The sequence below is a fragment of the Rattus rattus genome, chromosome 5 (assembly GCF_011064425.1).
Source record: "Rattus rattus isolate New Zealand chromosome 5, Rrattus_CSIRO_v1, whole genome shotgun sequence".
NCBI classification, from domain to species: domain Eukaryota; kingdom Metazoa; phylum Chordata; class Mammalia; order Rodentia; family Muridae; genus Rattus; species Rattus rattus.
This window is the reverse complement of record NC_046158.1, coordinates 128,346,415-128,490,593: the sequence shown is the minus strand read 5'-3', so window position 1 is coordinate 128,490,593 and position 144,179 is coordinate 128,346,415. Positions and strand designations below refer to the sequence as shown.

The window sequence follows — 144,179 nt, the reverse complement described above, 5'->3', positions numbered from 1 at the left end:
ATGATAGAGCTGGGGATGAATATACATGAACTTGTGTGTTAGAGTAAGGGTATGTGCACAAATCGTAAACTTGAATTTTGAAGTGTTTGCCATTGAACTCTTCATACTGAGCAGAAAACCTTCTGTAAGTTTGTGTTCCTCTCTGGACTAGAGGACCCTTTTCAAGGACACTACCTTTGGAGTGATAATTAACCTGAGCTTCAGCAGCTTTCCATGTGGCCATGAAAGATAAGAGCCCCAAACAGGACAAAGGTATCCAGTGCTGCCCCTTAAATTTTTCCATATCTATAGAGTTGTTTCTGGCAACACTATAACTCACAGATATAATCCTTTCCTTCCTAATTCCACTAAATGGATTTTATTCTTCTCTTTTGCCTATTTCCTTCTTCTTTAACAGCACAAGACAACTCATAAAAGATGCTCATAAATCAAACAACCAGTAGGGTGGGCATCAATTTCTATAAAGATGAGTTTTATTGTTGTGTGAGGAATAATACATGCAGCTAAAGAATACCGAAATAAATGATAAAAAATTAATTTTTCAATTACAGAGAGCTACTACAAAGAGAAACTTACCAATGAGAAGTGATACAATTAATCCTGTTCCTTTTCTAAAGCGGATTTCTAAAGTAACAATGTACTATATATGGTTGCCTGGAAGAGTCAGATGCAGGAAGTTCCGATCTAATCTGGGCAAATGTCCCTTCCAAGAACAAACAGAAGAACTGAAGGTATGAACACTAAGTGTTCTTTCTTGTTGAAAGAACCCTGTGAAAATTAGGACTGATGTATAATATCTGAGAAGGGTTTTTGTGCTAGTGTTTTATGCTTGTGGCAAGGTAATATAAACGAAGTGCACAGGAAAAGATCATGTGCAAATATTTATAGAGAAAAAGTGGAGATTATCATTAAATAAAATAGATACACTTGTTGAGTGCATCAATTCCTCAAAAGTAACACTGTGCACAGATGAGGAGGAAAAGTCCATAACAATTATTATTCTCCATTTGCTGGGAAATTTACTACCAAGGGTATGATTGAATTTTTGCTCATTGACAGAATAAAGTGTTGTGGAGATGGTTGATTGTCAGAGATGAGTATCTTACTCCCAACCTCACCCTCATTTGCAGGGTGCACTTGTAAAGGTCCCACACAGTCATTCAGGTACTGAGGTATAGTGGTTATAAGCAGACCAAAGGTTCATGACCTCTGGCCTTTAACTATCTCTTACAGTTCTGGTTCCAGAAGCTAATGGTTTCTGACTTTTGATTCCTGCTGTTAGGAGAGTATTGGGAAAAGAAATTTAGTTACTTGGGTGCTTTTAATTGGGGATCTCTTGATAGACAGTTAAGAGCCTAGGAATTCATTAAACTTTTGTGAGCCATAGAAAATGAAAAAGGGTAAAAATAAAGTCATGCATACACAAACACACAAACACACACACACACACACACACACACACACACGAATTTGGCTGATGCCAACCATACAATTCAAAAGTGCACATAGACATACATGTTAATAATAGAAATTATTAAGGATACATATGTATGTACATACATACACACAGACAGATGTACATATATTCTACATAAAAATATAAACATTTTGTGAATAGAAAAGATCCCACTACAACTACATGCTACATTTTATTTTTCTCTCAGCGTTTTTATAGCTTTGTAGACAAAAGGTGTTTAAGAATTTACCTCACAGATTAAATTCCAAAAAAAAAGGAGTTACAGAAGTTGTAGATAGTCAGTTCAAAGTAGTGTTTCACCCTATAAACTCATTATGAGTTTAAAACAACAGTTTCACATGTCCTTGTTAAATTACTGTACACATTGGTAGCATCATCACTGGATATTACCTAGAATTAAAGTCTTTCATTGATCTAAAGTATGTCCCAAATTTCTTTCTCTTCTTACTTCAATTTTTAAAGTTCATTTCATTCATTACAATTTACTCATTATTCTATAAGGAGGTGCATGCTCTATTCTTGATTTTAACTTTATTACATCTTTCTGGGAAAACAACTAAAACCATCTCCTTAAATTTCTTTCTAAAATTATTGAATCAAATCAAGAATTCTATAGTCATTAATTCATCTACACAACACTATTATATAAAAGTATGTCTTCATATTGATTTGAAGAATCTGTGTTCAATATTGTGAGATGATGTCCAGAAATTATTAAGCAGTAATAGTGGCAGGAAAGCAATATCAGAAGTGAGAAGCTATTCTGGAATTGTTCCATGCCTTTCAGAGCACAGCAATCATAGCTACGCAAAATGGTGGGCCATCTCCAGAAAACCTACTTGCTTGCCATCACCTTTCCTACATGGTTGGTCCCGTGCACCTAAAAGATCTGCCATATGTTCATGACTTTCATCCCTCTTGTTGAAATCCTGCTTCTACTGCCAGATGCTGTCTTACACATTGGGTTCCTGTGATAATACATACTGGGGGTGGCAGTGCTTATCTTCTCAAATAGTTGTATCACCTCTTATTTTCACATCAATATTCCCTTCTTTGATTTTTCCATGTGCCATGCTTAATGACTTGTCAATGTCTAGAACTAGATGGGCCCTGATCCTGGGGACTCCTGTGTTGTGTACCAGGATTCAGGATCTCATAAGTTCTGGATTGTGCACATAAAATCTTGTGGACTATAGACAATTGTGGCAATGACCATAGTCTACTGAAGAGTTATGCTGAATATCCAGGGAACTAAGGAACTGGAATGACCAGTGCGTCACTTACATAGTTGCCATTTCCACTTCTCAGGATGATTATATTCCCTTTCATTTTAATACCCATAATGATCTATATTTCTTTCCATTTTTAGAGAGAAATATGTTACTTTCAACTGTATCCTCATTATTATAAGCAAAATGTAAATGCTGTAAGATTCTATTGTTATGCTGAATGAGACTCTGAGCCTGTCTGGGCTGTTACCCACCACTTGCAGACGTTGATTCTACTTCTTAAACTCTAATATGGAATCACCCTTCAGTATGGATGCCAGGAGTCGAAGAGATATGCAGTCCAGTTATGTACACCTGAACAATTGTCTTCCTTTTACTTTTCACACACTTCTTTTAAATGAACCATTGTAAGCCTGCCATGACAAACCTATGCTTTGCTCAATAAAAGTACTGCTAATCCTCTTGAGTTTTTGTCTGAGAACAACTGAAATGTGGGTAGATGGAATCAAATGCAAAGAACCCTCAGGCCCTTATCAACAAGTCTGTGTCAAATATGCTGTGTTCTCTGTGATGATATCCAAGTTTCATAGGCACTTGCAGTTCCTTCTGTATAAATTAAGATTCTGACTTTCTACATAAGAAGATCGAAATATAGTAGGTAATCTTCTATCTCAAGGAAGACATGCACTGTAGTTATAACAGCAAAGTTACAGTTGCATCTAACTGACTCGTGTGGATGATTAACAATCACAATATCACAGCCAGCCCTTTGTTACTATCCTTCTATCTATAGCTCAAGGAATCACAGTGAATCCCTCACAGGGTTGACTTTGTATCAGATCATTTGTTTTAAACCTTTAAAGATAAAAAAATCACCTCTCCTCTGGATAGGAGAATATAAAACTAATGTTCTCTGAAAGAAAATCTCAACAGGTGTATGCACAGAACTAATGTGCTAGATAGTACATAGTACATCCAATACAGTACATATCACACACGTGTTATATATAAATATGCATGCTGATTCTATTTTTTAATTTTAAGAATTATACATTATCTGAGGATACTGAAGTTAAAACTTATATTCTGTGCCCCTATGGATGTCTAAAATAAAATCATATAATTCAATGTGTTTGAACTATATAAACATTTGTGTATAACTCCGTCTGCACCCAGAGATGAGGCTGTCCACAGTCTTTGGATCCAAAACCTGCTGGAAGAGAGCTGGTCTGCCAGAAGGGCTATTCCACCTAAACCTACAGGTAGGACCCCACTTTCTCACCACTGACTATCCAAAGAGAGAGCTGCCTAGAGCACATGGTGGGCAAGAGCCGCAGGTCTGCCTAAGACTGTACACCCCTGTCTCCATCAGTTTCCAGAAGTATGCAGGATACTGGACCCACAGGGCAGAGTGTTACAAGACACTTGCCGTCTCCATCTGAGCCCAGAGATAAGGCTGTCTGACAGACCATAAGACCCAAAACCTGCCCACAGAGAGCAGGTCTCCCAGGAGTTTTCAAACTCCTTGGATCACAAGCTAATAGGCTTACAGGCCCACATAAAGGACAAGATCCAGTCAGAGACAGCAAGACCAACAAACATCAGATATTACAAGATGGTGAGAGGCAAGCACAAGAACCTAAGCAACAGAGACCTAGACTACTTGGCATCATCAGAATCCAGTTCTCCTACCACAGCAACTACTGGATATTCCCACACACTGGAAAGCAAGATTTGGATTTAAAATCACATCTCATGATGTTGAGAGATGTCTTTAAGAAGGACATAAATAACTCCCTTAAAGAATTATAGGAGAAACTTCTTTATATCATTAATAACCTGAGAATAGGAGATTATTTTGACTACTTCAGCAAAGAAGAGGGTCAAAAGACATACTCACTATGGACAGCAACAATCCCTTGCTTGGGTCTTGGAGAGTAAAAAAGAAGAAAGTAAGTTGAGCACTTATTATTACTTCGTGTTTTATGACTGTGAATGTAATTGGATCATCTGCCTTGACATCCTTCTGTTATTTTTTTTCTGGGATCTGTGCACTTGGACTGAGAGGCAAAATAATCCATTTCTCTCTAAAAAGAAAGGAAAAGAAAAAGTAAAAAAAGAAAGACAGGAGAACACAGGTAAACAAGTAGAAGCCCTTAAAGAAGAAACACAAAAATACCATAAAGACAGGAAAACACAACCATTGAACTTAACAAGAAAACTCCAATAAAGGACTTAGAGGAAATACTGAAGGAGATGAGGGTGTTTGTAACCCCATAGAAAGAACAAAATATCAACCAACCAGATGACACCGGAGCTCCCAGGGACTAAAGCACCACCAAATGAGTACATATAGAGGGACCCATGGCTCCAGCCAAATATGTTGCAGCAGATGGCATTGTCCATAATCAATAGGAGGAAAAGCCCTTGGTCTTCTGAAGGGTCACTTCCCCAATGTAGGGTAAAGTCAGCATTCTGAAGTGGGAGTAGGTGGGTAAGAGTGGGAGCATCCTTGTAGAAGCAGGGAGAGGAAGAGGGGATATGGAATAGAAGGAAAGGAGGATAACATTTATAAAACCATTATGTAATTGCATGAAATATCCAAGGAAAATAAAATTAAAAACATTTGCATATATAATTAGGTACTAATATGAATGCCTCATGTGTCTTTCTTAATTGTATTCACTGTAATATATGAGCCAGTCTCTTTTTTAACACACAGCTCATATCTTATTGAGTCAAGATAGTCAATGATGTTCCAGAATCCCCTGGGGTCTACTAGGGTTGCAGATAGTATGCTACACTTGTGTTTACATGGATGCTGGGGATCTTAAATAAGGCCCTGATTCTTGTATTGCAGTCACTTAACCATTGAAAGATTTCATCAAGCCTAACATCACGTTTGATGCAGTTGTGTGGAGAATTCTCTCCACTAGGGAACAGTTTGTCATTTACTGGAAAACACTTGTGAAAATTAATAATTGGAAGACACTTGAAGTTGAAGTATATGTCTCAGTTTTATTATTAAAAGATAAGAATGAACCTGACCCCATGAGCTTATTTTTGTTTTCTCAAAGTGTTTCAATGTGGTATGAGTATCCATTTTATAATATTAGAACTTCAAAACTGAAGATGATGTATGCAAACTTACCATCTACCATTCTGAATTGTTGTTAAGTCCTTTCTGGAAATCAAATCATCCATGCTCATGCTTGTGCATTTTCATGTTCCTGATTGCTTTGAGTGTTTAGGGCAACATTAACTATCCCTTCTATTATTACCAATTGAATATCTAATAGATCCACTAGTGATACATAAAAGTAGTTACAGATTCATGGGTAGGAAAATGTTGTTGCTTCCTTCTTCCACTCTACTAATTACTTGATCAGTACCTTTAATCAATTCTGATGATATTATCAGAATGATATTACCTTCAAGAATGTACTCAGATAAAAAAATAAAAGGTTTTCCATGGCACTGAAGCAATTCTCAGTCATATATCATGCTCTAATAGTCCTTCCAGTTCTCGTTCATTTTATACCACTTCAACATTGATGATCTCCTCTGAGTCTTTTATCTGTCCTAGGTATCCACATGAGATATTGATAACTTTCTAAATTCCTCTCATATACATAAATTTCATGTATTTTAATGACACTCAGATGATGCTACATGGCTTCTGAAGTACTGGATCCTTATTCCTGTATGATTTGTTATTGGATATATAAATAGGTATAGGCATGATATGGGAAAAGTCAAGGAAAACGAGATAGGAAAAGAAGCCAAATATCCTGAAACTTACTTTGCCTAATAGCCGGATATATTGAGAGAAGTGTTGATAGCCTGCAAAAGCTAAGAAACCAGGAGGTGACTCACTGTGATTCCTTTTGTTATGGGTTCTTTAAAGATGGTATACTCAACATCAAGAATACAAATAGAACCATCTCCTACTAATGAGAATATGAATAATGCTTGTAGTAAATTTACCGAGAATTCCTTGTAATGCCTGTTAATAATTACTTGAGGTTTTTGACCTTCTTTAACTTTTCTGTATGGTTTTATTTTTTTAATGTATGAAATGTTCTTTATAAAGAATTTTGTATTCTTATTTCAAATATATATGTATATGTTTATATATATATATGTTTTTGTATATATATGTTTGTGTATTTATATGTTTGTAAATATATATATTAAGAGAGGGAGAAATATTTTACATAAATTTTTTTGGTTCTTTTTTTCGGAGCTGGGGACCGAACCCAGGGCCTTGTGCTTCCTAGGCAAGCGCTCTACCACTGAGCTAAATCCCCAACCCCGTTACATAAATTTTTAAAGTTCATGGAGACTTTATTAGAATTTTAAAAATTATGAATATATGAACGTAAGAAGCTTCTGAGGCTAGTACCTCATTGCAAAGAAGGCAATTTAGAGAGTCTATGAGGGAACCCAAAAATGTTAGGGAAATATGAGGAGTACAGGGATCATATGAAGAATCAAGAAAAGTTGTGCTTTTGAAAATAATTCCATTAAGCATTCAAGGTTATAAGCCACATGGCTGAATCCAGGTCAGCTATTGTCTTGCTTAATATTTTGAGCTCAGATATGCATTACATGATGAAAATACTGTGACCTTATAAGAATCAAATCACTTTTTCACTGATACACAGAAGCACATTGCTCTGATCAATCAAACTATAGATTTGCATCTTTATTGTTGATAGATTCCAGCTCCTTTTTATAATAAATTGTTCTGATATTCTTTATTATGATGAATGTAAGAAGTCTTGTATACCCAGTTCTTTCCTTTCCTTATGGAAATGACTATTTGTGTGAGTTATTGAGACAGATAAAGAAAGATAATGAGATGAATAGAGATAAATATTCTGTAAGGGTTCATTCAGTTTAATCTCAACTGCACCAGGATCACTCCATCTTCTGATAACTTACAGTGAAATAAGAGTTTTTAAAGAAGTGCCTAAATAGGTAACTCAAGCAGGCTGGCTCCTGTGGAGTTCTGTTCTTCCGTTTGCCATGGCAACATACATACATACATACATACATACATACATACATACATACATACATATATGTGTGTATATAGACTCCTCAATAAAGGTATATTGATGAAAAAGAAAGACATTAACCTATCTGACTTATTACCAGGGACCATTAGTGAAAATTCAGACTACAACCCTGACTTCCATGAAAACAAGTCTCTAGTAGGAGGATATGATAATAATCCAATGGTTATCTGACTGATCACTGTCTTGAGAATAAATATTGGGTGTATCTTCTCTCTACTACATGTACAGTAAAGTTCATGGGAGTGATTTCTCAATTTTCACACTTTTACTATGTTTGATTTTGACCAATAGGTCATTTTTCAGTGATAATAACTAACATGAAATAGTGATGTGGTAAGAACCTGTAAATAAAAAAATTTATGGCAGAAAATCTTGCACACACTGATAACTTACACAAAGTAAATTTATTATGAAGCACAGCAATAGATAAGTACATGATAATGAGAGAAAGAGAGAGAGAGACAGAGACAGAGACAGAGAGACAGAGAGAGACAGAGAGATTGGTAGCTTGTTAGTTTGATTCATTTAGAGGTAAATGAAAATAAATAAATAGGGAAGAGAGCAGACCACCCAGGAGTGCAGACATCCTTAGTCCAGAGGAAAGACTACCACCTCTGCACACCTCGGCCCACATCTCTAGTCCAAGGGGAAACTGCACACTGCCTCTGGACACAGGGATATAGGAACAGACAGCGCCCAGTACCCGAGGTTCTGGTCTGCACCCAGAAACAAACAGAACTAACCAAACAGCTCCTTGCATCCAAATCCCATGGGAGAGAGAGCTAGAACCACAGAAGTGTGGATACTCCTGAGAATTCAGAGGAGAATACCCTCTGCTCAAAGCCCACAGCTAAGAGAGAATTGCATAGTGCCAACTGTGCCCAAGGGTGCAAGGACCTACTCTAGCAACCAGGGGCAGGACCTTTTGATTCCTGCCCATGGCTGGAGCTGAAAGACAGTCTCCAGAAGTACTGCCACAGCTGAGAGCAGAGGTAAGACCCACTTTTCTGCCACCTGCCTGGTGGATTCAGAAACACAGAGACAGAAGTCCTCTGGGTAGGGCAATACCATTTCTGGCTCTGCCAGGAAGTGAGCTGATACCATCCCACACTTCCCTGCACCCAAATCCCTAGGGAAGTGAGTGAACCACCAAGCAGTCCAGACATCCTGAGGCCACAGGACAGACTGTCAACTCTGCACACCTCGGCCCACATCCCTCGTCCAAGGGGAAACTGCACAGTGCCTCTGGACACAGGGATATAGGAACAGACAACCATGGCTACGCACAGCTCTGGTCTATGCCTAGGACCAAACAGAACTGGCCAAACAGCTCGCTGCACAAATCCCGTGGTGGAGAGAGCAGGACCATCAGAAGTGTGGACACTCCTGAGAAGTCAGAGGAGACTACCCTCTGCCCACAGTCCAGACCCAAGAGGGAATTGCATAGTGCTACTGTGCCCACTGGGAGCAAGGACCTAAGAGTAATGAGAGACAGGACCCTTTGATTCCTGCCCATATTTAGAGCTGAAAGATAGTATCAAGGAGGGCTGACACACCTGAAATCAGAGCACTTGTTCTCAGGGAAGGCTGAAAGAAAATAAGGAAACAGTTCTACAGGAGTGCTGACACAGAGGCGTACAGCAGGTCAAGACACTCTCAGAAACAGCAAGCAGGCAAACACCAGAGACAACTCAATGGCTAGAGGCAAGCCCAGGAACCTAAAGAAACAGAATCCAAGACTACTTTCCATCAACAGAACCTAGTTCTTCCACCAAAGAAAATACCAAAAATATCAAAGCACACCAGAAAAGCAAGATTTAGATTTAAAAATCACATTTTTTGATAATAATGAAGACCTTTAAGAAAGACATAAAGAACTTCCCTAGAAAAATGCAGGAAAACACAAGTAAACAAGTAGAAGCCCTTGGAGAGGAAACACAAAAATGAAGGAAATAATTATAGGAAAACAAAATCAAACAGGTGAAGGAATTGAAAATGGAAACAGAAAGAATAAAGAAAGCACAAAGGGAGACAAGCCTGGATATAGAAAACCTAAGGAAAAGACAAGGAGCCATAGATACAAGCATAACCAACAGAACACAAGAGATAGAAGAGAGAATCTCAGGAGCAGAAGATACCATAGAAAACATTGACACAACTGTCAAAGATAAAATAAAACACAAAGTGATCCTAGCCCAAAACATACAGGAATTGCAGGACAAAATGAGAAGATCAAACCTAAAGATATTAGGTATAGAAGACAGTGAAGACTCCCAATTTAAAGGGCCACTAAATATATTCAAGAAAATTACAGAAGAAAACTCCTCTAACATAAAGAGAGAGATGCTCATAAACATACAAGAAGCCTACAGAACTTCAAATAGATTGGACCAGAAGAGAAATTCCTGCGGTTACATAATAGTTAAAACATCAAATGCACAAAACAAAGAAAGAACACTAAAAGCAGTAAGGGAAAAGGGTCAAGTAACATATAAAGGCATACCTATCAGAATTACACCAGACTTCTCAACAGAGACTATGAAAGTCAGAAGATCTTGGACAGATGTCATACAGACCCTAAGAAAACACAAATGCCAGCCCAAGTTACTGTATACAGCAAAATTTTCATTTAGCATAGATGGAGAAACCAAGATATTCTATTACAAAACCAAATTTACACAATATCTTTCTACAATCCAGCCCTACAAAGGATAATAGATGGAAAACTCTAACACAAGGAGCAAACCTACACCATACAGAAAGCAAGAATATAATTTACTTCCAAGGAAATCAAAATAGAGACAAACAAACATAATTCTACCTCTAACAATGAAAATAACAGAAAGCGACAATCCCTATTCCTTAATATCTCTCAATATCAATGGTCTCAAATCCCCAATAAAAAGACATAGATTAACAGGCTGGATATGTAAAAAAGGAGCCAGCATTTTGCAGCATGCAGGAAACACACCTCAAAGACAAAGACAGTCATTACCCCAGAGTTAATGGCTGGAAAACAAATTTCCAAGCAAATGGCCCAAATAAAGAAGCTGGAGTTGCCATTCTAATATCAAATAAAATTGACTTTCACCCAAAAGTTTTTAAAAATATAAGGAAGGATATTTCATATTCATCAAAGGAAAAACCAACCAAGATGAACTACCAATTGTAAATATCTATGCTCCAAATGCAAGGGCACCAACATTCATAAAACAAACCTTACTAAAGCTCAAAGCACACATTGCACATCACATGATAATAGTAGGAGATTTCAACACCCCACTCTCATCACTGGACAGATCATGGGAACAGAAATTAAACAGAGACGTAGAGAAACTAACAAAAGTTATAAACTAAATGGATTTAACAGATATTTATAGAACACTCTGTCCTAAAACAAAAGGATGTACCTTCTGCTCAGCACTTCATGGAACCTTCTCTAAACTTGACCATATATTCGGTCATAAAACAGGCCTCAGCAAATACAGGAATATAGAAATAATCCTATCAGATCACCACACTCTAAGATTGGTCTTCAATAACAACAATAATTAGAGAAACCCCACAGATACATGGAATTTGAACAATGCTCTACTCAGTGACAACTTGGTCAGCGAAGAAATAAAGAAAGAAATTAAAGACTTCTTAGAATTTAATGAAAATGAAGGTACAACATTCCCAAACTTATGTGACACAAGGAAAGCGGTGCTAAGAGGAAAACTCATAGCTCTGAGTGCCTGCAAAAAGAAACAGGAGAGAGCATATGTCAGGAGCTTGACAGCACACCTAAAAGCTCTAGAACAAAAAGAAATAAATAAACCCAAGAGGAGTAGAAGGCAGGAAATAATCAAACTCAGAGCTGAAATCAACCAAGGAGAAATGAAAAGGACTATAAAAAGAATCAACAAAGCCAAGAGCAGATTCTTTGAGAAAATTAACATGATAGATAAACCCTTAGCCAGATTAAACAGAGGTCACAAAGAATGCATCCAAATTAACAAAATCAGAAATGAAAGGGAGACATACAGAATCTGAAGAAATTCAAAAAAGCATCAGATCCCACTACAAAAGCCTATATTCAACAAAATTGGAAAATCTGGAGGAAATGGACAATTTTCTAGACAGATACTAGATAACAAAGTTACCATCAAAACAATCCCATAATTCCTAAAGAAATAGAAGCAGTTATTAAAGTCTCCCAAAAAAATATGACCTCAGGTCCAGATGGATTCAGTGCAGTATACTATCAGACCTTCATAGAACTCATACCAACACTGACCAAACTATTCCACAAAATAGAAACAGATGGAGCACTAAGAAATTCCTTCTATGAAGCAACAATTACTCTTTTACCGAAACCATATATACACCCAACAAAGAAATAGAATTTCAGGCCAATTTCCCTTATGAATGTTGAAACAAAAATACTCAATAAAATTCTTACAAACCAAATCCAAGAAGACATCAAATCAATCATCCCTCATGACCAAGTAGGCTTCATCCCAGGGATGCAGGGATGGTTTAATAAACAAAATCCATCAATGTAATCAACTATATAAACAAACTCAAAAATAAGAGCCTGCCCCACATGTGGCCCATGCATATACAGCCATCCAATTAGACAAGATGGATGAAGCAAAGAAGTGCAGGCCGACAGGAGCCGGATGTACATCTCTCCCGAGAGACACAGCCAGAATACAGCAAACACAGAGGCGAATGCCAGCAGCAAACCAGTGAATTGAGAATAGGACCCCCGTTGAAGGAATCAGAGAAAGAACTGAAAGAGCTTGAAGGGGCTCTAGACCCCATATGTACAATAATGTCAAGCAACCAGAGCTTCCAGGGACTAAGCCACTACCTAAAGACTATACATGGACTGACCCTGGACTCTGACGTCATAGGTAGCAATGAATATCCTAGTAAGAGCACCAGAGGAAGGCAAGCTCTGGGTCCTGCTAAGACTGAACCCCCAGTGAACTAGATTGTTGGGGGGGGGCGGCAAGGGGAGGATGGGGAGGGAACACCCATAAAAAAAGGGGAGGAGGGAGGGGATGTTTGCCCAGAAACAGGAAAGGAATAGCACTGAAATGTATATAAGAAATACTCAAGTTAATAAAAAAAAAATAAGAACCACATGGTCATTTCAATAGATGCTGAGAAAGCATTTGACAAAATTCAACACCCCTTCATGAAAAAAGTCCTGGAAAGATCAGAAATCCAAGGCCCAGATCAAAACTTAGTAAAAGCAATATACAGCAAACCAGTAGCTAACAACAAATTTAATGGAGAGAAACTTGAAGCAATTCCACTAAAATCAGGGACTAGACAAGGCTGTTCACTCTCTCCCTACTTATTCATTATAGTACTTGAAGTCCTAGCCAGAGCAATCAAACACTGAAAGGAGGTCAAAGGGATACAAATTGGAAGGGAAGATAACAAAATCACCCATTGCAGATGATTTGATAGTGTACTTAAGTGACCCCAAATGTTCCACCAGAGAAATAGTTAGCCTGATAAACAACTTCAGAAAAGTGTTGGGCACAAAATTAATTCAAACAAATCAGTAGCCTTCCTCTACTCAAAGGATAAACAGGCTGAGAAAGAAATTATAACACCCTTCACAATAGTCCCAAATAATATAAAATATCTTGCTGTGACATTAACCAAGCGAGTGAACGATCTGTGTGACAAGAACTACAAGTCTTTGGAGAAAGAAACTAGAGAAGATCTCAGAAGACGGAAAGATCTTCCATGCTCATGGGTTGGCAGGAATAATATAGTAAAGATGAACATTTTGCCAAAAGAAATCTACAGATTCAGTGCAAACCCCATCAAAGTCCTACTCAATTCTCTATAGAGATAGAAAATGCAATTTGCAAATTCATCTAGAATTAAAAAAAAACACAGGATAGCGAAAACTAACCTCAATAATAAAAGAACTTCTGGGGGAAGTTAAGCAATATTACAGAGCATTAGTCATAAACACTGTATGGTATTGGTACAAAGACAGGCAGATAGAAAAGTGGAACAGAATTGAGGACCCAGAAATGAACCCACACACCTCTGGTCACTTGATCTATGACAAAGAATCTAAAACCATCCAATGGAAGAAAGATAGCATTTTCAACAAATGGTGCTGGTTCAACTGGAGGTCAGCATGTAGAAGAATGCAAAACGATCCATGCTTATCACCCTGTACAAAGCTTAAGTCCAAGGGGATCAAGGACCTCCACATCAAACCTGATATTCTCAAACTAATAGAAGAAAAAATGGGAAGAGTCTCAAATACATGGGCACTGGGGAAATTTTCGGGAAGAAAACACCAATGGCTCACACTCTAAGATCAAGAATCGACAAATGGGATGTCACAAAACTGCAAAGCTTTTGTAAAGCAAAAGACACTGTCATTAGGACAAAACAGCAACCGACAGATTGGGAAAAGATCTTCAATAATCATACACCTGATAGAGGTCAATTATCCAAAAAAAAAAAAACAAAGAACTCAAGAAATTAGACTCCAGAGAGCCAAATAATACTATTAAAAATGGGGTACACAGCTAAACAAAACATTCTCAGCTGAGGATTATCAAATATCCAGAAAGCACCTAAAGAAATGTTCAACATCCTTATTCATCAGGGAAATGCAAATCAAAACAACCCTGAGATTCCACCTCACACCAGCCAGAATGGCTAAGATCAAAAACTCAGGTGACAGCAGATGCTGGCAAGGATGTGGAAAAGGAGGAACTCTCCTCCATTGTTGGTGGGATTGCAGACTGGTACAACCATTCTGGAAATCAGTCTGGAGGTTCCTCAGAAAATTGGACATTGAACTACCTGAGGACCCAGCTATACCTCTCTTGGGAATATACCCAAATGATTCTCCAACATATAACAAAGACACCTGCTCCACTATGTTCATAGCAGCCTTATTTATAATAGCTAGAAGCTGGAAAGAACCCAGATGCCCTTCAAAAGGGGAATAGATACAGAAAATGTGGTACATCTACACAATGGAATACTACTCAGCTTTCAAAAACAATGACTTTATGAAATTCATAGGCAAATGGATGGAACTGGAAATTATCATCCTGAGTGGGGTAACCCAATCACAGAAAAACACGCATGGTATGCACTCATTGGTAAGTGAATATTAGCCCAAATTCTCAAATTACCCAAGATGCACAGAACACATGAAACTCAAGAAGGATGACCAAGGGTTGGGGATTTAGCTCAGTGGTAGAGCGCTTGCCTAGCAAGCGCAAGGCCCTGGGTTCGGTCCCCAGCTCCGAAAAAGAGAAAAGAAAAAAAAATATTAAAAAAAAAATTAAAAAAAAAAGAAGGATGACCAAAATGTGGATACTTAACTCCTTCTTTAAAAGGGGAACAAGAATACCCTTAGGAGGGGATAGGGAGGCAAAGTTTAGAACTGAGACTGAAGGAACGCCCATTCAGTGCCTGCCCCACATGTGGCCCATACATATTCAGCCACCAAACCAGATAAGATGGATGAAGCAAAGAGCTGCAGGCTGACAGGAACTGGATGTAGATCTCTCCTGAGATACACAGCCAGAATACAGCAAACACATAGTCGAATGCCAGCAACAAACCACTGAACTGAGAATGGGACCCCTGTTGAAGGAATCAGAGAAAGGACTGAAAGAGCTGAAGGGGCTTGAGACCCCATATGAACAACAATGCCAACCAACCATAGCTTCCAGGGACTAAGTCGCTACCCAAAGACTATACATGGACTGACCCTGGGCTCCAAATTCATAGGTAGCAATGAAGAGCTTAGTAGGGGCACCAGTGCAAGGAGAATCCCTTGGCCCTGCCAAGGCTAGAATCCCAATGAATGGGATTGTTGAGGGAAGAGTGGTAATGGAGGGTTGGATGGGGAGGGGAAAACCTATCTAGAGGGGGAGGAAGAGAGGTTAGTGAGATGTTAGCCTGGAAACCAGGAAAGGGAATAACATTTAAAGTGTAAATAAGAAATATCCAATTTAATAAAGATGAGGAATAAAAGAGAATGAACTAGACTACATATTAACTGGATTCATTTTACAGGAATTAGTACAATGTCTTAACAGTACATTTTTATGTTCTGTTTTAACTGCTTAAATGTAATTCTTAGACATTTATATAATATATATTTTCTGAAACTAAGTAAATTTTATTTTCTGGGCTTTTTTAATCAACAACTGTTTATATAGGGAATTTAAGCATAACATTTCTGATAACTCCTATGTACATTAAAATTTTTCACTTCCTAGATCCAAGCCTAACATGAAATGTTCATCACATATGTTTACCGATGTTAAAATTTTACATAGATCCATCCAAATTTAAATACACTACCCTAGAAAAAAAGTTAAAATTTCTCTTTTATATTTGTTTTGAATGTCCATAAAATTGTAGATATGTTTATGTCCCCATCTTCCTAGCTGATCTCTCTAACTCACAATTGGAATTTTTTTAAGTTTGAACAAAATCTAAATTATTATTTGGCTTTTTTGTACATAGCATCAAATCTCATGGCTACCCCTTTGGAAAGTGAAGAATAGCTTTTAAGGACTGTAAAATAAATTGAACATTTTTCTGGTATATATTTGACAGTATAAACAGTCTATGGGAAACTAATAATGGAGGACACTCAAAATTGAAGTATATGTCTCAGTTTTATTTTAAAACACAAGAATGAAGGTTACACCATGAACTTATTTTTTGTTTTCTCAAAGTCTTTCAATGTGGTATGAGAATCCATTTTATAATATTAGAACTTCAAAACTGAAGATGATGTATGCAAATTTACCGTCTACCATTCTGAATTGTTTTTGAGTCCTCCAATCAAATCCTTCAAGCTCATGCTTGTGCATCTTTATGATCCAAATTTCTTTGACTGTTTAAAGCAACATTAACTATCCCTTCTGTTATTACCAATTGAATATCTAATACAGCCACTAGTGACACATAAAAGTAGATACAGATTTACAAAGGGGGAAGTGTTCCTGTTACTTCATTCTTCCACTCTACTGATTTCTTGAACAGTACCTTTAATCAATGCTGATAATATTATCAGAATGATAGTACCTTCAAGAAAGTACTCAAACAAAAAATTAAGGTTTCCCATGGCACTGAAGCAATTCTCAGTCACATATTATGCTCTAATGGTAATTCCAGATCCCTTTCATTTTACAGCACTTTAATATTGATGTCCTCCTCTGAGTCTTGCACCTCTCCTAGGCATCCATCTGACAAATTGATAACTTTCTATAAATTCCTCTCAGATATATCATTTTCATGTATTTTCATAACACTTGGATGATTCTACATGGCTTCTAAAATACTGGATTCTCATCCCTGTCTGGTTGTATATGTTATTGTATGTATAAATAGCAAAGGGCATGATATGGGAAAAGTCAAACATGAAATAGGACAAGAAGCCACACTCCTCTGAATTTCATTTAGTCCTACTTTGACGAAGAGCCCAATATATTGAGAGACCTGGAGATGGTTAAGAAACCAAAATGTAGCTCATTGTGATTCCTTTTGTTATGGGTCTGTAAATATGGTAGAGTCAACGCCAAAAATACAATTAGAAACATCTCTCACTAACAAAAATATGAACCATGCTTATAGTAAATTTATCCAAAATTCCTTGCTATCTATGCCTATTAAAAATTACCTGAGTTTTTTTACCTTTATTAACTTTTCTGTATGACTTTATTTTTTAAAAATATATGAAATGTTCCTCATGGAGAATGTTGTACTCTTATTTGAAAGGATAGATAGACAGGCAGACAGGCAGACAGGCAGACAGGCAGACAGGCAGACAGGCAGACAGGCAGACAGGCAGACAGACAGACAGGCAGACAGGCAGACAGGCAGACAGACAGACAGACAGAGGGGGAATTTTAAATAATTTTTAAAGTTCATGGAGACTTTATTAGAATTTTTAAAAACTCAGCACAGGCAAGATATGAATATAAGAAGCTATCTAGGCTAGCACCTCATTACAAAGAAGGGTATTTAGAGAGCCTATGAGGAAGCTTGAAAATGTTAGGTAAATATTAGGAATCCAGGGATCATATGAAGAATCAGAAACAGAAACAGTAAGAAACATAGAAACAGAAAGTAAACAGAGAGACAGTGAAACTAACAGAAGGTATGAAACAAATAGATTTAATAGATTTTTATAGAACATTTCACTCTAAAACAAAAGAATATACCTTCTACTCAGCACCTCATGGTACCTATTCCAACACTGACCATATAATCAGTCACAAAGCAGGCCTCAACAGATACAAGAATAGTGAAATAATCCCATGCATCCTATCAGATCACCACAGACTAAGGCTGGTCTTCATTAACAACAAAAATAACACAAAGCCCACATACACAGGGAAGCTGAACAACACTTTACTCAATTATAACTTGGTCAGGGAAGAAAGGAAGAAATTAAAGACTTTTTGGATTTCAATGAAAATAAAGGCACAACATACCCAAGTTTATGAGACATGGTGCTAAGAAGAAAACTCATAACTCTAAGTGCCTCCAAAAACAAACTGGAGAGAGAATATCCTAGCAGCTTGACAGCACACCTAAAAGCTCGAGAACAAAAAGAAGCAAATACACCCAAGAGGAGTAGAAGGTAGGAAATAGTCAGAATTAGAACTGAAATCAACCAAGTAGAAACAAAAGAACTATACAAAGAATAAACAAAACCAGGAACTGGTACTTTGAGGAAATCAATAAGACATATAAACTTTTAGCCACACTAACCAGAGGGCACAGAGACAGTATCGAAACTAACAAAATCAGAAATGAAAAGGCAAACATAACAATGGAAACTGCACACATAGATACAACCATCACCAAATTAATCAACAAATTACATGTGTATATTTATTTATATAATTATTCAAATGCAACAATAATAATGATTGAAGAATAAAAGGCCATGAATTTAGAAGAGAGTGCATATGGAAATGCTTAAGGAAGGAGAAAAAGATATAGATAAGATAGATAGATGATAGATAGATAGATAGATAGATAGATAGATAGACAGATTAATAGATATACATATACATATGGATGTGGGTGTTAAGACAGGGTCTCTCTGTGTAGTCTTGATTGTCTGGAATTCACATAGATCTGCCCACCACTTCCTCTTGAGCACTGTAATTAAAGGCAAGCTCTAATACATCCAACTGATGTTACATTTTAAATAAATTTTTTTAATTGCTAAAAAAAATAAAATAAAATAAAATAAACAATGGAAACTGCTACAAAACCTATACTAAGCAAAACTGAGAAATCTGGATGAAATGGACAATTTTCTCGAAAGATACCAGGTTCCAAAGTTAACTCAGAATCAGATAAACCATCTAAACAGTCCCATAACCTCTAAAGAACCAGAAGCAGTCATTAAAAGCCTCCCAACCAATAAATAAATAAATAAATAAATAAATAAATAAATAAATAAATAAATAAAAACAGGACCAGGTGGGTTTAGTGCAGAATTCTATCAGACCTTCAAAGAATACCTAATACCAATACTCAAACTATTCATCAAAATAGAAACAAAACTGTACCCAATTTGCTCTATGAAGCCACAATTATGCTTTACCTAAACCACAGAAAAACCCAACAAAGAAAGAGAACTTCAGACCAATTTCCCTTATGAATATCAATGCAAAAATACTCAAAGAAAATACTCACAAACCGAATCCAAGAACACATAAAAATGAGCATCCCTTGTGATCAAGTAGGCTTCACCCCTGGGATGCAGGAATGGTTCAATATATCAAATCCATCAATGTAATCACTATATAAACAAACTCAAAGAAAAAAAAACAAATGATCATCTCATTAAAAGCTGAGAAATTCAACACCCATTCACAGTAAAAGTCTTGGAACAATCAGGAATTCTGGGTCCATACCTAAACATAGTAAAAGCAATATACGGCAAACCAGTAGCCAATATCAAACTAAACGGAAACTTGAAGCAACCCCACTAAAATCAGGCAGTAAATAAGGCTGCCCATTCTCTACCTACCTATTCAACATAGTACTCTAAGTCCTACCAGAGCAATTAGACAACAAAAGAGATACAAATTGGAAAGGAAGAAGTCAAAATATCACTAGTTGCAGATGATATGATAGTATATTTAAGTGATCCCAAAAATTCCACCAGAAAATTACTAAGCCTGATCAACAACATCAGCAAAGTGGCTGGGTACAAAATTAACTCAAACTAATCAGTAGCCTTCCTCTACTCAAAGGATAAACAGGCTAAGATTTTAAGATTTTAAGAAATTAAGTAAACAACACCCTTCACAATAGTCACAAATAATGTAAGATACATAAGTGTGATTTTAACCAAAGAAGTGAAAATCTATATGACAAGGATTCAAGTCTCTGAAGAAAGAAATTAAAAATCCCAGAAGATGGGAAGATCAACCATGCTCCTGGACTGGCAGGATTAATATAGTAAAAATGGCTACATTGCCAAAAGCGAACTACAGATTCGATGCAATCCCTATCAAAATTCCAACACAATTCTTCATAGAGTTAGAAAGAGCAATTTGCAAATTTATTTGAAATAACAAAAAAAAATCCAGGATAGTGAAAACTATCCTCAACAATAGAAGAACTTCTTGGAGAATCACCATCCCTGACCTCAAGCTGTATTACAGAGTAATCATAATAAAAACTGTATGGTATTGGTATAGAGATAAGCAAGTAAATCAATGGAATAGAATGAAAGACTCAGAAATGAACCCTCATACCTTTGGTCACTTGATCTTTAACAAAGGAGCAAAAACTATCAGTGGAAAAAAGACAGTATTTGTAATAAATGGTGCTGGTTCAAGTGGAGGTCAACATGTGGAAGAATGCAAAAATACTCAAAAAAACTCTCACCTCCTTGATCCATTCTTGCCTCCTTGTACAAGGGTCAAGTCCAAGTGGATCAAGGACTTCCACATAAAACCAGAGCCTTGAACACAAAGGCACAGAGTAAAATTTCCTGAACAGAACACCAATGGCTTATGCTCTATGATCAATAATAGACAAATGGGAACTCATAAAATTGAAAAGTTCTAAAAGGCAAAAGGTACTTCTAATAAGACAAAATGGCAACCAACAGATTGGGAGAAAGTTCTTTACCAATTCTATATTGAACAGAGGGCTAATATTCAATATGTACAAAAAAACTCAAGAAGTTAGACTCCAGGGAATCAAATAACCATATTAAAAAATGGGTACAAAGCCAAACAAAGAATTTTCAACTGAGGAATACAGAATGTCAGAGAAGCAACTACAGAAATGTTCAATATCCTTAGTCATCAGGGAAAAGCAAATCAAAACAACCCTGAGATACCACCTCACAACAGTCAGAATGGCGAAGATCAAAACTCAGGTAACAACAAATGCTGGTGAAGATGTGAAGAAAGAGGAACACTCCTCCATTGTTGTTGAGGTTCCAAGCTGGTACAACCACTCTGGAAATCAGTCTGGCCGTTCCTCAGAAAATTGGACATAGTACTACCTGAGGACCTAGCTATACCACTCCTGGGCATAAACTCAAAGATGCTCCAACATATAACAATATACATGCTCCACTATGTTCATAGCAGGCTTATTTATAATAGCCAGAAGCTGGAAAGAACCCAAATGCCCTTCAACAGAGGAATGGATACAGAAAATGTGGTACATTTACACAATGGAGTACTACTCAGCTATTAAAAACAATGACTTCATGAAATTCATAGGCAAATGAATGGAACTACAAAATATCATCTTGAGTGAGGTAACCCAATCACAAAAGAACACACATGGTATAAACTCACTGATAAGAGAATATTAGCCCAAAAGCTCAGAATATATAAGAAAAATTCACAGATAATATGAAGCTCAAGAAGAAGGAAGACCAAAATGTGAATGCTTCAGTCCTTCTTAGAAGGGAGAATAAAATACTTACAGGAGGAAATACAGAGACAAAGAGTGGATCAGGGACTGAAGAAAAGGTCATCCAGATACTGCATCACCTGGGGATCGACCCCATTTGCAGCTACCAAACCCAGTCACTATTGTTGATGCCAAGAAGGGCTTGCTGGCAGCAGCCAGATGTGCCTGTCTCCTGAGAGGCTATACCAGAGCCTTAATGATACAGATGAGGATGCTTGCAGCTAACCATCGGACTGAGCATGGGGACCCCAATGGAGGAGTTAGATTGGACTGAAAGAGCTGAAGGGATTTGCAACCCCATAAGAAGAACAACAATATCAACCAAGCAGATCCCAATAGAGCTCCTAGGAACTAAACCACCAACCAATGAGTACACCTGGAGGGACCCATAATTCCAGCTCTTTATGTAGCATCAAAAGGAGGAAAAGCCCTGGGTCCTTGAAGGCTCTTTTCCTCAATGTAGGAGAATGCTAGGGTGTAGATGTGGGAGTGGGTGGTTGGGAATGGGAGTATCCTCATAGAATCAGGGGGAGGGGCAGAGGGAAGTGTTATAGGCAAAAAGGGGATATAGGGGGAAAGGGGATAACATTTGAAATGTAAATACATAAAATATCCAAGAAAAATAAAATGTAAAAAAAAAAGTAGTTCTCACTTTCTAGATATAGTGTGTCCGGTTTTATGCCTTTGATCCATTGGACTTGAGTCTTATGCAGCATAATAGACATAGAATTCTTTGCATTCTTCTACAAGTAGACATCCAGTTAGACCAGTGTTATTTGTTGAAGATGCTTTCTTTTTTTCCATTGTATGGGTTTGCCTTCTTTGTCGAAAATCAAGTGTCTGTAAGTGTGAGGGGTTATTTCTGGGTCTTTGATGTGATTCCATTTATCAACCTGTCCGTTTCTACACTAATGCCATGCATTTTTTATTACTACAGAGCTGTAGTTCAGATTGAAATCAGAGATGGTGATACCTTCAGGGATTCTTTTAGTGTACAGGATTTTTTGGCTACCCAGGATTTTTGTATTTCCATATGACATTGAGAATTGCTCTCTCATGTTCTGTGAAGCATTGTATTGGAATTTTGATGGGAACTTTATTGAGTCAGTAGATTGCTTTTGGTAAAGTAGTCATTTTTGTGTTAGCCCTGATGATCCATGAATATGGGATATCTTTCCATATTCTGATATCTTCCTCAATTTCTTTCTTCAGAGGCTTGAAGTTCCTGCAATACAGGTCTTTTACTTGCTTTGTTAGAGTCATGAGAAGATACTTTTATCTTGATTGTGGTTATTATGAAGGGTGTTGTTTCCCTAATTTCCTTCTCAGCCTGTTTACCACTCATATAAAAGATATCTAATGATTTGCTTGAGTTAATTTTTTTTATCTAGCCACTTTGCTAAAAGTGTTTATCAGCTGTAGCTGTTCTCCAGTAGAATTTTTGGAGTCATTTCTATATACCCTCTTATCATCTGCTAATAGTGATGCTATCAATGACTTCTTTCCAATTTGTATCTCTTTGCTCTCCTTTAATTTTTTATTACTCTACCTAGAATTTCAAGTACTATATTGAATAGATATGGTGAGAGTGTCCAGCTTTGTTTTGTCTCTGATTTTAGTAAAGATGCTTTAAGTTTTTCTCCATTTAATTTGATGTTGGCTATTGACTTGGTATATATTGCCTTTATTATGCTTAGGTATGTGCTTTTTATCCCTGAACTCTCTAAAACTTTTAACATGAAAATCTTATGGATTTTGTCAAAGTCTTTTTCAGCATCTAATGAAATGATCATGTAGAGGATTTATTGTTTTTGTTGTTTCCGTGTGTTTATAGATGGATGGATGGATGGATGGATGGATGGATGGATGGATGGATATTCGTATTTTCCCTGCATTTCATAGGTGATCATGGTGGATGATGTTTTTGATGTATTTGTGGATTTGGTTTGCAAGTACTTTTTGAGTATTTTTGCTTTAGAATTTGTAATGGAAATTGATCTGAAATTGTTTTTATTTGTTGAATCTTTGTGTGGATTCGGTATCAGAATGAATGTGGCCTCATAGAATGAGTTTGGCAATGTTTCTTCTCTTTGTATTTTGCAGAACCATTTGAGAAGTATTGGCATCAGCTCTTCTGAAATTCAGTGCTGAAATCATCTGTCCTAGTTCTTTCATTGGAAGATTTTTAATGATTACTTCTATTTCCTTCATGGTTATGGGACTATTTAAATGCTGTACCTGATCTTGATTTAACTTTGATAATCTGTAACTATCTAGAAAATCATTGGTTTCATTTAGATTTTCCAATTCTGTGGAGTACAGGCTTTTGTCAAAAGACCAGTGATTTTCTGAATTTCCTAGTGTCTGTTATGTTTCCATACTCGTTTCTGATTTTGTTGACTTGGATACTGTCTCCCTGTATCCTCTTAGTTTGTCTAAGGAGTTTTCTATCTGGTGATTATCTCAAATGACCAGCTCTTAGTTTAGTTGACTCTTTGTATTGTTCTCTTGGTGTCTAATTTATTGAATTCAGCCAAGAGTTTGATTATTTCCATGCAATTTACTCCTCTTGAGTGTGTTTGTTTCTTTTTGTTGTACACCTTTCAGGGGTGCTGTTAAGTTGCTAGTTTGAGACCTCCTCGATTTATTTAGGAAGGTGGTTGATGCTAACAATGTTCCTCTTAGCACTGCTTTCATTATGTTCCATAAATGTGAGTATGTTTTTCCTTCATTTTCACAGAATTCTACCAAAAAAACACAAAACTGTTTTGTAGACCTTAAAAGAGCAATTCTCAACTTCACATGAAAAAATAATGAACCTAGGATAGCCAAACAATCCTGAACAATAAAAGAACTTCAGGAAGAATCACCATTCCTGTCCTCAAGCTGTACTACAGAGCAATAGTGATAAAATGCATGGCATTGGTACAGACACAGACACATTGATCAATGGAATCAAATCAAAGACTCAGAAATAAACCCACACACCTATGGACATTTGATTTTTGATAAAGAAGCCAAAATGATACAATTGAAAAAAGAAAACATCTTCAATAAATGGTGCCAGTCTAACAGGATATCTGCATGTACAAGAATGAAAATAGATCTAAACCTTAGCCACTTAAAATGACAGTTTTACCAAATTTTATTAGAAGCATCATAGCCTCCTGGGGGCTGTCATGAGATAATACTTGATAAGGTTAACGTGGAAACAATTCAACCACTTTGGGAAAGCCCACTCACAGGGGCATCTTCATCATGTAAGTACATATTCTCTTAGATGTGGATTGAGCATCCATCATCTTTCAGAGTCTGTGTTAGAAATAGACTCTTTATAGAGAATGAGAAAAGCACATCGTGGTCTTCATGGGGCTTAGAGCCAAATAATATTCTACAGAGAAAGAACTATCAGGAAACATAGTTTGTAGCTATGACATTTGGTCTAAATGTGAAAGAAGAGAAAGAACTAGCTGTGAAAACCCAAGAGGAGAAGTGGATTTGGGGAAAGAACCACATATGCAGAGCCTTAAGGGGAGAGTTTAAGTACTGAGGCCACATCCTGCACCTGATGATAATGACCACAAGAGGGCAGGCTTGGACCGCTGGTGATTTTTCTGCTCCTGGAGTTTCCAGTCAGGTTCTCACAATGCTCTCTACAGGTGGTTTCTGGGGTGGACTCTGTCGTCAGTGAGAGACAGACACCACCAATGAGTGCTATCCTGAGCTTTGGAGAACGCCACATTACACACTGTCCTGGCTGTTATTGACTACCTAGTAAGACTGGGCACTGAACAGAGGTGACAGCAGATGGCAGCAGCTTCCTTTTCTACAGATCCAGCCTCTTCCCAGTGTTAGCTGAAAGCCTTAGAAATACTCAAGTTTAAAAAAAAAAAAAAAAAAAAAAACAACTATATTGCCCAGAATGCTGTAAAATGGGCCTCAGTGAGAAGAACTTCTCACAACAGGTGGTGTGTGATATGAGAAACCCGAAGCTTAAATGATTTCTGACCTCTTCCCCTCTCTCGGTCTTTATCTCACATCTCTGCTTTCCCAAGTCCGTATTTCTTCTTAGGACCATTGGCATGAGTGTCAGGGGATATAAGTTTTCTTCATTCCAGTATACAATCAATCTGGGGTGGATTAAAGTCAAAGTTAGGATCAAAACTAAGGTTCTTTATGCACACATATTCATTCAGCTCAGGTTCGTGTTCTGTTTTTTGTTTGTTTACTGGACTGGGGTCCTTGTCTCCTTAAATTCTGCCTGTTCATGATGTTTTTGTATGCAAACACCCTGTCCACAATTCCTTTTCCCTTGGCCCATGAAGCCAGAGGAAAACTTGCTTTTTCTCAAGGTGCTAGAGCACTTACGCTGACTTCTAGCATTCACTGATCCCCACTTTGGAACTTCCTTATTCTTGGGCTGCATGTGACTCACTTCACAAAGTTCATCAAAATAACAGTAAACAAAACCTACCTATCAGGGATGATAATGTTAACACTGACTTTAACACTCAAGAACTGATTTATCATGATGCCGGAGGATGCATCAATCACAGGGAGCCTTATATGCAAATTAAAACTTGTTTCTGTTCCAGTCACTGCAGCCCCTCTATTAGACCACCATGGAAAGTGTTCCCCCTCTGGTGTAGGCAAGAAGAGCTGTGGTGTCCCCCAGTGTTCACTAGTTTATGACAGTAAAACTTCTGGTACGAAACTGTTTCAGACACTCTGACTGAGGCTGCACCCTTCAGCGTTCAAAGTAATCAGCTGTGATGGCTGTCAGTGAAGCTTCAATGTATTCAAAGTGGTCTGCAGGCATCAGGCAGACATCCGCTCTTAAATCAATAGTGCTTTCAATCAAGGATCATGGCAGTAAGAAGCCAATAACTGTCTTTACCTATGTACAAAAGAAAAGTCCTGCTAACAAGAACTTGACAAACTTAGGGCTTAAAACAATTTGTATAGTACTAGCAGAATGAGAAACACTTACCCAGTACCCCTGAGAAAAATGGATGCCCCCTTATCTACCTGAATACTACCAAAGTAATTCACATATTCAATGGAATCCTTATATATAATGACACTCTAGAAAGCAATTCCTAAACTTTCCATGAAGGCACAAAAGACTGAACAGTCAAACCTTCCTCACACCAAAAGAACAACCATACCTGTTCTCTGTTGGGTCCAAAGTGGGTCTCCAGAGAAAAAAAAAATAGAGCATCCACCAGCCCTTTGTGATTGGTCCTGAGACACACATGGGCAAGGGAACTTAATGCACACAATTTACTCATGGAAAAATAACTCATGTTTCTTCCAGCCTCTCACCCACTATCCTTGGTACAAGTAGCCACCAGCACATCCATATCCTTGTGCCTGTACAGGGCAATGGCTATTCTAACTGTGTGCACCAGTTACCTGTGGTTACTAACTCCTGTTCCATTCCAAGCTCCATGAGCAAATCCTAAGACAGGCAGCCACTACCCTTCATCTGGGAGGAACCATAAACACATGAACCAAACTCAGTAGAACAGGTGTCAGTCTACCTGCTGACCAAGTATAGGAATGAAAAGAACAGCTTCTTCCCAGCTGCTGAGATGTTGAAGTCATGTGGTGAACCAATACATTTTAGTCTATTTGCCACATTGTATCTTCTCCAGTTTTTTTCCAAAAGGGTATTTGCTGGTCCCCTTAACAACCTTCAGCATGTATATGAGGTTCAAGAAGCCAGAGCTGTAGTTTTCTTTTAGGTAAATTCGAATTGGCATTTACCTTTAACACAAGAGTCTCTGCTGATGCTATAGCTGGCAGAAGAATAATATGCGAAAAGGCAAAGAAAAAATTCAGTTCAACATGAACAATGCCAACCAACAAGAGCTCCCAGGGATTAAACCACTATCCAAAGACTATACATGGCTCCAACTGTATATGTAGCAGAGGATGGCCTTGTTGGGCACCAATGGAAGGAGAAGCCCTTGGTCCTGCCAAGGTTGGAACCCCAGTGTAGAGAAATGTCAGGGAGGGGGCAGGAAGTGGGTGTAGATGGGGAGGGGAATACCCTTGTAGAAGAAGGGAAGAGGGATGGGATAGGGGGCTTATGTCCGGGAAACCGGGAAAGGGAATAACATTTGAAATGTAAATAAAAAGATATCTAATAAAAGAGAAAAAACCATGATTGGTTCAAACTTCCTAAAGTCTTATCAGGAACAGTTAATATTTTACATATTTAAATCTAGTACAATTTTGGGGAAAAGTTTCCTCATGACAATTATAATTACAAAGTTTAAAGCATGATTACCTCAAAAATCCTTTGCACAGTACATGGTTTGATTTTTGTGTTTTGGATTTTTTTTCCTTTTCTTTTTTTTTGGGGGGGAGGTTATTTTGTTTTGGTTTGGTTTTGGGGGTTTTGTTTATTTGTTTGTTTGTTTGATTTGTTTTGGGATTTTTTTTTGCAAAGTACCTGTGACCTCTTCCATAAAAATGACCTTTTTTCTCAATAATTCATTTTTTTATTCACTTTACATCTTAATCACAGCTTCCCCTTCCTCCTCTTCTCCTCCCCCCACAGTCCCATTCCCTTTTCCTCAGAAGAAGCCCTCCTTAATAATGTTTATTGACTGAGAAACAATGCTCAGAATAAGGGTCTAGGGAGAAATGGTTTGCAATATGTATAACACTAAACTCTTTTATAAAGTACATGGAACACATTTTATAAGAATAGGTTCTATTGACTGAGACGCAATGCTTAGGAATCTGGAGGATTTGGGTTAAGCCTGACTTTAGAGAATAGCAAAGATCACCAGACTATTAACAACATTCACTCGCAGCCTTCTGGGTGGGAAAGAGGTATAAATCCTTTCATTTAAAGAGAAAATCGTGCATGTCTAACATTCCTGTTTTCTCTGGTGAACAAGACCTCATGCCCTTCTACAATGTAAGAGTTCCCAGGTATGTGTAACCAATCTTTGTGACCTTGTAAATCACAGCCTGTCTGTCCTCTTCGAACATCACAGCCTCACACAGTAAGCACATCAGTAAGGTCAAAAAAGAAAATCCCAGCTCTCACTCCCCAATGATATCCCATATATGAAACACACATATCCTAAAAAGGGAGGGAGGGGTGCATATTGGATAAGAGTTGTTCTTTAAAGCTCACATAATAGAAGTTTGTTCCCTAGTGTGGCAATGTTAACATGGCATAGATCTTATAAAGGTAAGGCCTGCAGGGTGATCGTCAGACACTGGATGGGATTAATGTTGGTCTCTCAGAGTGAAAAAGTCTTGTAGGAATGTATGAATTTCCACCAAAGCCTGAGTAGAGCATTCCATTGTCTGTGTGCTTCCAGATGTGTTGTAGCATAGACAAGGAGAGTCTACATGAGGATGTTTTTATTGCTGTTAATTCTTCTTAGTCTAAGAATCAAGAGCCAAATAATCCTCTCTTATGTATGCACTCAGGATAGAACCCAGGGCTCTGTACATGCTTAGAAACTCCTGAGCTAGAGCTCCAATCCTAAGCAACCACACCCACACACCCCTTGAATGGCTCAGCATTCTGTATTGTGTTATACCACCTTTGGACCTTTTTGGGGAGACATGAACAAATGTCTATTTATCCCAGAAAAAGCAGTGACAGCAAATCAAAGAAACCATTCCACACATGTCTTAGAGAACCAGGAAGTGCGTTGAGGCTACTTATAGTAGCATGGTAAAGGTTGACTTTCAGAAGTGTGAATGACTTAAAGGCATCAAAAGACTCACTCCAGGGGTTGGGGATTTAGCTCAGTGGTAGAGAGCTTGCCTAGGAAGCGCAAGGCCCTGGGTTCGGTCCCCAGCTCCGGAAAAAAAAAAAAAAAAGACTCACCCCAGCACTAGTGACAACTCCCAGTAGCTGTATCCAGAGTATCCTGTGCAACTTACAGTTAGTTTCACTGAAGAATCTGCTCAGTCTACCAATTCTTTTGTGGGCCCAGTCCCTGTGAATATTGTAACTTTCTAAAAAGATGAGGTCTTATGAGTTTCCTGAGGCTTGTAACTTTCCTTATCCTAATGAGTCTTGTGGGCTTCCTTCCTCCCTCCGGAAAGAGTGTGTCAATTCAGAGAAAATAGCTGCAGAACACAGCAACACAAACTAGTTTAAAACCCAATATAAAGGCCACTAAATGACTCTTCCTGTAAGTAAAATAATAATAGTATAGTAACAACAACAACAACAATACAGAACAATCATACAAAGCAGATATGGGTTTCAGTTCTTACAACCTTAGGCCTAAGAAAAGCACTTGCTACATTTCTAGTTGACTATCTTCCTAGTTGTTTTGGAATTTTTCAGCATAGTGAGAAGTGGTTTGGCCTTAATGAATATGGAGAGACAAGTTGATCCCCAGCTCCCTTGAATAAGCACTGCAGTTTCTTTTTTCCTCCTTAGCACTGTTATAGAGGACACCAGTCTCCTCTGACCACATGTTTGGGCATAACCTGTTGTCTTCCCAGAAAGCTGTGAGTGAAAGGAGTGAATAGTCTGGTGACCCATGCACTCAATGTGACTCAGACAACACCTCTTCGTCCCCAGACCCTTATCATAAGATTATTTTCCTTCAGTCAATCTATAGACCCTATCTTTAGAGAAAGTGTCACATGGGTTTTAATATAGACATACCTGATCTTTAGTTTACTTTGTTCCTCAAAGAGATTTTTGTATGCTTTACTGTGTACAAGACATTCAGTTAATCATAACCAGGAAAGTTTTCACCAAATTATACTGTGCTGAAATGTGCATAAAATAAACTACTCAGGGTCAGACTCCTGAAATTGGACCAACATCAGCTACTTAGTCATGCTGAACCAAACTACCTTCTTAGCTCCTGCAAATCACTAATTTGCTGACCATGGTGGTCGTAGAGACACACCCCAAGTCATAAGTTGGCTTATGACAACTCACGAGTCAGGTGAGACTTTCAGAGGGACCAATTACTTGAAAGAGGGACATTCCAGGACAAAGGCTACAAGGTCAAGTATGTGGTTTTTCCAGGAACACAGAAGACATGTCTAGACACAGTCAGAAAATGACAACCAGACTTTGGTTTAGGCCCTCCCATCTACTTTCAACTACTCCTGGAAATTCAAAAGTTCTTAAAGTTTCTAAGAAGAGTGAAGGCCCAGGTCTGGCATTATAAACCTACAGTCTGTGGATGGAAGAAATTCTAATTCTGGGTCTTTCTGCTGGAAGTCCTCAGAACATTTCATAAGTATCAGTTATCTACTGCTGCATATGAAACCACTCCAAAATTAGTGGTTTAAAGTAACAGGATTTGTTGTTTTACAGCTTCTCACAGTTCCTGAGCCCATCTCTTCTGAGCTTGACTGGCAACATTCTGTGCTATTGTATTTCCCCAATTCTTCACCAGTATCTTCCCTAGGGCCTTCACCTTGAATTTAGAGATATACAACCTGTGGAACAATACTTAGTTCCCCATACAGGAATGGGTTTTGAATCACTTATTTCCATGGGGAGGTGTTCTAATCCATTGTTTTTCTTCACAAGCATAACTATCCTTATCAGGAGACTTAGTGGACTTCACCCAAGCTCATAAGCTCACAATCACACATTGACAATGATTTCCCTAATTGTCCACTGCTGTTATATATTGCTAGTCTTATTCTTCTTATCCTCGCCTTGGAGGACCTGTGTTTCGGAGAATGGAATAAAATTGGAAAACAAGTGAATTCAGAGAAATGGAAAAAGAAAGGGGGTACTGTTGCCACTTTTGGAGTTTACAGAAGAGAGGCTGAGAAGCATTCAAAGTTCCATTTCAGTCACACAGTTTGCAAGTCACAAACATAAAGTAAAAATAAAACTGTAAACAAGGAACTCTCTCTCACCTAGCTGCACCCACACTTCTTACTAAGTTCCTAATTTCTGTCATTTATACTCTAATAATGACATAAAGATGTTGGGTACATAACTATATAGAACACCCAGAGTCTCACAGTTCTAATCGCTGCAAAAGTCCATTTGATTGTAACCTTCTCCTCCCTTGCCTTGTAGTACTGTGATCCTAACTCCCCCAAGTCTGCCCTGCACTGGGATTCAATTAAAAAGCATGAGAGTACATGATGCCCCTACCCATCTAGTTTCCAACAAATATAGATCTCAAATCTTCACTCAGATAAAGCAAATTTGTGTTGGGGTTTTTGCAGCTATGTGAAGATAATGACACAATCAACCTAGCTTTCCATATTTCCATGTGGGTTCCGGTGTGAAGACAGATTCCGAGGAACTGAGGTAGACAGGACATATAGAAAAGACCATAAAATGGCATACCTCCCTAGTAGAAGCCCAGGCTAGCAGAATTTTGTAAGGACATGTCAGTATATGTGTACAAACTCTATGTGGCTTTTTCTCTTTGCCAAGCTAACATTTTTTTTAAAGTATTAACTAAACCAGGGTTTTTGGAGATTTAAATTTATGTCATTTTGTGGCATTAAAGGTGTTGACTTTTCTATTTTCATATGAGTAACTTCCTCAAGAAAGTTTCATTATCACTCAAGTTCCAATCGAAGGAACTTCCAACCATGTTCACCATACAGATATTTGGCCAAAGGTTGTTTGTTCCACTGATGCAACCCGAGTTTTGACATAAGTAGCTAGAAAGAGACTATACAGAATGAGTGTCCACATGACATAGCTTTTTTTTATTTATACTGCCCCAATCCCCAGTCATTCCTGAGGCACCTATTTGAAAAGGTCAGTGCCTGATTACAGAGAACTTCTCAGTGAACCAATTTAACACCAGTGTGTCAGGTACTGCCTACAAATAAAATCCTGATGGATGATCAAGATGCCTGAGACCTACCTGGAAGGGTTCTCTTCCATTCAGGAGAAAAAGAACACTGTAGCTGGTAGAAGAGATGAGCTCTGGTTCACTCATTGCTACTGTCTAGACTTAGTGTGTCCCATCTCTATCGGATACAATAACCTATGGTAAATTAGTCTTCCTTGTGAATATATTTATTAGACTGTGGAGCATTCTAGTGAGTTCCTAGTGAATCAAACCATTCACTAGGTGTCACACAGCAAATGGGAGAGCTCCCTTCAGCTGATTATTTGTGGTGGCTGTATGATAGTTTACTGAAAATTACCAAAAATCCCAGAAGCTTCTGAGTCAGTGAGGAAAGTGAAAAAGGTGGCCAGGATTCACTACAGTGAAATTTTCTTTTTTTTTTTTTATTGGAATTTTTTAATCTATATTTCAAATGTTGACCCCTTTCCCGATTTCTCTTTCAGAAGCTCCCTATCCCATCCCTCATCCCCCTTCTACTATGAGGGTATTCCCCCACCCATCTACCCACCCATTCCCACCAACAATGTAGTAGTGTTCCTATTTCTCCACATCCTCACAAGCCTCTTTTATCACCTGAGTATTTGATCTTAGGCATTCTGACTAGTGTGAGGTAGAATCTCAGCATTATTTGATTTGCATTTCCCTGATGACTAAGGATATTGAACATTTCTTTAGGTGCTTCTCAGTCATTCAATATTCCTCAATTGTGAATTCTTTGTTTAGCGTCATACCACTTTTTTTATTTTTAATTAGATATATTTCTTTACTTACATTTCAAATGTTATTCACCTTCAGATTTCCTGTCCATAAGCCCCCATTCCCTCCCCTTCCCCTCCCCATGCAGGTATTCCCCCTATACATCCCTCTTTTTTTTTTTTTTTTTTTTTTTTTTATTAACTTGAGTATTTCTTATATACATTTCAAGTGTTATTCCTTTCGGTTTCGGCAAACATCCCCTCCCCCTCCCTTCCTTATGGGTGTTCCCCTCCCAACCCCCTCACCCCTCCCTTCCTTATGGGTGTTCCCCTCCCAACCCTCCCCATTACCGCCCTCCCCCCAACAGTCTAGTTCACTGGGGATTCAGTCTTAGCAGGACCCAGGGCTTCCCCTTCCACTGGTGCTCTTACTAGGATATTCATTGCTACCTATGAGGTCAGAGTCCAGGGGCAGTCCATGTATAGTCTTTAGGTAGTGGCTTAGTCCCTGGAAGCTCTGGTTGCTTGGCATTGTTGTACATATGGGGTCTCGAGCCCCTTCAAGCTCTTCCAGTTCTTTCTCTGATTCCTTCAACGGGGTCCCTATTCTCAGTTCATTGGTTTGCTGCTGGCATACGCCTCTGTATTTGCTGTATTCTGGCTGTGTCTCTCAGGAGCGATCTACATCCGGCTCCTGTCGGACTGCACTTCTTTGCTTCATCCATCTTGTCTAATTGGGTGGCTGTATATGTATGGGCCACATGTGGGGCAGGCTCTGAATGGGTGTTCCTTCAGTCTCTGTTTTAATCTTTGCCTCTCTCTTCCCTGCCAAGGGTATTCTTGTTCCCCTTTTAAAGAAGGAGTGAAGCATTCACATTTTGATCATCCGTCTTGAGTTTCATTTGTTCTAGGCATCTAGGGTAATTCAAGCATTTGGGCTAATAGCCACTTATCAATGAGTGCATACCATGTATGTCTTTCTGTGATTGGGTTAGCTCACTCAGGATGATATTTTCCAGTTCCAACCATTTGCCTACGATATTCATAAACTTCGTTGTTTTTTGATAGCTGAGTAATATTCCATTGTGTAGATGTACCATTTTTCTGTATCCATTCCTCTGTTGAAGGGCATCTGGGTTCTTTCCAGCTTCTGGCTATTATAAATAAGGCTACGATAAACATAGTGGAGCACGTGTCTTTTTTATATGTTGGGACATCTTTTGGGTATATGCCCAAGAGAGGTATAGCTGGATCCTCAGGCAGTTCAATGTCCAATTTTCTGAGGAACCTCCAGACTGATTTCCAGAATGGTTGTACTAGTCTGCAATCCCACCAACAATGGAGGAGTGTTCCTCTTTCTCCACATCCTCGCCAGCATTTGCTGTCACCTGAGTTTTTGATCTTAGCCATTCTCACTGGTGTGAGGTGAAATCTCAGGGTTGTCTTGATTTGCATTTCCCTTATGACTAAAGATGTTGAACATTTCTTTAGGTGTTTCTCAGCCATTCGGCATTCCTCAGCTGTGAATTCTTTGTTTAGCTCTGAACCCCATTTTTTAATAGGGTTATTTGTTTCCCTCTTGTCTAACTTCTTGAGTTCTTTGTATATTTTGGATATAAGGCCTCTATCTGTTGTAGGATTGGTAAAGATCTTTTTCCCAATCTGTTGGTTGCCGTTTTGTCCAACCACAGTGTCCTTTGCCTTACAGAAGCTTTGCAGTTTTATGAGATCCCATTTGTCCATTCTTGATCTTAGAGCATAAGCCATTGGTGTTTTGTTCAGGAAATTTTTTCCAGTGCCCATGTGTTCCAGATGATTCCTAGTTTTTCTTCTATTAGTTTGAGTGTGTCTGGTTTGATGTGGAGGTCCTTGATCCACTTGGACTTAAGCTTTGTACAGGGTGATAAGCATGGATCGATCTGCATTCTTCTACATGTTGACCTCCAGTTGAACCAGCACCATTTGCTGAAAATGCTATCTTTTTTTTCCATTGGATGGTTTTGGCTCCTTTGTCAAAAATCAAGTGCCCATAGGTGTGTGGGTTCATTTCTGGGTCTTCAATTCTATTCCATTGGTCTATCTGTCTGTCTCTGTACCAATACCATGCAGTTTTTATCACTATTGCTCTGTAATACTGCTTGAGTTCAGGGATAGTGATTCCCCCTGAAGTACTTTTATTGTTGAGGATAGCTTTAGCTATCCTGGGTTTTTTGTTATTCCAGATGAATTTGTAAATTGTTCTGTCTAACTCTTTGAAGAATTGGATTGGTATTTTGATGGGGATTGCATTGAATCTGTAGATCGCTTTTGGTAAAATGGCCATTTTTACTATATTAATCCTGCCAATCCATGAGCATGGGAGATCTTTCCATCTTCTGAGGTCTTCTTCAATTTCTTTCTTCAGTGTCTTGAAGTTCTTATTGTACAGATCTTTTACTTGCTTGGTTAAAGTCACACTGAGGTACTTTACATTATTTGGGTATATTATGAAGGGTGTCGTTTCCCTAATTTCTTTCTCGGCTTGTTTCTCTTTTGTATAGAGGAAGGCAACTGATTTATTTGAGTTAATTTTATACCCAGCCACTTTGCTGAAGGTGTTTATCAGCTTTAGTAGTTCTCTGGTGGAACTTTTGGGATCACTTAAATATACTATCATATCATCTGCAAATAGTGATATTTTGACTTCTTCTTTTAAAATCTGTACCGCCTTGATCTCCTTCTGTTGTATGATTGCTCTGGCTAGAACTTCAAGAACTATATTGAATAAGTAGGGAGAGAGTGGGCAGCCTTGTCTAGTCCCTGATTTTAGTGGGATTGCTTCAAGTTTCTCTCCATTTAGTTTAATGTTAGCCACTGGTTTTACTGTATATGGCTTTTTACTATGTTTAGGTATGGGCCTTGAATTCCTATTCTTTCCAGGACTTTTATCATGAAGGGGTGTTGAATTTTGTCAAATGCTTTCTCAGCATCTAATGAAATGATCATGTGGTTTTGTTCTTTCAGTTTGTTTATATAATGGATCACGTTGATGGTTTTCCAGTATATTAAACCATCCCTGCATGCCTGGGATGAACCCTACTTGATCATGGTGGATGATTGTTTTGATGTGCTCTTGGATTAGGTTTGCCAGAATTTTGTTGAATATTTTTGCGTTGATGTTCATAAGGGAAATTGGTCTGAAGTTCTCTTTCTTTGTTGGGTTTTTGTGTGGTTTAGGTATAAGAGTAATTGTGGCTTCATAGAAGGAGTTCGGTAGTGCTCCATCTGTTTCAATTTTGTGGAATAGTTTGGATAATATTGGTATGAGGTCTTCTATGAAGTTCTGATAGAATTCTGCACTAAACCCGTCTGGACCTGGGCTCTTTTTGGTTGGGAGACCTTTAATGACTGCTTCTATTTCCTTAGGAGTTATGGGGTTGTTTAACTGGTTTATCTGTTCCTGATTTAACTTCGGTACCTGGTATCTGTCTAGGAAATTGTCCATTTCCTGAAGATTTTCAAGTTTTGTTGAATACAGGTTTTTATAGTAAGATGTGATGATTTTTGAATTTCCTCTGAATCTGTAGTTATGTCTCCCTTTTCATTTCTGATTTTGTTAATTTGGACACACTCTCTGTGTCCTCTCGTTAGTCTGGCTAAGGGTTTATCTATCTTGTTGATTTTCTCAAAGAACCAACTTTTGGTTCTGTTGATTCTTTCTATGGTCCTTTTTGTTTCTACTTGGTTGATTTCAGCTCTGAGTTTGATTATTTCCTGCCTTCTACTCCTCCTGGGTGTATTTGCTTCTTTTTGTTCTAGAGCTTTTAGGTGTGCTGTCAAGCTGCTGACATATGCTCTTTCCTGTTTCTTTCTGCAGGCACTCAGCGCTATGAGTTTTCCTCTTAGCACAGCTTTCAATGTGTCCCATAAGTTTGGGTATGTTGTACCTTCATTTCCATTAAATTCTAAAAAGTTTTTAATTTCTCTCTTTATTTCTTCCTTGACCAGGTTATCATTGAGTAGAGCATTGTTCAATTTCCAAGTATATGTGGGCATTCTTCCTTTATTGTTATTGAAGACCAGTTTTAGGCCGTGGTGGTCCGATAGCATGCATGGGATTATTTCTATCTTTCTGTACCTGTTGAGGCCCGTTTTTTGACCAATTATATGGTCAATTTTGGAGAAAGTACCATGAGGAGCTGAGAAGAAGGTATATCCTTTTGCTTTAGGATAGAATGTTCTATAAATATCCGTTAAGTCCATTTGGCTCATGACTTCTCTTAGTCTGTCTACATCTCTGTTTATTTTCTGTTTCCATGATCTGTCCATTGATGAGAGTGGGGTGTTGAAATCTCCCACTATTATTGTGTGAGGTGCAATGTGTGTTTTGAGCTTTAGTAAGGTTTCTTTTACGTATGTAGGTGCCCTTGTATTTGGGGCATAGATATTTAGGATTGAGAGTTCTTCTTGGTGGATTTTTCCTTTGATGAATATGAAGTGTCCTTCCTTATCTTTTTTGATGACTTTTAGTTGAAAATTGATTTTTTCTGATATTAGAATGGCTACTCCAGCTTGCTTCTTCTGACCATTTGCTTGGAAAGTGGTTTTCCAGCCTTTCACTCTGAGGTAGTGTCTGTCTTTGTCTCTGAGGTGTGTTTCCTGTAGGCAGCAGAATGCAGGGTCCTCGTTGCGTATCCAGTTTGTTAATCTATGTCTTTTTATTGGGGAGTTATACATCCCTCTTATTCCCCTCCATATTCTCCTGGACTGGGGATCCAACCTTGGCAGGACCAAGCCCTTCCCCTACCGCTGGTGTCCCAACAAGGTTATTCTCTGCTACATATGCAGTTGGAGCCCTGGGTCAGTCCATATATAGTCTTTCTGTAGTCGTTTAGTCCCTGGAAGCTCTGGTTGGTTGGGGGTTGCAAGCTCCTTCACCTCTTTCAATATTTCCTCTAAATCCCTCTCAAGGGGGTCCTATTATCAGTTCAGTGTTTTGCTGCTAGCATTGACCTCTATATTGGACATGCTCTGGATGTGTGTCTCAGGAGAAATCCATAATATATATATATATATATATATATATATATATATATATATATATATATATATATATATATATATATATATATATATATATATGCCTCATGTGGTCAGGCTCTGAATGGTCATTCCTTGTTCTTGTAAAACTATAAAAAATAAAAAAGTAGGGTTGTCTTTTATCCTGCTAGTTCGGCACTGCAGTGCCCCAAGATATCTGCTAGATATCTTGGCGGAAACACATCCCAACTCTGTGGCGGTCCAGTGTCTCCTGCTGCTGCACACTTTCCTACACTCAAACCATCACATAAAAGAACACACAACACAATAATTTTTTACCCAATTGGTTAGATATAATTGCCCACCTAAACATACAAAGCCTAGTACCATTCATCCCTTAAGAACATTAATAACAACCTGTAAATACACAAAGAGGAATCTTAACATCACCTGCCATGGCTTCACTCCCTCTACCTCCTCTCCTCTTCTCCATTCTACTCTCCTCCCTTCAAAGAAGAACTAAAGCATCTGCACTTTGATCATCCTTCTTGAGCTTCATGTGGTCTATGGATTGTATCTTGGGTAATCCAAGCTTTTGGGATAATATCCACTTAGCAGTGAATACATACTATTCAGGTTTTTGTGATTGGATTACCTCACTTAGGATGATATTTTCTAGTTCCATCCATTTGCCTATGAATTTAATGAAGTCATTGTTTTTAATAACTGAGTAGTACTCCATCTGAGTTGTTTCCAGCTTCTGGTTATCACAAATAAGGCTGCTATGAACATAGTGGAACATGTGTCTTTCTTGTATGTTGGAACATTTTTGGGCATATTCCCAAGGGTGGTATTTCTGGGTTTTTAGGTAGACCTAGTCCCAATTTTCTGAGGAATCTCCAAATGATTTCCAGAGTTGTTGTATCAGTTTGCAATCCCACCTGCAATAGAGGAGTGTTCCTCTTTCTCCGAAACATTGACAACATGTGTTGTCACCTGAGTTTTTAATTTTAGCCATTCTGATTGGTGTAAGGTAGAATCTCAGGATTGTTTTGATGTGCATTTCCCTGATCACTAAGGACTTTGAACATTTCTTTAGGTGTGTCTCAGCCATTCTGTATTCCTCTATTGAGAATTCATTATTTAGCTCTGTGTACCCCATTTTTGATAGGGTTATTTGATTCTCTGGAGTCTAGCCTCTTAGTCAATGGAATAGAACTGAACACCCAGAAATAAACCACATACCTAAAACACACTTGATCTTTGACAAAGAAGCCAAAAATATACAAAGGAAAAAAGAAAACATTTTCAATAAATGGTGCCAGTCTCTGTATGTAGAAAAATGAAAATAGACCCATATTTGTCACCATGCACAAAGCTCAAGTCCAAGTGGCTCAATGACCTCAACATAAAACCAGATACACTAAGTCTAATAGAAGACAAAGTTGGAAAGAGTATTGAACTCATTGGCACAGGCAGAAATTTCCTAAACAGAATTCCAATGGCTCACACTCTAAGATCAAGAATCGATAAATAGGACTTCATGAAACTGGAAAGCTTCTGTAAGGCAAAGGACATAATCAATAAGACAAATTGGCATCCTACAGATTGGGAAAAATTCTTCACTAACCCCACATCTGATAGAGGGCTAATATCCAAAATATATTAAGAACTCAAGAAGCTCACCACCAAAACAACTAAACAACCCAATCAAAAAATGCTGTATACAAAGACTGTACGTGGACTGACCCTGAGCTCCAACTACATATGTAGCAGTGAATAGCCTTGTTGGGGCACTAATGGAAGGGGAAGCCCTTGGTCCTGCCAAGGTTGCACCCCCAGAGTAGGGGATTGTTGGGGGGTGCAGTAGTGGGTGGTGAATGCGGAGGGGAACACCCATATAGAAGGGGAGGAGGAGGGGTTATGGGGCTGATGGACAGGAAACCAGGAAAGAGAATAACATTTGAAATGTAAATAAGAAATCCCCAATTTAATAAAAAGGGGGGAAAATGGGGTATAGAACTAAACCAAGAATTCACAATAGAGGAATACAGAATGGCTGAGAAGCACCTAAAGAAATGTTCAAAGTCCTTAGTGATCAGAGAAATGCAAATCAAAACAACCCTGAGATTCCACCTTACACCAATCAGAATGGCTAAGATCAAAAACTCAGGTGACAACACATGTGGTCGAGGTTGAGGAGAAAGAGGAACACTCCTCCATTGCTGGTGGGATTGCAAACTGGTACAACAACTCTTGAAATCAATTTGGAGGTTCCTCAGAAAATTGGAACTAGACCTACCTAAAGACCCAGAAATACCACTCTTGGGAATATGCCCCAAAGATGCCCCACCATTCCACAAGGGCACATGTTCCACTATGTTCATAGCAGCCTTATTTGTGATAGCCAGAAGCTGGAAACAACCCAGATGTCCCAGGACAGAAAAATGGATATAGAAAATGTGGTTCATTTACATGTGGAATACTACTCAGCTATTAAGAACAAGGACATCCTGAGTCTTGCAGGCAAATGGATGGAACTAGAAAATGTCATCCTGAATGAGGTAACTCAGACCCGAAAGGACATGCATGGTATGTTCTCAATAATAAGTGGATATTAGTCAAAAAAAAGTACAGAATGCCCAAGATACAGTCCCACAGAACTCAAAAAAGATGTAGAGAATTATACAAAGCAATGTGCTTGTCCACAGGGAACTAAAACCTGGTTGATTTACAAGAAAATGGATTCTAGTGAACTGCAATGAGAAACCCCAGAGGAAGCCTGTACAGCGTGGTTTGGGAAAGGAGTACAAGACAAGGATCAGGCAGCCAGAGATGGCCAATTTTAGTACTTGCACGATGACTTGTTGGCATAATGTAGCTCTGCCAGTTCTGTAGAGTGGAGCACAGATGGCCACCATAGTGCGGATAGGAAACAAGCCTGCTAAAAACATGAACATGGTGTCCCTCTGTGGTTTGAACTATCCCCATCTCTTTGTTTTATACGTCTAGACATCAGATCCAAAATCAGGACCTCTGACTGACAGAATGATGAGTCAAACCTTGAGGGAAGCAGTTAGAGAAGGTGTCTGGTGTTCTCAGCGTCTGCAGAGGAGAATGATTTCTTTCAGGGCACGCAAAGAGTAGGAGCTTGGAGTGTAGTTCAGTGGTAGAGAACAAGGCTATCATGCTCAAGGCAGAATTCTATTCCTAGTATCACTAAAAATCAAAGACAAAAAGCAGAAAGATATCTCAAAGAGGAAGACAGTATGGACAAAGACAAAGAGCTCTCTAAAAGTAACCATCAAAACTATAGATACTCAAATTTAGTTTAGAGATTAAACTAAACCATTAGACTTTGTTAAGGATCTATGTGACTGAGATTGCTTTACTGGAATGTTAGTAAAACATTTACAGGGCTATTCTGAACTGTTTTCCCATGGTACTGTTCAGATACCAGGATTGCTGCATTGCAAATGACTGCAATCTTCAGAATTGACAATACATTGCTTTTGTGTTATCTTATGATATGTAGGGATGCTCTGTGTACAGTAGTGGAGTTAATCAGATTCCAGGAATGCTTGTTAAGGGTACCAGCTACAACCAAGGAACTGCATGTTTGGTCCACAGGACTCAATCCCACCAAAGGTTCTCACTAACCTTTAATAAAAACAAAACAACAACAAAAAAGTTAGAAAACAAAGAAACCAGTAATCCTCAACGGGAAGTCTGCCAAACCTCTCAGGCAGGGATATAGTGCTTGCTGCTTTTGCCAGCACTTGCTGCCATAATTGTGGCACAGGGCAGTTCAGCAGCCAGCCGTATCAGAATCAGTATCAAGGGGAGCATCAAAAACTCAGATGCTTGGGTCTATATCAAAAACACCTCAAAACTTAACTGTGACAACTCCTCAGTTCAGATGATGTTGTTTCTAGACTTGCATCTGGCTCTAGGTAAAGATGAGAATAGAGAACAGCAAAGGCTGAGAATTGTCAGCAAGGAGGGGTAAAGTGGGTTACACAGTGGATGCAAATACAGTTGGATACCAAGAATAGAGTCTGATGTTCTACAGCATAATAGGGTGATTGCATTTAAACATATATCTCTATATATGTGGATGGATAGATATAAGTAGACAGAGAGATGAATAGATAGATAGCAAGGTGATAGATGCCTGTCTCACTATATATATATATATATATATAGTATATATAGTATATCTATATGGTTGATATATATCATATTTTAAAAGATAAAGAAAAGTTTTAAGCTTCCAAGCATGTCACACTTAACACAATAACTAAAGAGATAGAAAAGCTAAACTAAAGAGATGATCTGATCACCATATATTACATACATGTATAAAATTATCATACTATACACAGTTGATATGTTACATTGTGTCTTCTGGAAAAGCACTGGGTGAGGGACTAGTACAGCCTCAGTTGAGTCCTGTGTGGCCAGAACCAAAAAAACTGAAGAGAGTGCTAAGCTTCTGCCAATAGGGTGGAGAGGGAAGTTTGGCCCTTTTTCTCATTCTAGGGGAAGAAGGGAATGACATTGGATAGAAACTGTGAAAAATTAACAGAAAAAGGGCATCAGTGTGGGAATTCTCCCTCCTCTGTCCATGTTGACTAGAGAGGATGTACAGAGAGGATGACTAGAGAGGATATGAGAAGCTTACTTCAACTAGTGTGGGATTAGAAGCAAAAGACAAACAAAACCTGTGTCCTGTGCCACTGTAAGAAAGCTGGACATGCAGCCAGTTCCTGGTGGATTTTTGGACCAGTTCACAGTTCAGCTTCTGCAGCCCTGGGAAGGCCATTTTTTACAATTACAGATGTGGCTGCTTCTATGTTTAGCCAAGAAGCAAAGCCAATTAGTCTGAGATTGCTGCCCCTGCCTCTTAAGTACAAGAGAGCTGGCTGACAGTGATGTCCTTTATTCTACCCTCTCTCTTTCCTGAGAGGAAAAATTAAGATTCATGAAAGGACAAAGCTTTCATTCATCCTGGCCAGTTAATTAGGACTCAGTCTGACCAACTGTTAAGAATTCAGAATGCTTAAGCAGCTTGCCCAGTCTCCAGAGTCGTCTCCAGAGCCAGGGAATGTTTTCAGACATGTCTTGATTGTTTTGTTTTAATAAACTCTGTCAGATAAAATCTCCATTCCCACTATACATCATCTTGTCAAATATGCTTCTTGTTTCTTATTCTTGGGAGTGAAATTAATAACAGAAAGCAGAAAAATATTTTTTTAAATTTGGATATAGTGGGAGAGGGACAAATAGATCCATTGACCACCATTCTCTATTCCCAGCCCTGCACACTCACACACACACACACACACACACACACACACACACACACACACACACACACTCCCATCTTCAAAGTCAGATCAAAATCTTCAAGTGAGATTAAAATTTAAATAGAGGGCCAAAAATATGTAAATCTAAACAGTCCTAATCAAGGTATGGTCTGCCCACCATTGACCCATCCCAGTCTGGTCCTCAGTCTCATCCTGGAGGGTGGTCTGTCAAGATGTTAGAACTATGTTAAATCTCTTTCCTAATGACAAGTTTATCGTCTATCTGGGCTGTTCCCTTCTCCCAGCATGAGATTCCTGGGAGAAATTTCCATTTCTTTGGGGTCCATTGTTTCAATTATCTGATAGTCTCTTCAAAATGTCTTCATTTCTGCCTAGCCAGTTACAGGTACACCAAACTTGATCTTGTCATGTTTCATTATTTTCCTCCCTAGCTATTTGAGCTTAGAGTCGCTTAACACCCAGAGAAACACATTTCAGTCCAAGATCTCACAGACACTTTTTGAGAATTTTTGGCTGTAACAGGAATCAGCTAGGAGGTTTCCCTGGCACTTATCTGCTCCTGATTGACAGAGCAAACATTAGGCCCTGCCTCACTCACTGAGTCATATGCCTAAGGGTCTTGGTCTCACAATGGTCCCTTACTTGCTGGGTTCCCTGCCTAGGCCCTTGATGCTCCATTGTGTCTGGTCCTGCCCCACTTCTCATTTCCACAAAAAAGGAAATGAGTCCATTTGCTTCCCTTTTCTGTCAGAACTGTCCAGGAAGGGGCTCTTTGCTTCCATAACTATGTCACCCCAACCCTCTACCTTGGGACTGTTTAAGGACAAAAGAGGAAGCATAACAGGACCTGGACCACAACCTGAGAAATAGTAGTCTCTACCAAATGTGTTGATTCCCCTGCCTCACCTTCTGCCCACCTCCTACCTCTTTCCTTTTCTTGTCATACTTCTCTACATTGAATCATTTCCTCATTGTTTCTCAGAGCCACAGGATAAAAGAGAATTAGATTTCTTCAGCACCTGGCTTCTGGTCTTGGAAAGATCTTGATTCATGTGGGATAACCCTTCTTGCCAAAGATTTTTAGCTGCACACCCCTATAGACTTTTGAAGTTCATTCAGCCCAGAGAACATGAATCAGATCAATCAGGGAATGAGTATTAAGACTTCTGCCCTGAAGTCATAGGCCAGGTTCACTGCATGACCAGTTTTGCAATGGAAAGAAGCAATAAAATAATGATGAATCATTATTGGGATACCACTGTAGTCAGCAGGTCCATGCATTCCTCATGCAAATGAAAATGTAGTCAGAAGTAGCAAATGTACATGGAGAATATTTTAGGGTAATTTTTCAGTTCTTGAAACTTGGAAGAAATTCTACTGTATTGGATTTGGAAAGTTCAATGTGACATTTAGGTTTAAAGGAAGAGGTGGGGTTTCACATTTACTCAGTTGAATTTACTAGAATGACTCAACCACCTAGGTCTTAGTAGTTAACTCAGCAGGACCTTTGCTGGATCTCAGACAGAACCTTGAAGTCCAGCAAGTCAGGGAATCAAAAGAAATAAGCCCCAGAATTCCCAAACCTTGACAACTAAAAGCTTGGTTTGAAGTTCAGACAGTGGGTCAGCCTGCTGACTCATAGCTGTGACTTCTAACCAGTGGCCCCATCTGTCACCACTTGCTCCAGAAGTCACCTGGCTGAGTGCATACTGGAGTCCCACCACCACTGAGGAATTAACCAAAAGTCCAGTATCTAGCCTGACCACACGTTCAGTTTGCTCTTGACAGGTAAGAACTACTTGCAGGTGGCTTGTGAGACACACTTTAGAGAATACTCAGCCTTAAGTGGGCTTGATGTCACCCCACCACTGTCCTGTCTCCAAAAAGAAGTACAAGATGGCCCTGGCCCCACAGTGGTGCTAGGTTTACTGTTTGTGGCCTTAGTTTATGGTGTACATATCACAGAAAGCCAAGACCGAGGGGATCTGGAGGGAGAGAGGAAGAAGGTACACATTACAGTCCATGGTAAGTTCAGGCTCAGAGAGTGACAAAAGAGCAGGCTGGATTAGCCCTCACATTGGGTGGTTTGTGGATGTCTTGAGCTGTCTTATGGAATGAGCCACCTGACCCTTTCATGCCAAAACCAATTAGAACTCTTCCTGATTCCTCTTCAGGTGCAGAGCTGTGCTGGCATAAGCCAGTAAATGTCCCTGTTACATGCACAGTTTTCAATCAATACACTGGAATGTATTTGGGCTTCTAAATTTAAACTATTATTTTTGCTTACCCTCCAGCCACCAGTGGACATACTTCAAGCCTATAGACATTATTATTAAAACTGAAAGTTAGCATTTGCTGCAAGAATTCTAGGTCTTTAATAGGTAAAACCCAAAGGAAAGTGAGGGTACCAGACTTTGGTGCTTTGGACCAGCTACCACCTCCCTTGAAGTCTAGTAGTCTGTGTGAAGTCTGACACACTGCTCCCAGCAGAATTCTGTGTGAAGACTGCATGAAAGCCTGGGAGGTGAACCATATGATGACAAGTTCAGAGCAGAAGCTTTTAAGTTTCCAAAGCACCTAAGGAAGGTGGCTGGACTGTGCATTTACTTACGAGGTCTCTGGTTTGTGTGGCCATAACCAGGACCTCAGGCAGGTACTTCATAGAAAGTCTTATTTACCTGACAATTTGGGATACCAAAAGTCTAAAATTGAGTATTTTTTTCTGGTTGAGGCCTTCTGCTATGCCATAGCACAGTGGATGGCGTCATGATTGGAGTGTATGCTAAATGTGAAGATCAAGATCACATGATGAGTCAAGAAGCCTGGTGCTGGGGAGGAGCCAAGTTCACTCTTTCAGAACAATCTACACTTGTGGAGTGATTCATTCCAGGAGATCAAGCCCTTCTAAGAGTGGCCTTGCTTCCCACCACACCCTGCCTCTTAAACATTTCGCCACTCTCCAGTATCATCCCACTAGATCCAACCTTCTACCACATGAAGCTTTGGTCTATACACTCAGACAGTATCCAAAGCACAGTACAAACTGTTGATCCATAGATTACTTGGTGATGGCAAAATGAAAAAAAAAACATCTAGATTATCTGGAAGATACCACCATAAGCAAAAATTCAATATTACAATCAAAAGTAAAGACAAATTTACATCCTGGTGCCCTGACATAGCGCACTAAGCAAGAATTACCATCTATAAGACAACTATGCCACACCCATGTGAACATAGTCATCAAGAACCATCAGGTCATGGTTAAAACATGAGTAATGTTTCCCAGAGATTCATGTGCTAAAAGGTTGGTCCTCAAGTAGTACTATTGCTAAGTAGTGTGGACCTTTAGGATGGTGGGTCTAATTGGATGTCCTTAGGTCATGAGGACATGCCAGAGAGAATGGCTGGGGGACTCTGCAGTTCTCTCTTTCTCTCTCTCTCTCTCTCTCTCTCTCTCTCTCTCTCTCTCTCTCTCCTCCTCTCCCTCCCTCCCTCTCTCTCTCTCTCTCTCTCCCTCCCTCCCTCCCTCCCTCCCTCCCTCCCTCCCTCCCTCTCTCTCAATCTTTCTCTCTCCTCCACCCTCCCTCCATCCCTCCCTCTATCTCTCTTTCCTACTATGATGTGTGAGCATCCTCTCTTGTGCTCAATCTCAGATTAGGTCTCCAAACTTCATTAAACCATTAACCAAAATATGCCTTCATAGGCAGCCTGTGTTGGGCATTTTCCTGTAGCAACACGAAGCTAACAAATACACTTTAGAAATCTAAAAAGTAATATATAAATTATCATGAAAATGACTTTATAACACTTAAAAGTATAAGTGTCATGACAGAAAAGAGTAAAGCAGATGTTTCTGGTTCAAGGAAATGATAAAATAACAGAACAAAAGGCACAGTGAGATTCTGGACTAGATCCTGGGACAGATGGGGATAATGTTGTGAAGGGCATTCTGAGAATAAGGGGACTTTTTAAAAGAACTATGAGACAATCATTGTTTCTCAATAGTGAATCTCTGGACATTAATAATTAGGTTTCTTAAAAAGCTTTCTCCAGTTGAAGTGCTTAGAGGAATATTTACAACCTGACAAGATTTTGCAAAGCATTATAATGTGTAAATGTGTGTTTATATGATGTATGTGTGCACTACATGTAAGCCTGTATATAGAAGAGGGATAAGTAATAATAACAGTTGGTAGATATGGGTTTACCTCTCAATTCAACCAGATAACCAGCACTGACAATAGGTTCTCATGAAGAGCCTATGGCAGGCATTGGCATGTGGAGCAAAGGTTGACCAGGCCCAAAGGCAGGCCTTGGCAACTTGGAACTATGGACATAAGGTACAGCTGCTGTCCCCATTCACATCCTACAGAAAATGCCAATGAAATTATTTTGACATTTCTCTATCAGTTAGAAAGTTTTCAAAATAAAACAACTCCAGGCACTCTGCTACCACATTCTTTTCTCACTGAGACTGTGAAAGGCAGTAAGCAAAAGGGTCTGGGGCCAATGAGATGGCTAAGCAGACAAAAGCACCTGCTGCTGATGTTCTGAGTTCATTTCCTGGGATCCACTGAATGGGAGGAGAAGCCCAACTCGTTCTTTTTTAATTTACATCCCAAATTCTGCCCCATCCCGAGCCCCACCTCAAAGAGATCCTCCTCCCACGCTCCCTCCTAATCTCCTCTGAGAGGGTGCCCACAATATACCCCCACCCTAGCACATCAAGCCTCTACCATATTAGAGGCATCCTCTCCCACTGAGGCCAAAGTTGTCCTTTTGGGAAACAAATACCAAAGTTAGGCTACAGATTTAGGGACAGTCTCTGCTCCAGTTCTTGGGAGAGTCACATGGAAACTGAGTTGAACTCTGCCTGAGTCCACTACACGTACACTCTTTGGTTGGTGGCTGTCTCTGAGAGCTTCCAGGAGTCCAGGTTAATTAACTGTTTTGGTCTTCCTGTGGAGTTCTTATCCCTTCAGGGCCTTCAATCCTTCTGCCAACTCTTTCATGAGAGTCCTTAACCTCCAACCAATGTTTGGCTATGGGTATCTGAGTTTGTTTCAGTCAGCTGCTGGATGGAGACGCTCAGAGGACAGTCATGCTAAGCTCCTGTCTACAAGTATTAACAAAATCATTAATAATGTCAGGGACTAGTGCTTGCCAGGGGATAGGTTTCAAGTTAGGGCAATAAATGGTTGGCCATTCCTTCAGTTTCTGCCCCTTCTTTGTCCCTGCCTTTCTTTTAGATAGGACAAATTTGGGTTGAAAGATTAATGGGTGGGTTGATGTCCTTATCCCTTCACTGAGGGCCCTACAGGAGGTGGCCTCTTCAGGTTCCATGTTCTCACTGTTAGGCATCTTGGCTAAGGTCACCCACATTGACTCCTAGGAGCCTCCCTAATCTCAAGTCTCTGGGACTTCCTAAAGATTACCTCCACCACATCCCCAACCCCACCTCAGGTAGATGCAGACTTCCATTCATTCTCCTAGCCCTCTGGGACTCTCTCCTGTCTCTCCACACACCTGAACCTGCACCTCTCATTCCCTATCCTCTCCCCTTCCCTGCTACCATCTGCCTTTTATGACTATTTTGTTCTCCCTTATGAGTGCTTGAAATGATTCAAGCATCCTTTCTTGGCCCTTCTTGTTTAACTTCTTTGGGTCTCTGAGGTATAAATTCTGTGCTTTATGTCTAATATCTATTTATAAATGAGTACATACCATGCATGTCCTTTTGGGTCTGAGATAGCTCACTCAGAATGATGTTTTCTAGTTCCATCCATTTGCCTGCAAAATTCATGATATCCTTGTTTTTATTAGTTGAATAGTGTTCCATAGTGTAAATGAACCACATTTTCTGTATTCATTCTTTAGTTGAGGGACACCTGTGTATTTTCCAGTTTCTAGCTATTGTGAATAAAGCTTCCATGAACATAGTGGAGCACATGTCCTTGTTATATGGTGGAGCATACCAGGAACAGTATACCTGGGTCTTTGGGTAGAAGACTTTCCAGTTTTCCAAGAAACCACTATATTGATTTCCAGAGTGGTTTTACCAGTTTGCAATACCATAAGCAATAGAGGAGTGCTCCCCTTTCTCCACATCCTTGCCAGCACGTGCTGTCACCTGAGTTTTTATCTTAGCCATTCTGATTGGTGTAAGGTGAAATCTCGGAGTCATTTTAATTTATATTTCCCTGTTGACTAAGGATGTTTTAAGCATTTCCTTTAAGTGCTCCTCAGCCATTCGAGTGAGAATTCTGTTTAGCTCTGTGCCCCATTTTTTAATTGGGTTTTTATTTGGTTTGAGTCTAACTTCTTGTGTTCTTTATATATTTTAGATATTAGCTCTCTATCAAATATAGGGTTAGTGAAGATCTTTTCCCAATCTGTGGGTGGCCATTTTGTCTTATTGACAATGTCATTTACCTTACAGAAGACTTTTCAGTTTCATAAGGTCCCATATATCAGTTATTGATCTTATAGCCTGAAGCATTCATGCTCTGTACAGGAAACTGTCTCTTGTACCAATGTATTTAAGGCTATTTCCCACATTTTCGTCTGTGAGATTAACTGTATTCATATTTATATTGAGGTCTTTGATCCACTTGAGTTTTGTGCAAGCTGATAAATACAGATTTATTAGCATTCTCCTACATGCAGACATCCAGTTGTGCCAGCATCATTTGTTAAAGATGCTTTCTTTTTTCTACTGTATGCTTTTGACTTCTTCGTCAAAAATCAAGTGTCCATGGTTATGTGGGTTTATTTCTGAGTGTTCAATTCTATTACATTGATTGACCTGTCTCTCTCTTTACCAATACCATGTAGTTTTTATCACTATTGCTCTGTAGTACAGATGAAAGTCAGGGATGGTGATTTCCCCCAGAAATTCTTTTATTGTTGAGAATTGTTTTCGCTATCCTGGATATTTTGTTATTCCATGTGAAGTTGAGAATTACTCTTTCTACCTCTTTGAAGAATTGTGTTGGAATTTTGATGGGAATTGAATCGAATCTGTAGGTTTTTGGTAAGATGGCCATTTTTATTGTGTTAATTCTTCCCATCCATGAGTGTGGAAGATCTTTCCATCTTATAAGGTCTTCTTTAATTTCTTTCTTCAGTAATGTAAAGTTTTATCACACAAATCTTTTACTTGCTTGGTTAGAGTCATCCCAATATATTTTATATTATTTGTGACTATTGTGAAGGGTGGTATTTCCCAATTTTCTTTCTCAGTCCATTTATCCTTTTTGTAGAGGCAGGCTACTGATTTGTTTGAGTTAATTTTTTATCCAGCCACTTTGCTGAAATTGTTTGTCAGCTGTAGGAATTCTCTGGTAGAATTTTGGGGGTTTCTTATGTATATTATCATATCCTCCATGAATAGTGATACCTTGACTTCCTCCTTTCCAATTTGTATACCCTTGATCTCATCTGGTTGATCTAGCTAGAACTTTAAGTAATATATTGAATAGCTAGGGAGGGCGGGCAGCCTTGTCTTGTCCCTGATTTTAGTATCATTGGTTCATGTTTCTCTCCACTTAATTTGATGTTGTCTATTGTCTTACTCTATATTGCTTTTATTATGTTTAGGTACATGCCTTGAATCTCTGTTATCTCCAAGATTTTTAGCATGAGGAGTGTTAGATTTTGTTCAAGGCTTTTTCAGCATCTAAAGAGATTATCAGAGTGATTTTTTTTCTTTCAGTTTATCTATATAGTGAATTACATTGATGAATTTTCATATATTGAATCATCCTTGCATCACTGAGATAAAACTACCTGAGTGTGGCTTTTTGTTTTATTTGTTTGTTTGTTTCACTTGTTGTAGTGTTCTTGGATTTGGTTTGTGAGAATTTTATTGAGGAATTTTGCATTGATGTTCATAAGCTAAGTTGGTCTGAAGTTCTCTTCCTTCATTGAGTCTTTGTGTGGTTTAGGTGTCAGGGTAATTGTGGTTTTATCGAAGGAATTCGGTAGTGTTCCATCTGGTTCTACTTTGTGGAATAGTTTGAGGAGTGTTGGTATTAGCTCCTCTTTGAAAATCTGACAGAGATATTCAATCCTTAGAAGTTGTAGTCCGTTGAGCACCAATGGGAGGAGAAGCCCTTAGTCCTGCCAAGGCTCAGACCCCACTCCTTCATCCGCTGAGTAAGGGAATGTCAGGGTGAGGAGGCGGAAAGGGATGGATGGATGGATTGTGGAACACCCTCATAGAAGAAGGGGGATGAGGGATAGGATTTTCTGGACAGGAAACCGGGAAAGGGGATAACATTTGAAATGTAAATTTAAAATATCCAATAAATTTTTTTTAAAAAAAGAAGCTGTAGTCTGACCTTAAACACATACAGTGACACGTGTATGACCACATGGTGCAATGCTATGCAAAGTAGGAAGCTGGAAATACATTATCCCCTATAAGGGCCATACCTAATTTTCTTGACCACCCCCAGTTTCCATGCCTCAGTCACAGGACACACTGTTTCTCAAACACTAGCAAATAAACAAGGGAGCCACAAAGCTATATCCACATTAAAAAAAAAAGCAAGAGAACATGGGAACAAAAAACTGAAGTAAGATATTAATCTTTTTTATTTTGCTTTTAGTTTCCTCAAGCTAACTAGAAGCACCATGTAAGTATGATATATTCTTATATCCCAAATAAAAGCACTCAGTGTTTTAATTTCATATCTTTCTTTGACCCAGCACCTAGTCTGCACAAATAATTTTTTCACTGTATCTGTCCTTCACCCTAAAAAACACATTGTGTTTTATACTCTAGCAGGTAGACACACTGGCTGTTGTGAGTATCCAGGTGTTGTGCTCCTATGCCAAAGGTCACTTAGTTTTACTTGTCACCCCACCCTGAACAAAGTAGATTCTGTCTGGAAAAGGATCAGTGTAACACCCATTCTTCTTTGCAAAAACCCTTTCTTTTGGGGATAAATTAGATACCTATCAATAGTCACTCCCCCACAACTGTAAATGACTGGTACTTCCTCTGGGACTACATTGTCCTATTCTTGTCCATCTCTTTCCTTACTGCCTAGGGCCTTCTAACCTTTGCAGTTTACCCTGTACAAGACTAAGCTCATGGTGAACCAGCTTTGTTTTGGTGAAATCCTTGAAGAGAGAATGCTCGTGGGAGAGGACAAGAAGTAAAGAAGAATGGGAGTTCATCTCTTAATTGCTGGCGCCTTAATTATCAGCTATTTCCAAATTGTGTACACAGAAGTGGACTCACCTGGGAAACTAGTCTAACTCCTTTTCCCTTTTTCATTCTAGTGATGAAATTGAATCATGGCTTTGTGCGTGCTTAGCAATTACTGCTGGAGTCTATCCCCAGTCTGTGGATTTTGAGACAGGATCTTGCTATGTAGTCCAGGCTAGCTTCAAATTCTTTGTTCTCTTGTCTTCCTGTTTAGAGCTCTTGGATTATGAGCATTTGGCCCCATGCCAGGCTCTTTAGTTTCATTAATATAAATTTACTCTCTTTAGTTTTCTTGGTCTGTTTTGATATCACTATTGGTTATTTGGGGGAGCATATTTTAGTTTGGGTTGTTTAGTTTTTTCATGGAGTTGATTTGGGGTGTGTGTGTGTGTGTGTGTGTGTGTGTGTGTGTGTGTGTGTGTGACACCACCACTACCACCCACACACACACACACACACACTGGTTTTCTGCCTTAATTTTGGTGACATTAAAAACAAGTGCACATAGCCAAGCATTGTGTTGCATACCTTTAATCCTAGCAGCCAGGAGGCAGAACACAGAAGCAGGTGGAATCCTTTTTCCAAATTTCAGGCCCGCCTGATCTCTATAATGAGTTCAAGGCCATCCCACCCTACATAGGGTAATTTTTACCTCAAGAATAAATAAACACACAAACAAACAAACAATAACTATCATTTGGGAGGCTGTAAGTAGAAGAAAGAGTTCAAGGTTACCTGGGCAAGCATTCTCTCAGAAACAGAAACAACAAACTGAAATATACTAGTTTGTGGACATAAAACAGTTACACCTCAAAGAACATTATTTCTGGAGTCAAATATGAATGACCATGTTCTGGGAACCCAGATTGAGCTTTCCTCAAATATGATGTTTTGAACTTGTGACCCTTATGGAACAAAAGACATCAAATACACTGGTGGGAACATTGGGTGAAGTTGTCTCTCTTACAGTTTCAGCTGCTGTCTAATTCCATTCTTAGCTTCTTGAACAGAAAAAACTAACAGTCTGTTAATACATCCCAAAATGTCTCGCATGCTAGTCTCAAGATGTTCAATCAGACACAAAGGTGGACATGAATGGTTTTAACAGAGTTAAAGATACCGTACTGGCTGGTTTTGTGTATCAACTTGACACAAGCTGGAGTTACCACAGAGAAAGGAGCCTCCCTTGAGAAAATGCTTCCACGAGATCAAGCTGTAAAACATTTTCTCAATTAGAGATCAAGGGTAAGAGGGTCCATTGTAGTTGGTGCCATCCCTATTGTGAGTGTTCGCTGATGAGTCATGGGTAAGGGAAAATCATTTTTTGTTGGGAGTGACCACTGGTAGACTGCTCATGGCAAAGCAGTCTTTGTGCTTTGTGCCCATGTGCACATGGGCAGCACTAAGTGAACTCAGTGGGCTATATTGTTTAAAAGAAAAAGAATATGAAGTTGAAAGGGAGATATATCAGAGAATGGGAAAAGTAGAAAGAGAGTCAGGATGGATATGGTTAAGATAAATTACATATATGTATGAAGTTTTCAAAGCGTAATTTTTAAAAATAAAATTTTTAAATTAATGTCATGGCATGATTCCTTACAGATTCTCAAACTAAAAACAATCTAAAAGCCTAACACTGCAGAAGACTACATAGTGTGAAGAACCCCACGAAAAGAATAAAACAGACCATTTGACATTAAAAAAAAGTTCAGGACATAGTGAAAAATAAGCCATATCAAATTATAGCCAACGGGTAAGTCATCCTCCTGACAGCTGAAATGCCCCACTACCTAGACTAGGTTTCCAAAGACACATTTGACAACAGTCCCCCCACCATCACCTCCTAACCCTCAACCTGGCCTCTGTGCCTGATTCTGACATGCTCCTGCTGTTCAGGTACAGGCATATCAGTCAGAAGAACAGAGACCCCCTGCTTCACAAAAAGGCCAACCTAGTCAACAGAAGTCCAATCCCCAACCTGATCAGAGACTCTTTACTGGATCACAGGCCAAGCCAGCTGCCAAATATTCAGGCCACAAAGACAAGAGAAGATTGAAGAGGAATCAGAAATCAAGGAACACAGATCCAAAACCGGAACAGGAACTACTAGTGAAAGTATCACTAACAGAATACAAGAGGTAGAAAAGGGAACCACAGAAGTTGAAGATCATGATAGAGGAACTCAGAAATCAGCATCCAAATCTATAATTATCCCAAACCCAGATGTGTAAATTCCAGGGTAAGAACACGACAGTCAAGTGAATATAGCAGCACTAGACCTAAGCTATCCTAAGACAGCAGGACTGGAATATTTCAGTGAAGCTAAAGCACAAGAATTCAACCTTAAAAATCACTTAACAAAGATAAAAAAAAGAAGTCCTTAAAGAAGAAATGAAAAAGTCCTTTTAAAGATTAAGGAAAAGACAAACAAAAAAAGTGGAGGAAATCAATAAATCCTTTTACGAAAATCAAGAAAAAAATATACAGGTAAAGGAAACTGTTCAAGACTTGAAAATGGAAATAAACATAATAAAGGAAACCCAAAACTGAGGGAACTGTACAAATAGAAAATCCAGATAAAGTGAAAAGGAACTGTATATGAAAACATTACCAACAGAATATGAGAGATGGAAGAATCTTAGGAGTTGAAGACACAATAGAAGAAATAGATTCATGCATCAATGAAAATGTTAACACTAAACTTTTCCTTTTTTATTTTGATTTTGGCATTACTTGTCTTTATTTTTGCATTTTATTGGATATTTATATATTTACATTTCAAATATTATCCCCTTTCACAGTTTTCCCCTTTCCCATGCCCCCTTCCCCTGCTTCTATGAGGATGCTCTCCCTTCTACCCACCCATTCCCACCTCACCACCCTAGCATTCAACATATACTGGGGAAACAAGCCTTCACAGGAACAAGGGCTTCTCCTCCTATTGATGTCAGACAATGCCACCCTCTGCTACAAATGCAGCTGGAGACATGGGTCCCTCCATGTGTACTCATTGGTTGGAGGTTTAGTCCCTGGGAACTCTGGTGGGGTCTGCTTGGTTGATATTGTTATTCTTCCTATGAGGTTGCAAACCCCTTCAGCTCCTTCAGTCCTTTCTCGAACTCCTCCATTGGGGTCCCTGTGCTCAGTCTGATGATTAGCTGCAAACATCCTCCTCTGTATCAGTTAGGCTCTGGTAGAACTTCTCAGGAGACATCAGTATCAGGCTCCTGTCAACAAGCACTTCTTGGCATCAACAATAATGTCTGGGTTTGATGGCTGCTTATGGGATGGATCCCTAGGTGGGGCAGTCTCTGGATGGCCTTTCCTTCAGTCTCTGTTCTACTCTTTGTCCCTGTATTTACTTCTAAGTAGGACTTAAACATCCACATTTTGGTCTTCCTTCTTCTTGAGCTTCATATGGTCTGTGAATTGTATCTTGAGTATTCTGAACTTTAAGTTCAGTGGCTAATAGCCACTTAACAGTGGGTGCATACCATGTGACTGGGTTACCTCACTTAGAATGATATTTTCTAGTTCCATCCATCTGCCTAAGAATTTCATGTGGTCATTGTTTTTAATAGCTGAGTACTACTCCATTGGGTAAATGTACTACATTTTCTGTATCCATTTCTCTGTTGAAGGACATCTGGGTTTTGCCAGCTTCTGGACATTATAAATAAGGCTGCTATGAATATAGTAGAGCATGTGTCTTTGTTATATTTTGGAACATCTTTTGGGTATATGACCAGGAGTGATATAGCTGGGTCCTCAGGTAGTACTATGTCCAATTTTCTAAGAAACCTCCAGACTGATTTCCAGAGTGGTTGTACCAGCTTGCAATCCCACCAAAAATGGAGGCATGTTCCTCTTTTTCCACATTTTCCCCAGTATCTGCTGTCACCTGAATTTTTTAACTGAGCCATTCTGACTGGTGTGAGGTAGAAACTCAGAGTTGTTTTGATTTGCATTTCCCTGATGACTAAGGATGTTGAACATTTCTTTAGGCGCTTCATAGCCATTTGATATTCCTCAATTGAGAATTCTTTGTTTAGCTCTATACCCCATTTTTAATAGAATTATTTGGTTCTCTGGAGTCTAACTTCTTGAGTTCTTTGTATATATTAGATATTATCCCTCTATCAGATGTAGTATTAGTAAACATCTTTTCTCAATCTGTTGTTTGCCATTTTGTCCTATTGACAGTGTCCTTTGCCTTACAGAAGCTTTTCAATTTTATGAGGTCACATTTGTTGATTCTTGATCTTAGAGCATAAACCATTGATGTTCTGTTCAGGAAATTTCCCCCTGTGCCTATGTGTTTGAGTCTCTTCCCCCCTTTCTCTTCTATTAGTTTCCATGTATTTCTAAAAAATTTCTAACACAAAACATCCAGAAAGTCTCAGATACCATAAACAGACCAAACCTACGAATAACAGAACAGAAGGAAAAGATTCCACACTCAAAAACTGAAAAAAATATATTTAACAAAATCATAGAAGAAAAATTTCCTAATGTAAAGAAGGATATCCCTTTTTTAAAAAAAAAAGGGGGGGTACAAGAAACTTACGGAATACCAAATAGACTGGATCAGGAAAAAAAAAAAAGAAAGGTCCCTTTGCCACATAATAACCTAAACACTAAGCATACATAACAAAGAGAGACTATTAAAAGCTGTAAGGGAAAAAGGCCAAGTAACATATAAAGGCAGACCTACTAGAATTAGAAATTTCAAGTGAACCAGAAGGACCTGAAAGATATGTTACAGACTCTAAGAGACCACAGATGCCACCCCAGATTTCTACACTGAACAAAATTTACTATTACCATAGATGAAGAAAACAAGATATTTCAGGACAGTCAAATAGACAAACCACATGAAGTTCAACAATGAAAGAGAACTACATACCATTTTCCCTCATGAACAGTGATGTTAAAATACAAACCAAATCCAAGAACACATAAAGGTCATCAACATGATCAAGTAGGCTTCTTTTCAGAAATGCATGGATAACATCTGAAATCTGTCAGTCTAATCATCATATAAAGAAGCTGAAATAAAAAGTACACTGTCATCTCATTAGATGATGAAAAAGCTTTTGATAAATTCCAACACCCCTTCATGATAAAAGTCTTGGAAAAAATCATGAATACAAGGGATGTACTTAGACATATATAAAAGCAACATGCAACAGGCCAATAGCCAGCGTCAAATGACATGGAGAGAATTTCAAAGCAATTCTTATGAAGTCAGGAGGAAGACAATGCTGTTCACTCTCTCCATATCTCTTCTGTAGAGTACTTGAAGTTTTTGCTAGAACAATAAGACAGCAAAAGGAGATCAAGGAGATACAAATTGGAAGAAGGAGTCAAAGTATCTCTATTTTCAGATGATATGTTATATTATATATAAGTGACCCCCAAAAGCTCTACTAGGGAACTCCTACAGCTGATAAACTACTTCAGTGAAGTGGCTGAATACAAGATTCACTCAAAAAAAAAAAATCAGCGGCACTCCTACATACAAATGTCAAATGGCTTGATAGTAAACATGAATAATATAAAATATCTTGGGGTAACTCTAACCGAGCAATCGAAAGACCTGTGCGATAAAAACATCAAGTCTTTGAAAAAAGAAATTAAAGAAGATATCAGAAGAAGGAAAGATCTGCCATATTAATCAGCAGGATTAACATAGTAAAAATGGCCATCCTACCAGATTCAATGCAAACACCTTCAAAATACCAACACAAGTCTTTAAAAGATCCTAAAAGAACAATACTCAACGTAATTCAAGGCAAAAAAAAAATCTATCTAAAGCAACCCTATACATTAAAAGAACTTCATGAGGTATCACCATCCCTGATTTCAAGGTGTACTACCGAACTGAGGTAGCAAAAACCACCACATGACATTGGCATAAAAGTAGACATGTTGATCAGTGGAATCGAAGACCTTGACATAAATTCACACACATGGATAGATGAGCTTTTTTTTTTTTTTTTTTTTGCGAAGGGGGGTGGGGTTCTTTTTTAATAAAGAAACCAGAAATATATAATGGGGAAAAAAGTATCTTCAACAAATGGTGCTGGTCTTCAAGATAGAAAATTCACTTCAGAGACAAAGATTCAAAAAATAAAAGCTTTATTTTATACATGCCAGGAGGCAGCCAGTTCAAGATCTGAACCACATCCTCAAAGGGAGATCATTCAACAGCTTTATGGGATAGGAACACAAAGCAAGGGGGAGGGGAGTAGGCTGTTACAATAGTCAATCACGTTTTGACACAAGGGGTTACTAGGCCTTATCCAGGTCACCTGGTTTCGGGGTCCTTGGTTTAGCTTTTCCTGGACTCTGGTCTAGAATTTTGAATGATAAGGGTTAAAGGGTTATTGCAAGCAAGCTGCATGCAATAAATTAAGTTACCACATGCAATATATTTATGACTTCTGTACCTTAGTTCAGTCAATGAGATAACAGCAACTTTCCTCTTTACATCCCTTACTGCTTAACAAACAAACATGAAACACCAGAAGAAGCAGGATAGAAGTTGATTCCAACACCTGGGAACATGAACTCGGGTTTTACCCTGTCAGCAAGCTTGAGGTTTTCTTGTGATGAATGGACTCAGGCAACTGTCTCCTGACAATATGTCAGTATGTAAAATACAAACACACACCTATCAACCTGCCACAAAACTCAAGTCCAAGTGGACCAAAGACTTCAACATAAAACCATATACACTGAACCTGATAAAGAGAAAGTTGGGAAGATCCTTGAATACATTGCACAGGAAAGAACACCAAGAGCTCAGGCTCTAAGATCAACAATTAATAAGTGGAATCTCATGGAACTAAAACTTTTCTGTAAAGCAAAGGACACCATCAATAGAACAAAATGGTGAAGCAAAGAAATGGGAAAAGATCGTCACCAGTCCCACATCCGACAGAGGATAGATATATATCCAAAATATATAATGAGCTCCAGAAACTAGATATCAACAAACCAAATAATCCAATTAAAAAAAAATGAGTACAGACCTAAACAGGAAATTCAGGAGAGAGAGAGAGATCTCAAATAGCCAAGAAACAAAGAAAAATTCAATATCTTTAGTCATCAGGGAAAATGCAAATCAAAACTACTTTGAGATTTCGCCTTCCACCTGTCTGAATGGCTAAAATCAAAAAGGACAAGAAACAGACAGCTCATGCTGGTGGGGATGTAAAACAAAGAAAACACCCCTCCGCTGCTGGTGGGAGTGCAAGCTGCATGTGGCACTTTGCAAGTCAATATGGCCATTTCTCAGAAAAGTAAAAATGAATCTACCTCAAGACCCAGCTAGTCCACTCCTGGGCATGCACAAAAAGGATACTAGATCCTATCACAAGGACACTTGCTAAGCTATGTTCACAGTAGCTTCATTTATGATGTCCAGAAACTGAAAACAACCTAGATGTCCCTCAACTAAAGAACAGCTAAAGAAAATGTGGTACATTTACACCATGGAGTATTACTCAGATGTTAAAAACAATGACATTATGAAATGTGCAGCCAAATGAATAGAACTAGAAAAAACGTCATCCTGAGTGAGTTAACCTAAGCCCAGAAAGACATAGTATGTATTCATTCATAAGTGGATATTAGCTGCATAGCAAAAGACTATCGTGCTACAATCCACAAACCCAGAGAGGCTAGGCTTAAGGGAGCAATCAAGAATCTCCCCAGGAAGGCGAAATAGAATATATTTCTCAGGTGGACAGGAGAAGTTCGAGATTGGGGATAGTAAGCATCTGGTGAAAGGAAGGGATGGAGAAACCTAGTGCAATAGAAACTCCATGGAATCTAGGAGAGTAACCCTAGCAAAGACTCCTGGGAATGGGGGACATGGGGCCTGAATTAGCCATTGACAAGGCCTTGAGTAGAGGGAGTGGGGCACCAAACCAACCACAAAACTTTCTACCTACAGTTTGTCCTGACTACAGAGTGTGCTGGGATGGGAGCCTAGCAGAATCATCATTGAAGAGACCAGAGAGACTTCATCCAGAACCTAATGAGAGCAGATTCAGAGTTCCATAGTTAAACATTAGGAGAAGCTTGAGTAGTCCTGTTGAGGAAGGGGAGGTAGTGTTACAGAAACCCAAGAGATCAGGGACACACCAGGAGAACAAGGTCTACAGAATCACCTGACTAATCGGAACTTGCATGATCAGGGAATATGAAGGGGTCTAACCTAAACCTTCTACATATATGTTATAGCTTAGTAGTTTTGTGTTCTTATGGAAATGCTAGCAGTAGGAACAAGGACCGCCCTTGACTCTCTTGACTACTTGTGGATCCCTCTTCCTCCTATTGGGTTGCCTGATCTATCTTGATGTGATGGTGTGTGCTTGTCCTTATTGTAACTTGCTCTGCTGTTTATTTGATGTCCCTGGGAGGCCTGCTCTTTTCTAAAGGGGGGGGGTGTGGATAGAGGATATCTGGAGGAGAGGACTGTAGGGGGAGTGAGCAGAGCAAGGGGATACCATGATTAGGATGTAATATGTGACAAAAGAATAAAATAAATGAAATATAACCACCACATGATCTCAATGTGGTTAAAACACAGACAAATGTGTGAGCATGAAGGCACATGAGTACACATACCCACATAAAAATATCACACGCATGTTTGTAACTTACTTCCTATATGCTTTTGTTTTTATTTGTTTTTATAATGAAGATACTTTAAATTTTTTAAAATGTATTTTTATTTTCAAATGTGGGGGAGGAGTGGGGAAAAGACTGTTCAGTATCGCATAAAATTAAGTTTTGCTCCGGTTTTAGTGTTTCTAGATTTAATTTGTATCACGATAAAAAAAAAAGGCAGAAGATGAGAGAAAGTTATTCCAAGTGAAATAGAAACAAGAAGAAGAGGTAGAGGAGAAAACAGAAGAGCTAAGAGATATCCTCAACTATGCCCATACTTTCTAGGAACCCAAGGCCAGAGCACCCCAAGAGTCTTGGGAAAGGAAGCTCATGATGAATCAAAGATACAGGCATATGTAACTCATCAATACTGGCACTTCTAAAAAACATCACACTGAAGTGAAAAGGGCCAGACATACATGCCAACCTACTATACAATTCCAGTTACGAAAACATGAGGCAAAATCAACTATAATGGAAATGGAATCAGTTGTTGGAATGGCAGGTGAAGATCCAAACTGGCTGGAGAGGTGGGAAAGGGCCTTCCTGCATCCCGTGGGAGTCGGCTGGCACCAAGGTACAGTACACATCTGCAAAATTCAGTGCAAGTGCATTTAAAATCTGAATATTTTGAGGCAGGTTTACAACAAATGAAAACACTGTAAATAAATACCCTGCTGTAGTTAGGGACTTGTGGACTCAAGGGTTTGTGAGTAGGATATACTGGGGTCTGCAGCTGCAAAGTGTATCTGGTAAAAAATACATTTCAGAATAGAAAGAGAAGGATAGTTGACAGACAAGCTGAAAAGTAAATTCAATCTAATATGAATGAATGAATGAATGAATGAATGAATGGATGGATTGATGAATGAATGATGAATGAATGATGAATATAGATGTTTATATTTCTTACAATCTTGTTGTAATTTTGAACTATTTCATAATAAAATGAAGGAAAACTGCCTGCCCCCAGATACTGCCTCCCACAATAGCCTGCCCCTCTCTCCTCCTTATCTGCCTTCTGCCTTCCCCTATTCTCCAAGTGGGAATAGTATTTCAACCATGGGCTCCACAAGACTAGAGTTGGCAGAGGAAGTAGTTTTAGTTAAACTTCAGAAGGACTTGATTCCTGGCTGTAACACAGGATCCAGCCATCTAGTTAACTTAAGAAAGGAGGCAAGGCATTGAGGAGAGGACAGTGCTGCCCTGGGATCTGAGAGTGATCTCAGAACTCTAGCTCCAACATTCAGGAACTCACTGAGCAGGTCTGAGGTAGGGTAGAAGCTATTTTCTCTGACACCCTGTAAAAGGAGCTAGAGTTCAGTTGCACAACACTGAGAGGCAGACCACCAGTCTGTCCTATGGGTTAGACAGAACTTCTGACCACCTGGGAATCAATCCTGAAAGGGGATTACTCAACCCAAGCCAGCCAGCCTGTTTTCCTTGTGGTGGGAGCCTGTAAGCCCAGGAAGATGGGTGGAGCAGCTCCAGCCAGCTGCCTCTGTCCTCAGAAGTCCTTTTCCTGTGCCTCTCCACTAGACTGTAGCACACCCATCACTGCCTCTACTCTTGTAAACAGTCTGAGAATAAGAAGCAGCCTGAATTCAAGACTAGCAGGGTACGAAGTATCTACATCTACCTTCCTGTGAGTTGTAAAACAGATGAAAGCACTAGGCACTGCTCACCCACATCTCTCTACACGGAATGCATCATCGCAGTTTCCAGTGATGAGGTATCAACCCCCCACCAAGTCCTAACATTGCACTGAAGCGAGCACACTGCCTGGCAGCACCCATCTCACCATTAGCTGGTGACAGGAAGAGGAGAAAAGGGAGAGAATACAAAAGTCTGTGCACAGGGGATTTTAGAGCTCAACCTCAAAGAACACCAGGTACCCATGAGGGAAGCTTCCTAGGAGGGAGACCAGCAAACCCATGACTTGATCATTCTAAGCACCAACCATAGATGCTGTACTCCTAAAGGTTCAAGCCTTGAATATTCAGGATCTCAACTCACAACCTATTTGATCTTGTCTCTTGCAACACTAGGTTGTGTTTTATCTGTCTAGACACTGATCTGAAAATAGCATTATTTCAATCCACTATTTATTTGTTTGTTTATGTGTGACACTTGGGATTAAACCTAGGGCCTCACACGTGGTAAGTAAGCCCTCTACCACTGAGCTACATCTCCAGCCCTCTTTTTACTTTATATTTTGAGATAGGTTCTCGCTATGTAGCTCCTGCTTCAGCCTCCTCAGTAGCTGGAATTATAAGCCTGCCCCACCAGATCCAGGGATTATGATTAGAGAGACTTCCTATCACCCCTTCGTCTTCTCTCTAATTCAGATCAAGAAATCAGTAGCCACACAAGCAGCATCTCCTCTCTCAGAGGGAGTCATGTTTCTCTCCTGGATAGGTGGACTCCTTTATATTGCATGCAGACCTGTGGGTCAGCTCTTGGCTTCCTGTTTTTCTCAGGATGTCTGTAGCTTATCTTGAAGCTACAGGCCCCGGGACACAAACTTCACTTTCCTGCTGAGCTGTGACAACTGAAGCTTGTCACCTCTCCTTCACTTAGAACCCTGCCTCCAGATGAGTTAGACAAAGAATAAGCAGACTTTTTGCCCAAGAGTTGTCTCACCTTCCACCTTCCTCTTACTTCACCTGGCTGGAAGCAGTCCTTACAGTTCCTGAAAGTACACTGTAGTAGTGTCTGACCCTTGGGTGTCAGAGGTGCCACTCACAGATCACCTACTCTCCCAAATGAATCTGAACCAACTTATAATAGAGATATAACAGGCAGTGTGGTCACAGATGTCAACATGCATATGACTCTCCAACATGCTCCCTTCCACAGTAGTCTACTGTGGACCTTTTTTCTAGTGAGAAATAACGGGATAAGGAGGGTTCCCCCTGTTTTAACTCACTATAGGTAAAACAGTGTTCCTGAGAGTGGAGACCCAGAAAAATCCAATGTCTGCCCAGTATTCTGCTCAGAGAGACCTGGCCAGATGAAGCCTTCTTTCCTGGCTAACTATCTGGTTGTCTCCCCTTTCCTATTTACCTAGGAAACATATAAGTGCTTGACAATTTCTGCTTTACAAATGACACTTGCTATTCTTACCACAGGTGTTTTACCTAATAGGGTGACATGAACCCTATTACTCTGGTACTCATAGTGGGGTTAGGTTGTAGCTATGCCTCAGGGTCCCCTATTCTAACCCTGAAAAAATAAACATTCATTAGTAATATTGCTAGTACCTGTTAGTTTCCTGCTGATAGGGTCCAATCCAGAGTCCAGACCCAAAGTCAGATCAGGGATGACACTAAATTACCAGTACCTGCCACCCCCAACATAATCCTTCTTGGTATTCTCTGAGGGTCCAGGGCCTTCCAGTGTTCCTCTCAAACCCAGGTACCTTCACTACCAGCTCATTGGTCACAGGGTCGTTACTTAGTATAGTGAGTTAGAGAGTGAAGTTGAAAGAAGAAATAATGTCAGCTATCTGACTAGAACTTAACTCTACCCTATCCACTCCTGTGCTCCATAGGGAGTATGGGCTGGCTTGATCCTGAGCTGGAGGATGTGTCAGCCTACACAGTATCCACTTGAACATACATTTTGCCTGAAGAGAAAGAGAACTAAGAATCTGGTTAAGGAACCAGAGCAAAGGAACCTCATGGTGCTACTGTCCCAAAGGGCCAGACATGGTCCACACTGCATGTTTACAGGAAACCCAAGAATAGACAGGAGAATGAGTCTCCAGGGACAGATGGGCTGGCAAGGGTCCAGTCAACACCAACAGGGACCACAGAGGCACCAGGGAACTTTCTGAGGCCAGACTCATGTCCTAGATTTGTGTACATGCATTGCAATTACTTTATACACATAAAGTAAGTCTTTTATCATATGTTAACAATACCTCCTCACTCCTGGTAAGTTGGTGGAAACTATGTAATCTTCCAATCAGGGGGGAAAATACCAGAGCCACATTGGGGCTCCCCGAGGGGAGCTGCCAGAACATATCTTGTGCTTGGATGTTCATCCTCAGCTGCCTGCCCTCTCACAAGCTTGATCCATAGCCCCCCACCCCCACCCCACAGCATCCACACAGCTACCAGAGTGGGAGTCCTGGCCCTACCCTTTCCCTGTTTATGTAAACTGACCCCCTTCCCAGTGTTCCTTGTTTCTAAACAGAAAAGCCCTGTTGGATCTCATCACACGAGCAGGGGTCATTCCCTCTGCCTGGTGCTGTCTTCCAGCTCTAGGTGGAAATCCTTGTCTGTGTAAATCCCAAAGGGATCTCTCAACTAATGTCTAGTGGCACCCATCCCTCCCTCCCCCTATCTCACCTTCTACAGAGCATTATGACCATCTGATCTTAACTATTGATCACCTCCCATACTACCACCAGCACAAACCTTAAAGCTTAAACCTTAAACTTTCTATAGTACCATCAGCATGGGCAGTTAACAGATGTGGGAAGTGGGGTCAGACCGAGTAAACATTGGTCCTAAATGTTACAAATACACACAGACTCTAAAAGATTACTATACACATTAAGGAATATAAGCTATTTCCTTAAGAGTCATTATATATGTTGAAATTACATTTGATAGGTGTCTTAGTCAGGGTTCTCTAGAGTCACAGAACTTATGGGTAGTCTCTATATAGTAGGAGAAATGGTTGATGACTTACAGTCTGTAGTCCAACTCCCCAGCAATGATCAGCAGCAGCTGTGAATGGAAGCCCAGGGATCTCACAGTGACTCTGTTCCACGAGGCAGGCAGGCGGGCAAGAAAGAGAGAGAACCTCTTCCATCTTCCAATGTCCTTATGTAAGTCTCCAGCAGAAGGCATGTCCCAGATTAAAGGTGTGTACCACCATGCCTAGGTCTGGGACTTGCTTTGTCCCAGGTGACCTGGAACTCAGAGATCTCTTTGCCTTAAGCTCCTGGGATTCATAGCCACTTTGCCTCAAGATCTCCATACCAAGATCCAGGTCAGAAACTTGTATCACCCAGCCTCAAGATCAGAATCAAAAGTGAGCCTTCCAATTCTGGATTATAATTCATTCCAGGTATAGTCAAGTTGACAACCAGGAATAGCCACTACAATCCACCCCTTGTCAATTTGACACAAATATCTCATGTCCACATGAAATAATTACAAGATCATAAATACACCTAACATGATGTAACTATTCCTCATACAATCGCAAATGCATTTGTAAATTTAGAATGGCTCAATGTCCCTTGAGAACATTCTTTTAGTATCAAAATTTGATGTTAAAGAAACCGGGGGAAAGACAAATGTGTTCTTAACAAAATAAAACAGAAGAAGCATTCATATTACTTTATAATCCTCATTTCTGCAACTCGTTATGCAGCCTTAGCTGGTATTTATAACTCCCTTCCTCTACTACCCATTCTGTATCTCCTCCACCCTCTGTAAGCCCCTCAGCAGGTCTTGGCTCTTTTCCTGGAGGAGTGGCCCATACCTTCATTCCTGATGGGTCTGCGTCCTTTGCCATCCTGCTTGGATTAGCCTGTTGCAGTTTCCCATTGACTTTAATCACAGGACATGGTAGTAGCAAGAGATGGCCTAAGGGATCTCCTTCACTCCAGAAATAATCCTTCTCACCTCCATTGTGGAGAGGCAATCCAATTTCCCCATGGTAATCCGGATCTATCACCCCTCCTAACACTGCTATGTCTTTCTTAGCCTCTTGGCTAAGAAATGACCACGGGGGAATCTGAGCTTCCAGTTCAATGGAATGTTTGTTGTGGCTCCTGGTAGGAGCACTCCCCCGTCTAGAACCAAAACTTCTAGGCCAGCAGAACCTAGAGTTGTGGGGACAAGAAGCAAAAATTTTCCTAGAGGATCAAGGATAGTCAAGTTGACAACCAGGAATAGCTACTACAATAGATTAAATAAAACTTATTAAAGTATTCAATGTTTGGATTTTGGTATAACTGGTTTGTTGGTTTGTTTGTTTTGGTGTCAAGTGCCTTTTTATTTCTTTATTTTATTAGATGATTTTATTTACATTTCAAATGTGATCCCCATTCCCAGTTTCCTGTCCATAAACCCACGATACCATCCCTCCTCCCCCCTCTTGTATGAGGGTGTTCTCCCACCCAACCACCCACCCCTTCCCGCCTCCCTTCCCTGAACAGGGTCTCACTGTGTAGCCCTTGCTGGCATGGAACTCGAGATGTAGACCAAGTCGGGCTTGAACTAACACAGATCTACCTGTTTCTGCCTTCCAAGTGCTGGAATTAAAACCATGAGCCATCACACCCAGCCTCATATTGTAGTTTTAAACCTATTAGAAAGCATAAAAAACACATGGGTTCACCTTACATCATTATACTGGGCAGCCTATTGTAATATCCATTCAGGGCTTGGCCACCTGTGGTGTCTCCACGGTGGGCTGGTTCAGAAAGAAGCCTAGGATGGTTTCTTTAAGGATAAGGAGTAGTTACACAGAATGCCACACACCTCCCCACTCCCCAAGATCAATTCATTTTCCTTTAATAAGTATCTTAGGACCAGGCCTGCAGGAAACTGAGATAACAGCCCTGCTCAGAGTGATCCTGCTCTCTATCAAGTGATCAAAGCTGAACTCTGAAGATCTGGGAAATTAAAGACTGGCTGCCCTTTTCCTTTCTGGAGAAACAGAGTTCGGATGTCATGGACATTTTAGGGTCCAGAGAGCAATGACTTCTCTGTTGAAACCAGACTGCAAGAAACAGGGAACTGAAGAGTGAAAGGGGAAGCTGTGGAAGAACGCCCTGAAGAAAAGGAACTGGGAAGAACAGAAAGCTAAAAGTGAAGAAGGAAGGAAAAGCCAGGAAGGGGGAAGGCTCAGCGGGAGATGGGCGAGGGAGTGGTAATGGGAGTTGACCAATTCTTAAAGAGCTATCTGACTGGGGCAAAAGCAGACTAGAAGCTGACAGAAGACAGAGGGCGGGGCAGTTCGGAGGAGGAGGCGGGGCCAGGAGTAGGGCTAGAGGGCAGACGGAAAAGGGAGGGTGGCCGCCGGAAAAGGAGGAGCCAAGAGAGGAGGGCTGGTCTCTATCTCTGACAATTGGGTAAAAGCTGCGCTGTCCTCTCCTCTGCACCGACTCTGTCCTGCCGAACCATGGCCAGCCCGCTGCGCTCCTTGATGCTACTGCTGGCCGTCCTGGCCGTGGCCTGGGCCGGAACCTCCAGGCCACCCCCGCGATTGTTGGGAGCTCCGCAGGAGGCAGATGCCAGCGAGGAGGGCGTGCAGCGAGCGTTGGACTTCGCCGTAAGCGAGTACAACAAGGGCAGCAACGATGCGTACCACAGCCGCGCCATACAGGTGGTGAGAGCTCGTAAGCAGGTACGTGTCCCCGCTGTTCCCTGCTCTCCAGAAGTCTCCAAACCGCTTCCACCCAGGCTCCCCTGGCTAGGGCGCGGTTTGCAACTGCAGGGACTTAGTCAACTGCTGTGCTTCTCTTGGGAGCGTGGTCCTTCCCTTCTTCTCAGCCCTCCTCAATGTGTTAACAGGGTCATTCCTCTTTTGTTTATATTGGAACCCAGAAGAGCACAACGTGTGGGTACCTGTCCTCCTAGCTCTATTTCCCAAAGACCACTGAGCGAGCGGGGTACTAAAAGATGTAGGTCAAAGGCTGCCTGGGTTCAGTTCGCCACCATTATCCACCTGGGGTCAATGTCAACTGCTAATGACCTGGGAGAAGGATAAGTAATTCTCATTGAATAAGCGCCCTACTTGAAACTTTCTGACGGACAGGCAGATTTCGTCCCATCCTTCCAGTAAATACTTGGCCCTGTTTGTTCCCACCTCTTTGCTCTATTCAGGAGCATATGTACCTGGGTGGGTGTTTAGAGTCACTCATTCTTGTGAATACTTTCAGAGTAAACACTTCCTGAAAACAAGGGCATTCTCTACATACCAAAGATTCCATTTGGAAAATTGGGAATCCACAGATACTCAGTTCCTAAACTCAAAGCCTCACTTAGTTGCTGGTCACCATTGTGGACTCTCCTAGCAAGAGCTATTTCTATGCGGTCTGGCAGCCTGGTTGTTTTGTTTTGCTGTGTTTTTTCTGAGCACTGCCTGCGCTGCCTTGCTGTTGTTCTTAGCAATGTGGAATGGTCCAGACAGCTGTGGTGATCAGCCCTCTGCCACTTGCTGAGGTTCCTTTTAGTCATGACTCGGTTTGTGACAGGGTGGTCCTCAAAGGTAAATGACCCTGTGATGGATACTGCAGCCATATTAGCTTCTACCTGTGCTTTTTGATTCTCCACAGTGTCCCCAGGGCACATTTCTCAGAAGGGGCTCCTATCCTTAAGAGACACGTGACTGTAGACTGGCACTGAGTCTCTGACTCTAATGTTGGTGCAGGTCACCAGGCAGGTCCCCTCTTGAGTCTTCTCTGAGGTGCTGTCTAGCTTCCCGCTAGTTGTGACCCTGGAATGTCCTTGGGAGCAGCCTCAGGGGCTTTGCTAATTGCCCCCAAGATAAGCACAAATCACCCTCCTCCCACTGAGCAGAAGGAGACTACCTTAGATCTAGACTCTGACAGAGGAACTAGCAGCCAGAGCTCATAGGTCCCAAAGTTGACCCAAGAGAGGGCCAGATTTTAGATCACAAAGGGTTGTATCCCAGTGGATAAAGTTCATTTCTACCTTCCCTTGAAAATACAAAGAAGTTAAATCCTGCTCTATTTCTCCTGCTGCTGTGATCAACCTTCAGAAAAGCCATCCACTTCCCAGCTGCCTTGGACCTCAATGGCCAGTGCACCTCTTAATTGTGGCAACAGATGGAGCAAAGTGTAGGGAGTTATAGGTTATTTGTTCTGTGGGTCTCGTTTGACTGGTAGGAAAATCAGGACATTCCCCAAATCAAGAGCTATGTTTCTGGTCCCACAAGGCAATACACAGAACCCTGCCCAGACCTCCCACTAGGTCCCTCCGTCTGCAGTCTGTCCTTACATTTCTGACAAGTTGGTCTGGCATGCATCATTCTGGGGAGAGGGACAAGTGCCATTCTTAAATTGCAAGTGGAAGACCTACAGGTGAATGATATGCTTGAGGAAATTCTGGAGAATCTTACTGAAGGACAAGACATTTAAGGGCTGTCTTTCCTCTGACTTGAAACATCCCTGTGTGTGAAGCATCCCATGTCCTCTTGTCCCTGGAGGGAGGGAGCCGTGGGTAAATACATGTGTTCTCTCTAGGTTGCACTATAAATGGAGAAGGTCTGGCTCTCCTCCAGTGGCAGTGTCTAAGCCTGAGGAGTCACAGTCAGCAGGATTGAGTTAATCCCGTGCTGCGCCCCAAAGCCTTTGCTTATGCTCAGAACAATCCTAGGCTCCTAGAACGCCCTGGCTGTCTTTCCCCTGATGCTTTCCTTTCTGACTCTCTGAAAGGTTTGTCAGTCCGAGCTTTTGCCTTTTATGCTCTGTTTCTCCTCTTACTCAACTACATGTGATACCCTTGTCAGAGTTGCTCAGAATAAAAGAATTACTAACAGCCTGAGGCCACGTGTCTGGAAGATTTAGCTTGTATTCTCTGTGGGTGAGATTTCTGGCTGCTTGTGAATCCAGGCATAAGTCCTAGGTAAACACTTCAGGTCTGTGATGGAAGGCAGCTAGCTGTGTGTAAATGATTTGACTGGACTGTTGAATCCTACTCTTTTTCACTGTAGCTTGTGGCTGGAATAAACTATTATTTGGATGTGGAGATGGGCCGAACTACATGTACCAAGTCCCAGACAAATTTGACTAACTGTCCTTTCCACGACCAGCCCCATCTGATGAGGGTATGTACTTGTTATTGTCCTAAGGGCAATCATACGGGCAACGGTGTTGATAAGTATTACATTGTGTGGGGGAAGTGCATGAGTAGGGAATGGCATGAATGGATACAGGTGGATGTTGGGCACATGTATGTTCATGCCAATGCTATGTGTGTGCCCATGTAGGGGAAGGGTTTATGTACACATGATTAATTTAATTGCCAAATGAATTTATCCTGGGAATTGGGGTATTGATGTACAGTTATCCCTACTGAACTAGAGGCAACTACAAGTACTCTTGCTGGGGAGAAAGGCTCTGTTTAATCCTAACTGGGGCCACCTGCCAAGACCACATGAAAGGGAACAGAACCTATTTAATGGTTGACGTCTTCCATGTCTCTTCTGCCGCGACTGCAGGCTTTCTGTGGTGTAACTGATTCCTGTGACACCATGGTTGTGGTGATAGCTCCATTTCCCTTATCACCCTTCCCTCTACCTTGCCACTTTCAGAGGTGTGTCCCATGCCTGTGCTGCTTTCCTGGTGCCCCTCTTACTACTTAGGTAGAGGGCTCATGGGCCCTGAGCCTTTTCCACTGCCTTGATCTCTAGGGCTCCCACACCTTCACAAGCTGTGCTGGGGCTGAAGACTATGGTCTTGTGGAGCCAGGAAAGGGGACACATGCCATCCAGTAATAGACATGATCACACCCTGCAAAGTGTCCCGGGACTCAGAAGGGGGAAGGTGTTTCGTTTCCGTCATTGCGTACACCTGTCCCGCTGTCCTGGCATGGGTACTTGTCTTAGCTATAGCATCACGCTGATTGTTCTTCTTTGTTCCCTTTTGCAGAAGGCACTCTGCTCCTTCCAGATCTACAGCGTGCCCTGGAAAGGCACACACACCCTGACAAAATCCAGCTGCAAAAATGCCTAAGAGCTGAGTCTCATAGGACCATGCCAATGGTCCCTTACTTGTTCCCCTTCCCTGTAGTGTTTTATCCCTGAGAAGGGTGCTCCAGCTCTGGAGGGCATCTCCAGGGTGTTCCCACCAGGAGACAGTAAAGAAGCTGCTGCAGGCAGGTTCTGCACGTCAGAACAGCTGTCCCCTGGTTCTAGTCTTCTCCTTGCAGTACCTGTCATACCTTGCTCTTGCTCAATTAAAAAATTTAAAAAAAGATCCTTTGGCTCTGTCTGAGTTGTTTTTGTCTGCAGCAAGAAAAGCCAGAAAACAGGAGCTTTATTATATAAGTACATATTAATCCAGCTAAAATGTTCATAAAATTTGCTTCAATGACCTAGTTTTTCAAAATATTTTTAATTTTTTTGTTTATTTTTATTTTAAAAAACTTTTTACACAGTATATTCTGCTCATAAAGAGCTATTGAAAACAAGTAAAACCACCTAAGCAAACTTCCTTTAAAAAAGATGTTACCGGGGTTGGGGATTTAGCTCAGTGGTAGAGCGCCTGCCTAGCAAGCACAAGGCCCTGGGTTCGGTCCTCAGCTCCAGGAAAAAAAAAAAAAATGTAAAAAAGATGTTACCATAAAATTAAGACAATTTCATTTTTAAGTTAAGTTAATTTTTAAAAACCACAACCTAATTAAAAATTGTAAAGAGTCTCATATTTATAGACATTTATAGTCATCTATAAAGGAGATATGCAAACTGATATTAACACATGCATGAATGCTTATCATAAATCCGAGGATAAGGTAAGTTAAAAGCATCTGTTCCCACTTCATTCTTAATGCTACCATCGAAAAAAGAGAAATTAACCAACTGGAACCCCAATTCAGCTGGTGAGATTGGTGAAAATGATTTGGAAAACTGCTTAGCTTATCCTGAAAGCATCCCATAAGTCTAACAATTCTTCACCTGTTTATATATCCAAGATAAATGGCATAAAATAACTGTACTCTCAAGCTTGTCCATGCTCCTTTCTAGCTATGCTATTCATAAGAACAGAAAGGGAAACAACCTAGGGTTTGAGTGACGGCTCTGTTTAAAAGTGGTTAATTAAGGCTGCTTTCCCTCTTGAAACTTAGAATCCATTGTGGGATGACTCATTGGTCTATTTTCAATATCATGTCCCAAAGAGATACAGAGAACTGAGGAGATCTAGCAAGACTGGGAAGGAGTCAACCTGTGGAGCTGTGCTGACATTGCTGACACTATACTGCAGTTTCAGCGTTTTGGAAAGTTTAAGTTGGAGGAGTCTAAACTCGAGGCTAGCCTAGACAATTCAGTGAGAACCTCCTTCAAAATAAAAACTTAGAGCTGGCTGGAAATGCATCTGAGTGGTAGAATTCTTGTACAGCATGTACATGGCCCAAGTTCAACCCCAATATCACATGGTACTGTAATAGTCTCATTTCAGTTGTGATAAAATATGGGACAAGCTGATTTGGACAATCCTTGAGATTCCCTACCCAGGTGATTCTTCGTCACATCAAGTTGACAATTAAAAGTAAACATCAAAACAATTACAGCAGTACCATCTAAGGTTATAACCTTAGATCACAGAGCACCATTACTAATGCAAGAGTTAGAAGTACTATGAAAATTTAAGAATGTGACACAAAGCCAGGAAGTGATCACACTGTAAAAGAGACACCTGTAGATTTGCTCAATGCATGAATACCTCAAAGCTTTGAAAAAAAAGAAAGCAGTATTTGTGAGAGGTAATAAAGCAAAAGACAACAAAAAGTCATTTATGCTTATACAAAGTAGACGGGTAAAATGTGCAGTGGGTCTGGGAAAAGAACATGAGCTCCCATGCCCTTTCCATTCTCCCATCTCCATCCCTACGTCCCACATCTGGGAACACTAGGGCCCTCTTTTGGAGAACACTTTTGAAGAGTCATTGCACATGCACAGTCACCCATAGTTAAGGTTTCTGTTTCCGTGACAAAGCATCATGACCATAGAAGCTTAAGGATGAAAGGTTTTATTTCAGCTAACAGTTTGTGCTCCGTCATCCAAAGGAAGTCAGAGCAGCAACTCAACGCAGGAACCTACAGACAAGGACTGATGCAGACGCCATGGAGGAGTTCTGTTTATGGGCTTGCTCCTCATGATTTGCTCAGCTTACTTTCTTATACCATCCAGGACCACCCATATACATACACACACACACACACACACACACATAAAACATTTAATTGGGCTTGCTTACACTTTCAGAGATTAAGTCCATTATCATCATAGCAACTCATAGGTAGACATGGTCCTGGAGAAGCTGAGCGTTCTATACCCAGATTCACAGGCAACAGGAAGAGAAAAGCCTCTGGAGATGTTTTTTCCATTGAAGTTCCCTCTTCCAAAATGATTCTAGCCTGTGTTGAGTTGGCATAAAAACTAGCCAACATATGTGGAGAAGTGCAACTGGGAAAGAGGAATCTGATTTAGTGCTAATATGCTAATAGACCAAGTAAAGAACCCAACAAGAGAAAGGTTTGTCTAGACTCTTGGCCTCTCTCTTCATCTGCCCTGCTCTGAATTCATACGGCAGGACACTTTCTACAATGGGAGTCCTGTGATGAATGTTAAATGAGGTAAGCCAGAGAACTTTTCTTTGGGGGTCTCACTAAGTTTCCTGTCCTCAAACCCATGACTCTCCTGCCTTAGCATCCTGAAGACCACAATTATGAAATCCATCACCATGCCCAACAGAGTTTTACATCCTATTATAAGACAACAGGTAAAGGAAGAATGGGGCTTCCAGCACTTGCTTTGAGAAAGAGAAATTCCGGTTTCCAAGAGTCAGTTCATGTGACTGGGAGGCCTCTCAGGGAATGGGATTTGTGTGTTACAGCTTAAGGCCAAAGGCCTTCTTCTCTTGGGAATCCCAGTGTTTGCTCTTAAGGCTGTTGGTTAATTGGACATGGTCATGTAGTTTATCAAGGCCACTCTACTGATTTAAAACTACAGAGTGTGCCTCTTAGCTACATCCTTCATGTCCTCCACAGCAACTCCTAGGGAAGGGAAGCCCAGGCACCACAGCTGAATCGAGCTGAAACATGAAAGTTAAACTCAGAGCAGCGCTATTTCCTTTCTGGTTTTATTTTTCCTCCTTAACTTTTTTTAAGCTAATCTGGACATATTCCAAAACACTGCTGCTTCTGCTTCATTTTCCAAAGAAACATGATTCTTAGGAACAGCATGTTCTAAACATGCGCCCTTCTAGCTGCCCTCCTAGCTGCTAGCTGTGCAGTGGCTCTTGAGAAGAGGACAAATTCTCTCCCTGGCAAGTAGTAGGTGCTGAGAGCCCCCCCGACCCACTTGCTCTGCTCACATCTCTCAGGAAAAGTATTCCTCACTGGGCCTCACCCAGCTGCTGAGGAGTGGAACCTCACCAGGCTTCCCTTAGTGGTGCTGGGGGCAAGTCAGAGCACAGCAGCTCTATTTTTAGAAGAAGCAAAACAAGTGAATTGGCCAAGTGTTACATGGGAGGATCTTTGCTTCTCAGATTGTTGAGCCGTAACTTACCACCCACAAAATTAAACAGGACAATGCTCTCGTGAATGCAAGTTGCAACCTGATAATCAAGGGTGGGTTCTGTGTGAGAGAACATCTCATAGGTGCTTGCATAAGACTCTTATTGCCCTGGGTCACTTTCCTTGGGATTTGTAGTCTTGCACAATGGACAATCTCTAATTATCTTTCCCCCATTCTTTCCCTTTTCTGTTCCAAATGTCCTTGGTCGCGTGCATGTGTGTGTGTGTGTGTGTTGGGGGAAGGGGAGTAGTGGTGGCAATGATGTTGCTTTTTGCCTTCTGTGTTTTCAGATGAACCCAAATTCTTTATCTTGAGCTCAAACACCATTAATGTAAAATTTTCATGAGCAATTTAGGTGTAATTGTTAATAACAAGTAAAGTTGGTGTATACATATGTGGAAAAACATTTATAAATGAACTGTTCATTGTTTCAGCATCTTTTGGGGGAGCAGGTATGGTGGCATATGCCTTTGATCCTAACAACCGAGGCAGATGGATCTTTGTGAATTCAAGGCCAGCCTGGTCTATATAGCAACTTCTAGTCTAGTCAGAGCTTCGTAGAGAGACAATATATCAAAAATATTGTATTCAGTAATATAAAATCTTAATGTTATATTGTGCTAAAGTTCATAAATATTTATTATCTGTCCTGATCATTTCTAAATAAAGAAGAAAGGAAAGATATCAGGTTTTAGTAGAACATCTTATCTATCCTTTGATAATTCCACATGTCACCAACATATCTTGGCTGTATAGACCCCTAGCTTCCCCTCACTATTCTTAGACACCCTAAACTTGTCCCTCTACACCTAAACGTCCCTATACCTCCTCCATGCCCTTTCCTTTTTTGTAACTCATTAAGTCTTATTAATACTGCCTTCTGGCCTGTTGAAACATCAATTAATAAGCATAAGTTGAAGTCAATATACTTTGATATCTTTTTTTTTATGGTATTAAAAAGCAAATATATTAGGGTCTGTGTGTTGATGAATATGGAAAAACTGGACTGGGAGATGGCTCAGTTAGCAAAGTGCCTATTGAATAAACATGAAGGCATGAGTTTTGCTCCCTCGCACCAATGTAAAAGGCAGAATTGGCAGTTCATGGGTATAACCCCAATGCTGGGGGTAAAGGAAAGCCAACAGGATCCCTAGAACTCGTTGGCCAATGAATCTGGCTAAAATTTGTACACTCCAGGTTCACTGAAAGATCCCGTCCCCAAAGAATAGGATGGAAAGCAGTGAAGGAAGACAATCAATGCCAACCTCTAGTTCTGTCTGCCGTTCACACAAGTACCCATGCATTACATACATACAAACACCCATGGGATCATATACATACATGTCATGTATACACACACACACACACAGTTCTGTATATTAAATGGCACTTGTCTGCAGAATGATTTTGAAAGTTGCTAAGGATTAAAATTCCCTCTCATATATGTGCAAGTCCTTTATTTTTTATGAAGCAGGTTGTGCAATATGGAACTCGGAGTCTCATTTTGCATTCTTCTGATCCCCACACTTAAAAATTTATTTCCCACAGATAAATTCATCAGGTATGAATGGAGCTTCTTTGCCAAAAGTAACCAATAGATTATTTAGATCAAATAGACTCCTTGTCTGGCTCTTTGATCTACTCAATTCTAGAGGTTTATGCATATCCTAGCCAAGGAGTGTACTCTAACTCTTAATATTACCCTCCTGGGGGCTGGAGAAATGACTCAGCATGTAACAGCACTGACTGCTCTTCCAGAAGTCCTGAGTTCAATTCTCAGCAACCATATTGTAGCTCACAACCATCTGTAATGGTGTCTGGTGCCCTCTTCTGTAGGCCTGAAGATGTCTACAGCATACTCATATATATGTATGCATAATACATACCTTTAAAAAAATATTACCCCCCTGACAACCATAACAGAAATGTTAGATACTGAGTCTTAACCTGGATTCCCTTGGTTGTGGTGCAGCAAGCTAGGCATTATCTCCAAGCTGGCCTTTGGTGATCACTATGTTGATGGTCCCTCTGAAAACTCCTTTGATTCAATGAGCATATGCTTAGTGTAGACCAATGATCCACCAGGAGCCTTGAAGGTCATTTACAGGCTGCCTGCACCGTACAGCCTATCTGGATAATTTACTGGACACTCAGCCATCCAGAGGCATATCCCGACTGCAGCTTTTGTCTCCCAAGTTGAAATTTCTTTTAAAGACAAGCAGCAGTGCTCAAACTTTGGAACATGGTCCTATCCCTCTCAGCATACTGTAGGATCCAACCTACTGAGCCCAAGAGGAAGAGAGAGAATGGCTTATGGGGGAGGTATCATGCTCTGAACATTGCTGTCTTCCATTACAAGGCTGCCCATTCTGACCTGCAAAGAGAAGTAATGACTTCAGGGGACAATGTTTGGTTAAATGTGAGAACTCTAAACTTTTACTAAAGAGCCTTGATCTCATTGGCAGAGGAGGAAATTTCCTAAACAGAACTCCAATGGCTCAGGCTCCAAGATCAAGAATCAATAAATGGGACTTCATGAAACTGGAAAGCTTCTGTAAGGCAAAGGACATAGTCAATAGGATAGTTCAGCAACCTACAAATTAGGGAAAAAAAAAAAAAAACCTTCACTAACCCCATATCCTATAGAGGGCTAATATCCAAAATATATAAAGAACTCAAGAAACTAACCACCAGGAAACCAAACAAACCAATCAAAAACTGGGGTATAGAACTAAACAGAGAATTCACAACAGAGGAATCTTGAATGGCTGAGAAGCAATTAAGGAAATGTTCAAAGTCCTTAGTGATTAGGGAAATGCAAGTCAAAACAACCCTGAGATTCCACCTTACACCAATCAGAATGGCTAAAATCAAAACCTCAGGTGACAGCACATGTTGGCCAGGTTGTGGAGAAAGAGGAACACTACTCCATTGCTGGTAGTATTACAATCACTCTGGAAATCAATCTGGAGGTTCCTCAGAAAATTGGATATAGATCTACCTGAAGACCCAGCTATACCACTCTTGGGCATATATCCAAATGATGTACCACCATGCCACAGGGGCACATGTTCCACTATGTTCATAGCAGCCTTATTTGTGATAGCCAGAAGCTGAAAATATTGCAGATGTCTCACAATGGAAGAATGGATACAGAAAATGTGGTTCATTTTCATAATGGAATACTTTTCAGCTATTAAGAACAAGGACATCATGAGTTTTGCAGGCAAATGTATAGAGCTAGAGAATGTCATCCTGTGTGAGGTAACCCAGACCCAAAAGGATATGCATGGTATGTACTCTTAATAAGTGGATGTTAACCAAAAAAGTACAGAATACCCAGGATACAATTCACAGAACTCAAGAAGGTTAACAAGCCGAAGGGCCCAAGTGAGGATGCCTCAATCTCACTTTGAAAGGAGAAGAAAGCAATCACAGGTTGGGGGTGGGGGTGACCTGAGTAGGAAAGGGGACAGGGAGGGAAAAGAGGAACATGATCAGATATTGGGGGGTGGACAGTACTGAAGCCCAGGGCCAGCAGAATGAATGGACACTAGCAACCTCAGGGGTGGGAGGTGTGGGGACCCTCTACAATGTACCAGGGACCTGGGAAGTGAGAGGCTGTCCAGACTAAAGGGAGGGACCTTAGATGAAATGCCCTGCAGTGGAGAGAGGGAACTTGTAAAGTTCACCTCCAGTAGAAAGACAGGGCATCAAGTGAAGCAATGGGGTTGTCATCCCACGGTCAAAAACTTTGACCCACAATTCTTCCTGTCTGAAAGAACTGCAGGAATGGAACTGGAGAAGAGCCTGAGGGAAACGAGGTCCAGCAACAGGTCCAAAGAAGGATCCAGCTCAAGGGGAAGTCCCCGGATCTGACACTATTACTGACACTATGCTGTGATTACAAACAGGTGCCTAGCATAAATGCCCTCTGAAAAGCTCAACAAGCAGCTGAAAGACTCAAATGCAGATATTTACACCCAACCAATGGACAGCAGCTGGTGATCCCTGTGGGTGAGTTAGAGAAAAGCTAGAAAAAGCTGAGGAAGAAGGTGACCCTTTAGGGAGACCAGCACTCTCAAACTAACCTGGATCTGTGAGATCTCTCAGATGCTTAGTCACCAGATGATGAGTCCCCCAACACAAAATACAGCAGGAGGACTCAGTGAGAGATGCACCTAACCCTGAAGAGACTTGAGGCCCCAGGGAGTGGGAAGGTATGGTGGAGAGGGGTGGGAGTGGGGACAGCCTGTTAGAGACAGGGGTGGCAGGAGGAGGTATGGGATGTGGAACAGTCAGAGGGCAGACAGGGTGGTATGGGATAAGGACTGGAATGTAACAAAAAAAATTAAAGAATAAAAAAAGAAGAAGAAGAAGAACAATAGGAGCCAGAGGCTGGGACAGCTGGGGCAACATTCAATAAAATTCTGGGGTTTTTTTAAAGAAAGAAGAAAACAAACAAAGGAAAAGTAAAGTGAATTTAGCGTTTATTTCTTATTTATAAAAAGTTTCCTATGAAAGCTCTCTGAGAAACCAGAGAAAAGCCGAAAGATCCTAAATAGGACAAGGAAAATTGCCTTCCTCTCTTTGGCTTCAGCATGCCTGCATCTTTCAAAATGCTTGACCACATGGTAAAAAATTCATCACGAGTTTACACATAAATTCAAACCATAAACTAAATAGGAAGTTTATAACAGTGAATGTTTATATTAGTAGTAATTATCTGGCTAAACATCTATCACCTGTCACAGTCTCATGGAGAGTTAAAAACATAACTAAATTATTAATGAAATTTTGTATAGGTAAACCCAGTTAATATTTTATTTTGTCCTCGCACCTATTAAAAAAAATCATTAGTTCCCTTTTTATGACCTTTGGTTAATAGTTTTACAACCTTTTGGAATGTGCTCTGCATAGTAGAATGTCTATCTCAGAAGTGACACTAAGTGTTCTAAGTGACTGGCAAAATTCTCATTGCAGGTTTGACTATCAGAAAAATTTTAATAGTATTATTAAAAGAGCTTGATAATTACTATAAGTTTAGGAATTCTTACAAGGTCATCATTAAGGATAAAGAAATCAGTGGTTGGGGATTTAGCTCAGTGGTAGAGCGCTTGCCTAGCAAGTGCAAGGCCCTGGGTTCGGTCCCCAGTTCCAAAAAAAAAAAAAAATCATCTACTTTTCTACATAGTAACACTACAAGACAGAAGATCTTTGTAGTTCTGCTTAGATCTTCTCAAAATGTCGGGAGTGGGGCTAAAAACTAGTGATTGTAATATATGTAATAATAACAGGAAAAGCATATTAATAGTAGAAATCTTTCTGAAAATGATTTTCTGGTGGACCTTGCCTACCAGAGCTCTGTTATAGATCTTTAATCTAAGGTAAAGTCATCTCAGGAAGATCACCTGCTAGTTATTAGCTTGTTGGCTCCTGACAGACTGTGAAGACTCAGGTCTTTAACTTGAAGTGCACTGTAATGAATGAAACATTTGCTGTAGTTATCTCAGGCCATTTAGCCACACACTGTTCTTCACTGGACTCACTACGAGCTTTTCTTTCCCTACATCTGCTCCCAAACTGAATGTCCGAAGTGAAGAACCTCCAAGACGCCTCTAACACCCACCCCTTCTCCTCTCCTAACCCTCAACTTAAATCACCCTATCTGGGACCAAGGAGCTACTCTTTGAATCCAAAAAAGCAGCGAAGTATTATTTTATTTTTGATAAAGTAATAACTCTGTAAGTTAGGAAATTCAGGCAAGATTGAGATAACAGGAAAACTCTTTACCTGCACTAAGATGCTGACACAAGCACCAAGAGTCAGGTTGCCTTGTCATTTCTTTGCGACCTTTGGGACACCTTATCTAGATCATTGGCCTTAACTCACCACAAATATGCCTGCTAATTTGAGACCAAGTGTGTCCAACTGTAGCATTAAAAACAATGAATGACCAGTCCAGGCACAAACCCACCCAGATATATTATACTTCTATTTTAATAAATCTCACAGTTATCTCTTCACTGAATCCACTGCCTGTGGCATTGGGAAAATAAACGTAAACTTTTGGCCAGAATTCATCTGTTCTGTGATGGCACTTGAGAAAGAACTTAGCTTGGTTAAGAAGAGCCAAGGTGAAGATCTTTTCCCCATCTGTAGGTTGCTGTTTTGCCCTACTGACAGTGTCCTTTGCCTTACAGAAACTTCACTTACATCAGGTTTCATTTGTCAATTGATGGTCTTGGAACCTGAGTCATTCCCCCTGTGCCAATGGATTTGAGGCTCTTCCCCACTTTCTTTTCTTTTACATTCAGTGTATCTGGTTTTATGTGGAGGTCCCTGATCCACTGGGACCTGAGCTTTCTACAACCCAGGTCCCCAGAGCTCCCAGAGACTGAGCTATCAGCAAAAGAGCATAAAAGAGCTGGTCCATGGCCTCTGGCACATGTGGAGCTGAGGACTGCTTTGCTGGCCTCATGGAGAGAGGATGTGCCTAATCCTGTAGAGACTTGATGCCCCAGGAAAGGGGGATGTGGGAGGGGATGTGGAGTGTGGGTGATTGTGTGAGGGGGAATAGGAGATGGGGGCAAAATGGAGGAAGGGATAATAACTTTGAGAGATGGAACCAGGAAGGGTGGCAACATTTGAAATGTAAATAAATAAAACAAATTTTAAATAAATCAATCAATTAATTAACTAACTAAAAATAAAAGAGAATAGCTGATGTACCCAGAATAGTAAAGAAGGCAGAAAACAGACAGTATCTGTGTCTGGTCCCTCAAAAGGAAGTGTGAGCCCCATCATGGGTTTCCTGTGGACATTTCCAAAACAAGGTCCACTGCTGGACACTTGGGGTCAGTCTCTAAATAACACGAGCCAAAGAAATGGAAATTGGCTGTGTTAATGGAAACTGCTTCAACAGATCCAAAAAGGGCTCTGAATGGAATCATTTCCAGGAGAAGGGAGCCATTGTCTAGGCCTGTAGAGCCATTAAAAAAGAGGGAAAGACCACAATGGTTACATTGGCCAAGTTTAAATAGAATGTTTTAGAACCAGGAGCAGTAAACACTGCCCAAAAACATCAGAGAGAAAATTCTGAGAACACTGTGTACTGTGGACATACTGTGGTTTGAGGCAGGAGTGAATATTCCCAAAAACAGCTCTGCAAATAAAGCTTTCAGGACAGAGCAGCCTTGGGAATGACTGGGAAGGCAAGCTTTTAGGGTCTCAGCTTTGCTTGTGCCTTATTTCTAGTGAAACTAGATTTGTTTCTAATAAAGAAAGAGCTCAGAACCCATTCTGACACTGGAGAGGAAACAGGAGGGCGGGCATGTTTTATTAGCCAACAGTTACAAGGTGCTGTGAAAGATTACACGGTGTTTAAATTCGGCATCAACCCATGTCACAGGAGAGGAACAAGGTCTAAGCAAAGGCTAAGAACTTTTCAATAGGCGAACTTTTCAATAAATAACCCCACCCTACACCATCAGTCTCTTTTGCTTTTTCTTCAGATTTAGTCCAGGCATCCCCAGACCAAAAAAAAAAAAAAAAATTATTTGCCTGATCATTGAAAGCCGCAGAACCAAGCAGCCAGTGACTAAAAATTCTAAAACTGTGGGTCAAATGAGTCTTCCCTCTTTCTAAGGCGTGTGTGTGTATTTTTTTTTTCACAGCAGAGCAGAGAGGTGACCAACACAGACCCTTCCAAAGAGACCATTCAGGTTTAGTTACCCAGAAGTTGTTTTCTTGAGCTCTAACCTCAACCTGAACTAGACCAAAAATCTGAACTCAAAGCCACGTGACAATGTATGAGTCTATTTCTGAACCTGCGGCACTCACAGCATCCTGGGAAACCAATGGTGTCTGAATCATAAAACTCCCCGACTCCTGCACATTTCTGCACATCCATCTTGCAGCTAAGATACTTTGGAGCCATGATCATCTCATTTGCCACAAACTTGATGATCATTATCATAACCGGGCTTGATACACTAGAGACAATTTCCCGCTAATCAGCGATAGCAATAAGCACCATTGTGGCAGAAACCTTCCCCTAATGAATTAAGATTTCAAGGAGCCAATCACTGAGGAAGTAGGCAGGACTTCAGGGTGGAGAGGAGAAGAGGTGAAGCAGGAGAAAAGATAGGGTTTTCAGGATGGGAGGCCAAAATGTAGGTAGTGGAGGTCCCCAGTTCAGGTGGTGGATCCATTGGGATCTGCTATCGGAGGATTTAACTTAGAATGGCTTACAAATTAGGGTGCTAGTTCCTACGCCAGCAATTGTGTTACCTGTTGACTCTAAACTAAGTTTGTGTGGTGTTTCCCTTCACTTAGTGACTCAACTGGGTTCCGGAGAGAAAGGTACTGCAGCAAAGCGTGGATTTTCAAGAAGCCCACCCCGAAAGGCTGTGGGAATTTGGAAGCATGGAGCTGGTGTGGCACTGACCCACCATGGGAACTTAGCGAGCCAGGTGGAGAGATTTCGGAGCTCTGGGTCAAAGAGTCTGATGGGCTGAGAACAGGTTGTCTGCCCATAGCTTGCTGGCAGTAGTGTGGGGTTGTCATTTTTATATTTCACACTACACACCGCAGAAGCTTTTATGGGGCATCTGTCTTGATGGTTCTTCTGTTAGAATCATGCTCACCAAATCGCCTCTAGTTTTAAAACAATTTCCTGGGGGGAATGCCGAGAAATACCACTTTTGTGGCAGTGGAAACTGGTTAACGTAACATAAAAGGTTAAGAGATAGGAGTGAGGCTTCAACTCCAGTGCATCTTACTCCAATGAGTCCATTGTCTCCCTTGCCTCCTGCTATGGCCTCTACAAATTGCAACATATTGACCAGAAGTGTAACCTAAAAACTCCAGCCTCTACAGACCCATCCAGTGATAAAATAGTTTTCTTCACAGTCCCACAAATCCTTCTCACCAGTCCCCAGGTCCACACTCCTACCGGCTCAGTAAGAGTCATCCCAATATCTCACTCTACTCTGCAGAGTACATGATTGGCTGTAATTTCAACTGCCCAGGGAGACAAATGCCTTGAAAAAAAATAAAGCCAAGGCTCAAAGGGGGCAAATGACTAAAAGTCATGTGCTATAAGGTGGATATAGTCTGTCCCCACCTTGAGACTCAGTTTACAAATATTGGATAGTAGTGGCACTTTTATGGGATAAGTTCATGGGTCTCAACTACCACAGAGAAATGGAGTTCTACTAAGAAAAACTCCAGTGGGTTGGGTACCACAAAGGAGGCTGTTATGGAGGAGACCAACCCACCCACCATTCTCCCTCCCCTCCCTTCATGCAGCCACTTAGATGAGTGTTCAGCGTGTGGCTGTGTAAAATTCCTGCTAGAAGTGAACAGAAAGCTGATGCCATGCTCTCGAGCCACCAAAGCTGTGTTTGCTACCCCTGTATATTTTGTTGTAGCAACAGAAAATGAACTCACGCAAAGTTGTGTTTCCAAATAAGGAAAGACTGAGGCCCAAACTTGCCAATTCGGGAACCTGATCATTCCATCAGCATCAATTCCAATGACAAATACATGACACACTTCCTAAAAGCTTATATCCAAACTCAAACCTTAAAGAGAGAACATAGCTCAGAGATCCATCTACGAAAGGCTATGGCTGAGAGTCAGGAAGCGGAGGCTCTGCTGACAAGCCACCCCAGGCCTGAATATATTCTGGAATTTCTCTTTCTGAACCAAGATCAAAATGTAAGTTCCTTCATCCCACCAGTGAAGCAGCCAACATACTTTCAGAAAGCTGGAATTCATCAGAAACCCTGGTGGAATTTGACCTTTTCAATTTCTTTTGATAGTAACAGCACCACAGACAGAATGTGTTGTAAAACCAAGGTTTATTTCACTCTGCAGTTCTGGTCCAAGGTCAAGTGGATAGCATCTACTGATGGCAGAGGCCTAAAGCAGTACACATGGAGAAACAGGTGTGCTCCAGAGACCAGGCAAGCAAAGTGTCTTGCACAGCAGATCAATCTCGAGATGATCCACTGACCTATCAATCACATGAATGCTTAGTCCTACTTAATGTGCTTTTTCTCTTCTCCCCTTCTCTCCCTTCCACCTTCCCTCCCTCCATATATATATATATATATATATATATATATATATATAAATCATACTTTATCTGGGACTTTTCCTAAGCTAGTCAAATCGTCTACCACTGACCTACACTGCTTGCCTAAGCTCTACCTCTTAATATCTCAAAGTGGAGACTAAGTTTCAGCATGTGCTTTGGCAGGGACAAGCCATATTCAAACTGCAACAGAAAATAACAAAAATGAATTACTCTACAAATAGTAGTACCAGAAAAGTAAGTTGTGCATCTGGTGGTTGGCATTCATCGCTGACAGATGCTACCTTCACAACACAAACATTCAGACTTCAGGTGAAACACACACACACACACACACCACAGCAATAAAACAACTCCTAATGACATTGTTATATACAGAGATTAATGCATGGCTCACCAGATAAACTTCTTCTTGCAGTATATGGTAATTAACACAGAAACTCCCAACTGGACTCATTCCAAAACAGGGTGTCTTTATCTCACCTCTCCCCTCATGGCTGCCAGATCTATGCAGAAGTAGAAACAAAAAGATTCTAAGAACTAGAGGTGAAAGATGACTACAAGAAAACAGAGTTTTCCAGACACAATTGGACTGATGATACACTTAGGAACTCACAGACTATGACAACATGCACGGGACCTGCATAAGTTCAAGCCAGAACATATTCTAGCATGGAGAAGAATTGGGCACAAAAATCTCGATCCCAGCTGAGAAGCTATTTTCAATTGATGATGGCTGGAAGAAGGAAAATTACTTTTGTTCAATGTAATGGCACTAGGTATATCAACCACATTCTAAGCAGACCTTGTACTTAAGAATAGTTAAACAACCTCAAACACACTCCGTGGGGTGTGTGTGTGTGTGTGTGTGTGTGTGTGTGTGTGTGTGTGTGTGTGCGCGCGCTTGTTAGTAGGTATTTTAAAGAGAGAGAAAGAGCATGAAGTTATGTGGGTAGGGAGGCAGGGAGAATCTGTGAGGAGTCTGGGGATAGAAATAATCAAAATATATTGTATGAAACTTTAAAAAAAAAAGTAAATAAAAAGATAGTATGTAGACAAAATATAGGCCAAAGGAAAGGGTTTTTAAATTATTTACTTATTTTTAATTATATCTGTATTGGTGTTTTGTCTGCATGTATGTCAGTGTGAGAGTTTTGTAGTCCCTGGAACTGAAGTTACAGACAGTTGTGAACTGTGATGTGGGTGCTTGGAATTAAACCCAGCCTCTGGAAGACCACATAATGGTCTATTAACCACTAAGCCATCTCTCCAGCCCAGGAAAGGATTTTTAATGAGATATTTTTTTAAAGCTATAAACAAATTTATTACATGTTGAAATGTATTTGATCTGTTACTAGCACAGTGATCCCTAATAAAACTAAAAAGAGAACAGTCTACCTTAAAGCTCTCCTAGAGTCTAACCTGAAAAACCAAATGCAGGCACATAGGAAGTGGGCGTGGGCACTCTGCATTCAGCTCTAAGAAGAAAGGAGTAGAATCCAGGCAATAGGGAATGATATAAATGGCTAGCCTGCTAGGGTGAGGCAAGGATAATGAAGGAGATCTGTCTACAAATGCCAACATGGTGACTCATTATCGTGAGTTGAGTAAAGCATCCAAGCTGTAAGAAATGCAGCATGACTAATTATGCAAATGTTAAAGGCATAACACTTAATTAGAAACAGCTTAAGTATTACTTATCTCCAATGCTTGGATTTGAGATTGTTATGGATTTTGGAAAATTTAGATATGGAAATTGTATATGAGAATACTGTAGGAAGCCACTAAAATGGCTACTCCATGATTCAGGTGGAAGGTTTTTTTTTTGTTGTAAATAAGAAAGAGAGAAAGAACATCCAGAGGCAGAGGGAAGAGGCCACAGGAAAGAGAAAAAAACAGACTGGACATGGCTAGAGCTATCTGCCGGAGAAGGGAGAATAGTAGCAGAGAATTGTAAGAGACAGAATAGAGAGGAGCAGGGGAAAATACCTTTCATAACAAGGGAACAGGAAATGAGATGGAAATTGAAACAGCCTGGGAGCTAGCCTAGAGCAGGAGTGGAGAAGGGGACCCCTTGTGGCTTTAGGATGTGTAATAAGTGCATGTAAATAGGGACCAAAGGAGTCCAGAGGGTAACATTGGCTTTGGTATACATGCAATAGGAAACCAGATGCTTCATCCAACAGAGGAGAGGAAGTGGCTCTTCCTGGAAAACACAAACCTTTCATAGGTTCCTGAGGGATGCTTCTGTTTTTCCTGACAGTATTCAGCCCAAGCTGAGCTCATGCTGTCAACTTAGATGTAGTCAGCAGGCCTATCCTTTTGGAATGCTTGGGGCAGGGGTGGGGTGGGGGGAACGTTCCTTCACCTAACAGAAACTAAGTCTAAAAATGAAACTCACTTATACTTCATGCATCCCTAATAATCATACCATAAGGATAACTTAATATCAAATATTAGTGACCCTGCATTTTGACTATGGCCATGACATGAGTCAGAGCTGGAATTCCTACTGTGGAAATCTGACACTAAAAGTCTCAGGTTTTGAGGAATTTCAGACTTTTGATTTTCAGATAATGGTTGCTACCTATCTAAAGTTTCAGTTGATAGTCTCCAGATAAGGCTTGGGGTAGCATATGGTTATAAAGTGAAGCCTAAGGGAGATGGTTCTTGCTGATGCCTGCATAGAAACATCATAAGCATAGTGGTCTCTCATAAAGCTAAACAGGAAATGGTTTTACCCTGAGAATATGATACAATTTCCTGGCTGGCAGAAGCCTATGTAATTTGGATTTTCTATTTTAATGAAACCTATATTTTACCTAGCAAATGTGGTACCAAAGCACTTTGGAAGTGTGTGTTTAAAATAAAGGTTTGACACTGTTGTTATTTAGCACCCAACTGCTCAGAAAAGAAAATCATACTTGGCAGGAAGAGAGAGACTCTCTGGTAGGGCTTCCTGATCCACACAGTAAACACGGGCCTGTGTACAGAGAGGCCTCAGGACTTTTGGCTTCTGGAAGGGAGGAAAAGACTTTTTAATCCTTTTGTACATTACTAGAGATTGAATTCAGGGCCTTGATCCGATGCCAACAGCAACCAATCAACCACTGAGCTACTCCCTCAGCCCTTAGTTCTTTGAAACAGAGTCTTCCTATGCAGCTCAGGATTGCTTTGAACTCCCCACCTTGTTGCCTCATCCTCCTGAGTGCTAGAATTAAAACGTGTACCACCACTTGGAAAATGCCATTTTAGTAGAAATCTATAAGCAGCAACAAACACATTCAAAAGAAGAACATATTTATATTAGAAAACAGTTTTTCCTCTCTCCTTTTTTTTTTTTTTTTTTTTTTTTTTTTTTTCCGGAGCTGGGGACCGAACCCAGGGCCTTGCGCTTGTCTACCACTGAGCTAAATCCCCAACCCCCTCTCTCTTCCTTCTAACCTTCATCAAATCTATTCGTCCACATCGAGCCAAAGTTAACTAGAAACCCTGGCTTCTGAGCCCTTGGACAGAAAAGAACAGTATCCCCAAAATGCATCAGTCTTCCACTCAGAACAGAGTTGAGGCAGAGGATACCCCATTTACAAGTCAGAAGTGAAGGCAACATTAGGTGGGTAGAAGTGAAACCTCTAGAGCTTTTGACTTGTATATATGGCAAGTGGTCCCCAGATGGGGTTTCACATAACCTTGTGTTTGTAGTTCAACGCCTTTTTACCATCATTATACACAGCCATTACCCTCTTTTTAGTTCAAATTTGCTGGAAGTCTCTGTGGGGTTCATTTTTCAATTATCAACACTCAAAGCCACCTGAAGACTGAGTCAAAGAAGCCAAAAATGGAAGAGCTTGGTCAAGGATATGGGTGCTAAGTGCTCCTGAATCCTGGAATGTGGGTCAGAGAGATCTCAACGAGTAAATGTGCCTGCTGCACAAACCTCACGACCTGAGCTCAGTCACTGGAACCTGAATAAGCAACTCTTCAAAATTGCTCTCTATCTCCCACATATACTCCCCTCCACCCACGAACATAAATAAAAACACAAAACACAGAATCCTACAATGTGTCTTCTGAAAGACCCCCGGAGCAGGGAGACCCTCACTCAAGTCTCTCGATGATGTGACCTCCCAAGAACTCACGTGAGACCGTCCTTGCTGTAATAAACATGAGGTTTATTGATAGGAACCAGTGCACTGGGGACGAGACTCATATCCCACGCAGGGGCAGTGGAGTTTGACCCCGAGAGGCTGGGAGAAAGGGTATTTAAAGGGAGAAACCACAACCCAAAGGGGCAGGGATGGGGTCATTGGGAAGTGTGGAGAATACCAGTGAAATATCACAAGGAGGAGCTTCCTGTTTCTCAAGATTGTTCTCTAAGGGCCTTATCTTAAGTCCTTTTTTTAGTTCCTGGGAGAGCAGGCTCAAGAAATGTGACCTTTTACTTACAGGTAGAGGGCAGGGTCTGGAATTTCAGGTATTTAGGGCTTTTTTAAACTTCTGACTTCTTAGCTGCATTTTTTATTCTTTCACTTCAACCTCTGTCAGGGACCTCTATGCACCATACTTATTTTATTCTCTTTTCCTATTTTACCTTTATGGATTGTGAACTCCAGCTTGTGTTTCAGCATATGGGAGACACAAGGGATGAAAGGTCTATTTGAGAGTCCTCTAAAGGAATGCAAAGCAGACAGTACAGGGCCCTGGGCAAGTGGCTTAGAAACTACACAGTTGATCCTAAGACCTAGAGGAACCCACAGAATGAGGATCGGGATTGGAAAAGATGGAGTGAAATAGTAAGAAAATGAAGCAACATGACCCAGACAGGTAAGACAGGGTCAGGACTATTCTCTGAACCTCCTGAAATGTGGTCCAGGAACCAGGCATAATGGAACTCATGAGAAGAGCATATTCCTTCCCAAGATAGCCCTCCTGGGATGCAGAACTTGCATTCACTTAAGATATTCTGATCACCTTAGATGTTGTATGCAGCTACATATGATGGTTAAAATGCCCCAGAAAATAGACCTAGCTGCAGGCCACTAAGGCACACATAGCACATCTTGAAGATGCTTCCTAGTGTCACTATTTCACAGAGAGGACCTGGCAATTTGTTTTTACTCATTGCTGATCCTTTTGTTATTGATGTTTACTGTATCTTTGGTTATGAAAGTCCTGAGAAAGTACTAAAACTTTCCTATAAGACCCATATGACAGGTCCAGTGCCAGGAAACAGATAGGCACCTCAGAAATTCTGCCTGCCCCAGAAGGAAAAGAAACACCTACCGAGAGATAGCTTAGTGAGCCAGAGTTCTTACAAGGTCATAAGAGTTTTTGAAAAAAGGTGACATTCTCTCTTTACTTGATGTACTGGCTGGTTTTGCATGTCAACTTGACCCAAGCTGGAGTTATCACAGAGAAAGGAGCCTCCTCTGCAGAAATGCCTCCATGAGATCCAGCTGTAAGGCACTTTCTCAATTAGTGATCGAGTGGGAGGACCCATTGTGGGTGGTGCCTGGATTTCATAAGACTGGTAGTCCCGGATTTCATAAGAAAGCCAGGGAAGCAAGCCAGTAAGCAGCATCCCTCCAAGGCCTCTGCATCAGCTCCTGCCTCCAAGTTACAGTCCTGGGTGAGTTCCTGTCCTGACTTCCTTCCTTGGTGAACAGCAATGTGGAAGTGTAAGCTGAATAAACCCTTTGCTCCCCAACCTGTTCCTTGATCATGAAGTTTTGTGCAGGAATAGAAACCTTGACTAAGATACTTGAATTAGGTCTTTAGATACTAGATTCTCAGTTGAAGAAGGGAGGCTATCTCAGCCCTTTACAGATATAGCATGAATATTATCGAATATTATCAGGAGTCACTTAGGAAAGGCTAAAGGTTAGTGGATGGCATTCATGAAAATGACCCACCACTTTTTGGCATGATCTACAATGGGTGAGCTCTGAGAGGCAAGGCCCCTAGAGACTTCATCCCAGGATTGCTTCTTGCTACTGATCTGCCTCTTCTATCACTACATGGTCTAACAATTCTTGAACATTAGCGCACCCTATTGGGCAAGGTTCCTTCAGAAAAACATGAACCTGAACTTTCATGAATTAAGGTTGTTTAGACAAATTAATAATTTTTAGAATTCCTGATGTGATTCAATTAATTTTAGGAAGCGTGCTTTAAGAGATGGTTTTGGTTGTTTTGCTAAGAAGATGTAGTAGTGTTAAAATCAAGAATAGAATGTGTACACTCCTCCTAATAGTAAGGAATGCGTGATAAGAAATACAATGAGTTTTCATAATTACACTAAAAAAAGAAATAGGTGAGGAACAAATTTGTGATCAAGGAAAAACGTCCAGGTCCAAGGAGAAGCCACAGCTGTGCACTATGAAGAGGCAAGGCTATATAAAAATTTTACTTTGAATTATAATGAGCTTACAGTGTGCAACACTGCTTTGAACTCGTTATTAATACCTTTCTGTAGCTCCACTTTTTTTGTAACATTTTAGCTATGAGGTACTCTTTCTTACACAGAGAACTTTTTGTCAAAAGCCATATAAGAAGCTAAAAGTGGCAGACACTCCTAAGAACTCAGAGAAGACTATTCTCTGCCCACATTCTGGACCCAAGAGGAAACTGCCTAGTGCCATCTATGTCCCTTGGACACAGGTACCTAGGAGCAGTCGGGGGCAGGACCCTTCAGGTTTCTTGCTTGCGCTGACAGCTGAAAGCCAGTTGCCAGGTTGCCTACACACCTGAGAGCAGAGCTCTCTGTTCCCAGGACCAGCTGAAAGAAAACAGGTCTAGAGGAGTGCTAACACACAGCTCTATAGGAGGATCAAGCCACTGTCAGAGAGAGCAAGACAAGCTAACACCAGAAACAACCTGATGATGAGAGGCAAGCACAGGAACCTAGGCAATGGAAAACAAGACTACAAGGCATCATCAGAGCCCAGCTCTCCCACCAGAGCAAATACTGGATATCCAAACATACCAGAAAAAGCAAGATTTAGATTTAAAAATCACATCTCATGATATGTTGGGGGACTTTAAGAAGGTAAATAAGTACCTTAAAGAAATACAGGACAACACAAGTAAACATGTAGAAGCCCTTAAAGAGGAAATGCAAATATCCCTTAAAGAATTACAAAAAAATACATCCGAACAGGTGAAGGAATTGAACAAAACTGTCCAGGATTTAAAAATGGAAATACGAACAATAAAGAAAGCACAAAGGGAGACAACCCCAGAGATAGAAAGCCTAGGGAAGAGATCAGGAGTCAAAGATGCAAGCATCACCAATAGAATATAAGAGATAGAAGAGAGACTCTCAGGGCCAGAACCATCAGAGATAATGTAAAACGCAAAAACTCCTAGCCCAAAACATCCAGGAAATCCAGGACACATTGAGAAGAGCAAACCTAAGGATAATAGGTATAGAAGAGAGTGAAGACTCCCAACTTTAAGGGCCAGTAAATATCTTCAACAAAATTATAGAAGAAAACTTCCCTAACCTAAAGAAAGAGATACCCATAAACATACAAGAAGCATGCAGAATTCCAAATAGATTGGGCCAGAAAAAAAATTCCTCCTGTCACATAATTGTCAAAACACCAAATGCACAAAACAAAGAAGGAATATTAAAAGCAGTAAGGGGAAAGGGTCAAGTAACATATAAAAGCATGCCTATAAGAATTACACCAGACTTCTCACAAGAGGCAATAAAAGCCAGATGATCCTGGGCAGATGTCATACAGACTTTAAGAGAACACAAATGACAGCCCAGACTACTATATCTGGCCAAACTCTCAATTAACATAGATGGAGAAACCAAGATATTCCATGACAAAACCAAATTTATACAATACCTTTCTACAAATCCAGCCCTACAAAGGATAATAGATGTAAAACTCCAACACAAGGAGGGAAACTACACCCTAGAAAAAACAAGAAAGTAATCTCCTTGCAAAAAACAAAAGAAGAGAGGCACACAAACATAATTCCACCTCTCACAATGAAAATAACAGGAAGCAACAATCACTATTCCTTAATATCTCTTAACATCAGTGAACTCAATTCCCTAATAAAAAGATATAGACTAACAAACTGGATACATAAAGAGGACCCAGCATTTTGCTGCATACAGGAAACACACGTCAGAGACAAAGACAGACACTACTTCAGAGTAAAAGGCTGGAAAACAACTTTTCAAGCAAATGGTCTGAAGAAAAAACTGGAGTAGCCATTCTAATACCGAATAAAATCAACTTTCAACTGAAAGTCATCAAAAAAGATAAGGAAGGACACTTCCTGTTCATCAAAGGAAAAATTCACCAAGATAAACTCTTAATCCTAAATATCTATGCTCCAAGTGCAAGGGCACCTACATTCATAAAGGAAACCTTACTAAAGCTCAAATCACACATTCCACCTCACACAATAATAGTGGAAGATTTCAACATATCACTCTCATCAATGGACAGATCATGGAAACAGAAATTAAACAGAGATATAGAGAAACTAACAGAAGTTATGAACCAAATTTAACAGATATTTATAGAATATTCCATCATGAAACAAAAGAATATACCTTCTTTTCAGCAGCTCATGGTAACTTCTCCAAAATCCACCATATAATCGGCCACAAAACAGGCCTCAACAGATACAGGAAGATAGAAATAATCCCATGCATCCTACCAGATCAGCATGGACTAAGGCTGTCTTTGATAACAACAACAACAACAAAATAAAACAACACAAAGCCCACATATACATGGAAGTTGAACAGTGCTCTAATCAATGATAACTTGGTCAAGGAAGAAATAAAGAAATTAAAAAGACTTTTTAGAATTTAATAAAAATGAAGGCACAACATACCAAAACTTCTGGGACACAATGAAAGCAGTGCTAAGAGGAAAACTCATAGCTCTGAATGCCTGCAAAAAGAAACAGAAGAGAGCATATGTCAGCAGCTTGACAGCACACCTAAGAGCTCTAGAGCAAAAAGAAGCAAATACACCCATAAAGAGTAGAAGGCAGGAAATGATCAAACTCAGGGCTGAAATCAATCAAGTAAAACAAACTATACAAAGAATCAACAAAACCAGGAACTGGTTCTTTGAGAAAATCAACAAGATAGATAAACCCTTAGCCAGACTTACCAGAGGGCACAGAGAGTGTAACCAAATTAACAAAATCAGAAATGAAACGGGAGACAAACAATAGAATTTTTTTAAAAATTTAAAAAATATTGAGGAAATTTTAAAAAAAAATCATCAGATCCTACTACAAAAGCCTGTATTCAACAAAACTGAAAATCTGTAGGAAATGGACAATTTTCTAGATAAATACCAGGTAGCAAAGTTAAATGAGGAACAGATAAACCATCTAAACAACTCCATACCTCCTAAAGAAATAGAATCAATTATTAAAAGTCTCCCAAACAAAAAGAGACTAGGGCCAGATGGGTTTAGTGCAGAATTCTATCAGTGCTTCATAGAAGACCTTATATCAATACTGACCAAACTATATCACAAAATAGAAGTGGATGAAACACTACCCAATTCCTTCTATGAAGCCACAATTTTGCTTATACCTAAACCATGCAAAGACCTAATAAAGAAAGAGAACTTCAGACCAATTTCTGTTATGAATATCAACACATACTCAATAAAATTCTCGCAAACCGAATCCAAGAACACATGAAAAGGATCACCCATTATGATCAAATAGGCTTCATCCCAAGGATGCAGGGATGGTCCAATATACAGAAATCCATCAATGTAATCCACTATATAAACAAACTCAGAGGGGAAAAAACACATGATCATTTCATTAGATACTGAGAAAGCATTTGACAAAATTCAACACCCCTTCATGATAAGAGTCCTGGAAAGATCAGGAATTCAAGGCCCATACCTAAACATAGCAAAAGCAATATACAGCAAACCAGTAGCTAACATTAAACTAAATGGAAACTTGAATCAATCCCACTAAAATCAGGGACTAGACAAGGCTGCCCACTCTCTCCCTACTTATTCAATATAGTACTCAAAGTCCTAGCCAGAGCAATCAGACAACAAAAGGAGGTCAAAGGTATACAAATTGGAAAGGAAGAAGTCAAAATATCACTATTTGCAGATGATATGATAGTATAATTAAATGACCCAAAAAGTTCCACCGGAGAACTACTAAGCCTGATAAACAACTTCAGCAAAGTGGCTGGATATAAAATTAACTCAAACAAATCAGTAGCCTTCATCTACCCAAAGGATAAGCAGGCTGAAGAAGAAATTAGGGAAAAACCATCCTTCACAATAGTCCTAAATAATATAAAATACCTCGGTGTGACTTCAACCAAGCAAGTGAAAGACCTGTATGACAAGAACTTCAAGTCTCTAAAGAAAGAAATTGAACAAGATCTCAGAAGATGAAAAGATCTCCCATGCTCATGTATTGGCAGGATTAATATAGTAAAAATGGCCATTTTGCCAAAAGCAATCTACAGGTTGAATGCAATCCCCATCAAAATACCAATCCAATTCTTCAGAGAGTTAGACAGAACAATTTGCAAATTCATCTTGAATAACAAAAAACCCAGGATAGCTAAAACTATCCTCAACAATAAAAGGACTTCAGGGGGAATCACTATCCCTGAACTCAAGCAGTATTACAGAGCAATAGTGTTAAAAACTGCATGGTATTGGTACAGAGAGAGACAGATAGACCAGTGGAACAGAATTGAAGACCCATAAATGAACCCACACACCTATAGTCACTTGATTTTTGACAAAGGAGCCAAAACCATCCAATGGAAAAAAGATAGCATTTTCAGCAAATGGTGCTGGTTCAACTGGAGGTCAACATGTAGAAGAATACAGATCGATCCATGCTTATCACCCTGTACAAAGCTTAAGTCCAAGTGGATCAAGGACCTCCACATCAAACCAGATACACTCAAACTAATAGAAGAAAAAGTGGGGAAGCATCTGGAACACATGGGCACTGGAGAAAATTTCCTGAACAAAACACCAATGGCTTATGCTCTAAGATCAAGAATCAACAAATGGGATCTCATAAAACTGCAAAGCTTCTGTAAGGCAAAGGACACTGTTGTTAGGACAAAACAACAACCAACAGAGTGGGAAAAGATCTTTACCAATCCTACAACTGATAGAGGGCTTATATCCAAAATATACAAAGAACTCAAGTTAGACTCCAGAGAGACAAATAACCCTATTAAAAAAAAAATAGGGTACAACGCAAAACAAAGAATTCTCAGCTGAGGAATATCAAATGGCTGAGAAGTACCTAAAGAAATGCCCAACATCCTTAGTCATCAAGGAAGTGCAAATCAAAATAACCCTGAGATTCCAGCTTACACCAGTCAGAATTGGTAAGATTAAAAAGCTCAGGTGATAACATATGTTGGCGACATGTGAAGAAAGAGGAACACTCCCCCATTGTTTGTGGAATTACAAACTGGTACAACTGCTCTGGAATTCAATTGGAGGGTTCCTCAGAAAATTGGGTATTTCACTACCTGTGAACCCAGCTATACCTCTCCTGGGCATATAACTAAAAGATGTTCTAACATACAACAAAGACACGTGTTCCACTATGTTCATAGCAGCCTTATTCATAATAGCCAGAAGCTGGAAAGAACCCAGATGTCCTTCAACAAAGGAATGGATACAGAAAATGTGGTACATCTACACAATGGAATATTACTCAGTTATCAAAAACAATGACTTTATGACATTCATAGGCAAATGGATGGAACTAGAAAATATCATCCTGAGTGAGGTAACCCAATGACAGAAAAACACACATGGTATGCACTCGCCGATAAATAGATATTAGCCCAAAAGCATGAATTACCCAAGATACAATCCACAGACCACATGAAGCTCAAGAAGAAGGATGACAAAAATGCAAATGCTTCACTCCTTCTTAAATGGGGGAACAAAAATATTCATTGAGAGGGATACAGAGGCAAAGTTTGGAGCAGAGACTGAAGGAAAAGCCATTCATAGCCTGCTTCACATGTGCCCTATCTATAAACAGCCACCTAGACTAGATTAGGTTGATTAAGCTAAGACATGCACGCTGACAGGAACTGGATATAGATGTCTCCTGAGAGACACAGCCAGAGCATGTCAAATACAGAGGCGAATGCTAGCAGCAAACCATTGAACTGAGAACAGGACCCCCACTGGAGGAATTAGAGAAAGGATTGAAAGAGCTGAAGGGTTCCAACCCCATAAGAACAAAAATGCCAACCAACCAGAGCTCCCATGGACTAAACTACTACCGAAAGACTACCCATGGACTGACCCATGCCTCAGCTGCATATGTCGAAGAGGATGGCCTTGTTGGGCACCAATGGAAGGAGAAGCTCTTGGTCCTGCCAAGGTTGGATCCTCAGTGTATGGGAATTTGGGGGCTGCTCAAGGGGGGTTTGATGGGGAGGAGAATACCCTTACAGAAGAAAAGGAGGGGAATGGAATAGGGAGTTTATGTCTGGGAAATCCGGAAAGGAAATAACATTTGAAATATAAATAAAAACATCCAATAAAAAATGAAGCTGAAAGCAATAATAATAATAATAACAATAGTAGTAGTAGTAGTAGTAGTAGTAATAGTAGTTGTGCAACTGTTTTCTACTTCACCCAGGATGTGTGTGTTTTCTGTATGAGTGACTTCTTTTCTTCCTTTTCAAAAGGAGTTAATGAGCTCCAAGCCTCTTACCTGACCAGTGAGGCTAACTCATGAGAGAAAGGAGATCTAGCAATAAATCTTTTTACTTAATTCCCCCACAGCTAAACAGCCCGTGTTAATAACCAAATATTAACGCTTATATAAACACAGATAATAAGAGAAATAAAAAGCTAAGTTTCCCCAGCGCTTATTTAAGCATTAAGAGTTAGGTTTTCAGCACTTACTGAAGCACAGATCAGTAATAGGGACTTGAAAGATGGCTCATTGGTTAAGAGCACTGACTGCTCTACCAGAGGTCCTGAGTTCAAATCCCAGCGACTACAACCATCTGTAATGGGATCCGATGCCCTCTTCTGGTGTGTCTGAAGACAGTGAATGTGTTTTCACATATATAAATAAGTCAATCTTTAAAAAAAAAAAACGGAAAAAAAAGAACAGTAATAAAGAGTTAAGTTCCCAGTGTTTAATAAAGCACAGAGAATTAACAAAAGTTAAAAGAAGCTATCAGGGGTGGGGGATTTAGCTCAGTGGTAGAGCGTTTGCCTAGCAAGCACAAGGCCCTGAGGTCGGACCCCAGGCCCAAAAAAAAAAAAAAAAAAAAAAAAAGCTATCAGCCTCTAGCACCAGCGCAGTTAGAAAGAGTTACAAGGCCGGAGATTATCAGTCTTTTGGCTTTTGTTCAACTCTGTGTGCCACCTCAGTTACCACCTCAGAAGGCTGTGGCAGGCCCCCAGCACAATATGGACACACCGGTGTAGAGTCAGCACTCACAGTCCCCAAACATTACATGTAGATGCTGATACAGGCTGAAGGCACAATTCACCATGAAGACAAGGTCTCAGTCTTGTTCAAAAGAGAGTGTGGGGTTCAGATATGCCAGTCCAATTTGGTGCCAGGGTTGAAGGCTGTGACTGTATTCCCTGAGCTTTGATAATTATGGCCACAAGAGGGCACCAGTGGCCACAGAACAGGGACACCCCCTAACCACACTGAGGCATCTCCTCTTCTCCCTCTCCTTTTCACGTTTGCAAGTTCTCGGAGGCACAAATGCTCACCTCTCTGCAGAACCCCAAGAAGAGATTGCACTGACATAATCAAGCAAAATGTCAGCACAGTTCGGTGAGGCCACTCACCCCTGAAGCCAAAAAGCTGGCTGATCTTAGATGAAAATTCACAGGAGTGCACCGCACCTACCTTGGATTTCTGAACTCTAGACACCTCTGTGTTGGTGCGATCTTCTAGAAGCCTACATCAGAATGTTCGTTCGGGCTACGCAGGGATAGGGGATAGTTCCCTATCACAGAGGCACAGAGAAACGTTCCTTAAGAACATCGACCCAAGACAGGAGACAACTGCCTCCCCTGTGCCGCGTTGCAGCTCTAGCATAGACATCATTTCAAGTTGCTCTCATTCTTCCCAGAGCTTTAATCTGTCTTTTCCTGAGTCGCTGTCTCCCTCTAGTGGCCTATTTAGAAATTACCTTTCACTAATAACTATGGCCATTTCTCAATCTTTCAGCTCCTGACAATGGGGCGTCCTCTTAAAGGCTCTTCTATCCAGTGAGTCACAGGAAGTTAGTGTGGTGGGACTCAGATCAGGGGCACCTCAACCTCTCATCTTACTTGTTCTATCCAAACCACTCTGCCTGGACAGGACAGGAGAAGAATGAACAGCAATGACTGAGGGAGGTGGTACCAAGGGGGATGGAGTGATGACCAAGAGGAGGCCCAGAGGGAGGAGTCTAGGGCCCAGGAAATTAACTTAAGGCGTAGACTTAAATGAGCAAGACTGTAAGAGCCAAGGCAGAAGACAGAACTCACATCATCCTCTTTTCAGGGGGGAAGATGGCTCTGCCCTGGACAATATTACTGACTCTCTTGGGTATCTACATCCAAGGAGCTCACACATGGTGTTCGGAAACGGATAAACTCGACATTGATCAAGCAGTCAGTGACCCTGACACATTGAAGTTTGCTTTGAGTGAATTCCACAAGCAGAGTAAGGATGAATATGCCTACAGGCTGATACACATCATGAGTTTCTTTAAAGTACAGGTGGGTGATCTTGTCCACTCTACTTGCTGTTTCCTGATGAAGCAGGCAGGACACTTCGTCTTCGTTAGACGTTTTTAGTCCATGGCTGAGCTACATGGTTCAGTGTTTTGGATGCTTTTTTTTTAACTTACACATTCTTTTAAATTAAGTCTACACACATAAAAATTACTGTGCAATATTATCATGTTTTATGATAGTACTTACATAATTAAAGAATACATTTTAGATCAGGCATGGTGGCATACAAATGTAGTTTGAGCAGTTTTGAAAGCTGATACAGGAAGAACTGGATTCAATAAAAATAATAATAATAATAATACTTTGCAGGATATGCACTTCTAGGAAGATCTTTCTATTGAACAAAGAAAATATTTAAACAGAAATTCCATAGGCAAAGCCTGAAAATATGTCAAAAGCACTGTTAAGAGTTTTTGCTACCATGTATTTACTATGCACAGTAACAAGTTTCATCATGACATTTCATAAATGTACATAATGTATTTTCAGCATATGTGCCTCCCATTACTCTCCCGTGTCCTTCTCCCATCCTTGCTTAGTTCTTTTCTCATACTTTTTGTACTTGCCTTTGTTTGTACTTTGTTGTTCTTGTTGATAATCAAATGAGTTTAATTGGAGTTTCTTACAGAAACATGCTCACGTGATAATTAGAGGCATATAGGCAACTTACAAACATATTAAAGAATTAAAACAGTTGGAGAGATGTAGAGGGATCTGTCAGTAAAGTGCTTGCCACACAAACACAAGGGCTGGAGTTTGGATCCTCACCACCCACATAAAAAAGCCTGACACAGGGATGCACCCCTGTAACACTAGTGTAGGGAAGGCAGGGACAGGAAAGTCTGGAGAGGGAATGTTGTTGACCAGCCTAGTGTAGTTCAGCCTCAGCTTCAGGGACATATCCTGTGTCAAAAAGTAACATGGGGAGCTGCTGAGGAACACTCTTGCTGTCCCTCCAGGCTTCATGCACATACATGTGCATACACATGCACAAACAAGTAATTGGGAAACTTGAGAAAGTGAAAGGAAGAGAAAGAAAGGGTAGGACTGTCAGGACAAGCTAACTGTCCTGAGAAGCACCTGCCAGCTCAGCTCCTTCTCTCAGTTAATTCCTTCCTACTCTGGGTCCTTGACAGACTCACATAGCCCATTGACAACCATCCTAAAATGGTGATGGATCCCCGCAGAATACTCTTAGTTTGGCAATGCTCATCTTCTAATGCCACACTTATGGTCACGGGGGAGGATTCTCCTTCCTCAGCAGAGGAAAGGCAGAGGGTTTGCACAGAGCTGAGACCTCTGGAAATCTCTGTAGAGCACCTAGCTGGTCCTGTTAGGTCTCTCAGGCTGGAACCTTACCTGTGAGCTAGGGCTATGACGTTGCTAGATGAAAAGTTGGTCTTGTGAAAAAAGGATGGGAAGAGTGGGAGACTAGGCAAAGAAGGAAAGGGATACAGTGGAAGGAAGCAGGAGGAAGATTTTAGAGCTCACACTATATCGAAACTCGCCGGATAAGCCATCATTCCAATCTGGTGTGCTGGTGCATAGTGACTGTAATATGAGAATTTTTTTTAAATGTAGGTCAAGTGACAGCACCCTGCAGATCTGGCTTCGTCACTTTGGACTGAATTATCAGCAGAGCTAATACCCTACAAGAGCCTTGTAGGTTAGTTCAGGCGACTTTGAGAGTGAAACTTGGGTTTCCTTTGGTAGAATAGAATATGAGAATTTGAGGTAGGTGATATACTAATGGGATGTGACTCAGCCTCTGATTTCCCCTAGCCTATACCAGACTGCCTCCTCCAGACTCTCTAAACTAGACCATCCCCTCCAGGACTTTCACCTGTAAGAAAGGGATAGTAGGCCTTGGAAAAACTCCAGGAGAGAGGCCAGGTCTCTTCCAATACTGAGACAAGTCTATGAATGGGCACCAATAAGGGTCTGCTCACCTCAGTATTTTTCCGTCTTTAGGAAGAACCACCACAAACTTTCTTCATGAAGCTGAGGCTGACAAGAACCATCTGTAAGAAATTCGAGAAAAACCTAGACACCTGCCCCTTACCTGAACTGGAATATGTAAGACAGAACTTATGTCCACCTTTCCACAGTTGTGGGGGCTGCAGAGTCAGAGGTGGGATACAAGAGTGGTGACAGAGCCATGCTTAGAGACCTGAGGAGGGGTCAGTGGCAAATTGCCCAAATTCCTTCTTAAGTTTTAAGGGCAAAAGAGTTCCAAAAGGATGTAAGCTACAGAGACCTGGCCAACCTGTTTCCCCGACTCTGGCCACTCACAATAGTAGCTGCCTTAGGCATCATGGTTTCAGAATACTTGTGTCGTCTTTGGTTCTGCATGTTGAGCCTGAGTAACAAATGCTCTTTGTCTGGTCTTCATTCTCCTCCCTTGAATTCAGGGGAAAGAACCTACTGAATTTTGATGTTATATTATGGAACCTTCACTGACCCACAGCATGAAGAAGGAGTGAGAGAAGGGGCCCCACTGTTTTCTCTCCAGGCCTTGAAGAAGCTCCAGCACTTGTATGGGGCAGCCTAATTCTGGGAGCAGCTCCCATTCAGGGCTAGTAGACCCCTTATCAAGAATAATTAATAGCTTAACTATTGACTTAAACCTGATAGCAATCAACACCTTCTGGGACAGAACATCCTCTAGGATCTTGCATCATAAAGCAATAGTCCAAAAGGTTCTTTGGGGCACTTATGGGGTGCAAACAATAAGAAAAATACTGCTGGATCAAAGGGAAGCCCAGATGCAGACAGCTCACCCAGAAGCAGAGTTTGAGTTGGTGGTTACACCTGTAGACCAGAGCCTTCTTCTTCCAACTGCTAAGAATGGGATAGGGTTGAGTAGAGAGTGTTCCTGACAATAAACCACAAGCTTCCTCACCCTCCCCCACCCTGTCTCATTTTTATTGTTTCCTTAGGTCCTCATCTGTTCCTTCAGCATCAGCAGCCCAGGCTCAAAACAGTTCAATCTGTTGAAGATGACTTGTTCTGAGGGACTTCTCTGACTGAGATCCACCACAAAGATCTACATACAGCACTGATCCAGGCCTGCTCCTTTTTCTAAAGATACCTGCCATTCACAGCAATCAGCAATTACAGGCTTAAGAAGCTCTGCAAGTGTCTGTGCTTTCATGTCCTGGCATTTTAGAAATGTTCCTCTACACAGATTCATCATATAGATTAGATCTTTAGACACCAGCACGCAATAAGATTTGTGGGCTCTGGGCATGAGGGTGGACGCCGAGCACTTAGTGGAGTAATCTCAGCAAGGTAGCTTAGTGGCCATCCTTGTAGACCAAGAGCTGTCCCAGATACTACCATTAAGGTCCATCTGAGCTCTGGTCTCATGACACATATGGTCAGAGATATGAATGATTGTTACCTGTCCCCCCTACCAGGGCATCACATGTACATTGTCTTTGCTCTTGAGGACATTCCTCACATATCTCTTCCCAGGTCTCTGAAGTTGGTGCATGGAGGTTGGACTGTAGCCTCACTCTTCAGGGAGTGGTTCCCCAACAAAGAACAGCAGCAGCATCTGTTTGGCACCAATTAGTAATGGAAAACACTAGAAGCTTCTGCCCTCAGAAAGGGAACCAAATCTAATAATCTTTAGAGGACATTTTGTAATTCATCACTAAGTCTCATCTGAGATGTCTGTACCAGGGTCCAGCACATACTCCAAAGGAGCTAGAGAATAACTATTCTGACATTTTGGAGTATCTGGATATCTATGTCAACCATTTTCAGTTTGCTTTGTTTCTTGTCAGTCATAGACTACGTGGAAACTGATGAGTGGCAGGGTTTCAATAAGACTGTTAAAAAGTAAGTAGTGACCACTTTAGCCTTTGACCGTAGTTGCCCATCTCTGACACTAAGAGACCCTTACTGTGCACCTGTGCCTGGTGTTTGCAAGTGCTGATTCCATCTAAAGCATCAGCACTTCCCCGATCTCTGTCAGGGCATGGCAGAAAAGAATCCCATCAGCAGGCCATTTATACAATGCAGGTGTAGAAAGATTAAGTCTGAGAGCCACATACTACCATGGAGAAGGAGGCAAATATCAGGCTGCTAACTTCAGGCCACCCAATTCCACTGAAAATATCATATTAATCACCAAGTTTTCTAGGAGGCTAAAGAGCTCCATGAGCTGTATTCTGGACTCCATACTCTCTACATTAAATAATATACTCTTCAGATAATACTTAAGATTCCTTTCCATGGGACTGGAGAGATGGCTCAGCCATTAAAGGATACATTCACAACCAAGAGTATAAGATTCCTTTCCATGGATATGTCTTCATTATTTGTCTGTACCTGCTGTGGTGGTTTGAATAAGAGCGGCCCCTATAGGGTTCACATATTTGAATGCTTACTCACCAGAGAGTGCAACTGTTTGATAGAATTAGAAAGACTAGAAGGTAATGACTTTTTTGAAGTAGCCATGCCTTACTCTCTCCCTCTCCCCCCCTATCTCTGCCTGTGAATCATCAGGATGTAGCTTTCAACTACTTCTCCAGCATCATTCCTTACATGTCTCTTGCTATGCTCCCTAGCATGATGAAAGTAGATTAAGCTTCTGAAACTCTAAGCAATCCCCCAATTAAATGCTTCCTCTTATAAGAATGGCTGTGATTGTGGTATATCTTCATAGCAATAGAACTGTGACTAAGACGCTTACCAATGAACTTTAGAAAGACTATAATACCCTAGATGCTTATTATAACCCAGTGTTTATCCTTCCCCAACTCCAAGACTACTAACCTAGTAGCATAACAAGAGTCCAAAATTTTTCATTTCTCATTAGCCACTGAAAACAGTCATCTTTCCACTCTATGAGCCATGCTTAGAGTAACTCAGGTTCAAGAGACACCCTGAGGTAGATGCTGAGCACACAAGAGTAACTCAGGTTCAAGAGACACCCTGAGGTAGATGCTGAGCACTCGTCTGAAGTCATTGAGCAGGGATTCACTAAGTTCTAGATGAGTAAGAATAAGAACGACGTACTTAATGATAAAGAGAATGAAAGTCTTCTCATCCACCAGCTATCAGTTTGCAGAGTGGTGCCTCTAGACAGGAGTTATGCTGCTCTAAACTCAAACACCCGGGTTTCTCAGTGGTGTCTTACAACTGGAAGGGCTCCAGAGTCGCTGTTCTCAGATCAATGCCCCCAAACACATTGCTCGGGTCTTTTTTAGTTTTTGCATAGTTCCTCCCAATCCAGTAGTTACGCAGATGGTTTAACTAAATGGTCTCACAGCAAAACCAAGAATCATGGATCTGGGAAAAAGATGGGTAGGAATTAGAGGGGCTGAAATGAGTGGGAAGGAAATAAGATAGAGTGTAGGAAGAAACTAATCAAAATGCCTTATAAATATGTATAAAATTGACAAAGAAATAGCAATAATGATTTTAAACATAAGAAATGGAATGTATGGTTTTAAGATAATATGTTTTTAAATAATTATAACCAACAAAAAGAACATAATCTCAAATTAAAACATGAACTTACAGGCTGGATGTGGTGGTAATTAATTCCAGCACTTAGGAAGCAAAGGCAGGAAGATCTAGTCTACATAGTGAGTTCCTTAACAACCAGTACTCTTTAGAGAAACCCTGTCCCAAACAAACAAAAAACAAAACAGAAAACATGGACTTAATAAGAAATCAATAAAATTAGGCATGTTGTCTTTAAGTAGGAGGTAATCAAATGTTACTGAGAGTGAAAGGGAGACAATTCAATGAAGAAATAGTTCATGTTCTCTCTTGCTCTCTCTTTCTCTCTTGTTCTCTTACCCTCTCCCCCTTTGTCTATTCCCTCCCCATTCACTTCCCCCCACCTCCATATACTCACGGCCAGCCTCTACTTCTCTCCTCTCTCTCTCTCTCTCTCTCTCTCTCTCTCTCTCTCTCTCTCTCTCTCTCTCTCTCTCTCTCTGCCTTTCTCTGCCCCCACTACCATCTCAACTCCCCTCCCCATGTCCTGAATAAATAAAAAAAGAAATAGTTTGAGCCAGTGCACTTGAAGACTCTAGGTTCTATAAACACCCATTTTCCCAAAATAAGTCTCTATATTTAACAGAATTAAAAAAAAACACTTGTGTGCATGTATAGGAAAACAAATAAATATTAGATTTTTATAAAACTCACATGCCCAAGCAGAGGAAGAGTGACTGGAAAATGAGCGAGAATGTGCAGTTGATGTGGCCCCACTGATGCATGTGTGCATGAAACCTTAGATTTGTGCTACCCATACCATTGTAGATCATAGGTAACTGCCTGCCCATAGTTAGTTTTGGGGAAAACTAGGCTTTGCACTACCAACAAAAATTCACTCAAGGTGTTCTTGAATTTGAAAAAAATAAGGCAACATTTTAAAAAGATGACTCAAGGCTCTTTGTGCATGTGTTTATAGTTCATTTGCACTTTTTATATGTGTAAATTGTCATGGTAATAAATAATGAGAAAAGTTTCGACATTTTAAGATAATATATTTTAAATTATAGTTCAATTAACAAACATTTGAAAAATATAGATTAAGTGCTTCTGGAAATATGATACTTCTGAATAGACAAAAAGCTATTAGAATAAATGAATAATAAAAATAAATTTCCTCAAAACAGTCAAAAAAATAAGTTTCCTAGGTCCACCAAACACTAAAGGAAAAAATAATCTCAATTTCACACAGTCTTGAAATCAAGTGAAAAAAGTAGAGCATTTTCATATCTATAGACTACATTAGAAATTTGACAGAAAATACAATGGGCATATTCTAAATAAAGAACAGTAAGAATTCAATGATATTAAAAGAAATAAATGAAAAATCACCAGAAAAATATTAACAAGAAAAATTCAGCAATATATAAATCAAGGGAAATAATATGACCAAATATGGTCTGTCACTAAGAATAAAAAATAGAGGGGGTTGGGGATTTAGCTCAGTGGTAGAGCACTTGCCTAGCAAGCGCAAGGCCCTGGGTTCGGTCCCCAGCTCCGAGAATTAAAAAAAAAAGAATAAAAAATAGAAATCTTGGACTCAAGATTCAAGAACGTGATTTGTTCTTGCAGAAGACCTGAGTTTGATTCCCAGCACCCACGATTGGCAGCTCCTAACTAGCTGTATCCCGAGCTCCAGAAGATGCCTCTGACCTCCACAGGTACATAGACCACACACAAATACACAGGCATAAGTAATAGTAATGATGATGATTGTAAAAGGATTCTCTAAGGCTCAGGGCAGACACAATCACTCCAACAACAAATGCAGTAGCTGTAGATGCCTACCCTATACAGGTATAAGCCTATTATTATTATTATTATTATTATTATTATTATTATTATTATTAGTCAGGCATGGTCAGAAGAAGGACTCAGGGTGACTACTCCTCTCTGATAAACTATTCATTACAGATAGATTTGGGAGGATGAAAAATCAGTGCCTGCGGTTGTGTATCCATGATGGCCCCATCAGGCTCCAAGAGATCATTTGAATTCAATTGTCATACAGATGTCCCCTGGTTAAACTAGATGGGTCACAAAGCAAAACCAGAAGTCATGATTCTGGGGAAAATATGGGGATGGTGGAAAAGGGGGGTGCGGGTGGAGCTTGACAGGGATGAAAGAAAAATAAGGAGAAAGTAAGAGAGTAAGCAGAACACATGTATACAGTTTTCAAATAACAAACTCGATACAAAGAAAAAACGTCATCTATTCTATTAACAAAAAAAGACAGAAATTACCTCAACCTCAACATGTTCAATGAAAAAATGATAAAACTATATGTTGATAGTAAAACTTTTCAGAGATTAAAAAAATTCAAATACCTAGCACCCTAGCACATCATGGCATGCCTGGTCTAAATACTACAAATTTCCTAAAACCTTCTATTACACCCTGTCCCCAGAAGGCAAACACTTGGGACTCACCTATCACATAGTGTACAAATAATCAAATAGGTCATAGCCGATATGATGTTTTTCAGCTTGCGTCCTCTCTTCAGTCTTGAGACTCTTACTGGGCATGATGCTTGTACCAGCTAGTTTTATGCCAATGTGACACAAGCTAGACGCATTTGAAAAGAAGGAAACCTCAATTGAGAAAATTCTTCCATCAGATCTGGCTGTAGGGTATTTTTAAAACTAGCGGGCTGGTGGACCTAGGTTCCATAAGAAAGTAGACTGAGCAAGCCATGAGGAAGAAGCCGGTGAGCAGCATTCCTCCAAATCATCTGAGCCATCGCTTGTCTCAGGTTCCTGTCCTGTTTGAATTCTATCTTGGCCTCCATTAATGTACTGTTTCTTGGGATAAACCATTTTCTCTCCAAGTTGCTTATGGTCATATTGTGTCATCATGGCAATAGTAAGTCTAATAAAGACAACACTGGAACACATTTTACTTCTTGAATGTTACCTGATGCATATATTCTTCCTTACCTAAATGAGGTCTGTCTATTTTATTTTTGTCTAAAAGTTCTGTTTGCTTAGTTTGTGGCAGATATGTGATCCTAAGAAGGGATCCAGCAACATAATAAGCATCTACTGAGCAGGTGGTGCTCCCACAAGGCCCATTGTGCTCAATGCTTTCTTGATGCAGTTGGAAGTCATGAGTGAGCTCTTTCCCACAGCAGGTTCCATTGACTTACATGCTGAGTTCCCTTACCTTTATGAAGCATCTCCTTAGACATGTCCCATTTAAGATTAGGTTGCATCAAATACATAAATGGACTGTGCCCAGTGATGAGGCCTTGCAAACTACAAGCTTTAATACACTTGCTAGACAATATATTCATCCAATAAAAGGAGCTTTTCTGTGTTTTCATTGCTGTTAAACCAGATCTAGAACCTGGGGACTACACATAAAAGAACACACTGGAAAAGGTGATGTGAAAAACCACTGTAAAAGAGCTATGGGTGTGGCCTGATGCCTGCTTAGCATGCATAATGCTCTGCTATTGAGGCCCAGAATCACAACAAAATAAAATCAAACCACTTGAATGGGCTACATTGAGCTCTTTTTACCACTCGCACTGAAGCAAAACTTCAGGACTCTTGGCTCGCATCTCTCCACTCAAGAGGCCCCAGAAGATGCTCAGTATTGACATTCATTGAAGACCTCGAGGTAATATTGAAGCAGTATTTTATTTTTCCTTAAAAGCAGAGAATATCCTAGACCTGAACCACTTCTCAAGATTTTAGAAGAAAAGTTCTTCCCAGTGCCCTCATGAAACCCTTGCCCCATCTCTTCTTAGCTTCTGCTTGTGTCTCTGTTAAGGAGCTATGCTTGGAGTTTCACATTCATACCCTGAACAAGAAGCATGACTGAATACAGAAAATGACCCATTCAACTCAAAGCCCTTCCTGATTTTCAAGACACTCTAGTTCCCACCATGATAGTATTTAATGATGTTCCAAGTACATGTGCTTCTTTAATTGCACCATGGCTAATGTTCAAGTATCTTTTATAAGTATTTTTAAATATTTTTATAATTATCCCCATGATCCACCTCTTCAGGGTTCTACCACCTCCTGATCTAAGCCTGAAACAAGCAAGGCAGAACAGGTGCTAGTCTGAATATTGACCTAAAGAACTGGGTCTAGTTCATGTTCATAAGGTCACCCTAGAGTTAAACTTGCTGCCATGATTAGTCAAAGAGTTCTAACAGGATACACTTAGTCTCTATCTGCTGGAACATGACAGGCCCAGAACTCTAGCCCTGTTGGGGCCACGGTAGAGCTTAGATCATTGGTAAAAGCCTAAAAATTGGGGAAAGTTTGTATCCCAGATCACTATGGCCAAAAAGCCATCCTTACTCAGGGAGGGGACTAGAGTCCCAGATTGTGGGCCATCTTGGCAAAGAGCATGGTTGTGGAATATCTCCTAGCTGAACTTGAGGCACAAGGTAAGTCTTCTCCCACCACATAACTGATGCCATGTCCAGTGATTATTTTAAGAAATATGTGAGGGATGGGGGGAGTATGTAAGTATGTAGATACATGTACACACAGAGTCCAGAAGAGGGCTCTGGGATTTGAATTCAGGTTCTCTCTGAGAGCAGTTCATGCTTTTAACTGCTGAGTCATCTCTCTAGCTCACAACCCAATGAGTTGGTTTTTGTTGTTGTTGTTGTTGTTGTTATTGTTGTTGTTTTGTTTTGTTTTAAGATTTATGTATTATATAGGTGTACACTGTAGTTCTCAGACATACCAGAAGAGGACATCAGATCTCATTACAGATGGTTGTGAACCACCATGTGATTGCTGAGATTTAAACTCAGGACCTCTAGAGGAACAGTCAGTGTTCTTAACCGCTGAACCACCTCTCCGGCCCCTCAGTGAGTTTTAGTAAACATTAAAATGTCCTCTGCTACTAGTCTAGGGAATTGAGATTTTTCAAATTCTAAAATCTTAACTACTTTATGAACATCTTGACTGATTGAAAAATCAAATAATAAACAATTATTTAGTAAATATCAACCCAACTTGTTACTCTTTTCATCAAGGAAGCATGCAAGCTTCTTTCTGGAAATCAAAGACTGAGTACATGTGCTGGGATAAGAGTGTCAGAAACCTGGGCCCTATCTTGGATATTTAGTGCCCTAGGAGACCACAGTAATTGTATTTCTGGACTTCTGTGACAAGAGTTCTTACACAGCTTGCTTACTTATGTCTCCTGTGACCCCCCTCAGGAGCTTCAAAGTGTGGGGAACATTGTAGAAACTCAAATTGTGCCCACCACTGGCTCATGGTACTTCCTCTAAAAACACACACAGAACATGTTCAGAAATGCAATATTTAATGAACTACTATAAATGATGAAACAACAGTGATATGCATTTCCCTAGTTATTATTCACATACCCAGTCTTCATACTATACAATGTTGCAAAACAAGGAACATGAGCACAGAGGTTCTCCCAAGATTAACCACTTCATGGATGCAGAGAAGTACATGGCCAGACCGTGGATGACTCCAGTAAGAGGAACTATGAGCACACTTTCTTGAAGAGCTGGAATTCTGTTATCCAGGGCAAGGTACCAACAGTGAATAGGCAGGTGAAGGTCTGAGGGAAAATAATAAGAAAAGACAGTGAAAAAAAAGGGTGAAGGAAGTTTGTGGCTTGTATTCCAAACAGCATATATTTCACCCTTCCCTTTCCATAGACCAATAGGTAATAGAGGAGGCAAGTATCTTCAGATTGCCCAGTGAATCCTGGGCAAATCATGACTTGTGTCATGATCCGAAGCACCATGGAAACCCAAAGGCTACTTGTTGCAACTCCCTCTAAGCAAACAGGGACCTCTAGAGGAATATTTAGGATGTTCTTGTGTAATTCACATACCTAACAGTAATTGTAGAAAGCATCCTGTCAAGAATACCTGCTGTGATAGCTAATTAGTTTTAATTGCCAACCTAACACAATTGAGAATCATCTGGGAAGAGCATCTCAGTGAGAGATGACCTAGATCAGGTTGGCCAGTGAGATTGTCAGTGAGGAGTTATCTTGGTTATATTAATTATAGAAAGACCCAGCCTTCAATGGTGACACCATTCCCTGGGTTTTGAACCTGAACTGTATTAGAGTGGGTCTCTAGGTGTGGCTGTGTCACTTGCTCTTGCACCCCACCCTGTTCCCCTGCAGCACCCACAGCTGTGAAAATCAAGAGGGATGGTGTCCTGCCTTACATTATTCCGATCATGACTCTCCTGAAAGGGGCAAATGTCAAGGCTCTCCTCAAATTTCTTGCATATGGTTCTACGCAGCCGAAGCCTCATGGAAAACACAATTGGATGATTTATCTGTAAACAGAAAACGATTAAAATTAACAAACCAATTTGCCACTTAAGAGGCTGTGTGACTGCACTGAGTATGTGAAGAGACCCAGAATCTTCTCTGTTTGGAGTTCCTCCAGGCCCGGAATCAACTCTATGAAAACAGAAGCCAGGGTAGTAGTCTCTAGATCAGAGTTAAGATTCAAGAGCAGGGACCTGTTAGAAAGCAGAGAAGTCAAGATGAGTCCATACTACTATCTCCAGACTCTGTAGCCTCCATTTGATGATGGAAGACACAGACTCTCTGCAGACATCTGACACTATATCTCTATTCTCAGAGTCACAGGACATGTTTTGGGAACATAGTTGCTCAACCAGTGTTTGCTGGATAGTCAGCCCTAATACATGGAGCCAGCTTTTGCATGCACTCAACTGAGCTACAAGTCAAACACCTGCAGTATAAGCACATCCCAGAGCAGTGTTTCAGGAGAAGCCTTGTGTGTGCTTTAGAAAACCTGTTAGGGTCTGTGCAGAGATCTCAGAGACCTTAGCACGGGGCAGGGCTAGAGCCCTCTACCTTTCTCTTGCCAGGGGAGAGGGAATAGAATGCCCCTCCTCCACAGCCAAATGTGCAAAGTTGGAGATAAGTAGTGCCATCCTGACTACATTCTGTTGAAGCATTACAGAATAATAGACAAGGTCAGCCAGGATCCCAGAACAAAAGGGAATTGAGAGGAAGAACTGTCTGGAGCTCTCAGGAGCCTTAGTGGGTTTCTCTATGTTCCATGAATCCTCAGCACCTCAGCACCCAACTTTTCTGTTTATCTTTGTTTTACTTTCTCCATTTACATGTATATTAGCTTTATCTATCAGCACTTTTTGTGTGAATCTTTTTCTTTGGTTTTATTTGCATAGAAGTGTCTGTTCTGGGGCCAGTGGAATGGGTTCATCAGATAAAGGTGCTTGCCACCAAGCATGACAGTCTGAGCTCAATATTCAATATATACATGGTGGAAAGAGATTACTGATTCCTCAGTTTGTTCTCTGACAAATTTATTTATCCATGTGTGTATGCCAACACACACACACACACACACACACACACACGAATAAATAAAAATATAATTTAAAAATATTTAGAAAGACATGCCCACTCTAAAATTCTCATTTAAACAGTGTGTCAAAGCAATAATAAAAAATTATCTAAAATTTAAAAAGTGTGTAAGGGGGCTGGAGAGATGGCTCAGAGATTAAGAGCACTGACTGCTCTTCCAGAGGTCCTGAGTTCAATTCCCAGCAACCATATGGTGGCTCACAACCATCTGTAATGGGATCTGATGCCCTCTTTTGGTGTGTCTGAAGACAGCTACAGTGCACTCATATACATAAATAAATAAATCTTTAATAAAAAGTGTGTGAGGAGTATGATAAACATTGAAACTGACTTAATTAGGTTATGAGTAACTTGCAAAGGGTGGCTTGCCCTCTCCCATTTTCCACTGACTACCGGGGGGTACATTCTGACAAGACAAGTAAGGATGTGGTCACTTACCTCCTCCCTCCAGGAACTCATGATATATTCCGTCCTATAGGCATATTCATCCTGACTTTTCTGGTTGAATGTGTTCACGGCAAATTCCACTGTGGGAATGAAATTAACAGATTTGTCTGTTTCTTCATTGGCCTTCGTGACAGGAGTGATGAGAATCTGAAAGCTAAGGAGAAGTAGCAGCATGGCCTGAGGCAGAGCTTTCTTTCCCAGTGGACAGGACATGGTGCCAGAACTGCACCGCCACTGCTTTGTCTGCCTTAGCCCGTCAGGCCCAGGGAGTCTATCAGGCACAACTCCAACCCATAATCTCGTCAGTGTGGACACAGACTCCTCCTTCTCAGTTGTCATAATCATGCACATGTGCACATACACACACACACACACACACACACACACACACACACACAATCTTTTGCTGCCCAAGCATCCTCCAAATGAAATCAACATCTTCAACCATAGTAATGGTGCCTAATTATACCAATTCTAGTGGGGAAAGCATCTGAGTAAGACAGATGGAGACTGAAATTATGAGAAATACTCATGAAGTTATAATAATGTACAGTAAGTATACTGCATGCCTATAATCCCAGAATTGGGGAAGAAGAGATATAAGAATTCTGAGTTCACGACTGCCCTGAACTATGTCCTGAGACTCTGTTCTCAAAACAAAACCAACATCAACCAAATCACAGATGCAAACAGAAAGAAAAGTTACCATAGTCATTATCCCACATGTATGTGCCACTCAGTCAGCATATAAATCAGAACCTGTAGCTATGGTACGAGAACATACCAAGCCTTGGCCATGTTAGGAGACTCTAATACATCCTTTGTTTCACAAAGAGTTAGAAGACCAGGTAGGACGGAAGCCAGAGAGACCAGGCAGACGCAGTCAGCCAACCTGTTTAAGTGGTTTTACAGACTAAATTACTTCACCCAACACAAGTACAAAGTACTTTCTACCTTTTTCAAAATAATATAAACTTACAAGCTTCATGCTCTCCACACCGCATCTCTCACTCTCTCCTGTTTTAGGGCAGGATGTAGAGGAAGAAAGCCTCATAGTTGTCCACAAAGCAGCTCTGAACAGACCACCGAGGAAGGCTACCTGAGTTGGGCTGTATGTACATGAGTCCAAGGAAACATTTCTATACTCAACTGAGGTGGGAGGGTTTATTTCTTATTCCAGCATAATCTATGTAATCCTGAGGGAACTCTAACTTAAGTAGGCTGCTAGTCCAAAAAGTAGAAAACTACCCTCTTCATGCACATGAACCTGTGTGAATTTCTTAAGCTAAGACAAAGGACAAGGATAGGAGGCTGCTCACTGGCTTAGACTAACAAGCATGTGTCAGAAATAGAAAAGCTTATCCTAAACCCAGCAGGAAGGAAGGGGATCACACAGAACCAACCACTACCAACCCTGGACCCCCAAGCCTAGCAGAACAAGATGATATAGGCCTCAGAACCAAAACAGGACGAAACTCATTGGAGTCAAGGAGCCTGTACTGCACTGTGGCTGTGCTTAGGACCTAGGGCTAAGATCTGAGAGCAAATGCAGGACCCTTTGGGGTGACCCTGGAAATATCCTCTGGGATTGTGACTCATCCCAGATCCTTGGCTCTTGATTGCACACGAAGTCCCTCCTCATTCATGGAGCTCAAGTTGCATACACAACGCTGCCAAAATTTTAGCTCTGCTTCCCTAAATGTCCTTCATACATATGAGGTCAGAGGTTAACATTCTTCAGCTTCAGTTCCAAACTTAATATCTAAGATTGAGTCCAATAGCAATTGATCAATTAGGTCCCTTCATTGTGTCAGTCTTTTTTTTCATATAAGGACAACATTTAATTGGGGCTGGCTTACAGGTTCAGAGGTTCAGTCCATAATCATCAAGGCAGGAGCAGGGTGGCATCCAGGCAGACATGGTGTAGAAAGAGCTGAGAGTTCTACATCTTGTTTTGAAGGCAAACAGAAGTCTGGCTTAAGCCTATACCTTTAATGACACATTCCCCAGAGCTCCCAGGGACTAAACCACCAACAAAAGAGTACACACAGAGCGACCCATGACTCCAGCTGCATATGTAGCAGAGGATGGCCTTGTTGGGAGGAAAGGCCCTTGGTTCTGTGAAGTCTCAATGCCCCAGTGTAGGGGAAATGACAGGGTGGGGAGGTGGGAGGGAGTTGGTGGGTGGGTGTCCCCCACCCAAATAGACGGAATGCACCAGCCCATTCTGTCTCTGCTTTTATGTTCTTATTTGGTATGAGTCACTCAGACCCAGGACCCGAGCACCTGCTGATATCATAGTACTACATGCTGTCATGCTATGTCTTCTCTCCATTGGCAGCGGCTCAGCTGAGCACCCTGGACCCTCCCAGAAGGGCCTCTCATCTTTATGTGCATCCTCTCATTTCCCAGCATTGCTGCTCTGATCCCTGGTCTGCACTTTTTTTCTCTGTCACTTTGCTTTCTGTCCCTTGAACTTTACTCTGCCCTCCATTTTTTCCTCCTTTTTTATTTTCAGTCTCCTCAGTGATGATTTCTTCACTAGTGAACTTATGTATGCCTTGATAACATCTTGCTTAATATAAACTCTACTGTCTTCATACGCCTTTAGGTATGACTATCCCATGCTATGGTCACACACAACCATAGCCAAGAGACATTTTCAGCCACCATCTGTGGTGTGAGTGTGGTTTATTGGACCACAATCATCCTTCTTTGTTTACACTTTGCTGATAGCTGCTTTCAGAACACTGAGTTATTGGAAAAGAGATCCTGTACTCCCGCCCCAAATAGTTATCTTTTTTATTTTCCTTTGGAAATAATGTCTTAAATACTAATTCAAAATACCCAGTTATGGTCTTTGTCACCTCTGATGTGTCAGAGCACCACAGTCATTCACAGTAGCTGCATCCTCTAGTGACCTGTGAGCATGAGCATGCAGGCTCTTTCATGAACCTTGGTCTCCACAGAAAGCAGACCTGAGAACACCTTCACCCAGAAAAGAGTAGTGCTCCATTGTTCAGAATAAGAACCATGTTCTTTCTTCTCTGGCATCTCAGCAGACACTATGATAAGAAAACAAAATGGCCAAAACCAGTAAATCCCCCAATCCTGTAGTGGGAAACATGCAAGAAAGACAGAGTTCCAAGTTCTGAGGCTAAGGCAGAACATTCCCTGGCCAACCTGGAAAAAGTATTAAGACAAGGAGAAAGGCTTTTTAGAGAGCAGGCAAACTGAAAAGATAGAGCCTGCAACCAACAAAGACCACTTGTCTGGAAGTTGTGGGTACAAGATTTGCATAGAAACGAGCAAGATGGCGCAACAAGTAAGCACTCTTGCTGCCAACCATGAGGACCCAAGTTCAATTCCCAGAACCCTTTGGTAGAAAGACAAACAGATTTCCTCCAAGTCATCCTCTAAGGCATGTCAAAGTGGGCATGCTCATGCATGTGTTTTCACAGACATGGCAAATAGACAAACAAATAGACAGACAAGGAGCCCAGACTATTATATAGGGAGTCTAAAAGTTGAATCATAGAGAATGCCTGGCAGCAGGGTGGCTAGAAACTTCTGGAATTCATATCTACTTTCTGATACCAAGGCAAAGTTGCTATCTCTAGGATGTTCTGAGTTCTGTGAACCTGAAGAAAAAAAGGCTGATTAGAACATCTCAAGGACTCAAATCTTTTCAGTTTCTTTCCCACGAATGGTTGATTCTGTGGTTAATAATTAGGAAAGAAAAAGCCTCTTTTCAATGGAGAAGGGGGAAGATAGCAAAGGGCTACTTTCCCAGGAGATAGATAGTGAAAAGCTACTTTTCCAAGGTGGACAGGAAGATAGAAGCAACTTTCCCAAGGAGATAAGGAGAGACATTCTCTGAAAAATAGTTTTCAGTTCTTGGGTAGCTTCAGTCGAATGTATCTTTTCCAATAAAGCCTGCTGGAAACCAACAATATATTATACAGCTGAATAGCCTTCAGAATGATTAACTTTTAAAATCAACTGAAAGCATGTAGCCTAGAGGGTTTGTTCATCTCCTCATAGTCCCCCTGACACAGAACTGTCCTTTTCAGATTCACAACCATTCTCTCTATCTTCATTCTCCCACAACCACAATACATATTTACCCAAGACTTAGAACAACACCTAGGTCAAATTTAAGGAGATATTTAAATGGCACTCTACTAGGGACAATATGTTTTAGTCCCAATGATATGAAACATGAAACCTCCATAGTCCCATGACCTTTATGATGACAAGCCAAATTATCTCTTGAACACACTCAGAGTGAGACATTTTACCTGCTCATATTTGACATTAATTGATTAATTTGAAATCAGTTCTCTGAAAACAACTCATTTTTTTCAAAATAAGCCATTTATGTTGAATAAGAATGGGCATTAAGAGCCTGGGACATTGTTCAGTTGGTAAGTGCCTTGCCTTGAAAGGATGAGGATCCATGTTTGTATCCCCAGCCAGGCATGGTAGCACATGCCTGTGATCCTAGTCGTGGGAAGACAGAGACAGGAAGATTTCTGGAGTTCACTAGCCAGCAATGTGTTAGCAAATCAGTGTGCTCTGGGTTCAGTAAGAAACCTTGTCTCAAAAAATAAGGTGGAACATAATAGAAGAAAACCCACAACAACCTCTGGCTTCCATAGGCAGGCATACATACATATATGTGTATCACATGACAACACATACATGTGCATAAGTAACATCATCCTTCATATATGCAAAAAATTATGTCAAATTAGAACGCAAGTGGATAATGCAACTATATAAGCACCAAATTTGGCTAACCCAAATACAGTGTACGGTCAGATGGAGATAGTGTGTTATAGCTCAGGGGAAGAGAATAGATGAGAGAAAAATTGAACTGAGAGACCATCCTCCATTTTCTGGGACTGAGGTCACTACTGTGCAAAACCGAGTAGTACATTGAAGACTGTCAAGTGTATGTGTTTCCCCTCTGTGAGGGTCAAAGCTCATTCCTCTTCCAGCACCATTTTCTTTTTTTTTTTTTTTTTTTTTTTTTTTTTTTTTTTTTTTTTTTTTTTTTTTTTTTTTTTTTTCGGAGCCGGGGGCCGAACCCCGGGCCTTGCGCTTCCTTGGCAAGCGCTCTTCCCCCGAGCTAAATCCCCAACCCCCAGCACCATTTTCATGAGCCCATGCATACAGCTTGGGGAGAAGCATCACAGCTCTGTCGGTCCTGAAGGTTGGGCTCAACAGACTGAACTTTCCCCACTGAGAATTGTGCATGATACTGCAGTGATTCTTTCAAAGGCTGGTGACTGGGTCTATGAAGGGACCTTAACCCTGATCTCCCTCCATGCTCTATCTTACCATTACATGTGCCCCTGATAATATGAGCAGGAACATCAACCTACCTTTATCTAGGACCAACCAGAAGTTAAGACCTGCTGACAAACATTCAAAGATTTGGCATCCCAAGGCCTGTGCTCCTTGCTCAGTGGGGAAATCCACCAGATGTCTGTGTATATGCTCACAGACATTAAAAATGTACACAAACCTCTGACAATAGGCAAAGTGACACCTTATTGATGGTGTTGTTCTTATATCATTCAGGGACAGAACATATGGCTGTCCTTTGTCGATCCTAGCTTGATACCTGCATGGCTTGGTTACCAAAGCTGTTTTATGCCTAGGACCCTTAAAAACCAAATCAAATCAAGTCAGGGGGAGGAAGGACAGGCCATGGATGCACAGAGCCTTGCCTACCACCACTCAGCACTGCGTGCAAGGTGGAAAACAGACAGAGACCTGTGGACCTCCAGGCCACCCACAGACCTGCCCTCCTTGTCAGAAAAGATTGTCACCCAGGGGTCAACCAGCCTGTCAGCCCATGTGACCGGCCTGCAGCAAGAGCCACAATCTGTCACTATGTGGTGAAAAGATGAGGAAATGAAAGAGAAATGGAGCAGCTTGAGCCTTCTCAAGAGAGATGGAACTGGAGAATCAAGGACAGAGAGGAGCAGCCTATTGTGAGTGATCAGCTCTGACACCTGAGGCCTTGCTGAGGTCCCAGTCCAAGATGCTGCTGAGGGCTACATCTGGGTCCTTGGCTGTGCAGCAGCAGGGGTCTGTGTCTATGTCTGTAGCTCATATTATCACTAGGGAACGCGAGGATATACCTGGTCCAGGCATCCATGGGGGACCACATGGATGTCCAGGGCCTGTGCAAAAAATGGCCTCACTCCTCACTGGCTTTGGTGCTATGGAAAGCTGGCCCCACCTCTCACCAATGATAACACTCACTAGAGTGCGCCCTGCACCTCAATTGGGCAACACGGTGAAGCTGGCCCATGATGAAGGCATCGGTGAGCCACTGCCAAGGGTATGAGAGTAGGGAGAACTGTCCCAGCCCCTGGAAGGCTCCAGCACTTGAGAAAGTGGGACCCAAGCCTTGAGTGGGCAGCACAGTGGAGCTGGCTCTGGAGGCAATTGGTATGGGTGAGCTGTCCCTGAGAGCAGGCGTGCAGGCGTACTGACCCTGCCTTCTGCCAATGATAGCATTGGTTGGCCTAGCCAGAGCAGTACTGGAGAGCTCACCCTACTGCATTGCATGGGAGGTGGAAAACAGATGGTTCAGATAAGGAAAAGCCAGCATGCTACCAGCTCAGGATCAAAAGCTCTGAACTGACCCACCCCAAAATCAATATCATCTGAGAACGGTTGGGCCGTGTGAAAGGGCCAGTCCTGCTGATCCAAAAATGCAGGATCTTCATGATAAAGGACAATAACAGGATAACCTAAAGGGATCCTAGTGAGGATCTTATACTGACAGTGTCAAAGAAGCCAAAAATCTAGAACCAGAACAATGGCTCATGCAATGAACATTTGCAAATGAAGATACTGGGATGTGTCCCAGTATACACACTGCGACATACTACAGTTTCCATGATGAGATGTTTCCTATGCTTTGTTTCTGTTTATTTCTTTCTATGTGTTTATTTGGAAGGGCAGGTTGCAAGGGTGAAGGGTGAATATGAGAGGATGAGATGAGAGGGAGTGGGGTGCATGATTCACAATAAATCAATAAATTTTTTTTAAAACAAGTACGGACAGCTCACTGGTCCCAGCCCGCAGCTCACTGCTCCCAAACCCTTTGGGAGAGAGAGCTCACCGCCCGAACAGGTGGGCACTCCTGAGACTGCAGAGCAGGAGAGACCACCAATACTGCCACCCATGCCCACATCCCTGGCCCAAGAGGAAACTGTATACAGCCTCTGGGAACTGGAAGATAGGGGCACTGGAGCTGCAGGTCCCCCGCACTCCAGATACCACCCGGACCTGAAGGGACCAATAAACAGTTCTCTGCACCCAAATCCCATGGGAGGAAGAGCTAAAGCTTCAGAGGGGCAGACATGCCTGGGAAGCCAGAAGAGACTGCACTCTGCCCACATTTCTGACTCCAGAGAAAAACATCTAACGCCATCTGGGACCCCGGTGCACGGGGGCTCCTGGAAAAGGTAGCGCGGGTCCTCCTGGTTGCTGCCCTTACAGAGAGCTCAAAAGCAGTCCCCCATGAGCAACTTGAGCTGTGGGACCACAGGTAAGACCAACTTTTCTGCTCCAAGCGACCTGCCTGGTCGACTCAGGACACAGACCCACAGGAACAGCTGAAAACCAGTAGACAGGAAAGACTATACGCCCGAAAGCGGAACACTTTGTTCCCATAACTAGCTGAAAGAAAATAGGAAAACAGGTCTACAGCACTCCTGACACACAGGCCTATAGGACGGTCTAGCCACTGTCAGAAATAGCAGAACAAAAGTAACACCAGAGATAATCTGATTTAGAGGGTAAGCAGGAACCCAAGCAACAGAAACCAAGACTACATGGCATCATCGAGCACAATTCTCCCACCAAAGCAAACACTGAATATCCAAACACCAGAAAAAAGATCTAGATTTAAATCATATTTGATCATGATGCTGGAGGACTTCAAGAAAGACATGAAGAACTCCCTTAAGAGAAACGAGAGGAAAACATAAACAAGTAGAAGCCTATAGAGAGGAATGCAAAAATCCCTGAAAGAATTCTAGGAAAACACAAACAAACAATTGATGGAATTAAAAATGGAAATAGAAGCAATCAAGAAAGAACACATGGAAACAACCCTGGATATAGAAAACCAAAAGAAGAGACAAGGAGCTGTAGATACGAGCTTCACCAACAGAATACAAGAGATGGAAGAGAGAATCTCAGGAGCAGAAGATTCCATAGAAATCATTGACTCAACTGTCAAAGATAATGGAAAGCAGAAAAGTTACTGGATCTAAAACATACAGGAAATCCAGGACTCAATGAGAAGATCAAACCTAAGGATAATAGGTATAGAAGAGAGTGAAGACTCCTGGCTCAAAGGACCAGTAAATATCTTCAACAAAATCATAGAAGAAAACTTCCCTAACCTAAAGAAAGAGATGCCCATAAACATACAAGAAGCCTACAGAACTCCAAATAGATTGGACCAGAAAAGAAACTTCTCCTGTCACATAATAGTCAAAACACCAAATGCACAAAATAAAGAAAGGATATTAAAAGCAGCAAGGGAAAATGTCAAGTAACATGTAAAGGGAGACCTATCAGAATCACACCAGACTTCTCGCCAGAGACTATGAAAGCCAGAAGCTCCTGGACAGATGTCATACAGACCCTAAGAGAACACAAATGCCATTCCAAGTTACTGTATCTTGCAAAACTCTCAATTAACATAGATGGAGAAACCAAGATATTCCATGACAAAACCAAATTTACACAATATCTTTCTACAAATCCAGCACTACAAAGGATAATAAATGGTAAAGCCCAACATAAGGAGGCAAGCTACACCCTAGAAAAAGCAAGAAACTAATCATCCTGGCAACAAAACAAAGAGAAGAAAAGTACACAAACATAACCTCATATCCAAATATGAATATAACAGGAAGCAATAATCACTATACCTTAATATCTCTCAACATCAATGGTCTCAATTCCCCAATAAAAAGACATAGATTAACAAACTGGATATGCAGTGAGGACCCTGCATTCTGCTGCCTACAGGAAACACACCTCAGAGACAAAGACAGACACTACCTCAGAATGAAAGGCTGGAAAACAACTTTCCAAGCAAATGGTTGGAAGAAGCACACTGGAGTAGCCATTCTAATATCAAATAAAATCAATTTTCAACTAAAAGTCATCAAAAAAGATAAGAAAGGACACTTCATATTCATCAAAGGAAAAATCCACCAAGATGAACTCTCAACCCTAAATATCTATGCCCCAAATACAAGGGCACCTACATACGTAAAAGAAACCTTACTAAAGCTCAAAACACACATTGCACCTCACACAATAATAGTAGAAGATTTCAACACCCCACTCTCATCAATGGACAGGTCATGGAAACAGAAATTAAACAGAGATATAGACAGACTAAGAGAAGTCATGAACCAAATGGACTTAACAGATACTTATAGAACATTCTATCCTAAAGCATTCTTCTCACCATCTCATGGTACTTTCTCCAAAATTGACCATACAATTGGTCATAAAACAGGCCTCAACAGATACAGAAAGATAGAAGTAATCCCATGCGTCCTATCAGACTACCACAGGCTAAAGCTAGCCTTCAATAACAGTAAGGGAAGAACGTCCACATATACATGGAAGTTGAACAATGCTCTACTCAATGATAACCTGGTCAAGGAAGAAATAAAGAAAGAAATTAAAGACTTCTTAGAATTTAATGAAAATGAAAGTACAACATACCCAAACTTATGGGACACAATGAAAGCTGTGCTAAGAGGAAAACTCATAGCTCTGAGTGCCTGCAGAAAGAAACAGGAGAGCATATGTCAGCAGCTTGACAGCACACCTAAAAAAGTTCTAGCAGCAAACCACTGAACTGAGAATGGGACCCCTGTTGAAGGAATCAGAGAAAGGACTGAAGAGCTTGAAGGGGTTCAAGACCCCATATATCAACAATGCCAACCAACCAGAGCTTCCAGAGACTAAATACTACCCAAAAAAAAGACTATACATGGACTGACCCTGGGCTCCAACTGATAGGTAGCAATGAATAGTCTAGTAAGGGCACCAGTGGAAGGGGAAGCCCTTGGTCCTGCCAAGACAGAACCCCCAGTGAATATGATTATTGGGGGAGGGCGGCAATGGGGGGAGGATGGGGAGGGGAACACCAATATAGAGGGGAGGGGTTAGGGGAATGTTGGCCCAGAAACCGGGAAAGGGAATAACAATCGAAATGTAAATAAGAAATACTCAAGTTAATAAAGATAAAAAAAAAGTATGGACAAAGGATAGACTGCGGGACATATGGTCACACACTACGGCTTCCACCATGGGTGTTTTTTTCTTTTTAGGGAGAGGTTACAAGGGCATGGTTGAAGGGTGGTTGCAAAGGGATGGGGAGATGAGTGGGATTAAGGTGCATGATGTGAAATTCACAAAGAACCAATGTAATGTGTGTAGTGGGGGAAGAAAAGCAAAGAAGGAAATGTGCACAGCAGTAAGAAGGGGGTGAGACTATGAAGCAATAAGGCATAGTAAAGACAGCCTGATCTCAGGGCAGGGAGTCGATTTCTACAAGAATTCCTCTCCTAGAGTTCCACACCCTGTTCCCAACCGCCACAGAGCTAGGACCAGGAAAAGTGCCATTTCACTTAACCCTTCAGCACAGCCAGGCACCAGGTTAAAGGAGGCAAAGGTGAATTGTCTGCTGTCTGACCCCATAGCAGGATTCCATGAGTAGTAACCTCACCCACCACACACAGAACGCAGGCAGTGTTAGTAGATATTGCTCTCCAGGAGAAATGTGTCACCTTAGTTTTCTCTCCAGACAGCTAGCTCCAGAAAGACATTGGAGGCAACATAGATTATCTGAACCTGTAGGTCTAAACCAGCCTTCGCCGCAAATGATTTACAAGTATAACTGGTCTTCTGGTTGATCTCAATAAAGCCATCTTCCCCATATTTATTTATAAGTAGAGAATACACAACTCAACCAGAAAACCATTAGAGAATTCTTGGTGAACCTCACCAGATTGAGACTGAGTCACTCAAGACCTAACAACTGTCTCGTTCCATCTTCAAACCCTCACTTAAGATAGATAAAGCCTACTCCAGAGGATTCCTGAGCCTGCTGTGAACTAAGTAGGAACTGATTTTCTCAGGGAACAACCAGAAACTGAAATGAGGCCATGAATGACAGCAAAGGTGATAATGCAACTGGCAGGTGTTGTTAGTGCTTTGCTAATGCCATGCATGCCATGTGAACTTCATGGGTGAAGAAGGAACCCCATGGAGCCACTGTATTTGTGCTTGGAGATTTGTTAGACTGTAAGTAGTATCCATTTACTAGCCACAGATTCCCTTTCCTTGGCAATGATGGAACCACCTAGGGAAGGCTATCCAACCCCAGAAAATAGTATCACACACTCTCAGCACTAGTTCCAAAGAACATGAGAACACACACACACACACACACACACACACACACACACACACACACACACACACACACACTCACACACACACACACACACTCTAAAGTCAGCAGGTCAGTTGTGGTGGTCCATTCTCTTGCAAGCATCTTTATTCATTTAAAAGAAAAGAGTGGCAAGGTATACTGGATGCTGATTAGATATCTTCACATTGTTTCTTCAGCATTTTAAGTTCGAACTTCCATGGTTTCGAGCTAACAATAAAAATGCAAAACACCATCTAAACGAGACATAAAGAACAGTTACTTAGGGAACTTTGGAGAAGGTATTGTAAAGTGCCTAAATTTGGATCCCCAGCACCCATGTAAAAAGAAGGTAGACATAGTTCTGGTTTTAGCAAGGACAGATTCATATGCCAGCACACCCTTTAGTCCTAGGACAGATTTTTGCTCTATGACTTTGTGCCAGAGAAGCCCCAAACAGGAGGAATGAACTTCGAGCAGCTCGAGCTTTATCAGCCAATCCTCTGTGAAGTACTGTGTGTGACTGTGGTGACTCACTTGTCTAGAACATTCCTGCCAGTACATACCATTGGAGCAGAACGGTTGGTTACCCAGAAGAACTCTGACCAGAATGCAAGATAGCAATAGATAATGAATTGGCTTTGCTTTAAGCCTTTTATGTGTCATCTATATGTATCTCTATGTGTGCTCATGTCTGTGTCTCCCTGGATACAAGTACATACGTATGTATATGTCTTATAAAATGGGGTAGGATGATGTCAATGATAGATAATAGAAACATCTTAGGACTGCAGTCTGGCTATCACAGTCTCAAATGAAGAAAGCTTAAATAAGAAATTAGCAAATATGTCTTAACTGTCCTCTCAATGTTCACTATCACACAGGTGGGACCGGGGCAATTTCCTCTTATGTCAACCACATACCTTTTTCATTTTAGGATCATTTTGAATCAAGCAGTTTTCATTGTCTCCTGCAATTTTCTTGCACATTGTTCGGGCAATGTTTACTTCAAGATAATACTCCAGGCTGTCTGTGATCTGTCAACGAGTCGTGTAAATTAAATCTCACAGAAGAAAACAGCACCAAGTATCCCCTCTGATGAGCCAATATGCCACTGGCTACTTAGGGCTAGAAGATATTCCTACTCTTCCTCCGTGCTACGTCTCCTGGCAGAAGTTTTGAAATTATTTGAGAGAATTCTTACCTTGACATCTGTCTATCTTGTTTTACTTTTATTGACTGACATTGTCATTATTATCGTGCATATATATGGATATGCTGTATGTATGTGTTCATGTGGGTTGGTGCATATGTACATGTGAGCATGCACTGAAAGGCCACAAGTCAATCAATGTTGATGTCTTCTTGGATCACTCTCATTGATTGATTGAATGATTGATTGATTGATTGATTGATTGATTTTGCTAAGCTGTCTGTCAAGAGAAGCTCAGGGATCTGCTTGTGCCAAGTGCTGGGGTTGCAGACGTGCACTACAATGCCTAACATTTGAGTAGATGCTGTAGCTCAGACTCAGGCCCTCATGAATTTGTAGCCTCCATTTTACTAACTGAGTCATCTCCCTAATGCCTGGGTTTTTAATTTTATAATAATAGCAATATCCCCAGAGTGAAACAAAGAAATTATGAGCAAAGCGCATTCTCCAGGGAAAATTAACCATTTATTTATTGGAACTTGAGATTAGGTCACCTGGAAAGAACTGGTATTTAATTTTTGAGGTTTGTAAAGGCTCCACATTCACAGATCAGGGAGCTTAGCAGAATTCTTTTTACTGTATCTAACCATAGCAGAGAACAGAAAGACAGGAGGGAGCATACACACACACACACACACACACACACACACACACACACACACACACACACACAAAAAAAAAATAATAATAAGGCAGGAGATTGAGTTTGCAGCCAGCCTCAAGACCCTTAAGAACAAATTGGTGTCCAAGGAAAATTGCCAACTAGTTTAGCAAAATCAATAAATCAGTGAGTTTCATGTTTGGGAAAAGTGAGCAATGAAAACAGCAATGTTAACCTGTAGCCAACCAGTAAGCACTCACACAGGCACCCACGTTGTCAGAGAGAGAAGTCAGTCAGATGCCAAAGGTAAGAATTCTCTTTGTAACATAAAATCCTCTTCTTAGGGCCACATCTTCATACCCTTGCATAAGGGATTAACTTTCCAAAACATGTTTGTAGGAGGACACATTCAAATGACAGCACATGTCTTTCTCAGAGGCAACTATGAGAGAGCCCAGGAGCTGACAGACCAGGGGAAAGAATAAAGAATTCTACAATTTTGGGGGGCACAGAGGGCCCTGCACTGACAGAGAAGCACTCCAAGACCCAGGAATATTAATCTTGCAGGGGTGTCCCCTCAATGAAGGAGATAAAAATCAAATGCCTGCATTGCATTCAGAAAACTGAGAATGCCGAATGGCTGAGAAACACCAAAAGAAATGTTCAACATCTTTAGTCATAAGAGAAATGCAAATCAAAACAACCCTGAGATTTCACCTCACACCAGTGAGAATGGCTAAGATCAAAAACTCAGGTGACAGCAAATGCTGGCGAGGATGTGGAGAAAGAGGAACACTCCTCCATTGTTGGTGGGATTGCAGACTGGTACAACCATTCTGGAAATCAGTCTGGAGGTTCCTCAGAAAATTGGACATTAAACTGCCTGAGGATCCAGCTATACCTCTCTTGGGCATATACCCAAAAGATGCCCCAACATATAAAAAAAGACACGTGCTCCACTATGTTCATAGCAGCCTTATTTATAATAGCCAGAAGCTGGAAAGAACCCAGATGCCCTTCAACAGAGGAATGGATACAGAAAATGTGGTACATCTACACAATGGAATATTACTCAGCTATCAAAAACAACGAGTTTATGAAATTTGTAGGCAAATGGTTGGAACTGGAAAATATCATCCTGAGTGAGCTAACCCAATCACAGAAAGACATACATGGTATGCACTCATTGATAAGTGGCTATTAGCCCAAATGCTTTAATTACCCTAGATGCCTAGAACAAATGAAACTCAAGACGGAGGATCAAAATGTGAATGCTTCACTCCTTCTTTAAAAGGGGAACAAGAATACCCTTGGCAGGGAAGAGAGAGGCAAAGATTAAAACAGAGACTGAAGGAACACCCATTCAGAGCCTGCCCCACATGTGGCCCATATATATACAGCCACCCAATTAGACAAGATGGATGAAGCAAAGAAGTGCAGAAGTGTAGATCGCTCCTGAGAGACACAGCCAGAATATAGCAAATACATAGGCGAATGTCAGCAGCAAACCACTGAACTGAGAATAGGACCCCTGTCGAAGGAATCAGAGAAAGAACTGGAAGAGCTTGAAGGGGCTCGAGACCCCATATGTACAACAATGCCAAGCAACCAGAACTTCCAGGGACTAAGCCACTACCTAAAGACTATACATGGACTGACCCTGGACTCTGACCTCATAGGTAGCAATGAATATCCTAGTAAGAGCACCAGTGGAAGGGGAAGCCCTGGGTCCTGCTAAGACTGAACCCCCAGTGAACTAGACTGTTGGGGGGAGGGCGGCAATGTGGGGAGGGTGGGGAGGGGAACAACTATAAGGAAGGGGAGGGGGAGGGGATGTTGCCGGAAACCGGAAAGGGAATAACACTTTCAAATGTATATAAGAAATATTCAAGTTAATAAAAAAAAAAAAAAAAAAAAGAAATGAAATGTTTGTTGACTTGGATGAATATTAGTGAAGCCAGTGAGCTGGACTTTTGAAATTATTATCATGGCTTGTGTGTCGTGTAATTAGGAGTCCTAATATAATCATTATAAAACTATTATAATATTTAAAAAAAAAAAAGAAAACTGAGAGTGGATTTTGTTAATGACCCAGTGTTCTTTGTGCTATCTGTGGAGGCAGACCTCACCCACAGTTTATTTCATAGGAAGACCTCATCCAAATTCCCCAGTATGATTATTCTAAACTCTCCCCTCCCTTAGAAGAGATGTCACTTGTACTTTATGGCCTGCTGACCTCTATGCTATCATACAAAAACCACCCTAGATTCTAGGCCTTTTAACACAAAACCCACCCTGGTGGTCACAAGTACTTTGTTAAAAAAAAAAAAAAAAAGTTTATATGCACCTTAAGCTTTATTGTGCACCTGTAATTGAACCGATTGTTGCCTGGAAACCTTTTTCCTTATTTTACTGGGTTTTGAATATACTGATAATGAACTTCCTGGCATTAGATTCCCCAAAGTCTGTTCCTGGTTGATAAAATAAATCTGCACACAGTTTTCATTCTTATCTCTTTGAGGGTTCACTTCCTTGTCTGGATACCTGCAGGAACCCTCTCAAACAACTGAAAGCTTTAGCCTCTGTTATATCCATCTTTCAGAAACCTAGAGGCACTTTTGTGATGAGAGTTCTGGTAATTGACTCTTACTTTTAAAAGTGTACACATACCTAATGCTCAGTTGGTCATTAAATTCATGGTAGGTGGAGGAAGGTTTCTCAAGCAAGACACAAAATCCAAACAACACAAAAGAGAAAGCTAAGTGCTGTGTGTTTTCAAAAGTCTACAGAGTGCATAAGCAAAATTAAACTGCAAACAGTATAAGTACAGCCATATACATACATGTCTATGTGTGTATGTGACACATTTTTCATGGTATTGAAAAATACGAAAGGATATATTTTCATATCCATCAAACAGATGAGCATCTAAAAGTCAAGAGAGTTCCAATATTGATATGATGAATAGTGAGAGACATATACCAGCAGCACTGGCAGGGGCCTGAATCTATTTTGTCCAGAGCCTAACTGAGGCCCTGTGTTCAGTGTCCAACGTGACAAATACGACTCTAAAAAAATAGGCTGAGTAGCAGCATCCAGAAGCAATTTGCCTTTATCTTACAAATATATTCTCTAACCAAAGAATTCAGTGTTGACTATGTTGAATGCAATGGCATGTCCGTTGTACTATGTTTTCTATTAACAAACCTACTGATCTGCTAAGATATGAGCAAAAATAATCATGGTAATTTAGTTTTCATACATACATATATATATAGAGATATAGATATTCACAGAAAGTATAGAATATATGTGTGAATTCCTGTGACATTTTGAGTGGCAAAATAAACAAAATACAGTATGATTTCATGAATATAAAATACACTCAATTGGACCAGTGAGATGGCTCCACGGGTAAAACTACCTACCACCAAACTTGAAAACCTGAGTTTGGTTCCCAGAATCTACATGGTAGAAGACAAGGACTGACTCTGACATTGTTTTCTTCCTCCAACTCCCACACCCCTCCCTCCTCATATCTTCCTTTCTATCTCACATACAGAGAGGGGAGGAGAGAGATAAAGGGAGGGGGATGGGAGGGAGAGAGGGAGAAGGAGAGGGAGGGGAAGAGAGAAGGAGAGGGGAAGAGAGAAGGAGAGAGGGAGAGGGCGAGGAAATTTTGAATCTTTCCATAATCTATGTACATAGAAAATATCTGGAAAGAGAGAGCAAACTATTTTAGTGGATGGTATTCTATGAAGTAGCCAGACAGATTGGAAATGCAAAAAACAATTTTCTCTTTTTTTATTAGGTGTGCATGTATCTGTGTGTGTGTGTGTGTGTATAAGTGTGGGTATGATACTATGTACTGGTAGCTCAAGAAAATATCTAAATTTGAAATTCCAAAGCAAGTTTTCTGAATGTATATCGCTTTCATGCCACCATAAATTATGATAATTTAGAGAACCTCTGTGTTTCTAAGTTAAAATAATTGCAAGCAGTGACAATTCACTCAGCCAATAACTAGTCCTGGGCCTAGTGTACATTCCCAATTGTTCAGCAAACAAGAGACAAGGGAGTTCCTGCATGCCAAGGCAGCCCTTCCCTGTTTTCCAGATTCCTCTGACTTTGGACCTTTCAGGTACCTTGTTTTTCCCTTTTGCTGGACTCTTCCCTGCTATGGAGCATGAATCAAAAGTTGCTCACCCTATCCAGTCACTCAGAGTCATACCCTGAGTACAATCACAAGGATCTGGGTTTATGTCTCGACTCCCTTACTAGCTCTACAGCACTGTACACTTTCCATGACTCGGTTTCCTCTCTTTAGCACAGAAGAATAGCCCCTGATTAGGAACTATACAAGCTGAATGAGCGAGTCATGACAAAAGGCCAATTAACACAGAGGAAATGTTCTAGTTGAACGCAAGTAGTTCCAGGCTGCTGTACAAGCTCGTATGCACTGACCCTCAACACTGCACAAAACCACAGAGGTCCCTTCTGAGCTCTGGCCTACACTTTAAACTTTTTATTTATCTTTATTTTCTGTGTATGAGTGTTTAGCCTATATACATATATGTATACCATGTACATGCCTGGGGATCTCAAAACCCAGAAAGAGGCATCAGAGCCCCAAGAACTTGAGTTACAAAGAGTTGTGAGCCGCCATATGGACGATGGTAACTAAACCTGGGTTATCTGCAAGAGAAGAAAGTGATCTTAACCACTGGGCTAGCCCCTGACCTACAGTTTCAATGTTGCTACAACCAATTTTAATTGATACTTTATGTTTCTTTTGCATAATAAATAAGTAAACATATAGAAAAATTTAATTCATCTTCACCCCTAAAATGAAATGATATGTTGTAGATAAAGGCATCCAGTGGCCTTGTTTCCATTCCTATATAGTAACTATCACTTGACACTTGTCTCTGCCCCCAGCAGAAGACTAGACAATAAAGAAGCAAGGAGCAGACAGCATACTCACCTGCTCCTGAGATTTTAGGATATCCACCACCTTGAAGTTGTATTGATCATTGCTGGCCTTGTTATATTCTTTCATGGCATACCAGAGTGCATGCTGGACATAGACATAGGATTTGGGGATGTCTTCGAATGGCCTTACAATCGTTGGTGAGCCCCAGGCTTCGACTCTTCTAGATACAAATTCCACTGTGATCACCAAGAACATCAGGGTCTGTAAAAATCTGGCCATGGTGCTTCATTCAAGGAATGGATCTGGTTCCTGTTTTTTTTTTCAGAGCTGGTATAGATGTAGCCAGCAAGGCACCTGTTTCCTCTGCAGGTCAACGGATCCTTTCTCTTCAACTCCTGACACAGCTGTGGGTTACAAGGAAGAAATGTCTGTTGTCATCATTATGATACTGTACTATAGTGAGAAATGCATATTTGATTTTCATCCCCATTTCTGTGATTAGAACCCTAGGTATTCCCGAGTGATAACATGAGAAAAGAGCATCTACACATTCCATGTCAAGCCCTTTTATAGCATGCGTAAGTCAGCTCTAGGTGAGCCCCGTGGCAACAAAAAGATGGAGTTCATTGTCAGAAGAACCAAGTAAGCTGGACCTTACAGTTCACCTTTGACCTTGAGGGGGTGAAGACTGAGTTAATCAGCAGTGGTTAATGATTTTATCAGTTCTGCCTGTCTCAAAGCATTATGAGAGCTTCCAGATTGATTAAGACATGGGGCAGAGATGTAGATGAATGAAACCCCAAGTAACATCCTTTCTTGCAGTGCATAACTCTTCATCGAGCTGCTCATCTGTTCCTTAACAATTATCCATGCCAAGGCAAGGGGGGGGGGGGGAATTTGATTGCAACTAGAATTGTGGTGTGGAATCTTTACCTGTAGATGGGTCATGATTCCCTCACCATCACTGAGTGGATCAGTGCCCTTTATTGCAAAGGCAGGTTAGTTTTTTCAGGAGTGACTTTGTGCTGTTTTGTCACTTACTCCTCTGCCATGCTGTGACACAGTGCAAACACCCTCACCAGACACAGTCCCTCAAATGTGTACTTCAAACCACACACCTCAGATCCACCTTTATTGTTTTCAATTTATGATATTTGGTCATAACAAAAACTGGAATAAGATACCAAAAATGGCAGAGGTTGTGGGGATACTCCTTTCATAGCCAAGTTCAAAGAAAGTGTGAGCTACCCCAGGAACCTTCCACTTGTGACTGACATCTAAAGTGAGAGGTCTTATGAAAGCAAGTCAAACTTCTGTTGTCTTAGGCCAGTACCAGGTAATGTTGCAATTTAACTGAATCACTGGTTGTCCGTTTGATGCTAGAAAGAATTAAAACACTTCTTGGAGATCTCACACGTGGGGTTCTAGGGGTACTTAGTGAATCAAACAAAAGTGTCCGGCTAGTCCCAGAGATGCATCCCCACCAATTTCCCTGGAGACCTGGGATGGGAAGCTTCAAGGAGTCTATGAGAATGACCTTAGCTGAGATTCCTACAAGTGGGGTACATAGAGACTGAAGTGGCCACCTCCTGTAGCCAGGCAGGACTTCCAGAGGAAAGAACAGGACATCAGCCCACCCACAAAACCTTCAACCCAAAATCTGTCCTGCCTATAAGATATGTAAGAATAAAGATGAAGCAGAGATTCAGAGAATGGCCAACCTATGACTGGCCCAACTTGGACTGAGCATGTGGGAGAGAGATAACCCCTGACTCTATTAATGATGTTCTGCTATGCTTGCAAATGGGAACCTAGCATAACTGTCTCCTGAAAGGCTTCATCCTGCAGCTGATGGAAACAGCTGCAGAGACCCATAGCCAAACATCAGGAAGATAAGTGATAGCATTGAGAAAGCTGGAGGGGTCAAGGGCACCACAAGAAGACCTACAGTGTCAACTAGCCTAGGCCCATGAGGGCTCACAGAGACTGAACCACTAACCAAAAAGCATGCAGGGGGTGTGGATAGGTCCTTCATACATTTGTTGCAGATGTACAATTTGGTCTTCATGTGGGTCCCCCTAACAGTTTGGAGTGGGGGCTATCTGTGCTTTGTTGCCTGCCATGGATCCCCTTTCCCTACCTGTATTTCATGCTTGGGCCTCAGTGGGAGGGGAGGTGCTTAGTTCTGCTGGGACCAGATGTCCCAGGGTGGAGTGGTAACTAAGGAGAGATTCCCCTTCTGTGAGGAAAAGGGGAGGGTCTTGTAAGAGCAAGACTAGGAGAAGAGGAAGGGGTCTGAAATTGGGATGTAATGTGAATAAAAAATAATGCAAAAGTACACACTGCAACAATGATCTTACAATTTCTCTCTCTCTCCTTTGCCAAAGAAAGTTAATAAAACCTTCACTATTATAATTCAGCCCATTTTCCCCATGCCAGTTATTTGTTTCCAGGGAAAATTTATACTTACTTCTATATTCTGGCACCCCCAACCCCCATCCCCTCTTGTTTGTTTGCTTGTTTGTTCATTTGTGCTGAGTGATACCATCTCCTTGTTCTCATCCTTATGCACTGACATCATGAAACACCCTTTCTCAGCAAGAATGTGGTTTCAAAGTTTTTAATTTTCACGGACCGATGTGGTAACCCCCATCTGAGATTTCACACAGCCTCAACAGCTGCATCTGTAGAACCTCCTTCATTACCTGGCTGGCTCATTAGAACTCAGACCATCTCACTATCCTGAGGCTCATCAGGCCCTGAGCCTCTTATGTCACTTACTCACTGCCATCTTCCCTGCAGACAGTATACTGAGTAGCCCCCTTACAAAGAAGAAAAATGAGACTTATTAAGAAGCCAAGAAAGTGTATAAGACTACTTGATGGTGGCTTCCAGGACTAACCACTACTGTCCCCATCTTGTTAACCTACTTTAATCTAGGAGACATGAACACATTAAGTCTCAGTCTGGAATGCACATTAGTTTTGGAGAATATCCAATTTTACCAGAGAAAATAAACTAAGTTAAAATTTCTAAGATCTGGACACACTGGTTAAGCATATAGACAATGAACAAACAAATACCTTAAGAGACACTTCAGAATTTTTAAGAAGTTGAGAGACTATATTTAGGTTGAGTATAGAATTTGATGAAAAAACTAAAAGACAACCAACATCTATCAGGTATTATTTCTGAGGTCTTAGTTCAGCGATTCTCTGATAACATCATTATGGCCCCATGTATCCTCTCCATAGGTAATGCCAATCAACTCGTGCTGTAGGCTCTCTCAAGTGGACAACTAAGCCAGGTAGGTGCACTTGAATCAAATCTTTAAGGGAATAATCAAGTGTAGCATTCTACCTCACTCTGGTTTGAGTTGTACACTAAGAACTGAGTACAAAGATATTAATGGAAAATTCCAGAAATAAGCAACTCATGAATTCAAAATCATTTTATTGTAGAACACTATATTATGCTCTATTTTATTGGTAGCTCTTGTTCATCCTTGCAGATAATTTATGAATCAAACTTTATCATGTTATATCTATATAGAAAAAGGAACAGTATATCTGACATTGATACTACTTACAGTGCAAGCATCCACTGTAGAGAAAAAGGTCAAAAACAAAAACAAAACTCCCATATTTTAGCAACCAAGCCACAACTACTTTGACTCTGCTTGTGACTTAAAATGTCTTATACAAGCATCTGAAGCATAATTCCTAGTGACATATAGCATCTGACATAGATAATCTCGAGAAAGACAAGTTGTGTTGTAAAATGTATTATTTAATAAGATAGTGAGACACCCACCTATCTGGATTTTACCCCACACAAATGGTCAATAAGACCAAGTAATTGCCCCCAACTGCCATAAAACTTTTATATCCTATCAGCCACACAACTTTCTCCTTTTGGTCTTATCTGCTACCCACTTGTAACATATTTCACTAAGTTTTCTTCCTGTTTGTGTCCTTGGTAAGCTTTTTACTAACATCCATTGCTCTTGTCTACCTCATCTTGGACAGCACTGACTGGTCATCTTGGAATATTCCTCATGAGTAAGCAAAACTGGTTTCCTGGCACATCACTTGCTCAAGTCTTCACTGTGATCCCATTAACCTACCAGCAGAATGAAGGTGATAGAGCAGGAGGCACAAAATGTGAGCCCATGTTCCAGGCAACATGGCCTCTCCACCTCCCTTCACTTGCCCTGTTTCTTAAGCATGTTAACAAGCCCCATTAAGCACCTTGCTTCTTGTTTGGTGTGTTAAAGGAGAATCTGAACCAACTCTTCAGTATGTGATTCTGTTTTCTAATATGAATTATTTTCCTGGTCCTTGAAGACCATCCTGAACACTACTCTGTACCATGTCTAAACCAGGCTCTCAGACATATTGTTGGTCTCTGGGCCTTAAAGTGACTAATCTATCCCACAGGACATACCTTTATCAGCAGTGAAGACTAAGATTAAATGGCCTCTAGCCCCATATTGCTCTCAGCTGCCAGCAGACTCAGGTCATGCTCCTGCTTCTGGATAGGCACCTGTTGGGGTTTAAGCCCCAGATACATCTGGCCTCCGGCTTTACTCTCCTACCAGGTGGTCATACCTGCATCCCCTTTGTGAGGTAAGCTAACCACTCTGATGCTGCTCTAGTCTGGAAACCTCAGACAGACAGGTCCTATCAGCCTTTTCCTCACTGCCCTTGTATTATGTGACACTATCTCACGGTTATGTGAAAAAAAAAGCATATCATCCCAGATAGGAAACTAAAAGCAAACTAAATATCACTGCCAAAGGACAACTTGGTGAGGCAGTGAATTTTACTGGGTCTACTTTTAAAAATATAGGTGAGGGCTTATTCACAGGAGTACAAATGACCCAAAGTTGCATTAGTTTTTATTGTTCTTTTTGTTGATAGCTATCTGTGGTAGTTTGAATATGCTTGGTCATTTAAAGGGGGACTATTAGGAGGTGTGACTTTTGTTTGAATAGGTGTGTCCTTTTGGAGAAAGTGCATCACTGTGGGGGTGGGCTTTGAGTTCCTATACTCAAGCTCCATCCAGTTCAGGAAAAGACCCTCCTCCTGGCTGCCTTTGGATCAAGATGTAGAACTCTCTGCTCACTCCTCTAGCACAACGTCTTCCTGCACTTTGCCATGCTCCCTGCTATGATGATAATGAATGGACTGAGTCTCTGAAACTGTAAACCAATTCCAGTTAAAAGTTGTTCTTTATAAGAGTTGCCTTGGTGATGGTGTCTCTTCACCGCAATGGAAACCCTAACTAAGACACAATCCTAACAGTTGGACATGAAGCAAATGATAAGGATGTGATAAATATATGACAGGGCTTTTTAATCTGTATCAAAGAGCTATTATTGACTGACCTAAAAGCTTTATCCCTATTGACTGGTTTTCATAGTGTTGGTAGTTTCTATGCACTCTTCCAGAAAAGAAAAGTAATCACTAGCCTTATTCACTTATGAACCCTGCACGCTGAGATAATGACTGGCCTGGCAAGATATTTCCCCGGTGCAATAGTGGCATAAATGGTAAGGAGGAAATAAGCACTTTCCGATTGACTTTAAAAACCCTCTACAAGACTGAACCTATGCCTGGTACCATTAATTGGTACCAGCCAAAGACTCATGGCTGGCTAGGTTATAGACCTATTCTGCTAAATGGTCATAGCACTAAACTGCTCCCCAATTGCTTATCTTTATACACACAAATTAATGCATTTCTCAACCCTCATCATAGATGCTCCATTTATTGGTAGATGGTAATTGTCTTAGTTAGGGATTCTATTACTGTGATGAAACACCATGCCTAAAAGCAAGAGGAAGAGGAAAGAATTTACTTGGCTTCCATATCACTGTTTATCACCAAAGGAAATCAATACTGGAACTCAAGTTGGGCAGAAACATGGGGACAGGAGCTGATGCAGAAGCCACTGAGGTGTGGTGCTTACTGGCTTGCTCCCCATGTCTTGTTCAACCTGCTTTCTTATAGAACTCAGGATCACCAACCCAGGGATGGCACCACCCACAATGGGTTGGGCCCTTCTCCATCCATCACTAATTAAGAAAATACCTTATAGGTCTGTCTACAGCTCCATCTTATAGAAATTTTCTTAATTGAGGTTCCCTCCTCTCAGATGACTTTAGCTTGTGTCAGGTTTAAAGCCATCCAGCCATCCAGTGGTTAATAGAGACCTACACCTGATGAAAATGCAGAAAATAAAAAAGTGTAGAGTACGCAGTCTAGATGAAACATCTGATTTATACCCCTACTCCAAAAGCTTAGGAGTGACTGGAAAGAGGGAGTAGATAAGTATGGTAATTTCGAGTCATGATGACACTGTTTCACAGAGACTGTGACGAGGCACACACAAGGTCAAGCTAGCCAAATTCCCAGCATGTGTTGTGGAGGATTCACAAAGCCAGACGCCTTCTAAGAGAGATATTGGCAATTGATGGCTGCTGAAGGACAATTTTCTTCAGAAACATGGACCCTTAAAGACTACCATACTGCAGTACATGGCCTTGTATCCATACACATGTAGTTAGCAGCAAGTAGACTCATTGTATTGGGTGGAGGAGGGGGGAGAAAGAGAGACACAGGAGAAGAGAGAGAAAGAGAGAGCACATGAAGTTGAAGTTGGGAGGGAAATGTGGTAGAGGGAATAGGGGAGAAGTATAGGGGAAGGAATAGAAGGGTAGATTTAGCCAAACTACATTGTGTGGATTATAAAGTTCTCAAACAAATTGAAACAGATTTTTTACAGGCATTTTTAAAAAGACAAATTATTTGATAGAAAACTAGACAAGGGGCTAGAGATATGATGGCTCAGAAGTTAAGAGCACTGACTGCTCTTCCAGAGGTCCTGAGTTCAATTCCCAGAAACCACATGGTGGCTCACAACCATCCGTAATAGTATCTGGTGCCCTCTTCTGGTAAGTCTGAAGCCAGTTAGAGTACTCATACATTCAGACATACATACATACATACATACATACATACATACATACATACATACATACACGAATATATACATACATACATCTTTTTTTAAATCTGGACAAAAATCAGAAACACAATTTATAGAAAAGATACATAAATATCTATGCTACATAGGTAAAAAATGTTGTAAGCCTCAGAACAGTGAAAGTTTAAATTCCCTAACTACAAAACATTACAATTTCTGATACATTGAAACAAAGCATCCTTGACAGCACCAGATGATCCAAGGCTAGATTCACAAATCAGCTTCAGGCCTCTTGGAAGAAGAGGAATTCCAGCCATCTTTGTGAATAATCAGTGATGTCACCATCTTGGTTGAGCATTTAAACATTACTTATTCATTAGCACCTACTACTGTATCCCACAGAAGTATTTGTATGTATACACAGTCAGAAAAAAAATGCTGCAACACAGTGCAATAGCAAAAAGGAAAGGAGAAAGTATAACTCAAATCAGCCACAATCAAAGAAAATGTGTAAGGGGTTGGGGATTTAGCTCAGTGGTAGAGCGCTTGCCTAGCAAGCGCAAGGCCCTGGGTTCAGTCCCCAGCTCCGGAAAAAAAAAAAAAAAAGAAAATGTGTAATGTTTACGAAATAGAATCTAAAAGAATAAAGTAAAATATGTGTTTGGACTGAAAGGAAACAGGTGTGCTACATGTGAGCATTACAAACTGGCTATCAAGGCAGCTCTGGGTGTGGGAATAAAAAAGACAACAGGACAGAAAAGTTGAAGAGAGAAAACGGGGAAGGGTGAATCAGGGACAGAGTGCATGGGAACTGCAGTTTCAAAGCTCATTATTCACATCACATTGGATTTCTTCCTGAAAAGAATCGCTTTACTGAAAGGCCCAGAACTACACAGTAGAATTCTAATGCAGAGTCGCCTTATGGTGATAATAAGCCAATACTCCCAATTCCACTCCCAACTTTGTGGCGCTCCATTTCCCAGGATGCATATAGGATGTGATCCTGAGTGCCAATGACAAGGATTCAGTCAACACAGTAGTTCTTCATTCTTCTCACTTCTTTTGACTGTTTTGGTGGATGGATAGATGGACAGACAGACACACATTATGTAGCCCAGGCAGACCTTGACCTCATGACCCTCCTGCCTCAGCCTCCCAAGTATGGGAGCTACAAGGGTGATCTACAACATCCAGTTCTGAAATTGGAATTAAACCTCCCCTTTGGTTCATCAGCTACCAATAGCCCTGTGCGGCACTTTTTCTTTTCAGGATAAAGATGAAAGGCAACTCAGTCTTTGCCACCATCTTGTCTATTGTCCTTGTGTCTTCCTTCTCCAAGATCAATCAGACTTTGCCAATCATGTGGCCTAAATATTAAAAACCAAAATAATATGTGTAATTATAAGGGGGCTGGAGGCATGGTAGGATTTCTAATTTTTAGCCATGTGTGATGTTTTGAATTTGGCAAGAATGATTGGAGCTGGGCCTTGGGAATATTGTATTTTGGGGGAGAAAGTGACCTTAGCGAGGGTGTAAACAGATAAAAGGAAGTCATTCCTAAAGTTATTTGTCTGGAGTCAGAGGTAATTCCCCAGGAAATCATAAGGTTATGGTGAAGTGGGAAATGGAGGAGAAGCAGGTTTGAGCTGAAAATATAAAGGACTGGATATGGAGCAAGTGAAGTGTTAGACACCATGAAGATATCTGTCTTAGACTGTCCTCATCTTACTAATCTCACCAATCAACATCTAGCCTGCTGTTCCACTGTACATCCCATCAACACTTAGGAATATCAGAAGTTATTATGTAATTTCTTATCAGTGTATTATTTGCCCTTCCCCATCATTTAAGCTTGGCTATATCTGATGGCTAAGTAATGCCCCAGAATTGAACACTGGCACCTGTTCTGAACATGTATCATTGTATCACTTGCATTATTAACATGCAATAACCATTTTTGTACACATGTCCTCATACATGCTTAATTTCTCATCCAGAAGAAATTCCAAAAAAAAAAATCAATCATTAAGCATTCGAATTTTGCAAGTGTCATTTCCAAGCATGATAAAGAGTTTATTTGGTCAATATTTGATTAATATTACAAGGCTAATAAATTTTGTCTATAAAACCTTTTAAAAAAAGAGTTTGTACATGGTAGGAATGGGGAGAGAGAAACAGATATAAAAAGAGAAACAAAGGCTGAGTGAACCAAAGAGACGAGTGAAAGCATGACTAGTTTCTATGAATTCAACTTCTGACTTAGTAAGTGAAGTCGCTGTACACACACAAAGTGATTGGCATATATCTCATTACCACATGAGAGCTAACCAAGGAAGGTGGGAGAGATGCAGATAAGAAAACTTTTAGAAGGAAGGAAGGAAAACAGGTGAAGAAAAAGGAAGACAAATATAAGTGGGTAGGTGGTAGGATCAAAGGCTAGCTTTGAGCTGTGACAAGGTGCCAGGTGGGACCCACAAGTTCCCTGAGGAGAAGAACAAAGGGACCTGCCTGCTGGGACCTCTTCCTATGCCTCCCACACCTGTACTTCTGAGGCTTTGAATGTTCTCTTTTCCGGATGCACTCTGGTGGCTGAGCATTATTCTACCTGCATTTCCTTTCATCTCCCCTGCCAAGTAGCATTTTCCAGGAACCATCATTTTCCAGTTATGGGCTCTAAGGAATTGGTCTCTGAATTTGAAATCTACTGAGGTCTCGGCAAGTGACCCTCAGGAGAGTATGCCACTGTGAACCATTTCCTCCTCTCATTCGTTCTGACTCAGGTGCTCAAGTTGTCACTAAGCAATGACAGTTGTGTGAGATAATACTGAAATCCTTGAGATGTGTCCTTGTCATCAGGCAGTTCTGCCAACGTTTACTATTTTAAGGCACTAATATACTTTGAAATGCATTCAGGAACATAATTCTTACATGTCCTAAATGAACCATGTTTTACACATTAAACAGCAGCTTATGCAGTAGTATATGTGTTTGCTGGACTTTTCTGTCTCTATGGCCCTGTTCTAAATACAATGTCAGGGACTAGCCAGGGGAGGGGAGGTGGTGGCACTTACAGTTCTGGTGACTTACAGGAAACTCCCTAACTAACCCTTTCCACAGGAATCTCTTGGCTTTTCCAGCTCATCGACAACACACCTAAAAATACTTTAATATCTCTTTTTTTAAGAATTATTCCACATCTTTCTTGTGTGGTTATATTTTCTGACCCATTCCAGAATAGGACTTATTTTTGCCCAACTCTTCACATATATATCCCTTGGTCATTTTGTTTCTAAGTTATCTTTTATCAAATTTATATTATTGGGCCTTGGTTCCTGTTTTTTCATAGGGAAATTTATCCCATTCATATCTTTGTGATCACTGTTCTTTTAATTAATTCAGAGCTAATTATAATTGTTCCTTTGTACTTTCTGTTCCAGGAGTAGTGTTCTTAGAATTGATCATTTCCTCCTCTAATGAACTGGAAATCCTACATTATAGTTTTTCTTGAATTTTAATTTTGTTTTATGCACATGGGTGTCTTGCCTACATGTATGAATGTGTACCATGTGTATGACTGGCCCCTCCAAGGCCAATAGAGAACATCAGATTCCCTAAAACTGGAGTTACATGCAGTTGTCAGCAGCCACACAGGTGCCAGGAATTGAACCCTGGTCGAGTGGAAAAGCAATAAATGCTCTTAACCTCAGAATCATGTCTCTACCCCGGGCACCATTATGGTTCTTTCTACTCCTTTAATTATTGTGTTTTAAAGATCTTTAAACGGGGAAGACTGTCTAGTATAAACACAAAAGTACTTATAAGAGAAAAATAATGGTATGAAAGAAAGTAAGAGAAAATATACCAATAAATAAAGGAAAACAAAATCCAGAGAGATCAGGGTGTTTCACTGCTGACTTTGTAAGCAAAAGGTTTCCTTCCAGCATGGTCTCTAGCTAGAAAATCAAGAGTGAGCTGTTAGACCGCAGAGAGACAAATAACCCTATTAAAATTGGGGTTCGGAGCTAAACAAAGAATTCACAGCTGAGGAATGCCGAATGGTTGAGAAACACCTAAAGAAATGTTCAACATCTTGAGTCATAAGAGAAATGCAAATCAAAACAACCCTGAGATTTCACCCCATACCAGTGAGAATGGCTAAGATCAAAAACTCAGGTGACAGCAAATGCTGGCGAGGATGTGGAGAAAGAGGAACACTCCTCCATTGTTGGTGGGATTGCAGACTGGTACAACCATTCTGGAAATCAGTCTGGAGGTTCCTCAGAAAATTGGACATTGAACTACCTGAGGACCCAGCTATACCTCTCTTGGGCATATACCCAAAAGATGCCCCAACATATAAAAAGACACATGCTCCACTATGTTCATAGCAGCCTTATTTATAATAGCCAGAAGCTGGAAAGAACCCAGATGCCCTTCAACAAAGGAATGGATACAGAAAATGTGGTACATCTACACAATGGAATATTACTCAGCTATCAAAAACAATGACTTTATGAAATTCATAGGCAAATGGAGGGAACTGGAAAATATCATCCTGAGTGAGGTAACCCAATCACAGAAAAACACACATGGTATGCACTCATTGATAAGTGGCTATTAGCCCAAATGCTTGAATTACCCTAGATGCCTAGAACACATGAAACTCAAGACGGATGATCAAAATGCGAATGCTTCACTCCTTCTTTAAAAGGGGAACAAGAATACTCTTGGCAGGGAATAGGGAGGCAAAGATTAAAACAGAGACTGAAGGAACACCCATTCAGAGCCTGCCCCACATGTGGCCCATACATATACAGCCACCCAGTTAGACAAGATGGATGAAGCAAAGAAGTGCAGGCCGACAGGAGCT

At 40.7% G+C, this 144,179-nt stretch overlaps 5 protein-coding genes and 1 non-coding gene across 6 annotated transcripts in view; 4 read left to right on the top strand and 2 right to left on the bottom strand.

Annotated features, from left to right (window-relative positions):
- Nucleotides 1-2,930, top strand: part of LOC116900678 (cystatin-related protein 1-like) — a 6,139-nt gene extending 3,209 nt beyond the window's left edge. The window contains exons 3-4 of the mRNA XM_032902382.1: nucleotides 618-731; nucleotides 2,847-2,930. Of these exons, the coding sequence (XP_032758273.1) occupies nucleotides 618-731; nucleotides 2,847-2,930 (198 nt within the window). The remainder of the gene's footprint in view (nucleotides 1-617; nucleotides 732-2,846) is intronic.
- Nucleotides 2,931-68,631: 65,701 nt separating this feature from the next.
- On the top strand, nucleotides 68,632-72,517 carry LOC116902079 (cystatin-C). The gene is made up of 3 exons (XM_032904370.1): nucleotides 68,632-68,925; nucleotides 71,257-71,370; nucleotides 72,194-72,517. Exons 1-3 carry the CDS (start codon nucleotides 68,701-68,703, stop codon nucleotides 72,275-72,277), a joined length of 423 nt encoding a protein of 140 aa, XP_032760261.1. The 5' UTR covers nucleotides 68,632-68,700; the 3' UTR covers nucleotides 72,278-72,517.
- Nucleotides 72,518-74,500: 1,983 nt separating this feature from the next.
- On the top strand, nucleotides 74,501-104,298 carry LOC116900676 (cystatin-9-like). Its single transcript, XM_032902381.1, has 4 exons — nucleotides 74,501-74,897; nucleotides 100,490-100,707; nucleotides 102,697-102,801; nucleotides 103,665-104,298. Exons 2-4 carry the CDS (start codon nucleotides 100,498-100,500, stop codon nucleotides 103,749-103,751), a joined length of 402 nt encoding a protein of 133 aa, XP_032758272.1. The 5' UTR covers nucleotides 74,501-74,897; nucleotides 100,490-100,497; the 3' UTR covers nucleotides 103,752-104,298.
- Nucleotides 104,299-111,520: 7,222 nt separating this feature from the next.
- Nucleotides 111,521-114,345, bottom strand: LOC116900675 (cystatin-9-like). Its single transcript, XM_032902380.1, has 3 exons — nucleotides 114,067-114,345; nucleotides 112,428-112,541; nucleotides 111,521-111,804 (listed from the first exon to the last, which is right to left on the bottom strand). The coding sequence occupies exons 1-3, from the start codon at nucleotides 114,286-114,288 to the stop codon at nucleotides 111,727-111,729; spliced, it is 414 nt and encodes a 137-aa protein (XP_032758271.1). The 5' UTR covers nucleotides 114,289-114,345; the 3' UTR covers nucleotides 111,521-111,726.
- Nucleotides 114,346-119,605: 5,260 nt separating this feature from the next.
- On the top strand, nucleotides 119,606-119,753 carry LOC116902557. The gene has a single exon (XR_004388156.1). It is a non-coding gene; the product is annotated as a small nucleolar RNA SNORA48 (small nucleolar RNA).
- Nucleotides 119,754-125,745: 5,992 nt separating this feature from the next.
- On the bottom strand, nucleotides 125,746-132,598 carry LOC116900674 (cystatin-13). The gene is made up of 3 exons (XM_032902379.1): nucleotides 132,371-132,598; nucleotides 126,496-126,609; nucleotides 125,746-125,829 (listed from the first exon to the last, which is right to left on the bottom strand). Exons 1-3 carry the CDS (start codon nucleotides 132,596-132,598, stop codon nucleotides 125,746-125,748), a joined length of 426 nt encoding a protein of 141 aa, XP_032758270.1.
- Between the last annotated feature and the right edge of the window lie 11,581 nt (nucleotides 132,599-144,179).

Bases quoted from the DNA above. Each gene is read 5' to 3' on its own strand.
- LOC116902079 (XM_032904370.1), top strand. From the start codon at position 68,701: ATGGCCAGCCCGCTGCGCTCCTTGATGCTACTGCTGGCCGTCCTGGCC. The intron at 68,926-71,256 runs GTACGTGTCCCC...TTTTCACTGTAG, and splicing joins TGGTGAGAGCTCGTAAGCAG to CTTGTGGCTGGAATAAACTA. The intron at 71,371-72,193 runs GTATGTACTTGT...TCCCTTTTGCAG, and splicing joins ACCAGCCCCATCTGATGAGG to AAGGCACTCTGCTCCTTCCA.
- LOC116900676 (XM_032902381.1), top strand. From the start codon at position 100,498: ATGGCTCTGCCCTGGACAATATTACTGACTCTCTTGGGTATCTACATC. The intron at 100,708-102,696 runs GTGGGTGATCTT...TTCCGTCTTTAG, and splicing joins TGAGTTTCTTTAAAGTACAG to GAAGAACCACCACAAACTTT. The intron at 102,802-103,664 runs GTAAGACAGAAC...TTGTTTCCTTAG, and splicing joins CCTTACCTGAACTGGAATAT to GTCCTCATCTGTTCCTTCAG.
- LOC116900675 (XM_032902380.1), bottom strand. From the start codon at position 114,288: ATGTCCTGTCCACTGGGAAAGAAAGCTCTGCCTCAGGCCATGCTGCTA. The intron at 112,542-114,066 runs GTAAGTGACCAC...TTCTGTTTACAG, and splicing joins TGAGTTCCTGGAGGGAGGAG to ATAAATCATCCAATTGTGTT. The intron at 111,805-112,427 runs GTAAGGCAGGAC...ATTTTCCCTCAG, and splicing joins AGAGTCATGATCGGAATAAT to ACCTTCACCTGCCTATTCAC.
- LOC116900674 (XM_032902379.1), bottom strand. From the start codon at position 132,598: ATGGCCAGATTTTTACAGACCCTGATGTTCTTGGTGATCACAGTGGAA. The intron at 126,610-132,370 runs GTGAGTATGCTG...ACTCGTTGACAG, and splicing joins TCCTAAAATCTCAGGAGCAG to ATCACAGACAGCCTGGAGTA. The intron at 125,830-126,495 runs GTATGTGGTTGA...TGTCTCGTTTAG, and splicing joins ATGATCCTAAAATGAAAAAG to ATGGTGTTTTGCATTTTTAT.